The 121,896-nt window shown below is 43.7% G+C and overlaps 1 protein-coding gene across 1 annotated transcript; it reads right to left on the bottom strand.

Moving 5' to 3' along the window:
- Positions 1-260: 260 nt before the first annotated feature.
- On the bottom strand, positions 261-84,132 carry tmc1 (transmembrane channel-like 1). Its single transcript, XM_067982198.1, has 19 exons — positions 84,079-84,132; positions 83,951-84,027; positions 72,292-72,435; positions 69,127-69,217; positions 65,886-65,967; positions 54,234-54,340; positions 47,275-47,373; positions 46,944-47,086; positions 40,799-40,943; positions 36,909-37,103; positions 33,990-34,169; positions 33,734-33,889; positions 26,808-26,936; positions 26,592-26,659; positions 19,987-20,226; positions 19,349-19,474; positions 16,747-16,825; positions 12,990-13,077; positions 261-651 (listed from the first exon to the last, which is right to left on the bottom strand). The coding sequence occupies exons 1-19, from the start codon at positions 84,115-84,117 to the stop codon at positions 395-397; spliced, it is 2,445 nt and encodes an 814-aa protein (XP_067838299.1). The 5' UTR covers positions 84,118-84,132; the 3' UTR covers positions 261-394.
- Between the last annotated feature and the right edge of the window lie 37,764 nt (positions 84,133-121,896).

The raw sequence follows: 121,896 nt of genomic DNA, 5'->3' as shown, positions 1-121,896 counted from the left end.
TTATCAGTGCAGAAGTTTTTGTGTGTTTGGATGTTGTAGCATTTCCATAGCTATAGAATAATAATTGTTTTTTTTCTGCAAGTTTAGTATTCTTAATACAGGCAGGAAAGGGTCAAACAAATTGGAAAAATATTGGTTTCTTTCAAATTCAAACCTTAGATATAATTAGCAAAGCCACCAAAAAGTACAACAGACAACATACTTTCTAAATTAGGTCCATTTTATTTTAGCAGTGTGTTGATGCATGACATTTATGACATTGTACTATTGCTTTGTCTTTGAATAATGTCTTCTGTTCACAAAAAAAATCACTAAAAGTAGTAGTACATTTTGAAATTAATTTTATGTTAGGTTTAAAGTACAGTAAGCTTATATTTTAGTCACTCTGTCCACATTATCTATAAGCAGCACCACCTCTGGGCATCCTTGGGTGAGCTCCATGATACTGCTGTGGTCCAGGATAACGAGGTTGACCTGGCAATTGGCCAGGACCTCTTGGCCCTGGTGGTCGTGTCACAGCTACCCGTGGTGGAGCAGCAAGCCTCATTCCTCTTCCACTGGGTGGATAGGCACCATGAGCTGAAGGTTGGTTAGAAGAATTAACTCCATTCTGTTTCTTATTCGCATCACCTCCTGTTGTTCTTTTATTGTCTGTATGAAAAATAGGAAGACAGATTTCATGTTTACATTAAAAAATCATTTTTAAAAGCTTTTCTTTGCCTCATGCCTGGAAAGAACTTGTCATTAAGCTAAAACTATAATGATTGATTGTGAACACACCCTATCTTAAGCCAAATTATATGACAGGCCTGTTTGTATCTACAGAAACACACTGTAAATGCAAATGTAAATACAAACATATTCAGATGCAGAGATCCAAGGGGTAATTTTTTGCAGAGCAGATCACCTGCCCATTGTAGAACCCGCCCAATTTTTATCCCATTGAAATCATGCAATCAAAATTGCACATGTTTTACGAGTGGGTGATCTGCTGTCAGATTACCGCCCAGGCATTGAAGGTGGAAATTACCCCTACAAACTCCCACAGGGACTTTCCTACCACTTGTAGGGAAATGACAACTGGCTGGCCTTGCACTCGAAAAAACACATATCTAATCATACTCAGTGCAGAATCAATGGGGGTGATTTTAGGAGGCAAATGCGGGTGCTTTGGGGGCGGGGGCATTCTGAAAATTGCGCAAATCCCGTTCGGATTCGAAAGCTGGCTCCAACCCACCGGCTTCCGAGTTTCCCAGGGACCCACCTGTGTGTGCGTGGGTGTCCCGAAACCGGAAGTCCCGCCGGCAATTAAAGCCGGCGGGATGACAGTTAAAGAGCCAAATGTACCTCATTGAGGTACTTAAGGCACTTACCTGTGACAGAGGAAATGATTAGAAAGATTTTTAACTTAGCTGGGTGGCTTGCCCACCGCTTCTGATTCACGCCTGAAGGGCTGCATCAGGGAGAAAGAAACTAAATAAATTAAATAAAAAAACATGCAATGAAGTGAAAACACTAAATGCACCTACCTTTGAAACCTTCTCCGATGTCCGATGTCTCCCGCTCCGATGTCCCCCTCTTCACCCTCCCGATGTCCCCCCGATCTCCCCCCGATCTCATCCTCCCAATCTTCCCCAGACCTCACCCTCCCGATCTTCCTTCGATCTCACCCTCCAGATCTTCCCCTTCCCCCCCCGATCTTCCCCTCTCCTCCCTCCCGTCTTTCAGTCCAGTGCCGCATGACGTCTGGCTCTCTCTCTTTCCTGCAACCCCCCACCCCTCACGTTGCAGCTCCTGACAGCCGCTGACAGGGCGCGAAACCAGGAGAGGACATTAACCACTATCAATCAACATGCGATCGCGTCGGAAACGGTAAGTTTGGTTCATGCGGATTTGCCACGCGCCCAATCACTCCCCGCTGCCAACCCACCTCCCCGCTAATATCGGGGTGAATAAGTCAGACTACCCAGGTCAATACTGAAGGGTTTCCCCATTGTTCTTGAACAATTCAAATTTCAGGATGATTGTTTGTAGGTTTCAGATTAGATGTGAAAGTTGCATGATGACAACTTGTGGCTTTCTGATAAGACACTCAGGGTAGATTTTCCAGTTCTACTTTTGGGTTGCAGGACCAGTGCGTTGCAAGCTTTGCGCTGATCCAAAATATGAACAGCTGACTCTGCAGAATCTTCTAGGGGCGGCTCTTATTAGAGTTGCAGAGTGAGCCGAGGTTGTGCCTCCTGACTGGAGCTTGCCAAAGACTATCTGGCGCAGCTGCAAATCTTTAAGCGTTGCAGCTGGGATTTAAAGAGATACCGGCAGCATCATGTGGTATCAAACATTTTGGCAGTTTTTCCAAAGACTTTTCAGTAAAAAAAAGTGTCTAGCAAAATCCAGTGACTGGCAAAAGAAATTTGGAGTTAGGAAATAGAGTCTATGGGTAGTTGATGGAGCAGTGCAGCAACTGCAAACCCTGTTTCGTGGATGATGAAGTGGGGGAGCTGTTACATTAGCTGGATACAGGAAGAGTTGCCTCGTTTGATACTATAGGGAATCCTTTCCAGAGGACAGCAGTGCAGCATGCCTGGGGTACGGTAGCATAGTGGTTATGTTACTGGACTAGTAATCCAGAGGCCTGGACTAATAATCTGGAGTCATAAATTCAAATCCCGCCACGGCAACTGGGGAATTTAAATTCAATTAATTAAATAAAATCTGGACTTAAAATACTGGTATTAATAATGGTGGCCATGAAACTATCGGATTGTTGAAAAAACCCATCTGGTTCACTAATGCCCTTTAGGGAAGGAAACCTGCCGTCCTTACCCAGTCTGGCCTATATGTGACCCACAGCAATGTGGTTGCTTCTTAATTGCCCTCTGAAATGGCCTAGCAAGCCACTCAGTTGTAAAATCTCGCTTAAAAAAAGTCACAACAAGAATAAAACCAGACGGACCACCCGGCACCGGACACAACAAAGGCAAACCAAGCCCAGTTGACCCTGTCAAAGTCCTCATCATTAACATCTGGGGACTTGTGCCAAAATTGAGAGAGCTGTCCCACAAACTAGTCAAGCAACAGCCTGACATAGCCATACTCACAGAATCATAGCTTTCAGCCAACGTCCCAGACTCTTCCATCACCATCCCTGGGTATGTCCTGTCCCACCGGCAGGACAGACCGACCAGAGGTCGTGGTACAGTGATATACAGTCAGGAGGGAGTGGCCCTGGGAGTCCTCAACATTGACTCTGGACCCTGTGAAATTTCATGGCATCAGGTCAAACATGGGCAAGGAAACCTCCTGCTGATTACCACCTACCGCCCTCCCTCAGCTGATGAATCAGTCCTCCTCCATGTTGAGCACCACGTGATTGGAAGCACTGAGGGTAGCAAGGGCACAGGATGTACTCTGGGTGGGGGACTTCAATGTCCATCACCAAGAGTGGCTCGGCAGCACCACTACTGGACGAGTCCTGAAGGACATTGTTGCCAGACTGGGCCTGCGGCAGGTGGTGAGCGAATCAACACAAGGGAAAAACTTACTTGACCTGATCCTCACCAATCTACCTTTCGCAAATGCATCTGTCCATGACAGTATAGGTATTGGCACAGTCCTTGTGGAGACGAAGTCCCGTCTTCGCACTGAGGATACCATCCAACGTGTTGTGTGGCACTTACACCATGCTAAATGGGATAGATTCAAAACTGGGCATCAGCAGCAGCAGAATTGTATTCCAGCACAATCTGTAACCTAATGGTCCGGCATATTCCTCACTTTACCATTACCAACAAGCCAGGGGATCAACCCTGATTCAATGAGGAGTGCAGAAGAGCATGCCAGGAGCAGTAGCAGGTGTACTGAAAAATGAGGTGCCAACCTGGTGAAGCTACAACTCAGGACTACATGCATGCTAAACAGCGGAAGCAACATGCTATAGACAAAGCTAAGCGATTCCACAACCAACGGATCATATCAAAGCTCTGCAATCCTGCCACATCCGGTCGTGAATGGTGGTGGACAATTAAACAACTAACGGGAGGAGGCTCTGTAAACATCCCCATCCTCAATGATGGCGGAGTCCAGCACGTGAGTGCAAAAGGCAAGGCTGTAGCGTTTGCAGCCAGAAGTGCCGAGTGGATGATCCACCTCGGCCTCCTCCCGATATCCCCACCATCACAGAAGCCAGTCTTCAGCCAATTCGATTCACTGCACGTGATATCAAGAAACGGCTGAGTGCACTGGATACAGCAGTCTACGGGCCCCGACAACATCCCGGCTGTAGTGCTGAAGACTTGTGCTCCAGAACTAGCTGCGCCTCTAGCCAAACTGTTCCAGTACAGCTACAACACTGGCATCTACCCAACAATGTGGAAAATTGCCCAGGTATGTCCTGTCCACAAAAAGCAGGACAAATCCAATCCGGCCAATTACCGCCCCAAGGCAGCATTTGAACGAGTGTGGCACCGAGGAGCCCTAGTAAAATTGAAGTCAATGGGAATAAGGGGGAAAACTCTCCAGTGGCCGGAGTCATACCTAGCACAAAGGAAGATGGTAGTGGTTGTTGGAGGCCAATCATCTCAGCCCCAGGACATTGCTGCAGGAGTTCCTCAGGGCAGTGTCCGAGGCCCAACCATCTTCAGCTGCTTCATCAATGACCTTCCCTCCATCATAAGTTCAGAAATGGGGATGTTCGCTGATGATTGCACAGTGTTCAGTTCCATTCGCAACCCCTCAAATAATGAAGCAGTCCGAGCCCGCATGCAGCAAGACCTGAACAACATCCAGGCTTGGGCTCATAAGTGGCAAGGAACATTCGCGGCAGACAAGTGTCAGGCAATGACCATCTCCAACAAGAGAGAGTCTAACCACCTCCCCTTGACATTCAACGGCATCACCATCGCCGAATCCCCCACCATCAACATCCTGGGGGTCACCATTGACCAGAAACTTAACTGGACCAGCCATATAAATACTGTGGCTACAAGAGCAGGTCAGAGGCTGGGTATTCTGCGGCGAGTGACTCACCTCCTGACTCCCCAAAGCCTTTCCACCATCTACAAGGCACAAGTCAGGAGTGTGATGGAATGCTCTCCACTTGCCTGGATGAGTGCAGCTCCAACAACACTCAAGAAGCGCGACACCATCCAGGACAACGCGGCCCGCTTGATTGGCACCCCATCCACCACCCTAAACCTTCACGCCCTTCACCACCGGCGCACCGTGGCTGCAGTGTGTACCATCCACAGGATGCACTGCAGCAACTCGCCAAGGCTTCTTCGACAGCACCTCCCAAACCCGCAAAATCTACTATCTAGAAGGACAAGGGCAGCAGGCACATGGGAACAACACCACCTGCATGTTCCCCTCAAAGTCACACACCATCCCGACTTGAAAATATATCGCTGTTCCTTCATCGTCGCTGGGTCAAAATCCTGGAACTCCCTTCCTAACAACACTGTGGGAGAACCTTCACCACACAGACTGCAACGGTTCAAGAAGGCGGCTCACAACTACCTTCTCAAGGGCAATTAGGGATGGGCAATAAATGCCGGCCTCGCCAGCGACGCCCACATCCCATGAACAAATAAAAAAAAACATTGCATACAGTAACTGCAGGGCCTCGGAAAGATGCAGAAGATGGTAGACCTTAGGAAAGCTCCCAAGATACAGCTACACAATAATATCACATGCCAGTTAGATAGTCCAGCTATGCATGTTGTCTGTCAACTTGGTATGTATTTACTGCTGGCCTACATCAAGCCTGCAAAACTTTATAGCCTATTCATTGCTTACTATGCATGCTGGTACTCTAGCAGCGCATCATGCTACAAATCACAACTGAAACCAATGGCACACTAACATATCACAAGGGCTTCACACTGCAAATTATTATGACATAACCTAGCTGCATTATGCATAGTTAGCTACTAACACACAAAAGGTGCTGTAGGTTTGGCACAAGTGTTAGTGCTCCTTTAACTCACAACTCAAGACTACTTTTGTATTTGTACAGCAAGATGAAACCTAATACAAGGGAACTGAATGAGCAACAAGAAATTACAAGCCCTTGACTGCCTTCGTGGACATCCTTGTCCAAATAAAAACATCAAGAGAGCAAAGAAAAATGATACTGCAGGCCACCTTATAGCTCAATGACTAGTACCATCCTGTCCTTTTTATGTCTGGTCTCCCTTCTTACTCATTCACACACAACACACACACAACCACATAAGTATCACACGTAGTATCTTGAAATGCAAGTGTTGTCTGAGGTTATGCATCTGAGCTGGAATTCTAATATTTGTTCCTCTTCTGTCATTATAGCTGGCATGAGCAGTTTGCCAGCAACATAGAACAAGACCATACCTCACAGTACCTTACATCTCTCTCACCAACAGTGGGAAGCTACAGCACACCTAGACACCTCCTGGAGTATGTAGATAGTGTGCTTGAGGAGTTAGTGCAACGTGCACCATGGCACATTAGTGACGTGGAGCAAGTGGTGGTGCTAAGGGAAGAACAGAAGCCTGCTAGCTAGATTACCACATGGTTACCATCAATGGGAAATGCAGCAGCATGGTGGCATTGAGCAGCTGTACCATAATCCTGTTGCTATGGAGTGGGAAACGAAATGAAAATGCTGGCCATACTGAGCATTGCTTCAGTCACCTGTTTGATATATATAGGGTAGATTTTCAACTCGACACCCGAGTGTATTACTGGCGTTGCGGACTGGTCACCCTTTATAGAAGCTATGTTAGCTTGCAAGGAAGCAGATACTCACGATTGTGTTGGGCTTGAGTACCATTACCTGTGTCATCTCTTTGATGTAGATTGGGAGAGATGTCCTTGCAGCATATGGCACGGTTCTTCAATTTACTGTGTGCTGATGTGGGGCCTTTACTACGAATACTACTACAACAACAACTTGCACTTATATAGAGGCTTTAACATAATAAAACCTCCCAAGGTGATTCACAAGACTGTTATCAAACAAAATTTGACACCAAGACACATAAGGAGATATTTGGTCAAAGAGATAGGTTTAAAGGAGTATTTTAAAGGAGGAGAGAGAGGTAGAGATGTGGAGAGGTTTAGAGAGGGAATTCCAGAGCTTAGGGCCAATGCAGCTGAAGGCACAACTGCCAATGGTGGAGCAATTAAAAATCGGGGATGCGCAAGAGGCAGGAATTGGAGGAACGCAGAAATCTTGGAGGGTTATAGGGCTGGAGGAGGTTACAGAGATAGGGAGGGGCGAGGCAATGGAGGGATTTGAAAACAAGGATGAGAATTTTAAAATCGAGGTGGTCCCGGACCGGGGGCCAATGTAGGTCAGCAAGCAGAGGGTGATGAGTGAACAGGACTTGGTGCAAGTTAGGATACAGGCAGCAGAATTTTGGAGGAGCTCAAGTTTATGCAGGGTGGAAGATGGGAGGCCGGCCAGGAGAGCATTGGAATAGTCTAGTGTCGAGGTAACAAAGGCATGGATGCAGCAGCAGCAGATGAGCTGAGTCAGGGGCAGAGACAGGCAATGTTATGGAAGTGGAAGTAGGTGGTCTTAGTGATGGAGTGGATATGTGTTCGGAAGCTCATCTCAGAGTCAAATAGGACGCCAAGGTTACGAACGGTCTGGTTCAGCCTCAGACAGTGGCCAGGGGGAGGGATGGAGTCAGTGGCTAGGGAACGGAGTTAGTGGCAGGGACCAAAGACAATGGCTTCGGTCTTCCCAGTATTTAGTTGGAGGAAATTTTTGCTCATCCAGTACTGGATGTTGGACAAGCAACATGAGAAATGAGAGACAGTAGAGGGGTCGAGGGAGCTGGTGGTGAGGTAGAACTGGGTGTTGTCAGCGTGCAGGTGGAACCTGACATCATGTTTTTGGATGATGTCGCCAAAGAGCAGCATGTAGATGAGAAATAGGAAGGGGCTAAGGATAGATTCTTGGGGGACTCCAGAGGTAACGGTGTAGGAGCAGGAAGCAGGTGATTCTCTGGCTATGACTGAATAGATAAGAATGGACCCAGGCAAGCACAGCTCCACCCAGCTGGACAATGGAGGAGAGGCTTTGGAAGAGGATGGTGCGGTCAACCATGTTAAAGGCTGCAGACAGGTCGAGAGGGATGAGGAAGGTAGTTTACCATGGTCACAGTCACATAGGATGTCATTCGTGACTATTATTGGCTAGTATACGTGGTTCTTGCCAGATAGGTGTGTCAGGGCTTACAGTTTTAGTTGATGGCATAATGGTGAGTGCAGGCACTCTAGCTGTGGTGCCTGGTGATCTCTAGGCATGGTTTTTCATTTTGTACCATTCAGATATGAAATACTGTGTTTGGGGTGCTTTTAAACCAACACCATGATTAATTTTAACTGGCCAACTGGCATAGGCTGTAGTTAGATGCCTTATAGTTACCTGAACTGCAGTAAAAGTTTGTATTCTAAGTGCCCCTTTTCATTCTTGCTTTTATGCCCTTACCAGCAACTTTTTTTTATTCGTTCATGGGATGTGGGCGTCGCTGGCGAGGCTGGCATTTATTGCCCATCCCTAATTGCCCTTGAGAAGGTGGTGGTGAGCCGCCTTCTTGAACCACTGCAGTCTGTGTGGTGAAGGTTCTCCCACAGTGCTGTTAAGAAGGGAGTTCCAGGATTTTGACCCAGCGACAATGAAGGAACGGCGATATACTTCCAAGTCGGGATGGTGTGTGACTTTGAGGGGAACGTGCAGGTGGTGTTGCTCCCATGTGCTGCTCTTGTCCTTCTAGATGGTAGAGGTTGCGGGTTTGGGAGGTGCTGTCGAAGAAGCCTTGGCGAGTTGCTGCAGTGCATCCTGTGGATGGTACACACTGCAGCCACAGTGCGCCGGTGGTGAAGGGAGTGAATGTTTAGGGTGGTGGATGGAGTGCCAATCAAGTGGGCTGCTTTGTCCTGGATGGTATCGTGCTTCTTGATTGTTGTTGGAGCTGCATTCATCCAGGCAAGTGGAGAGTATTCCATCACACTCCTGACTTGTGCCTTGTGGATGGTGGAAAGGCTTTGGGGAGTCAGGAGGTGAGTCACTCGCCGCAGAATACCCAGCCTCTGACCTGCTCTTGTAGCCACAGTATTTATATGGCTGGTCCAGTTAAGTTTCTGGTCAATGGTGACCCCCAGGATGTTGATGGTGAGGGATTTGGCGATGGTAATGCTGTTGAATGTCAAGGGGAGATGGTTAGACTTTCTCTTGTTGGAGATGGTCATTGCCTGGCACTTGTCTGGTGCGAATGTTACTTGCCACTTATCAGCCCAAGCCTGGATGTTGTCCAGGTCTTGCTGCATGCAGGCTCGGACTGCTTCATTATCTGAGGGGTTGCAAATGGAACATCCCCATTTCTGACCTTATGATGGAGGGAAGGTCATTGATGAAGCAGCTGAAGATGGTTGGGCCTAGGACACTGCCCTGAGGAACTCCTGCAGCAATGTCCTGAGGCTGAGTTGATTGGCCTCCAACAACCACTACCATCTTCCTTTGTGCTAGGTATGACTCCAGCCACTGGAGAGTTTTCCCCCTGATTCCCATTGGCTTCAATTTTACTAGGGCTCCTTGGTGCCACACTCGGTCAAATGCTGCCTCGATGTCCAGGGCAGTCACTCTCACCTCACCTCTGAAATTCAGCTCTTTTGTCCACGTTTGGACCAAGGCTGTAATGAGGTCTGGCGCCGAGTGGTCCTGGCGGAACCCAAACTGAGCATCGGTGAGCAGGTTATTGGTGAGTAAGTGCTGCTTGATAGCACTGCCGACGACACCTTCCATCACTTTGCTGATGATTGAGAGTAGACTGATGGGGCGGTAATTGAATAAGAATAAGACAGCTCTTCTGTTCTGTTGAATTCTTGTAAATGTTCCAATTACTGTCATTTTGCAGACAATATTTGACTATTTTGTTTTGTAACTAAACATTCCCTACACGTTATGATGCTTAGCATCATTTAGTCAAAATCGAGCACTTAGGTCTAGATATTGCATCGTTCCGTAATTTGGCCGCAATCTGGATGCATCGGCCACTGCACACATGTAAATAGCCCAGCGGCAACACCACAGAAAATTAGTTCACCGGTCTCATTTGTATATTACCGGCGAGCCACGGGCACCAGTTGCGGCCCCAGGGACAGTTCATCAGTCGTTATGGGGGAGGGTTAGCGAGACTCCGGATCCTCTTGGCTCCACATTCAGGTAAACATAACATTTTGAGCTTACATTTTAGTGGCAGCCTCCAACGGTCCCTTTAGGGACCATTGGTTTAGCTGCTGTACACCCGAGAAAACTGACCACAGCATACATGGCGCATGCAGCGCAGTCGTGACCCAATTTAGCAAAGGCGATAGGCCCCTGATTTGTATAGGAAATGGGCCTAACTCCTGTTTCAGGCGGACAAGCTGGATGACTACAGAGCGCCCTATTCAATATGGCATGCGGACACTTCAGTGCCTGTTTCACGCCTGAAAAACGGGTGCTGAGCAATTAAATTTCTAGGCCCTTATCTTATAAATAACTGAAGCCATAATGGAAGAAAACATATACTTTAATTTTATAATTTTTCAGCTGGGCTGAGCTTCACATGCACTTGGAAAGTTTTTGACAGTCACATCTGAGTCCTTTTGTAAGATTGTGAAGGGGCTTGATCGGGTGGATGCTGTGAGGATGTTCCCAAGGATGGGTGAAACTAGAACTAGGGGGCATAATCTTAGAATAAGGGGCTGCTCTTTCAAAACTGAGTTGAGGGGAAACTTTTTCACTCAGAGAGTGGTAGGTCTGTGGAATTTGCTGCCCCAGGAAGCTGTGGAAGCTACATCATTGAATAAATTTAAAACAGAAATAGACAGTTTCCTAGAAGTAAAGGGAATTAAGGGTTACGGGAAGCGGGCAGGAAATTGGACATGAATTTAGATTTGAGGTTAGGATCAGATCAGCCATGATCTTATTAAATGGCGGAGCAGGCTCGAAGGGACGATTGGCCTACTCCTGCTCCTATTTCTTATGTTCTTATGTTCTTTTTATCTGTTTCTCTTTTTGCTTTCTGACCACTAGATATAGCATTTTAAGACCAGACAGGAAATGAAATGACTGGAACAAATTCAACTTTTCTATGTGGTTCACAGGTCAAAGGTATTTTTTTAGGAAGGTTTAATGTTAGGAATGTTGGGCTCCCATGAAGGCAGCCTTTGTAGGTTCTCTTTCTATGTTGTTAGGTAAAAGCTATAGTGGACTGATGAGGTTCTACAGTCCATATTCCCCAGCAATACTTTTATATAATTATGTTTCAGTGATTCTCAATTTTGTTTTAATATTGAGTGCTCAAAAATTTCAGGTCCAATGTGAACCAAAGCTTTAAGGGAACATCTTGCAATTAGTGATCATAATATGACTGAATTTGATATTAGGTTTGAGCAGGAGAAGCAAGAGTCACAACTAAGCCTTTAAATTTAAGTAAGGCAAACTTCAAAGGGATGAGAAGTAAATTGACCACAGTAAACTGTGCTGAACTGTTAATCGATAAACCTACGGACAAACAGTATTCAAAGAAGTATATTAAGATAATTAGCAAAAGAATCAGAGGGGAGGTGAGGAGATTTTTTTACATAGCGAGTTGTTAGGATCTGGAATTCACTGCCTGAAAGGGTGGTAAAATCAGATTCAATAGTAACATTCAAAAGGGAATTGGATATATATCTGAAAAGGAAAAACTTGCAGGGCTATTGGATAAGAGCAAGGGAGTGGGACTGATTGGATTGTTCTTTCAAAGGGCGGGCATAGGCATGATGGGCCAAATGGCCTCCTTCTGTGCTGTAAGTTGATAGGGCCTATTATTGGGCGTAGGTAGTGTGATCCGCTATTAACCCTGGCCCCTGCGCAGGGAGGACAAGAACTTCGTCCGGCCTCAGTACTCACTGTCAACCTGTGTTGAAATCCAGGCCTTGCATGTTGATTCAATGCAATTCACACTTTCCACCAGCAGGGGGAGCCCTAATCTCTTAAAGGGAGGATGCCTCTTCAAATCTCTTAAAGGTAGCCAGTACCTGTTATTTGCTAAAAAAAACAACAGTCTGCTGTCTGCACAAAGTCTGAACGGAGATCAGACATTGCACATGTAAAACATAGATGCAGGTCCCATCACTATGTTTACACACTGATGAGTTATGTTAAAACATTGAATAAAGGTTGCGAACTACTAAATCCTACATCCTGCAATCTGCATACCAGACCTCACCAATCTGCCGATCTGAGTTGGTACCAGGCCTGCGAGAGTGCGTGTGCCAAGGTTCACTAATGATGCAAGAGGTGGACAGAAGGAGGGGCAGCCTATATCCACCAGAGGGGGTGGGCAGCGATGGGGAGGAGGAGGCCCTCGAGACATATAGCCAAAAGGCAGTGGGAGGCAGCGGGGGACAAAGTCAATGCCAGGCGCACAGCACCACGAACACGGATGCAGTGCAGGAAGAAGTTCAATGCTTTGACATGAGTGGTCAAGGTGAGTGAGGTCAACTGTCAAGTGGCATCTCCTACCAACTGCACCACTAGCCGCATCCACTGCTCCACTCACTACACCCCCATCACCCACATACCAACTCACAGTACTCAATTCTTCCAATCAGCTACTTCGTGTGTTGAGCTGAGTGTTAAGTGCCAAAATGGTGTCTATCACTTTTAATCAGCGATGCACACTGATTAAATCCATTTTCTCCTTACTTTACATGCTTCCGGCGTTCGCTAGAAACATGCATGTGCAGCCAAGTCACCATCTTGGATGTTCAAGAGGCCGCGTAGCGCAGAAACAACGGGTGCTACACAGCCCAATTAATGCCCTACGATCCTATGATTCACAGGGCCAAAAATCTACTTTTTTAATGTACATAACTGAGGGAGCAAAGTATATGTCTGTGAAAAACCATCAGACTAGAGAACAATGTTTGGCATCCTTTTATTGCTTACCAGGATTCATTTTCCATACCTTTCTGCATGGAACTTTGTAGTTCTTCCATCTGCTCTGCTGCAACTGCGGCATTCTTTTTGTTTCTCTTTTTATTTTCGTCGCTTTGCTATCAATAATTCCAACAAAATAAATTAGTTCTCGCTGTGGTTAAATAAATGTAGTATGTAATAAAGAGGGAGTATATTATTTTAAGTTCACATAGATGTCATGTTTGAGGATATTTTGACCATTTTTCCACAGAAAGGAGTTGGGAATGGGTTATGTTTAACTGTTACGTTTTAAAATTAAGAGTTTGTACAGATTCAAAATCCTTCTTACAACTGCTGAAACCAAGAAGGAATTGATGTTTTAGTGAGCCAACTATCCTTACTGTTTTCCACAACAACAAGGAGCAATAAGTAACTTGTTGTCCTGCTTCAGACTTCCAATTGCCATCCATTTGAGACATTATTCTTGGGGTAACAGATTATATTCTGCTAAGAATATATTCTGGAGAATGAAGTAGCCAGTTTGGTTGACAGGACTACTGCCGAATCCCAGAATGAGGAAGAGGTCAGAGGGGGAAGACCACCCACTTCCTGGAGACACAGGGAAATAATACATAGAAATACATAGACGTTACATGGAAACAGGCCATTTCGCCGATATCAATGTTTACCCTCCACAATAGCAAATAGTTCTAGTCACATTTATCTGCTCTATTCCCATATTCCTTTATCCATTTATCCAGCCACTAACCCTGGAAGTGAATGCCACAGCCTCACAACTCTATGTGTAAAGAAGTTTCTCTTCCTCTCTTACATTTAATCTTGTATCTATGGCACCTTGTTCTTGACCCCTCAACTACTGAAAACTACCTGCTTCTATCTGCCCTGTCCCATCCTTTCATAATTTTAAACACTTGTATTATATCATATATATCATTATATCCTGTAATCTGAGTTGTAATGAAAAAGTCCCAATTTTTCAACTCTTAGTATTTTTTATTTCCTCATACCAGGCAGCATCCTCGTCAATCTACATTGTACCGTCTCTAAAGCCTCTATATCCTTCCTATTGTGTGGCATCCAACCTGTGCACAATACTCTATTTGGGGTCTTATTAAGGTTTTATACAGGCTCATCATTACATCTTGGCTTTTATATTCTATACCGCACGATAAAACCTAGAATTCGCTTACAATTTTTTTGGCCTTATCAACTTGAGGTGCTGCCTCTAAATCCCTCTGCACTTCCACAGCATTGAGTGCACTTCCATTCGGGGTATAATGACTGCTGTTGTTTTTTTTAACCAAAAAGGTATCACCACACACTTACTGACACTGAATTCCATCTGCCACTTCAGCCCGATAATGCCAACAAAAGAGGCCTGGTCCAATTTGAGGGCTGGGACTCACTAACATAGGGCGTGTGGGTTGTGGGTTGAAAACAAGTGCTCCACGGCAGCCCGCCGGCTCTGGGCTGCCACAATATCGGACGGCCCAGCCGGTCTACGGGCTCAGAAATAGGTAGAACAGGGAGGTCTGTTCTCGGGGCTGGAGGGGGGGGGGTGGTGGTGGGAGAACCCAGTTTACTCTTGTGGAACTCGAAGGAGTGCTCCTGCTCCTCCTGGCCCCCTCAAAAATAAGTAAGTATTTACCTTTGGCCTCCTCTTCATTTGAACTGCCAATGAAATCTGAGCGGATTGTCCTGAAATGACATCCGAGTCCTATTGACATCATGTGACCCAACTTAAATACATAAATCAGCTGTGTGCTTGCTTCAGGTGGCTGCCTGGACCGCCTATTCCAAGGACTCCGGCAAAATAGCGACGGCCACAACAACAGCACGAATGGGGGTGGTACGTTCTTCCCCGTTATTTTCAGGTCACTACTACCTGGTTTCCACCGGGTGGGAGGGTTCAAAATCTATTCTATAGAGTGAACAAAAGTAGCCCCAGAACTGAATCTGTGGGACAACACTATCCACTTCCAACCGCTCTGAAAAACCGCCAAAAACTTCTACTCTCTGTTTTTTCCCTTCTAACCAATTTTTATTCCACTAATTTCAGATCCCTTAATCTTTTCTAATAATCTCCTGTGTGATACAAAGGACAAAGGAATAAATGTAAAGTCAGTCAGTCCAATTGGGTCTGGAATGGAGCCCAGCCTATGAGGGAAAATTCATTCATTTAAGCTTAGGACTGGTCAGAACAAGAAGGCTGACCAGAAAAAGTTAAATTTTCCCACTAACACAGTGTGTGTGGTGCAGTTTATTGTTTTTTTCTTATTAATCACGAGGAAGGGTTTGAAGTTAAGTGAAGTAAGTGAGCTTTGATTATAACCTTCACAGTGTAGGTTCACTTGCTCTCTGTAAAATAAAGCAGCTTAAAGATTCTTATCAGGTCTCACTAAAGTGTTTTCAGTCCACCCACTGAAAGACTGGAGAAGTGCATGTTGGGGCATGCATGAAGGACACAATATCCAGTTCAATTCACAAGGGGGTTCCATCGTTATGCCCCCTGGGTTATGGTATCATATGATTTGATATGGATGGTACAGGCACACTCCTGAATACAAGACACAAGCCCCGCTGAATCTGAGAAAATATTTTAGGTAGACCCAAAATTTTTAATAAGGGGAAATCCTAACAATTGTTAGTGTTTCTACATTTTCATTAATATCTTTCAAAATCAGCGATTAGAGGCAGATTGGGAATAAACATTTTGGGTTGAATTCCCATTAACATGATTGTTACATATTAGGACTTTTTTAACCTTCTTACTCTAGATTATTTCACTTTGGTGTCTTAGTTCACTCTCAGGAATGAGCCCCAATTTACCATAACTTCGAGCATGTATCCTAGCCTTCAGATCTTAGTAAGCTCAGTAATGTGCCTTGGATCCTGAATAGCAGGTCCTGTCTGCTAATTATTTTTAAGTTACCGCAATTTAGCTTATGCTTCCATAGGATCTCTCCAGTCTTTGAAAGCGGTAGAGCATCACAATCAGACCTCACTTTAAGTTTAAAATATTAAGAGTTTTTTTAATGAACAGTAAACAAGCAATATATATAACATTGTAGAATACAATTATAGATTGATAGGAAAAAGTCTATTATCTAAATCCTAAAGTCCTACTTTCTGAATCGGGGAACCAGGAACTCCAGGCATAGCGAGATCCCACCCTGGCTCTGCTCCCCAGACATCATTGGCCTTGTAAAGGGAAGACAGGGGTTTCATGCCATTACAAGGCCAACCGGGAACTCCTGAAATCATCAGAGACCCAGCATAACCAGATCCCTTTCTTTTTCCAGTGGGTTCCGTTGGACTCTTACCAAATTTAGAACAGGACACTACAGAATCCGAAAGAAATTCAGGGCCTAACACTCCTGGCTCAGCTCACTCTACTCTGTCACAATAATCTATTTCAGAAAAGTACCTCCTACTGCTAGCTTGGCTGGCTCTTAGCCTTGTCCTTGAGGTGAAAGTACACTGTGCTAACCCACTGCACTATCCAATTTCTATTCGCATTGCCTTGACTTAACTAAATAAATAAGCTAGAGGCAGAAGATTCTTGTTACAGATAGAAATGTCACATTGCATCCAATAATGTCATTGGAGTGGAACCTTATAAAAGACTTATCATTCTATATCTGCCTAACCATTCTGACAATAAATTATAGTGAAAATGGACAACTGGAATATACTGATAAATGTATACTTATATCTTTTTATAACATTTAACATGTTTATTCTTCTATAAAATATACTATTCCTTTGTTAAGGTGAATACCTACATTTTGTAATTTCTTCTTTAATTCCAAGTTTGCAGCCTTATATGATTCAGAGGTTGTCTGAAGATAATAGATAGCCAAACTGCAAAAAAACAAAATTTACATCATGGTTGATTTCTTTAATCCAACAGTAAGAGTTTGCATTTCAAAAGATTATCAGATAGATTGCACAAATGCATGGTCCCATCAATGAGCTGTACATGCCAGGAGTGTATATCAAAAATTCAATCATAGAGGTCAAAATGCCCCATGGGATTTTATCATTCATTAAAATTAACACTGGAACAGCAAATTTATAGGGGGTGAAATTGGGCCGTTTAGGACCCGTTTTTTAGGTGCTGCGTGGCCAACTAAGCCTTGAAAATGGTGTCCAAGATACGTGCGCACACTTCCGATGGGAAGTGCACAGGACACCATCTTGCTAAAGGGGTTTGCGTGCGCACACCTAATGACCACCATGTAGAGTAGGGAGGTTATGACACGGATCAATGTGCAACATTGATTTAAAGGGACCGCTGCTATTTTGGAACTCTACCCTTCATCCAATGCACTGGGTTAACCTCACACAGCTGAACATGACTTAAAGGGCATGAAGGACCCCCCACCAGCGGTATTTAAAGTGATCATGCAGGAGTTACAGGTTAGTTGCTGGGTTATTTCTTCTGGCAGCTGGTGCATTTGTATGTGTTTTTGGAGGTTTCTTATACTTGGCTAATGTTTCAATATTCTATAGGGAGTGGGCTGGCTGGCTGACAGACAACAGCAAAGGCACTGGTGGAGTGGCAGAGGTGGGAGCAGGAATGCTGTCATCCTGAGACAAGACAGAAGGTTTGTGTTCCATGGAGCCGCTGCCACTTGTTGCCTCCTGTTATGTGTCACCTTCTCCTGTAAGAAAAAGAGAAGTGTGTCAGTGAGTGTCCTGCAAGATGATTGGGTGATGTGGCTATAATGGTTGAATAGCTGTCAGTGTGTGTGACCTGTGAGTTGTGGGTGTGAGGCTTGCAACGGTGCTAAGTGTGTCAGGGTGAGATAATTGTAAACAATTTTACAACACCAAGTTATAGTCCAACAAATTTATTTTAAATTCCACAAGCTTTCGGAGGCTTCCTCCTTCCTCAGGTGAACGGTGTGGAATCTACCCACAATTTTCCACACCGTTCACCTGAGGAAGGAGGAAGCCTCCGAAAGCTTGTGGAATTTAAAATAAATTTGTTGGACTATAACTTGGTGTTGTAAAATTGTTTACAATTGTCAACCCCAGTCCATCACCGGCATCTCCACATCAGGGTGAGATAAAGCATATGATTTAAATGGTTGAGTACTGACTGAAAGAGATTGTTGGTAGGTGGATGATGAGGGAGTAGTAAATTGAGCAGTGGACGAGGCTAGTGGTGCAGTTGGTACGATATGCCATTGGAAGCTTGAACTCACTCACCTTGACAACTCATTTTAAATAACTGAACTTCTTCCTACACTGCATCCATGTTCATGGACCTATACTCCTGGCTACTTCCTCCCACTGTCTCTTCAGCATATGTTTGGAGGGCCTCCTGTCTCCCTGCGGATAAATGATGCCCCTCCTTCTCTCCACCTCTTACCAGGGCCTTCAGTGCATCGTTAGAGAAACTTGGCGCATGCTCTCTTCCAGGCACAGCCATTCTTCAAAATATCACAACACAGATTCAGTTTTGAAATGAATCCCACCACTTCTTACAGCCTCAATGCACCTCCCCTTTAAGAGGTACAGGCTGCATTTAAGAAGCGCAAGCCACTCATGATATCAGGGCCCACTGCTGATGCGTGCAGCCAATCAACAGCGCAGGTAGCGCTGGCTGCACGCAGCAATCATTTAAAACAGCAGGCAGCACAAATGTAACGTTTTCAGGGATTATCCAATTTAACCCCCATAAAATCTACCCATACGTTTTTCATGATCATGTCATAACACTATTTTGGTGATCTGATTCAAAGCCAATGACATTGCAGGGCTTTTTTAAGAACAATTATCCCCAAGTGTATATGTATGGAATTAAATGAGATGGAAATATCTATGATTCTCTTCTTATGGCATTTTTTAATCTTCATTCTTTCTGCTAATTTTCACCCCTGCTCCTCTGTTGAAGACCTGCTGGGCTATGGTTGCTCATTGCCCTCTGATATCTTGTCCAAGTCAGCACATTATCTATGAGCCTTAGCAAAGTTAGCAGGTTGTTCAATCACAGTGAGACTAATAATATCCTCTCTCCAAAAAGCAGGGATTTTAGGATAGTGATCAGGGACATTTTCATTCCCTTACCCAAGGACATTGAGGTCAAATTTAGCTTCCCTACTGCCCTGTACTTGAGATCACCTAACTCACCACAAAGAAGGGCTCAAACCTGGGGCCTTCCTGGTGTGTATGGCTGCCTTAACAGTGGGGCTATTGGAAGGACCCTCTTTTAAGGGGATTTATTAAAACATACTTTAGAAAATTATAAATTCAAAGTTTCAGAAATATTTTGAAATAGTTGTAGATAACACAAGATATGCATATCCAAGTAGGAAGAGGTCCCAATTCTTTAAAAACACGAAAACAGAAATTAAAAGTTTAAACAGAAATACTTACACCATAAGTAAAATGAAAGACAGAATCAAACCAGGATTGGTTGCAGCGCTGAAAACTTTCCCAAACCAAGCTGGAAAGTCATTGTCCAGAGTTTCTTGAATAACATCAAACATTCTATATTTCCCACTGTAAAATAGAAATTAATAACATTTCGTAATAACATTTGATTTAGATTTACCATGACGCTTGCTGCTATCTTCAAATTAAAAGTTGAAGACATTAAAAGTTCCCCATATGGCTCATTTAGTAAAGACTGTCGCCTTGAATTTCCAAGGAGTTCTCCTGATCCCCTGCCATAACTCGGCAGAACCGCTGGAGAAATGGTGTATAAAAGGCAGTTTCTAACCACTTACACAGTTTCTCTGGAGGTTCTGCCGATCTCCCACCAGAAAACCCCTGCAGAAATTCTCATCTAGTATGTAACTTAACCCTGTAAACCAAAAGGTCCCAGCTTTTATTCCAGTCTATTCTGAGTTAGCCAATCTCAGTCAGGACTTCAGAACTCAAGGAATAGGGACTGCAAAATTTCCAGGGTCGTTCTCCTGTTTGCTATCCTGCTGGAAAATGCATGTGTGTGGACGTCAAATAAGAACATGATCAGGTAAATTGTTGGTCAATTTCAAAGCAATGATATTCACCTAAATGGGCCACAATCAAAGGACGGTGGTATTGAGACAATGGTGTAAACTGCAGGCAGTGTTGACAGGAACAAGATGATCAGCAACATGGCCATGTAGAAGTTATTGGATCTTGAAGCCTTGAACACACGCTCATGTGGAACATTGGTGCACATGACTGCCCAGCACTGCAGATACATGGAGGCCAGGAGACGTAAAACATTTATAGCTGGAAGGCATGGAGCATAAAAGGCACCCATCCTAAGGAAAAAGTATAGAAATTATTGCTTTCTGTCCCTGTATTAGAGATAGAAGAAAATTTACAAGTTATGTTTCTACAATTATAAATTAAACCCAACAAATAAATTGCTATTGCTCAAGTAATATTACATTAATGCTGTTGGAGATGAATTTATCAGAGCAAATCAAGGTGAAAATTTAAATAAAGTAGTATTTCAAATAGAAATTGTTGCAGTAATAAAATGCATCAGAACAAAACTTTTTAAAAGAACGAATCTGCTCTTTTTGATTTGTTTTAAAGTATTTTTTTGTTTTCATGAGATGACTATAAGATATATTTTCTTATTTCCCTGTCAGTACTGGTGGGAAACCTCCTGATTTCAGTATTTTCCCTCTAGTCCTACTATTTAAATTAAAAATTAAAGATTGATATGTTCATTGAGTATATGTTACACATTGCAGTGGCAATGGATGACCGCAACTGCCAGTAAGCGATGGCTGACCAGTTATTTAAGCAGTAAATATATCCCAATTGAATTATTAACACAGGGAAATGCAGCTGAAAACAACATTAGGAGGGAATTTCCTCTCGGATCCTTCCAATCGGCTGCTGTAGCATCGGTGGAAGATCGGCGGAAACCCCGGATAGATGTGTAAACTCAACAGTGGTAATAACTCAATTACTTTAGCTGTGTTCATTGTAAAAGGCAACAATGGAGTGGGAAAAACTCTACCTGTACTGGAAAACTTTAATAGTGTCACTGATTGCAGACATTTGTTGAGCCCCAGTGCTAGCTCATTACCATCAGTGATGGAGAGAAGGGAAAACTGGAAACCTTGTAGTTATATTACCTCTAGATGAAATATCACCTCTCTTGACTACAAGTAGAGAAAATGTAGTCTATCTTTGGTAAGCAGGAATAGCAATAGTTTGTTATAACAAGTTATCAATTTATTGACCACTCTATCAGACAGAACAGTTGTATAATTGTTTATTAGGACTGTGCAAACATTTGGTTAAATCTCAGCAAACCTAGTTCTACCTGAAGAATATAAGTATTGATATCTTCTACAATTTAATGACAGTGCTAAAATTTACTCAGTACTAGTTTAAGTTTCTTTCCAGTTTTCCACATTATCATTTAGTAAATGAATAAGATAAGCTTCCTTTGTTGCTTGCTTCATCACATGCACCAAGTTTGGAAAATTAAATCAGGGAAAGAAATTATCATCCGAGAAAATTTGGGGGATTAGATCAGGGTAAGTAGGCTATCATCCAAACGCTGCACTCGGTGAGCGGCGGTGAGCGGCGGGAGAGAGCGAGACCAGAGCTTACTCTGAGAGCGAGACTCTGAGACCAGCGGCAGAGTTCGAGGTGACGTCACCAGTCAGAAAGTGACGCGGCACAGGGGAGGCAGCTGATTGGTGAGTAGGTTCAGGTGAGTATTTCTACCGTTTTACTGTAAGTAAAGTAATAAGAAAGGGAAGGTCTGCAGGTTTTATAGCAGGTAGTGTTTTTTTTTAGTGAACCTAGGTCCCTAGTATAGTTAACATTTTCTAATTTCAACGTAATTTAAAAGGGGTAACTAATCTAAGGCAAGTCATGGCAGCAGACCTCGCACCCATGATATGCCCCTCCTGCAAGATGTGGAAAGTCATGGACACTACCAGTGTCCCTGCCGACCATGTGTGCAGGAAGTGTGTCCACCTGCAGCTACTGACCGATTGTATCTCGGAGCTGGAGCTGCGGGTGGATTCACTGTGGAGCATCCGCGATGCAGAGAAACTCGTGGATAGCACGTTTAGCGAGTTGGTCACACCGCAGGTAAAGGGTATACAGGCAGGAAGTGAATGGGTGACCACCAGGAAGAGTAAGAGGTGCAGGCAGGTAGTGCAGGGGTCCCCTGTGGCCATCCCCCTCTCAAACAGATATGCCACTTTGGATGCTGTTGGGGGGAATGACTTATCAGGGGAAGGCAGCAGCAGCTAACTTCCTGGCACCACGGGTGGCTCTGCTGCACAGGCTGGGAGAAAAAGAGTGGAAGAGCTATAGTGATAGGGGACTCAATTGTAAGGGGAATAGACAGGCGTTTCTGCGGCCGCAACCGAGACTCCAGGATGGTGTGTTGCCTCCCTGGTGCAAGGATCAAGGACGTCTCGGAGCGGGTACAGAACATTTTGGAGGGGGAGGGCGAACAGCCAGCTGTCGTGGTGCACATAGGCACCAACGATATAGGTAAAAAAGGGGATGAGGTCCTAAAAGCAGAATATAGGGAGTTTGGAGGTAAATTAAAAAATAGGACCTCAAAGGTAGTAATCTCAGGATTGCTGCCAGTGCCACGTGCTAGTCAGAGTAGAAATAGGAGGATATTTCAAATGAATACGTGGCTAGAGGAATGGTGCAAGGGGGAGGGATTCAAATTCCTGGGACACTGGAAACGGTTCTGGGGGAGGTGGGACCAGTACAAACCAGACGGTCTGCACCTGGGCAGGGCCGGGACCGCTGTCCTAGGAGGAGTGTTTGCTAGTGCTGTTGGGGAGGGTTTAAACTAAAGTGGCAGGGTGTTGGGAACCTGAGCAGGGAGACAGAGGAAAGCGTAACAGGAAGGGACAGAAGGTATGGAGTAATAGGTAAAGTGTTAAAAAAGGAAAAAGCAGGAACTAAGCGTCACAAAACAGATTTGAAAGTTCTTTATCTGAATGCACGTAGCATTCGTAACAAAATGGACGAGTTAACTGCACAAATAACTACGTATGGGTATGATCTTGTGGCCATTACAGAAACATGGTTGCAGGGTGACAACGACTGGGAATTAAATATGCCAGAGTATTTAACAATCAGGAAGGACAGGCAGGAAGGAAGGGGAGGTGGGGTGGCTATGTTAATAAAGGAAGGAATCACTGTAATACAGATAAATGATATTGGGACAAAGCATCAAGATAATGAAACAGTTTGGGTAGAGATAAGGAATAATAAGGGGAAAAAAACACTAGTGGGCGTAGTATATAGGCCTCCTAATAGTTGCAACTCTGCTGGAAGAAGTATTAATCAGGAAATAAGGGAACAGCCATAATTATGGGGGATTTTAACTATCATATTAACTGGACAAATCAAATTGGGCAGAGCAGCCTTGAGGAAGAGTTCATTGAGTGCATCAGGGATGGATTTCTTGAGCAGTATGTAACTGATCCTACAAGGGGGCAGGCAACCCTGGACCTGGTCCTGTGTAATGAGTCAGGATTAATTAATAATGTCCTAGTTAAGGATCCCCTTGGAACGAGCGACCACAACATGGTTGAATTCCATATCCAATTAGAGGGTGAGAAGGTTGATTCTCAAACAAGCGTACTGAGCTTGAATAAAGGAGACTATGATGGTATGAGAGCGGAATTGATTAAAGTGGACTGGGAAAATAGATTAAAGGGTAAGACGGTACATGAGCAGTGGTGCTCATTTAGGGAGTTATTTTACAACTTTCAAAATAAATATATTCCACTGAGGAAAAAAGGGTGTAAAAGAAATGACAGCCATCCGTGGCTAAGTAAAGAAATTAAGGATAGTATCCGACTAAAAACAAGGACATATAAGGTAGCCAAACTTAGTGGGAGGATAGAAGATTGGGAAGTCTTCAAAAGACAGCAAAAAGTAACTAAAGGATTGATTAAGAAAGGGAAGTTAGATTATGAAAAGAAATTAGCAAAAAATATAAAAACAGATAGCAAGAGTTTCTATAGTTATATAAAAAGATAAAGGGTGGCGAAGGCAAACATAGGTCCCTTAGAGGATGAGACCGGGAAATTAATGGTGGGAAACATGGAGATGGCAAAAATGCTGAACAAATATTTTGTTTCAGTCTTTACGATAGAGGACACTAAGAATATCCCAACACTGGACAAACAGGGGGCTCTACGGGGGGAGGAGCTAAATACGATTAAAATCACTCAGGAGATGGTACTCAGTAAAATAATGGCACTCAAAGCGGATAAATGCCCTGGACCTGATGGCTTACATCCTAGGGTCTTGAGGGAAGTGGCAGTAGGGATTGTGGATGCTTTGGTGATAGTTTTCCAAAATTCCCTGGACTCAGGAGTGGTCCCGGCAGATTGGAAAACTACTAATGTAACATCGTTATTTAAAAAGGCTGGAAATTATAGGCCAGTTAGCTTAACATCTGTGGTGGGTAAAATTTTGGAGTCTATTATTAAGGAGACAGTAACGGAACATTTAGATAAGCATAATTTAATAGGACAAAGTCAGCATGGCTTTATGAAGGGGAAGTCATGTCTGACAAATTTGCTTGAGTTCTTTGAGGATATAACGTACAGAGTGGATAAAGGGGAACCAGTGGACGTAGTGTATTTAGACTTCCAGAAGGCATTCGACAAGGTGCCACATAAAAGATTATTACTTAAGATAAAAAATCATGGGATTGGGGGTAATATTCTGGCATGGGTGGAGGATTGGTTATCGAACAGGAGGCAGAGAGTTGGGATAAATGGTTCATTCTCGGACTGGCAACCAGTAAACAGTGGTGTTCCACAGGGATCGGTGCTGGGTCCCCAACTCTTTACAATCTATATTAATGATTTGGAGGAGGGGACCGAGTGCAACATATCAAAATTTGCAGATGATACAAAGATGGGAGGGAAAGTAGGGAGTGAGGAGGACATAAAAAACCTGCAAGGGGATATAGACAGGCTGGGTGAGTGGGCGGAGATTTGGCAGATGCAATATAATATTGGAAAATGTGAGGTTATGCACTTTGGCAGGAAAAATCAGAGAGCAAGTTATTTTCTTAATGGCGAGAAACTGGAAAGTACTGCAGTACAAAGGGATCTGGGGGTCCTATTGCAAGAAAATCAAAAAGTTGGTATGCAGGTGCAGCAGGTGATCAAGAAAGCCAACGGAATGTTGGCTTTTATTGCTAGGGGGATAGAATATAAAAACAGGGAGATATTGCTGCAGTTATATAAGGTATTGGTGAGACCGCACCTGGAATACTGCATAAAGTTTTGGTGTCCACACTTAAGAAAAGACATACTTGCTCTCGAGGCAGTACAAAGAAGGTTCACTCGGTTAATCCCGGGGATGAGGGGGTGGACATATGAGGAGAGGTTGAGTAGATTGGGACTCTACTCATTGGAGTTCAGAAGAATGAGAGGCGATCTTATTGAAACATATAAGATTGTGAAGGGGCTTGATCGGGTGGATGCAGTAAGGATGTTCCCAAAGATGGGTGAAACTAGAACTAGGGGGCATAATCTTAGAATAAGGGGCTGCTCTTTCAAAACTGAGATGAGGAGAAACTTCTTCACTCAGAGGGTGGTAGGTCTGTGGAATTTGCTGCCCCAGGAAGCTGTGGAAGCTACATCACTAGATAAATTTAAAACAGAAATAGACAGTTTTCTAGAAGTAAAGGGAATTGGGGGTTATGGGGAGCGGGCAGGAAATTGGACATGAAGCTGAGTTCGGATCGGTCAATGCCCTGTGGGTGGCGGAGAGGGCCCAGGGGCTGAGTGGCCGGGTCCAGGTCCTACTTCGTGTGTTCTTTAGTTTTGTGGTTGGGATCAGATCAGCCATGATCTTATTGAATGGCGGAGCAGGCTCGAGGGGCCGATTGGCCTACTCCTGCTCCTATTTCTTATGTTCTTATGTTCTTATCTATTGTTCATAATATAACAACTTTTCCAAAATGTTGGCATATGTTTGATGATGTCAACATCACTCCACAGAAGTTCTCTTCCTGACAATCATGGAAAGGTATTGACAGTATCTGTAGAGATATCCACAGTCCAGATCATTCTACCATCTCATCCTCCTACCCCCCAACGAAAGGAGACAGCAAATGGTAATTTAAAGAGTTAAGACAAGAAAACTGTACAGAGAATAATGGAGGACTAGGGGATAATTATCAATTGTCAGAAAATCATTTTCAGCTGGCACCTGAATTTCCAATATGTGTCCCCGACTGATGAGGCTCCCTGCTGGCAACTCAAAGTCTGAAAGTTACCCCTTAGATCCCCAAATGAGTCTGCCAGCAGCACAGGATCATCTGCAAAATGGAGCATCACAGTTGGTTCAGAAATGCCCAGAACAGATACTTTGAAACCATTCCTTATGATGTTATCCAACACATCAATGATGAAGATATCGAATAGGAGGAGTAACAGATGATTACCTTTCTGCATTCCTCTTTTAAGAGAGATTAATCCAGTGAATCCCCCATCTCTCTTCATATATAAATCTTGGAGCTGGAGTACACAGGAATTGATCATGGACTCCCATGACTTTCAGCTTCCTCAGAAGGACCGTGTGAGGCACAAGGTCGAAAGCCTTATGAATATCTCTGAAAGCAATGTGAGTGTTACCTTTATGCTCCACCCACCATATCATGCCTTGATTGAAGATCAGACCCAGAACGTTCCCACTGATATCAAATTCTCCATAGGAGGGCTAGACAAAAATAATAGCTTTTGTTCAATGATTTATCCCAAGCAATTATTACAATTGACTGTTGCTCGTATTATGTTGATATTCTAGTAATGATATGTATGTGTGTATATATATGTATATATAGAAAATATAATTAGTCAGTACTTACAAACCCATACTCCAGGTCCCAGCACCAGCAGTAGTTAACAAATCTGACAAATACAGCACGGAAAAAATCTCCAATCAATATAGTTATGACTGTCGTCAAGGTATCTGAAACGGTGAGCCGTACAAACTCCTGTGAGAAAGTAGAAATGCACTTTAATACATTTACATTTCTCAGATTCCAATAAAACCCTCAGCCAATTATCATAGTTACTTACTTCATAAATTCAGACATGTCTTTCCCTGAATAAGATCAGACAGAGCTGATATTTTAAGTAAAACGAAAATTAACAATATATATTTGCAGCAATTGTCATTTCTTTTTGAAGACAGTACTTAAAACAGGAATTACAGCATTACCCTTTGAGTCTTTAATGTCCTCAGGATCTTATGAAATTAATGGACCTTTTCTATGGAATAATATTTATTAAAAAACTTTTTTTTGGAAATTTCTGATGGTGACTAGTATAAAGCCGATTCGGAGAAACATTTGGAACCATGGAATTACTTGTAGAATCATAGAACGGTTACAGCACGGAAGGAGACCATTGGGCCCATTGAGTCTACACCGGATCTATGCAAGAGCAATCCAGCTAGTCCCACTCGCCCGGCTTATCGCCAAAGCCCTGCAAATTGTTTTCCTTTCAAGTTCCCTTTTGAAGGCCATGATTAAATCTGCCTCCACCACCCCTTCTGGCAGAGCAAACCAGATCCTAACCACTCACAGTGTAAAAAGGTTTCTCGTCGTGTCACCTTTGGTTCTTTTGCCAATCACCTTAAATCTATGCCCTCTGGTTCTTGACCCTTCTGCCAGTGGGAACAGTTATTCTCTATCTACTCTGTCTAGATCCTTCATGATTTTGAATATCTCTATCAAATCTCCTCGCAACCGTCTCTGTTCCAAGGAGAAGAACCCCAGCTTCTCCAGTCTATCCACGTAACTAAAGTCCCTCATCCCTGGAATCACTCCAGTGAATCTCTTCTGCACCTTCTCTAAGGCCTTCACATCTTTCCTGAAGTGCGGTGCCCAGAACTCCAGTTGTGGCCGAACCAGTGTTTTATGAAGGATCATCATGACTTCCTTATTTTTGTACTCTATGCTTCTATTTCTAAAGCCCAGGATCCCATATGCTTTTTTAACTGCTTTCTCAACCTGCCCTGCCATCTTCAACGATTAATGCATATATACCCCCAGATCTCTCTGTTACTGTACCCCTTTTAGAGTTGTGCCCTTTAGTTTATTTTGCCTCTCCTCGTTCTTCCTACCGAAATGTATCACTTCACATTTTTCTGCTTTAAATTTCATCTGCCATGTCTCCGCCCAGGCCACCAGCCTGTCTATAGCCTCTTGAAGTCTATCATTATCCTCCTCACTGATTACCATCCTTCCAAGTTTTGTGTCATCTGCAAATTTTGAAATTGTGCCCTATACACCCAAGTCCAAGTCATTAATATATATCAAGAAAAGCAGTTCTTTCTCCCTCCAGTCCAAAAAACAACCGTTTACTACTACCCACTGTTTCCTGTCACTTTGCCAATTCTGTATCCATGTTGCTACTGCTCCCTTTATTCCATGGGCCGCAATCTTGATGACAAGCCTACCATGCAGCACTTTATCAAACGCCTTTTGAAAGTCCATATACATTACATCAACTGCATTGCCCTCATCTACCCTATCTGTTACCTCATCAAAAAACTCTATCAGGTTAGTTAAACACAATTTGCCTTTAACAAATCCATGCTGGCTTTCCCTAATCAAGCCACACTCGTCCAAGTGACTGTTAATTCTATCCCGGATTATCGTTTCTAGAAGTTTCCCCACCACTGAGGTTAAACTGATTGGCCTTTAGTTGCTAGGTTTATCCTTATACCCTTTTTTGAGAAAGGGTGTAACATTTGCAATTCTCCAGACCTCTGGCACCACCCCTGTATCTAAGGATGATTGAAAGATTGTACTTCTAGTATTCTTCACAAAATGTTCATGCTTGCTAAAAATATTTCTTTATGATCTATGAGTAGAAGATAAAAATAATCTGACTCATTCAAAAATTGTTTTTCATAATGTCATCAATTTCAAAGATATTCCAATTTTTTCAGCAGAAGTTAATTTTTATATTCATATAACTAACCTTTGCACTTCACTTTTGGGTTCCTGTTAGTCACAGATAGGTGCTAACCAGACATTAGTGGCATAGAACTGATTTTAGTTTCATTCATAGCAGATAGCAAGTTAGCACAGATAAACTTTCATAGCTCCTACCTAAAGGTAAGGTTTAATTATTCTGTAAGAAATGTCCCACATACATTGTTCCAAATCCTTTCTAAATAACTTGCTGAAACAAATCACACCTTTTAAGCAGGCGCCGGATTTTCCGGATGCATGGGGTAGGCGGGTGCAGAACCCATGTAAATGAGGCATTCTTCTGCTGCCCAGTAAACTCAAGCTAAAGCACACTGGCAGATGTGATCCCAGTGTAGCAGCTGGGATCGCGGCCCGTGGATTTTCGGGACAAATCGTGTTATTGTAAAATATATACATTTTTGAATACTCTATTTTGTATAAACACTTATTTTTAACATTAGAAATTTCACTTACTGAAAAAAATGGTGGATGGAAAAAATTTAGAAAGCATATGTGAGAAGCCAATAGCCAGAGTGTGCAATCACAGCATAAGAACATAAGGAAAGGAGCAGGAGTAGGCCATACAGCCCCTCAAGCCTGCTCCACCATTCAATAAGATCATGGCTGATCTTTGGCCACAACTCCACTTTCCTGCCCGATCCCCATATCCCTTGATTCCCTTAGTGTCCAAAAATCTATCGATCTCAGTCTTGAATATACTCAACGGCTGAGCATCCACAGCCCTCTGGGATAGAGAATTCCAAAGGTTCACAACCCTCTGAGTGAAGAAATTTTTCCTCATCTTGGTCCTAAATGGCCGACCATTAATCTTGAGACTATGATGCCTAGTTCTAGACTCTTCAGGCAGCGGAAACAGCCTTTCAGCATCTACCCTGTCAAGCCCTCTAAGAATTTTATATGTTTCAATGAGATCTTAGAATCATAGAATGGTTACAGCACAGAAGGAGGCCATTCAGCCCATCAAGCCTGTGCCATCACTTTGCAAGAGCAATCCAATTCGTCCCATTCCCTGCTCTTTTCCTGTAGCCCTGCAAATTTTTTCTCTTCAAATATTTATCCAATTCCTGTCTGAAAGCCACGGTTAAATCTGCTTCCACCACCCTTTCAGGCAATGCATTCCAGATCATAACTACTCGCTGCTTAAAAATGTTTTTCCTCATTTCGCCTTTGGTTCTTTTGCCAGACACCTTAAATCTGTGTCCTTTGGTTCTCGACCCTTCTGCCAATGGGAACAGTTTCTCTTTATTTACTTTATCTAAAACCTTCATGATTTTAAACACGTCTATCAAATCTCCTCTTAAACTTCTCTGGTTTAAGGAGAACAACCCCAGCTTCTCAAGTCTATCCACGTAACTGACGTCCCTCATCCCTGGAACAATTCTAGTAAATCTTTTCTGCGCCCTCTCTAAGGCCTTCTCATCTTTCCTGAAGTGCGATGCCCAGAACTGGACACAATACTCCAGTTGTGGCCGAACCAGTGTTTTATAAAGGTTCAAAATAACTTCCTTGCTTTTGTACTCTGCCTCTATTTATAAATCCCAGGGTCCCGTATGCTTTTTTAACTGCTTTCTCAACCTGTCCTGCCACCTTCAAAGATTTGTGCACATATACTCCCAGGTCTCTCTGTTCCTTTAGAATTGTACCATTTAGTTTATATTGCCTCTTCTCATTGTTCCTGCCAACATGTGTCACTTCGCACTTCTCTGTGTTAAATTTCATCTGCCATGTGTCCACCCATTCCACCAGCCTGTCTATGTCCCGTTGAAGTGTATTACTATCCTCCTCACTGTTTACTACCCTTCCAAGTTTTGTGTCATCTGCACATTTTGAAATTGTACCCTATACACCCAAGTCCAAGTCATTAATATATATCAAAAAAAGCAGTGGTCCTAGTACCGACCACTGGGGAACACCACTGTATACCTTCCTCCAGATCGAAAAACAACTGCTCACCACTACTCTCTGTTTCCTTAGCCAATTTCGTATCCATGCTGCCACTGCCCCTTTTGTTCCATGGGTTTCAACTTTGCTTACAAGCCTATTATGTGACACTTTATCAAACGCCTTTTGAAAGTACTTATATACACAACATCAGTCGCATTGCCTTCATCAACCCTCTCTGATACCTCATTAAAAAACTCAATCAAATTATTTAAACACAATTTGCTTTCCAAGCTAGCTTTCCTTTATTAATCCACACTTGTCCAAGTGACTATTAATTTTATCCCAAATTATCATTTCTAATAGCTCCCCCACCGAGGTTAAACTGACTGGCCTATATTTACCAGGTTTATCCTTATACCCTTTTTTGAACAAGGGTGTAACATTTGCAATTCTCCAGTCTTCTGGCACCACCCCCATCTCATCTCTCATTCTTCTAAACTCCAGAGAATATAGGCTCATTTTATTCCATCTCTCCTCATAGGACAACCCTCTCATCCCATGAACCAATCTAGTGAACCTTCATTGCACCTCCTCTAAGGCAAGTATATCCTTCCTTAGGTAAGGAGACCAAAACTGTACACAATACTCCAGGTGTGGTCTCACCAGAGCCCTATATAATTGCAGAAGGTACGAGCCCATGGAATCCAGGGTGCCTTGGCACTTTGGATACAAAACTGGCTTAGTGGCAGAAGGCAGAGGGTGATGGTCGAAGGTTGTTTTTGTGACTGGAAGCCTGTGGCCAGTGGGGTACCACAGGGATCGGTGCTGGGTCCCTTGCTGTTTGTGGTCTACATTAATGACTTGGATATGAATGTAAAAGGTATGATCAGTAAGTTCGCTGATGATACAAAAATTGGTAGGGTGGTAAATAGCGAGGAGGATAGCCTCAGTCTGCAGGACGATATAGATGGGTTGGTCAGATGGGCGGAACAGTGGCAAATGGAATTTAACCCGGAAAAGTGCGAGGTGATGCACTTTGGAGGGACTAACAAGGCAAGGGAATACACAATGAATGGGAGGACCCTAGGCAAGACAGAGGGTCAGAGGGATCTTGGTGTGCAAGATCACAGATCCCTGAAGGCGGCGGAACAGGTAGATAAGGTGGTAAAGAAGGCATATGGGATACTTGCCTTTATTAGCCGAGGCATAGAATATAAGGGCAAGGAGGTTATGATGGAGCTGTATAAAACACTGGTTAGGCCACAGCTGGAGTACTGTGTGCAGTTCTGGTCGCCACACTACAGGAAGGATGTGATCGCTTTGGAGAGGGTGCAGAGGAGATTCACCAGGATGTTACCAGGGCTGGAGCGCTTCAGCTATGAAGAGAGACTGGGAAGATTGGGTTTGTTTTCCTTGGAGCAGAGGAGGCTGAGGGGGGACATGATTGAGGTGTACAAAATTATGAGGGGCACAGATAGGATGGATACTAAGGAGCTTTTTCCCTTCGTTGAGGGTTCTATAACAAGGGGACATAGATTCAAGGTAAAAGGCGGGAGGTTTAGAGGGGATTTGAGAAAGAACTTTTTCACCCAGAGGGTGGTTGGAGTCTGGAACTCACTGCCTGAAAGGGTTGTGGAGGCAGGAACCCTCACAACATTCAAGAAGCATTTGGATGAGCACTTGAAATGCCATAGCATACAAGGCTACGGACCAAATGCTGGAATATGGGATTAGAGTAGACAGGGCTTGATGGCTGGCGCGGACACGATGGGCCGAAGGGCCTCTATCCGTGCTGTATAACTCTATGACTCTATGACTCTCTATGACTCTATGACCTCATTACCCTTATACTTCAAGCCTCTTGCAATAAAGACTAACATACCATTTGCCTTCCTAGTTGCTTGCTCTACCTGAATGTTAACTTTCTGTGATTCATGTACAAGGACACCCAAATCCCTGTGAATACCAACCTTTCTTAGTCTCTCACCTTTTAAAAAATATTCTGCTTTTCTATTCTTCCTACCAAAGTGGATAATTTCATATTTCCCCACATTATACTCCATCTGCCTCCTTCTCACCCATTCACTTATCCTGTCCACATGCTCTCACTATAAAATGGCAGCTATCATGTAGCACATAGATAACATTGTAAATCTTGATTATAGTGCCACCTGCAGCAGTAATAGGGACTGCAAGTACTCACAATGAGCTTTCAATGAAATGCATGCTCCACCTATCGAATTTAATATATATTAGACTGATAGTTATGCATGGGGGATGCCAACTGTTCATTTAGTAATGTCATCTAAGAACCTTGTAATCACTCCCAGGTATCTACACTTTTGTACAGCTAATAGGAGCTACTGTGCTTTGTAGAAGGCTCTCTGAGGTATAGTAAAACTGCAAAGCGTTGGTTGAGTAGTACTAATGACAAGATGGAGCAGAGAGATTATCCATGCTACCTCCTACTGGAATTATAAGCTTTATCTGACTGTTGTAAATAGTCATAATTTAAGTGTGAATAAAATATAAATAGATGAACGTTTGCTCTTGATTAACCCTCAAAAGAAAGACACTGAAGGGTGTGGAGAGAACATAAAGATGTGGGGTTCAAGTATATAATTTCCTGAAACTCCACAAGCAGAAATATAAAATCATCAAAAAAAAGGCCAATAACATTTGGGGTTTTATAAATAGAGGCAGCAAATACAACAGTAAAGTAATGATACATTTATACAAGGCCTTGGGTAGGCCATACTTAAAAGTTAGGGTTGTTGCAACATGGAATGCTTTGCTACAGGAAGTGACTTAGTGCTGGAGATCTTGGGAATTTAGGTTCAAATTACGAGGCTTTGGTGTTGCACTGATTAGTGTAATTAATAATGTTTTTTAACAATAGATACCTGCCCCACCATGGTCTCCCAGCAAGGTCCTCTGGGTACAATTGCAGGATCTACTTCTATTGGAGGATGTGCAGTTGAGTTCTCCAACCAGGTTCCATTATAAAGGGTCTTCTCCCAGATGGTAATATTGTACCTAATAATCTTTTCCTCTTCAAGCTAAAATCAAAGAAGCAATACAAAGAGATATAGACTTCTTTTGCCTAAAATGTTATTTTGTATGTGAAGACATAATGAATAATTATTGCACCGTTCTTGCCTTGAGATTAATTTCATCCAATAAAGCGATAATAAATGTGTAGAGGTTACCAAGAAACAAAGCAAAAATGCGGCCCAGTTGCCATTGGAGTGCAATGCGTGGGTGATAGTTCTCTAAAGGACTGATGATGTCAAACAACATTGGACAGAACATACCCAGCAGCGACATGACCATATTTACCTAATAAAAATCACATAAGATTAACATGATTATTAATAACATCACACAAAGTTTAATCAAATGAATACTGTAGAGAAGCAGCAGTGTGACATTTCAATCTCTTTAAAGGAAAACATAAGAGGCCACAAATATCAAGATGCTCAAAATAGATCTCATTCAATTAGATCTTTTTAAGTTCAACTAAATTTAATGAGGCACTGTCTCCAGGAACAAGTGTTTGTCAATCATTTTATCATCTGAAAACTTAGATTAATGTGCAAAGAAATCATAAATACATTATTTTTAATGCATTTATGAAGTCACTACAAAATAGCGACCAGAGTGATTCTTCCCCCAGAGTAGTAGAGTGTGAAAATCCCCAAAAAGCCTGCAGACCTTCCATTAAAAATAAAGACGTTAGGCGGCAGATTTTTCTGTTAGCCACAATGTCAGAGTAACTTCGATGGGCTGGCCATCTGCCCACCACATGCCTGCACCACTGACCCTGGTCGATTTCCTGCAGCCCAAGGTCGTTATAATAATTTTGGCAGGCTCCTGTGCTGTTCCTGCTGCTGCAGGGTTGGGGAGAGGGAATTGGCTGTGATGTAGCAAGGCTGGAGGACCTGGCAGAAGGGCCAAATGCTTGAAATGGGGAATAACCTATTTTCAAATCTCCCGCCTTGCCTAGTGCCATTGATTGTACTCAGCAAGTTCGCCCTTCTAAAATGTAAATTCCCCTATGTCCCCATAGCAACCCTAGATTGGAGGAAAGCATTTCATTATTCGCACACAGTGTTGCTATGGCATAAATGATAGGATATGTCATACAATGTATTTCCCATCATTTGAATCTCATTTTAATACTCTCACTCATATTTGGACAGATATATTGTACCCCTTCCGTTAGTTCCGCTGGGAAATCCTAGAAGTGGTGTCATGTAGTGGAGAGCAATGGAACGCCGCCTTGCCTGACTTTTCTTTTCCACCTACCCCAGATCAGCCCAATGGCAGAGGAAAATATTTCCTAACAACAATAAATGACATGCTTAAAATGCAGGAGTGGACTATTGATGGATTCCTTGAAGCCATGTCTACATCAAAAAGGCCAAGTTAAATCTGAAAGGAACATCTGCTTACAATGGGAGCTATTTTGATTTTGGGTGAAAACTCTCCTGGTTTTCATTTCCATTGAAGGCCCAGGTGCCCAGAGAATTTCCATCCCGTCCACCCCACTTATTACTGCTTCCCAGGGCCATCACAAGGAAGGTGACGGTCGGCCCCAAGAAGCAGCAGTAATGGCCCTGAGGTTCCCTCATGGAGGACCTTGAAGCTGCCTTCTCTCCCCTTGGTCTGGCCCTCAATATGTATCTTGGCTTAGACCTTCAGTGTTTCAGCTGATCTGATCTTCAGGGTGCTTCTGCCCCTTTAAGGTCTGTCACCGGCTCTTCTGATGTTGCTGCAGCATCCCCACTGCAGCACTGTTAATATTTCCCTCTTCACACTGGTGGGCTCCCTTCTGGCGGAGTAGGGGAGAGGAGAACGAGCAACAGGCATCCTGGGAAGCCAGGCTCATAAGACAACATGGCAGGAGATCACCTTTTACAGATACCCAGCAACCAGGGTGTATTTCCCCAAAATAGTATTCCTTCATATATCCATGCAATTATGTGTCAGGAGGTCTCTACATTCTAAGGGATGTGTGCAGAAGATCTTGGAGCGGTCACTTGCTCCAGGATTCTCTGCATTGTAGAGAAGTTCTCTCTGAAAGTACCACAAATGATGTATTGGACCCCACCACCATCCATGTCATCGAAGGGTTTTTGCAAAGTATTATGATTCAGATGCTCTGCATCCATTTGTCTTTTCATGGCCATTAGCCTTTTTGATTACTTTTTGGCCTATGCACTAGCTTTTAGTGATTTGTGTACAGGGACAACTAAATCCCTTTGCTCCTTCACAGTTCCTGCTCTCTCACCATTAAGAAACTATTCCAATTTGTCTTGCTCGGATCCAAAGTGGATGATCTCACAATTCTCCACATTGAACTTCATCTGCCATGGTTTTGCCCACTCACTTAGTCTGTCTATATCCCTTTCTATCTTCCTGCTCCCATTTAAACAATTTACTGTGCCTCCTAACTTAGTGTCATCTGCAAACTTGGATATACAACTCTCTATTCCTTCATCCAAGTGCTTAATATTCATGGTGAAAGGCTAAAGTCCCAGTACAGATCCCTGTGGAACAGCATTTGTCACATTCCATCAATCAGAAAACTTTTATCCCTACTCTCTGTCTCCTACCTCCCAATAAATTACCAACCCACGTCACAAGGTTACCACCAATTCCATGCACTTTCAGTTTTGGTAATAATCTCTTTATCAAGTATTTTAGAAAATTTGTTAACAAATGTAAATATTTGACCTTGTCACTTATATAAGGAGAAAAATCCTCTGATTTTGTCTTATGTAATTTATTAAAATAAATATTCATCATATGTTTGTTTAGTTATTTATTTATAAATTCAAGCAGGTGACAGATGTCCTGGAAACAAAAAAATGGGAGTCATGCATCTAAATTTGAATTGGGCAAAATCTAGGTTATTGCAAATCAAATGGTTCAATTTAGTTCAGAGCTCATGAGTGACAAATTGTCCCACTTAAAATAATTAAGATGCATGTTTCAAACTACAGTTAGATTTATGTAACTGATTCAATATGCCAATCTGTTCCCACAGTTGTGAAAATTACTCTGTGCACTAACTTCATTTCTTTCCCACCATCCATAGTCATCCAGTCCTTCCTGTGCAAACTTCTGAGACCTTCTGACGACAAAGAAAATCAGGTAACCACTTCCAGCCAAAGTGAGGAGCACCAAGAAGTTGGCAAGAACCCGTAAGAATCTGGTTAAATGGATATTTCCTTCTTTCCGATTCTCTTGTTCTTCAAGAATGGATTCCTGTGTTCAAATTAATTTTTTTTAAAGTCATATGTGAATGTCTAATAAAATACCCGTCCACAGGACAAACAATTTATGGCATGCAAATCTTGGTTACTTTAGCTATGTATTTAGGCTCAGTGATCCAGCAGAGTGACACAGAATGTCAATATACTAGGCATTCTTCCATAGTTGTGTAAAAGATCTGTACCTTATCAATAAATAACTCAAAATGTGGATGCAGCCTGGTATCCTGCATGGGCCAAGCATCACTTACAGTACAATAAATTACTTTGTGCCAGTTAGGTCTACTGATCATCTGGTGGGATTTCTCCTATTTCTGATCTTCATGCTGCCCCTCAGCGACATGATCCGAAAACACGACGTCAGGTTCCACATGTACGCTGATGACACCCAGCTCTACCTCACCACCATCTTGTCGACACCTCCATTGCCTCTGATTTGTCAAGCTGCTTGTCCGACATCCAGTGCTGGATGAGCAAAAATTTCCTCCAACTAAATATTAGGAAGATCGAAGCAATTGCCTTTAGTCCCCACCACAAACTCCATTCTCTGGCCACCGACTCCATCCCTCTCCCTGGCCACTGTCTGAGGCAGTAGTAGACTGTTCGCAACCTTGGTGTCCCTGAGATGAGCTTCAGACCCCACATCCACTCCATCACCAAGACCACCTACTTCCACCTCTAATATCGCCCACCTCCACCCCACCTCAGCTCATCTGCTGCTGAAACCCTCATCCATGCCTTTGTTACCTCTAGACTCGACTATTCCAATGCTGTCCTGGCCAGCCTCCCACCTTGCAACCTCTGTAAACTTGAGTTCATCCAAAACTCTGCTGTCCATATCCTAACTCCCATTTACCCCTGAACCCTGTGCTCACTGACCTACATCGGCTCCCTTGGTCCGGCAACACCTCGATTTTAAAATTCTCATCCTTGTTTTCAAATCCATCCATTGCCTCGCCCCTCCCTATCTGCAAACTCCTCCAGCCCTACAACTGTCTGAGATCTCTACACTCCTCCAATTCTGGCCTCCTGTGCATTTCCGATTATAATTGCTCCACCATTGGTGGTCGTGCCTTCAGTTGCCTCGGCCCTAAACTCTGGAATTCCCTCCCTAAACCTCTCCACCTCTCTACCTCTCTCTCCTCCATTAAGATGCTCCTTAAAACCTACCTCTTTGTCCAAGCTTTGACCTGTCCTAATATCTCCTTATGTGGCTCGGTGTCAAATTTTGTTTGATAACACTCCTGTGAAGCACCTTGGGACGTTTTACCACATTAAAGGTGCCATATAAATGCAAGTTGTTGTTATTGCATTTTGTATTAGTAATAATAATGCATAAAACACACACGAGAAAGCTTATGAAAAAGGGAATGAATAAATGAATCATCAAATAAAGGTTGCTCTTGTTAGTTAAACTTAAACCAATATCTGTACTTAATGCTGTTAGCAATGTGTGTTAGATACTGATCTTAAACACAAATGTGGAAAATATGATGGCATTGAAAAAGGTGCAAAAGATGTTGTATATTTAGTCATACATGAATTAAAATTTGATAATTTTGTTGTGGATAATAACATAAAAATTGTTAGTCATTTGCTCAAGCTACATCCGTGGGATCCTAATATGAAAATACAATTAGAAATACTTATGGTCACTAGGTAGAGAGTGATAAGTGGAACAGGCTAGGAACAGAAGACAGGATCTGTCCTAGGTTTCTTTTTGTCCATTATTAATAAATGATATGGAAGAGGGCACTTTTAGAAATATCGGGGGAGAAATCGGTCATCATTGCGCCCATTTTTGGATGGAAATTGGGGGCAAAAATGACCAATTTTTTTGGGCTTTGCCCTGTGCCCCAAGGATGCCATAGAAATATCCAATGCCATATTGGCCTTGGATAATTTTCAGGCATCCAAGATGGCTACTTAAAACAGTATTAGTTCCTTTGCATATGCTAATTATGCCTGTTTCAGAACCCCTCAGGGAAATTGGGCTGCCTTAAATGAAGCAGGTTGCTCTACTCAAGTTTACTGGACGGCCACCAAAAAGTTAAGTTCGATTTTTTTTAAACCTCGTGAAGCCAGGAGGAGCAGGAGTGCTCCTCCCAGTTCCACAGCACTCCTAACGGCCTCTGAGGGCTGTGATCGGCAGATACCAACAGCTCACCAAACTTATTGAAATGAGGCCAAGGCCCAATTTTGGGCCAGTCTCAGGCCTTCCGGCTCTGGCGCGCACTGCAAGTGGGCCCAGACAAATATCTACCCCATAAAGTTTTGTAAGATTGATAACATTCAAAGCGATCTGAATGAATTGCATCCAGGCTACGGAATATCAGATAGCTTTTAATGTAAATAAGTTTACACTAACACAAATTACAACAGGAAGCATGAAAACAGCACAGTGAATGAAAGAAAGAAAGAAAGGCTTGCATTTTTGTCGCGCCTTTCACAACCTCAGGATGTCCTTAAGCGCTTTACAGCCAATTAAATACTTTTGCATTGTAGTCACTGTTAAAATGCAGGAAACGCGGCAGCCAATTTGCACACAGCAAGCTCCCACAAACAGTAATGTGATAAATGACCAGATAATCTGTTTTTAAGTGATGTTGGTTGAGGGATAAATATTGGCCAGGACACTGGAAAGAATTCCCCTGCTCTTCTTCGAAATAGTGCCATGGGATCTTTTACATCCACCTGAGAAGGCAGATGGGGTCTCAGTTTAACGAATCATCCGAAAGACGGCAACTCCAACTTGTAGCACTCCCTCAGTACTGCACTCCCTCAGAATGGGTGTTGATTATCAAAAGAGGAAGAAGAAAAGGACACAGGTGTGATCGGTAAGAATTTTCTGAAAGTATTAAATCAACCCAAGACCTGTCATCAAATTATTAATTAATAAAAAGGATGCATGGTAAGGAGTTTTGATTATGTTAATTTTAACCCCATATAACTTGTTGTGAAGGCCACATTTAGAATATTATATGTAATATGTATGCAGCAAAGGGACACTGATGCATTGAACATAATTCAGAGAAGAATGACAAGGATAATTGTATGATTTAGAACTCTTAAGTTGTCAAGTTGTTAAGTTGTGCAGAACTGAGCTTGCTGTGACTGGAAGAAAGCAAGGTGAAAGGGGACATTATATAGTCTTTAAAATGAGGAGAGGTTTGGAGAATATAGATGCTTCTGGGATTATAAATGATTCATTAGTAGGATGTGACCGGTTAGAGTTGAATAATGTGGCTTTTAGGTAACATTAATATATTGGAGTTTTGTTCATTTATCTTCAATGATGGGAAGTAATTTCACAGAGCTGCAGAGCCTTTTTGGAGATTTTACCTGCGGACAGTTACCTTCTTCAGGCGACTGAGTAGGATGGGTAGAGTGTATGACAGGGCAAACTATATGATCTGTGAAGGTCATGGACTTGGTACTCGAAATAACCTTTTCTTCTTTCATACTTATGTTGTTATGTTAACCAGCTCCGTATACTATTAACATGATATACAGATAAATTAAATAATTTGCACAAACTATGGACATGCTTTAATACTTACTGTATGGACCATTACTAAAATCTATTCACTAAAGAGAATAATTTGAAACCTGAAGTAATATGCTAAGTATTAATATTCACCTATGGATTTTTATAAACCTATAAATGACAACTGCAAAGTAATACAGTACCTTAAAGCTGGTCGTGATGGAAGCAAATTTATTGTCTGCTGTTTCTGCATTGCCAATCAAGTAGTCCCAGCTTGTAAACATCTTCCAACTAAAGTTAAAACTTGTGTCGTCTCCACCGCCCTCCTCATTCGCATTGCTTGCCATTCTGAGGAGTACATGAAAGTGTTATAGCTTTATCTTCTTGTTGTATTTAGGCTAATTTATTATCATGCTCAAAGAAACAGGAAGTATGCCACTAAGTGATGTAACACTGTCAATCTAGCAACTGCCAGCTGCTAGGTATTCAGGGGCACTTTAGATACTACAGGATGAAAGCAAGTAGACCACCCTGCCTCTTAAATTTAGTTCATTTAATTTGTGATGTGCCAATACAGAGGGAGAATAGACAAACACACAGAACTAATGAACCCTCCTGGGGGTATGCATGCAGTGACTTATAAAATGCCAAATATTCCACAGAAGAATGGAATATACATGGCATCCATCCACAACATAGTGGCCTAGAAATTCAGCTGCGCAGCACACATTTTTCAGGCACTAACATGGCTACTAAGCCCCCAATATGGCAGGCAGGAAGCGTGTGCACATTTCCGACCAGAAGTGCGCGCCATCATTTTGAGAACGGATGTTGCGTTGGGAGGAGAAGCACAACCGGGCAACATTTAAAGGCAAGAATAATTTATTCAAATTAGGGTCTTGTGCTTCTTGCAGGACCCGTTCTCGATTTTAGAATGTCTCAGTGTTTCACTCGCCACGTGCTGAACTCGCACAGCATAACGTGGTGCTAGCCTGCAGGAAGGCCCCCGACCAGCGCTATTTGAAGGGATTGTGCAGTACTTACAGGTTAGTTGCTGCTTTATAATTTCAGGCTGCTGCTTGACTTCTTGGCATTTTTTTGGTGTTTTATCTCTCTAGAAACTTCACTATGTCTACACAGAGAAAGATTTTGCTGGTCTTGCACTGTTATAGTAATTTGCCTCAGAAATAGTTTGGCTGCAGTCATGGGTGGCCTCATAGGGTTGCCTTCGAGGCTGGAGGATAAGGGGCAGCAGCAAGGAAGACGCCACAGAGCAGGAGCAGCTGCCACAAGAGGAAGGAGGAGGCACTGCGCAGGAGGCATATCCACAGCGCATATTCAGGGAGCACTTCTCCTACATTAGTTTTACTCAGGAACAATGTATGAGGCACCGTCCCTTCACCAAGGAGGCTATTACTGAGCTATGTCACCTGCTGCAGCCACAACTCGAGCCTCAGACCAGGACATGGACAGCACTGCCTGTGACTGTCAAGATCACCTTGGCTCTAAACTTTTATGCCACGGAGCCTGTCAGGCTACAACAGATGATATCAGCAACATCTCACAGTTCACAGTACACCAATGTATCAGGAAGGTCACCGTAGCTCTCTACACCACGAGGAACACCTACCTCACCTTCCCCGTGGACAGAGCAAAGCAAAATGAGAGAGCACCATGTTTTGCATGGCAGGCATGGCAGGCTTCCCCAAGGTGCAGGATGCCATTGACTGCACACACATTGTGTACTCCCTATCACCAGCCTGGCATCTTTTTCAGCCCGTGGCAGTCCTCTGTGCCAACCAGGCCACCAAGTTATAGGCTGGCTATTGGGCAACAAGGGCAATCTCCTCCAGACATGGCTTGTGACTCCTGTCAGGAACCCACGCACAGCTGCAGAGCACGCCTACAACGAGAGCCATGCTGCCACAAGGAACATTACTGAACAAATAATTGGCATGCTCAAGCAACACTTCCACTGCCTAGACCATTCCAGAGGATCTTTGCAGTACACCCCTGCTTGTTTTTAACTGCCCACCCGCTGGTTTCCGCCATACCGATAGGGTTAAAATCAACCCCCCCCCCCATCCCAATTCTCCCACCAAGCTACAGAAAATGGATTTAACAGCATAAATGCTGGGAGCCATCTCACAGTCACTAAGCTGTCAAGAAACGCAAGCAGTTAAGAGATGGAAAATTCTGAGTTTAAACCCTTAGAGCGTGGAATAACTTATCCTTGGGCAGTTGGAGCCCATGATGAAGAAAGCATCATTCCTATAATTGTCATCAGCACTCAAAAATATTCAAAAAAGGAAACATAAGTAATTAGGGGGAAAAAGCAAAAGGATGTTAAAGCTGGCAATTCTTCATAATTACATTTTAAAGTGGCACTAGGGGTGGGACTTATGTTTCAATGGAAAAAATATACCATTGTGTTATTTAAAAGGGTAATATTTATTTTATGATTTTCCCCATATCCTCAGTTACATAATATTTACAGCATAGAAACAGGCCATTCAGCCCAACAGATCTATGCCGCTGTTTATGCTCCACCCAAGCCTCCTCCCACCTTACTTCCTCTAACCCTATCAACATATCTTTCTAATCCTTTCTCCTTCATGTACTTACGTAACTGCACCTTAAATACATCTACGCTATTCATCTCAACTACTCCATGCGGTAGCAAGTTCCACATTCTAACCACTCTCTTGAGCAAAGAAGTTTCTCCTGAATTCCTTACTGGATTTATTAATGACTATGTTATATTTATGGCCCCTCATTTTGGACTGACCCACAAGTGGAACTATCTTCTCTACATCTACTCTATAACTTTAAAGACCTCTATCAGGTCACCTCTCAGCCTTCTCTTTTCTAGAGAAAAGAGCCCAGCCTGTTCTGTCTTTCTAGAGTTAGGTCTCCACATGCTGTTCATCCAAAATCAAGAAGGCAGTTCCCAGGCCTACAGAAATGCTGCTCTGAAGCTGCCCAGCAACAGATGCAGGAGGGTGGCTTGTGTTGAAATTCCCTCCAATTTTCCCTTCCCTGCGAGAAATGCCTTTCCCTTCTTCTTCGTAGTGACATAGATGAGGTTAACAACTCTGAGGTATGAACCCGTCTCAGTAATGCATTGGTGTTGCATGTACTGCACCATCTCCTCAACCTTTCACAAATTTGGCGTTGAAGCACCACCTTGTATCACCCTTGAGTCAAGGGACAAAGTTTTGAGTCCAGGTTGAACAACAGCAAGCTCCCCTCCCTGTCTTAGATGCAGAGATGCAGGAGAGGGCCGACAAGGGGAGAAAGCTAACTGGTCACAATTTTTAAAAAATACATACGTACTTATTTTCAAAAAAATGTAAAATTGTTTTTTGTCATTTTAATAGGGAGAAAAGCATTATGGTCAACTCAACTAAATTGTCAGCTAATGGTCCCTGAACATCAAAGCTTCCAGGATATATTTAAATGCCAGCCTATGAGTCCTTGTTCCCACTGAAACCATTAAAATAAATGGAATAAATGGTGCTCCTGATATTTCTCTCCGTGGTGCTTGCGGATCATTCGGTTCTGAGCTGCTAAGAGAAGAAAAAGGGGTGGAGACCTGCTACATTGGGTCTCTGCCTCTTTTACATTGCCCCGGGATTTCAAGAGTTTTTTCAAAGAAGAGGACCTAGCCCTTCACATACAACATGCGCAGGACAAGGGCAGCCCAGAAAATGAGGCAGTAGGGGGTTTATCTCATCCTCCCGTCTCACTTTCCTCCATCTTTGCTGGGAGGATGCTAGGGTGTTTGAAGAAGCTGTCATCAGCCTTGTAATTGAGCCCCCTTAGATTGCGAGGTCTGAGGGGCCCAGGCAACAAGGCAGGGGATACTTGAGGAGGTAAGTCCTACCTTTTTTTGCAACCATTTCATTAATCTTTGGCACTGGAGGTCTTCTGGCCACTCTTTTCCAACAACAGCCAAGTTGCTCCAAGGCCAGCAGCCAGTCCCAAACTATAGGCCTCTCAGATCTGCAGCTGTATCTGTGTTACAAGCACAAGGCGCTGCCAGGGGATGAACCTTCACCAACAGATGCGGCCAGGCCATGATAATGATCCAGCCCAGCAAATTCAGTTATTCTGAGGCCTGGACAGAGACATTGCACTTTGGGCAGACTGCACCTGTCCAGTACATGGGCAAAGGGGAGAAGGATGATAAGGGTGAATATCTCAGCAGTGTTACTGCATTGATTTGTATAGATTATTTCAATTAAGAGAAAGCACTTCCTAACTCTGACGAGATATTTAGCAAAATAAGACATGAGAAAAAAGTGGTATAATTTAGCAAGAAGTGCTGACACACCAGTTTTCCTTGTTTACTCTGAGAATTCCTAAACTTCCAAAAATCTGTTAAAAAACTTGAATAAAAAGTAAGAAAAAAGCTGCAGTTTACTTGTTCAGGTCATCGCTAAAGGAACTTATACAGCTGCAGTTAAGGTAAAAACTGATTAGACCTGCCTATCTTTACTGAATTTAATGACCCAGAATAGAGCCCCACAGAATGCCACTTGTCACTGCCACCACCCCCCCAATGCACCTACACAACCCAGCTATTTCCATTTATCATCACTTTTTGCTTTCTATAGCCAAATGAGTTTTCAAGCCACTTAACCAAATTACCATTTAATCCATGAGCATTAATCTTTAAAGAACATAAGGAAGCATAACATTAGAAAAGATGATCATGCAAAACTCCAAAATATTTAACCAGCTGCTGAACTCCACTATTCAACCCTGCTGCAAAAGTTTCACTAACCCGTTTGGCCAGATTGAATATACAGATCATTAATTGTGGCACTGAATATTACCAAAACACAGTATTAGATTCAAGCCACGTTAGTTATTCTTAAATGCATTAACATTAATTTTCAATGAGAAAAAGTGTAAAAAAACAAGTAAAATCAGGAATGATTTGTTGATTGGAATTTTACAGTGCTCATTATGATTTACACAGTTATGACAATGAACTGGTATCACTGGACTGGGTTTGAAGAAAATCACTCCCAGATGGTGTTGACCTACATTTAAGTTTGCAGTGTTTATTTTCTTTGGACTTTCAGCACTATCTCATAGTCACACGGTGTTTTCTGGATGAACACAGTGCAATATATACAGTTTAAGAAAGGTCTTCACAGATTTATTTTTAAATATATAAATGTATGTATTTCTTTTCTTTTTATGTACTCAGTGAAATGAAAAACAAAAGTGAAATTCAAAGCATTATACTGTGACAGCCAGAATTAAGCGGCAAGAATGTTCCAGTGGATATGATAGTTATGTTCCAGTTATGATATGCACGCATCAGTACTGTAATCAGGACTCATTGTTAGAAATGTGTGTTTTCTATGCATTAGTGAGCTAGATGCTCTCACCAGTGCAGCTCCATAGTGATCTATTGTTATATATTTGTATTTTTCCAGCTAATTAAAACAATAATGAGAAGAAGCGGGTACCAGAGATTTAGTGGAACACAGTAGCTGCAATATATGAAATTGGTATTAATGTGGAAGTGACAGGTTGAAAAATGCTGCTGTCAGGTTATACTAAAGTGCTGCTGAATCAGTGCCAATGTGAGGCCAACCCCAGAGGGGGCTCATTTAGAGCATGTAAAGTGACCAATTTGGCACCTGTGATTTGATTGGATTATAAAATTGCACATTGGATTGTGGCTGAGTAGTGAGTCAATCTGATCTCTTTGTGTCATCATAACCCAGACAAGAATTGCTGGTAATGGGGTTAGCTCTATTACAGCTACTGATTTTCTCAATATAATTGTCCTAGTTCTCAGAAAATGATAGGCATGATGGAACCAGCTGCAGCTTCAATTGTCAGCTTGGTTTGACCTGATCTGACCTCAGTCCATCAATCCCAAACTAGAACCATTATCATCACAGTTGGAATTGATAGTAGAAAAATAAAGCTCAATTCATTTTTTTGTCAGTTTGGTGTTTTCATTTTTTTAATCCAATATAGAACATAGAATTCTACTGCTTTTCATGAAATCTTGTTGCATCCAACTGGACAGGCTTGGGTTTATTTGAGATTTTGGTCCAATCCTGCACACATCACTAATATTTAGATGCTACAGTGCTCACTCCTAATATACAGATATTATTACACTTACCCCAATATACAGATGATACCATGTTCACTAGTAATGTCAACTGAGTTCATCAATAAAATCTTACATAGTGTCTATGGTTTATTAAGATATCATCTTGAACCAATTACATAATTGTGCATATATAAGATAAACAATAAAATTATTACAAAAAAACATGAGGACAGAAATCTAATCAGGAAGATGGAACTTACGTTCTAATCACCACCATGAAGCTGTATGCTATTGTACCAACTCCCACCAGGAAGTAGCCCAAGGGTAGCCTGAACTTCAGCCATCCAATTGACCGCTGGTGATTATAGTAACCATAAAAAAGAACAGAATATTGCGCATAGCCCTGGTAAAATTATAAAGATTTTTTTTAAGAGTTATTCACAAAAACTATGTCAGCAAATTAGGTACTCTAAAGTCTACATTTACCTTACTATAAACTAGGTTTTAAAAAAAATAATGATCTTGTATTCCGGCATAAATAGTTACACACGTCTTCCCCGTGGCAATTGTTCTAACAAGAATTAAACTTACCCCAAAGTCCCACAATGTGGCAAAATTCATGGCTGAGTCTTGCTCACTCTTTGGGACAGTTTTTCTAGGCATGCTACCATACGGCTTTCCCATCAGAGCCTAAAGTCAAAATATGAAAATACTGAAACTATTCCTTAGAAAGCGAAAAATGTCAATTGCATATAAACATTCAGAAATATTTTTCCATTGACAACAATTGATAATTGACAGTATTATAGAATCATAGAAGTTTACAACATGGAAACAGGCCCTTCGACCCAACATGTCCATGTCGCCCAGTTTATACCACTAAGCTAGTCCCAATTGCCTGCACTTGGCCCATATCCCTCTATACCCATCTTACCCATGTAACTGTCCAAATGCTTTTTAAAAGACAAAATTGTACCCGCCTCTACTACTGCCTCTGGCAGCTCGTTCCAGACACTCACCACCCTTTGAGTGAAAAAATTGCCCCTCTGGACCCTTTTGTATCTCTCCCCTCTCACCTTAAATCTATGCCCCCTCGTTATAGACTCCCCTACCTTTGGGAAAAGATTTTGACTATCTACCTTATCTATGCCCCTCATTATTTTATAGACTTCTATAAGATCCCCCCGAAACCTCCTACTCTCCAGGGAAAAAAGTCTCAGCCTATCCAACCTCTCCCTATAAGTCAAACCATCAAGTCCCGGTAGCATCCTAGTAAATCTTTTCTGCACTCTTTCTAGTTTAATAATATCCTTTCTATAATAGGGTGACCAGAACTGTGTACAGTTCTGGTCACCCTGTATTATGGGAATGTCTGTCTTTAAAAAAAAAATCAAAATTTCTTTGGTAAACAACAATGCCAAATCAAGACAGTAAACAACACAGATGAAGTTAATGATCCCAAAGGGCTATAGGCTTGAGGTATTCTAAGTTCTAACCAAAGGTATTAAGGGATATGAGGCATTCTGGACGCCATTTTAGGTCGTTAGAAAGCTTCATAGCGCCTACAAAATGGCCCAATTTATAGCTCATTGCCTTAACCTCGCATAGTTGAACATGACTTAAAGGGTATGAAAGGCCTCCCACCAGCGCTATTTAAAGAGAACACGCAGGAGTTACAGGTTAGTTGCTGGATTATTTCTTCTGGCTGCTGGTGCATTTGTACGTTTTTTTGGATAAAGTTTCAACACTCTACAGGGAGTGGGCTGGCTTGCTGACAGGTACCACAAGGGCACTGGCGGAGTGGCGGTGGTGGGAGCAGGAATGCTGTCATCCTGAGAGAGGACAGCAGGTTCGTGTTCCATGGAGCCACTGACACTTGCTTCCTCTTGTTATGCACCACCTACTCCTGTAAGAAAGAGGGAAGTGTGTCAGTGAATGTCCTGCAAGATGTTTGGGTGATGTGGCTGTAATGATTGAATAGCTACCAGTGTGTATGAACTGTGAGTTGTGGGTGTGAGGCTTGCAACAGAGAGGGTGAGATAATGCATATGATTTAAACAGTTGAGTACTGACTGAAAGAGATTGTTGGTAGGTGGGTGATGTGGGGGTAGTGAATTGAGCAGTGGTGCAGTTGGTACGATATGCCACTTGAAGCTTGAACTCACTCACCTTGACAACTCATTTTAAATCATTGAACATCATCCTGCACTGCAGTCATGTTCTTGGAGCTATACTCCTGGCAATTACCTCCTCCCCTACTTCCTCCCACTGATCCTTGAGCATATGTCTGAAGGGCCTCCTGCCCCCCTTGTGGATACAGGATGCCCTTCTTCTCTCCACCTCTTGCACCAGGGCCTCCAGTGCATCATCAGAGTACCTTGGTGCACGCACTCTCCCAGGCACAGCCATTCTTCAAAGAATAACAGCACAGATTCAGTTTTGAAACGACTCCCATCACTTCTTGCAGCCACAATGCACCTCCCCTTTAAGAAGTGCAATATTGAGCCCCCTGCTGATGCGTGCACCCAATCAACAACGGAGGTAGCGCTGGCTGCACGCATCAATAATTTAAAACAGCAGGCGGCATGAATGTAACGTGCTGCCTGCATCGCAACAACTGGCCACGGGTTAGTCACGCACTGCACTTCAAGGGGGGTCCAGAGAAGGATATATAGCCTCCAATAGAGGAAATCCCCAATATCACATGAGTACATAAAAAAGCATCAGATAGCAATACTCTAAGTTCCTTTGCATATAAAAGCAGCATAAGGCAAATACATAAGCCCTTATTTTAATTTGGGTGGAGAGGCGAGCAACTGGCTCGCCCCCACTCACTGATGTGAGGCCCAAGCTATTTTAACCTCAGGTCCTCATTAACACAGTCCAGGCCCAACTCTCACCCGAACCCAGCAACAAAGACATGAGGCCGCCAGGCGGGAACAGGGCAAGCACAGTAGGATGCTGCCACCAAGAACCCATGGGAATAGTCCCTAGCAGTCAGTTAAGTGGATCGAAGGGGCTCCTGACAAGATTTTCTTTGGTAACGGCATGGTGCCATTCGTTCATTATCGCTGGGTCATTTTCCTGGAATTCCCTTCCTAACACCATTGTGGGAGCGCCACCACCACAAGGTCTGCAGCAGTTCACAAAGAAGACTACCACAATCTTTTCAAGATAACTAGGGATGGGCAATAAATGTGGCCTTGCCAGCATCGCCCTTACTCTGAGAACAAACAAAAAAAAACTTTGACTCCACACAGGATTGTATTCCAAAAGGCAGAGGTAAAAAACAGGGCAGAGAATCATTACACAAGATTCCCATCCATTTTCACGGCCATTGTATTTCCTGGCATCACCAAGAACAGGTGGGTTGGAGGCAGGTGGGGAGTGAAAATCATTGATTTTTGGAGCATGAGCGCAACCCGACTCAAATGTGCCCACTCCGGGTTTAACCGAGGTGCGTTTGGATGCTTGCAAGTAACCTACTCGCTGTAGTCGGGACCTTAGTTAGTTCAGGTGGGCAGGTAGTTACAGCATCAATTAACGGTCTTTTTAAATTGAATTTTACTGATCGTTAAATTCAAGGCCTTCAGCACGGGCTTCCTGGGGCTCATGAATCTCACCAGTGAAAAGGAGGCGAGAAGAACCGGATCATGAGGCAACTGCCTTTATTGCATTGTTTGAGGACCACAGGTGCAGGACTGTTTCCTGCAGGCCCAAGAAGCTTACCTGCCGCGATTGGACCCCAGAGATCGGCCGAACCCCACTCCCGATGTCCGCGATCCCCCCGCGATAGCTGACACCCCACCCCAATGTCAGAGACGCCCCCCCCATGTCCAAGACGCACCCCCCATGTCCGAGACACCCCCCCCATGTCCGAGACCCCACGATGACCGAGACCACACGATGACTGAGATCCCCCCGCGATGGCCGAGACCCCACCCCAATGTCCAAGACCCCACCCCAATGTCCGAGACCCCCCTCCAATGTCTGGGACCCCCCCCGGATGTCCGAGACCACCCCTCAATGCCCAAGAACCCCCAATGTCCGAGACCACCCACCTGATGTCCGAGACCACCCCCCGATGTTCGAGGCCCCCCCCCCCGATGTCCGAGACCCCCTCCCCGATGTCCAAGAACCCCTCCCCGATGTCCGAGACGGCCCCCCAATGCCCGAGACCACCCACAATGCCCGTGACCAACCCCAATGCCCGAGACCCACCCTAATGGCAGAGTTCTCACCTCCAACGTTGGCTGAATGCTCACCTCCCCCGATGGATTCTGATCTCTCCCCAGCTGCTTTCCCACTTGACACTCAGCCAGCCTGTTAAACTGGCTGTCTGCTGGGCCCAAAACCCGGAAGTAAAATTTTTATCCTTCATTTGAGTTGTGATCGCAGATTCCAACCCGCCAACTTCACTTCCAGATTTCGCGTCCGATAAACTTCCCTCCCCCCACCCCCTACTCTCTTCCTGGCTCCAAGTCAAAATCCAGGCCCAGGAGTATCCGCCCAAATATGGGCAGGTGCATTTAAATAAGACATTAATGGCCATGCAATATCATATATCAAGAGTGCCAACATTACTGTCTCAGTAATACTGGACATAACTTGTTCCACTGGTATCCAGAGTTTATAGGCAATAGGAAACGTAGAACAAAGTTTAAATGGCCACTGTGGGCACTCTAACGGAGTGAGGAATGATTGCTCTGTGGAAATTCATTGAATTTTCCTTCAACAGTGAAGGAAAGAATATGGTCACCATTGGGGATACTGCCTGGCTCTCTAAGACAGTTATCCTGCAACAACAACTACTTCCCAGCCCCACGTCCAGTGGTGAGCTTCCAATCACATGATGGAAATACTGCTGGGATCCTACCCAAAATATTGGGCCAGAATTTGCTGTGAAAATAACAATGAGGCTAATGGCGCTCGCCGTTATTTATGCACAATTTCAGGCGCGGGGCAGATGCACGGTTAAACACAGATATCCAAAAGTTACTGTCCAAGTTGCGCCGTTCTGCCATTAGCTCCGCGAAAACGGTGTCTCGCTGTCTGCCTCACCATTGAAATGCATTGTATTCATAGAATCATAGAAAGGTTCCAGCATGGAAGGAGGCCATTTGGCCCATCGAGTCCATGCTGGCTCTATGCAAGAGCAATCCAACTAGTCCCACTCCCCTGCCCTATCCCCATAGCCCTGCAAGTTTTTTCCTTTCAAGTACTTATCCAGTTTCCTTTTGAAGGCCACGATTGAATCTGCCTCCACCACCCCTCCGGCAGTGCAGTCCAAATCCTAACCACTCGCTGCGTCAAAAAATTTTCCTCATGTCACTTTTGTTTCTTTTGCCAATCATCTTAAATCTATGCCCTCTGGTTATTGACCTTTCCGCCAATGGGAACAGTTTCTCTCTATCTACTCTGTCTAGACCCTTCATGATTTTAAATGCCTCTATCAAATCTCCTTGCAACCATCTCTGTTCCAAGGAGAACAACCCCAGCTTCTCCAATCTATCCACGTAACTAAAGTCCCTCATCCCTGGAATCATTCGAGTAAATCTTTTCTGAACCCTCTCTAAGGCCCAAAGTGCGGTGCCCAGAACTGGACATAATATTCCAATCGTGGTCGAACCAACGTTTTATAAAGGTTCATCATAACTCCCTTGCTTTTGTACTCTATACCTCTATTTATAAAGCTTTTAACCGCTTTCTCAACCTGCCCTGCCACTTTCAACGATTTGTGCACATATACCCCCAGATATCTCTGTTCCTGTAACGCTTTTAGAGTCGTGCCCTTTAGTTTATATTGTCTCTCCTCGTTCTTCCTACTGTATCCAGGGTGGTGGAGGCAGATTCAAACGTTGCTTTCAAAAGGGAACTGGATAAGTAATGTATCACTTTGCATTTTTCTGCGTTAAATTTCATCTGCCATGTGTCTGCCCATGCCACCAGCCTGTCTATATCCTCTTGAAGTCTATCACTATCCTCACTGTTCACTACACTTCCAAGTTTTGCATGAAATTGTTGTATTTGAGTGGTAGGTACGAACTAAACTCGCCACCAAGAGTTAAGTCAAGTCATTTCAGTCTAAGTACCCTTTTAACAACGTGATAAGTGTTAATTACTGCCAGTCAAGCTCTCTGTCACTGAAAATTAACTATTACAAGCATGGAGTCTCATTCGTTCACTTATTAATTGTTGTTGGAGATTTTAAAAATGTAAAATGTAAAATTTTTTAACTTTTTTGTTACTTTTCCTTTCTGTCTCATTTTTTGTTCTCTTAATCCAATCTTTCTTTCCCTCTCTTTATTTCTCTTCCTGTACCTGATTTGACATTGAATTCACACACTCTAATTTACACTTTTTTCTCAGTCCTTGCGCTGTTTATTTCTCAATCCTTCAATCTGATTGGTTAAGGAGATACACAGTTATTTTCCCTGTTCACTCAGGTCCCAGATGCCCTGTTTCCCTCGCTGCGACATCATCAGCTCACACTTTCAGTAACTACGGGTGGAACATTTCATTTTCTGGTCCCAGTGCTGAAGTGACGGGAACAGAATGCAGCAATCTTTGTAATCGCCAAAAATGCACAAGGCTGACCCTGCCAGATCTTTCAAGATCATCCTTTCATTTTGTATTCAAGGTGAGCTGGGAGTCCACCAAAAGGGGAAAGTCAGATGATTCAGTGCGTCATCAGTCCTAAACATCCATGCACCACAATTAAAGGGGTGTGGCTACTTAATGCTACTTGGCTGCATGTGATTTTCCTGAAGGCAGTGAAGGGTTTTATGTTTTCTTCAGCTTTTCTAAAGGCTGTATGGATAAAAATAAGTAGCTGACTTAAAAACAATGGATGAGAAAATGAATATGGAAACAGGAAACCAAATCCATAGGCATATCTTGGAATGATGATGTACCTGAACCACCATTTGATGGTTTGCAAAGTGACGGCACTGCTACATGAGATGAGGTGGAGATGCCGGTGATGGACTGGGGTTGACAATTGTAAACAATTTTACAACACCAAGTTATAGTCCAGCAATTTTATTTTAAATTCACAAGCTTTCGGAGGCTTCCTCCTTCGTTCACCTGACGAAGGAGGAAGCCTCCGAAAGCTTGTGAATTTAAAATAAAATTGCTGGACTATAACTTGGTGTTGTAAAATTGTTTACACATGAGATGAGCACAAGGAAGGTTGCCCTGTTTGGCTCTCCCAGGGCACAGTTGAAGAGTTGAAGACTTAAAAAATGGCCAGCTGAGGGAGCCTGGAATTTCCCTATACTTGCTGGCAGCCTAAGAACTAAACAAGAATTCTAAACAAGTTTCTATAACCAATTCTCACTTTTAGTATTAACAACAAAAACATTATATTGGTTAAGAGCATCTCTGGTAATAAAAAAGCAACTCATGCTGCTTTGATCAAATATCTAGGTCACAAAAACTGTTTATTATCTCATGAAAACCCATGAATTGTATCTAAAGAAACTCAGTAAAGTTTTAATTGAAAACATTTTAAATGAAAAAATAACCAAATGTGTTTTTTTTAAGTTTACCTCAGGGACCATGACCAAACCAAAGGTTAATCCAAACAGAACCATATTGATCCCATACATCCATCTCAAAAATATGAAATACGAAGCAACTGAAGAACCAAAGTGACCTGGTAAAGGAAAAAAAAACATTGTTACTGTAAGCTATGAAGAGTCATAGAGTCATAGAGTTAGAGTCATAGAGTTATACAGCACGGATAGAGGCCCTTCGGCCCATCGTGTCCGCGCCGGCCATCAAGCCCTGTCTACTCTAATCCCATATTCCAGCATTTGGTCCGTAGCCTTGTTAACTATTCCAGAATACGAGTTAGAGAAAATATGGAAATGACAAAAACATCTAGTTTGATAGCATCACAGTACCACAGCAATTGGAGAGGAAGGGAAACATAGGTTTGATGCCCATTCTTTGCTGATCCCAGCAGTGTTGTTGTGGGGAGGCATTGAGCAGAAGGCACATTCATGTCCATGATGAAGAAAAACGTCAAAGGAAGAATCCACCCTCAGCTGCTGCTACCTCCTAACAAACTGTTTCAGAGCAGCATGGCTGAAGCATGAGTCTCCACCCTGATCTTTTTCTCCCCCCCTTCCCCATCCACCACCAGGAGACACCGCAGCCTCTTCTCAATATGTCCCCTGATCTGGTACTAAAGAGAACAGCATTTATCCATCCCCACTCTGTGACGCTGAGTGCTCACATGCCAATGGTCAGGATCACCCTGGACTGTTCTTAACCCTGCCAGGCCTATAATCTTTGGATCACATATAATGATGGACAAGTCAGTGAGCCGATCACATCTGCTCAGATACAGTGCACTGCTAGCAAAAACCAGATCAGGGCATAGGAGAGTGAGAACAAGCATTTGAAGTTCCCTTGATGCAATCACATTATGAGCAAATACCCTGCCGCATCGCTCCTCCTAGGGTTAGGGACATAAGGATGCGATCCGAAGGCATACTGAACCTGTCCAGGGGTGGAGTAGAGCATTTGGTATTTTATCTTTTTTCCTGTCCATTGGGTTGCATGCAATGGTGCACAGAGGTATAGGGGTTGATTTTAACTCCCAATGAGTTTCAGGTGGGACGAATTCAAAATGCATTCACTGGCCCAGATTTCAGGCCCAGGATATTTTAATTCCTGGGCCTCATCTGTATATCGTTGGTCAGCTGCCTGTCTGAAACAGGAGGAAAGCAGCAGCTGGCTGGTGGGTGGGAGCGGAGGTTCGAGCAGCCGGAGGCCGCCGGCTCCTCCTGGCCTCAGAAAGGAAAGATTTCAGCTTACCTTGGGCGGGGGGGTGCCTCTTCATCCTCCCGATAGCTGCTGACCTACATCAATCTGGTGGAAAAGTTGTGGTGGCTTCTTCGCTCAGGCGCAAGTTAAAATCCAACTGGTTAGCATAAATTTGAGGTTCACGCCTGTTTCCGGCAGGTATTTTTTTTTTTTTTTTTTATTCGTTCACGGGATGTGGGCGTCGCTGGCAAGGCCGGCATTTATTGCCCACCCCTAATTGCCCTCGAGAAGGTGGTGGTGAGCCGCCTTCTTGAACCGCTGCAGTCCGTGTGGTGACGGTTCTCCCACAATGCTGTTAGGAAGGGAGTTCCAGGATTTTGACCCAACGACAATGAAGGAACGGCGATATATTTCCAAGTCGGGATGGTATGTGACTTGGAGGGGAACTCAGCCACCGAACTGCAGTTTAGCTGTTAAAATGGTGGCCAGCAGCACTCCAGCTGGAATAGGGTGGTGAGGCTTAATGTTCCATTTTAAAGGCACCCTGTCCCATTCCCGCCAAGCGGGTTGGGTTAAAACTCCCCCCATAGCTATAATTTCAATTGAAGATTTGCAGCACATTTTGCTGTCATATATGAAGGGCTGTTTGGGCCTCAATGGTGCTTGGATCCTAAATCAGAACACCAAGCTCCAAAGACAAAAGCTTGGTGTTCTGATTTAGCCTGGTCAGCCTGACACTTCAATGGAGTACAGAGGGAATGCTACATTGTTGGAGGTGCCTTCTTTTAGATGAGATTCAAGTAGATCCAATGCACTATTTGAAGAAGAGTAGGTAGTTCTAGTGTCCTGGCCAGCATTCCTTCCTTAACCAACATAACCAAAAACAGATTAACCTGTTTTTCATTCATTCATTTGCAGTTTGTGATATCTTGTGCAAAAATTAGCTGCTGCATCTGTGTACATAACTGTAACTACACTTCAAAAGTGATTCATTAGCTGTAAAGTGCTTTGGGACATCGTGAGGATGTGAAAAGCATGATATATGTATATATATGTGCAAGTTCTTTCTTTACCAACTTATGTTTATACTGTTGAGAGTTTTATTTTTTCTTGTAGCTTGTGGGTCAATCTAAAACAATCATGAAAAAAGAAAATAAAAAATACTACCTTACTTTTAATTAAATGCTTTTAGAACTTTAAAAATGTGCACATTTTAATTGGCAGACAATTTGATCTGTGACATTGCTCATGGACAGAAGTAACAAAATGGTATCTGTCATTCTGTAGCTATCCCACCACTTGCATCTCCTTTCTAATTCTCTCTGTCTCCCTCTTTATTTGGTTCATAGTTCTGTTGTCTTCTGTATCGCTCTGTTTGACTCCAACTCCTTTTCTCTATTTTTATGTCTCACTCTTCCTGCAAAAAAATGGGAAGACATTCCTACTTAAGTGAATCTACCTGATCTTGCAGTGATCAGTTCAAAGTTGCTCATGCGTTGGCTGTGGGCATTGCAACGATGGTTTTTTCCAGCAAATATCCACAAATGTTACTTTACCTCATCTCATTCTTGGATATTTTCTCCACCAGTCACACTGCGGTATTCGCTTTAATTGAGTCATTGGGGGAAACTTATATTTCTCTCTCTCGTTTTTGCTTTTCTTTGGGAACAACATGTTCTTCGGGCATATGTTAAAAGGTCCATGTTCGCTAATGTTACTGAGTGAGACAGACTGTCTAAATTATCACCCTCTCCTCTGTACGTCCACACCTCTCAGAGGTACTGCCCACTCTCAACAGATTGTACTTTCTATTTGCCATTTTATATCAAAATATTTGCTTTAAATGACCACAACCACTAATCACAACCTCTCTCTTCATTAAACAACTTCTTAGCTTATTACTGTATCCAGGATACAACATATCTGATGGAGGGTGGGGGTGGCAGGGGCCAGGGAGAAGATCAGTGGGAGGGCTGAGGAAGCAAACGGAGGGCTGAGAAGAAGATCAGAGGGGTTGCTGAGGAAGTGATCGGGGGCTGAGAAGAAGATTGAGGCGATGCTGAGGAAGGAACGGGGGCTGAAAAGAAGATCGGGGGGTTTGCTGAGGAAGCGATCGGGGGCTGAGAAGCAAATCTGGGAGCTGAGAAAGAGATCGGGGGGCTGAGAAGCAGATCGGAGATCGCTGGAGGTTGGGTTCAAAGTCGGAGATAGGTGGGGTGGGGGGCATCATCAGGGTGGGGGGGGGGGGCGGGTGTCGGCTGAACACAGGGTCCTGTTGGCCAGGTGAGCTTGTTGGGCCTGGATGAAGCACACCTGCTCCTCCAGGCCCACAAGTGATGCAATAAAGGCACTCACCTCATGGATCCGGCCCTTCCTGCCTGCTTTCACCTGACGTCAATCGGAAGTGATGGGAAACCTGAACAGGTAAGGTTAAATTTTTTTTATTATTCCAATACACAAAATATTAAGTACTTCAAGTATTTCAGTGAGGTACATAGCCCTTTTAAGTAGCCGGCTTTAAGTGGAGGCGGGACTTCCTGGTGTCGGCTCTCCACACGCAGACAAACCTGCCTGGGTTAAACCCAGAATCAGGCCTGTTGGAGTCGGGATGCGGTCCCACTCTGAAAATGGAGTATTTTTACTCCCCACTTGCCCCCAACGCCCACCCCCCCCACCCCCCCACCCTGACCTTGGTGGTTAAAATTTACCCCCAGGTCTCTGAAGTACACTGAAGAAGCATCTAGACAAGTAACATGAAATATATATAACAATAAAAAGGTTGAATTACTTGAAGTTCATGACTCCCAAACCCTTCCCTATATCCATGTCAGATCTTCTCCCCAGCCTATGATCCCTTCCTCCCTCCGATCCCCAGCTGTGACCTGCTGCAGTAGGCCTTCCTGCCTGACAGCCAACCAGCCTGTCAATCAGGGTGGCTGCCAGGTGCGAAACCCAGAAAGGCAATTGATGGGCCTCATTAAGGTCGCGATCTGCCCACTCACATCCCACTGGTAAATTCTGATAAGGTGCCCGATGTGAAGGGGCACTGTCTTTAATGGAAAGCATTTGGCAGAACCGTTTTTGTTCACCAAACTGCAACACGATGAAGCAGTTTTTCAAAATGTATCATTGCAACCTGAAAATATTAGTACATTCCTTCCACACAATGTTACAATAACAGAAATGCTAGTCGGTTGTTGCAGATATTCTATCTTTACATGTCACAGACTTTGTATCGGTTTCTTTTTCACTTTAGTTGAAGTTAGTACTTAATATTGAAAGCACTGCACCAGAGTTTGCTCTGCTGTTCAGTTATTTTTATTGTTCTTTCCCAATTTCCATTTTTTTTAAATCAAAGATAATCCACTACCTTACATAATGGTTCTTTATTTCTAAGTCTATTAAAATTACTGCTAATATTTGCTGCCTTTTTAGAAAATTGCACTTGCATTTTGCCTTCAGAAAAGAGTGAGGGAAATTAACAATAATGTGCAAAATTCACTATAATCATTTCAAAGTAAAGCCGGTCTACACAAGCAGGAAACAGGGTTTACTGTCATCTCTGCATGCAGGAAATGCTCCACAGTACAGTTCTTTGGTGTGTGGGTGGGGGGGGAGGGGGGGGCTTCTTTTTGTAACCAAACTGCTGAGAAAATGATTGGAGTTCTGAGTAAAAGTGAAAAGATTACTGAGGCTGCTGAGTCCAGTTGAGTTCTGGATTACACCTGCTTCCAACTTGATTTGTTCACAATGATGTTAACATACAAAAGAGGACAGGAAAAGACTAATTAGTCCGTCAAGCCTGTCCCATCGCAACATGGTTCATCCCACATACACCATCCACCCATTGCCACCTCCTCCGCACTTTTCCCCCTTCTCCCCCAACCCCGCCATGCAATTTCCTGGGAAAGGAAGCAATACAGAGACAAAACCTTGGTCCAATTTACAAAAAATATTCCATGAAATTCTTCTCAACCTCTGAAGGTGATTAAGCTCTAAGAGACGGTAATGACTGATATCGCTAAGTTACCTTCTATAACTTGAGGGCCTAGAAATTTCATTTGTGCCAGCTTGCCATCATGAACTCGGCACAAAGAACGATCCCTGCACCAGAATGGATGGGCCCGAGGTCCAATATTGGGTGGGTCGATTGGGCGACTAGATGGGGGGGATGGGTCCAACAACACCCAAATTGCTTTTGCAACAGATTCATAGCTTTGATCATTAGTTTCAGTGTTTTGTGAACTACAACTTCCAGGTCCTTCTCCTGCTTAGCAGCCATGAATATGCAACCTTGGATGGTAAATACATGCCTAGAATTATCCAAGTCAAAATGCATCATGCTGCATTTGTCTACATTACATGGAATTATATGGAAATTACAACTCAGAAACAGGCCATTCGCCCAATGAGTCTCTACTGGTGTTTATCCTCCACACGAGCAGTCATAATCCCATAGAACCATAGAACCATAGAAAAGATACAGCACAGAAGGGGGCCATTCGGCCCATTGTGTCCATGCCAGCTCAAAGAACAACCAGATGCCCATTCTAATCCCACCTTCCAGCACCTGGTCCATAGTCCTGCAGCTCACACTATGCACATGCATCCCATATGCATGTTCCCATATCCCTTTACACACTTTCCTTTAATCACCTATCTAACTTATTCTTAAATGTTGACATGTTCTCTGCTTCAATCACAAACTCTGGTTTTGCATTTCATAGCCTCACAACCCTGTGTAAAATATTTCTCCTGCTCTCTGTCCTAAATTTCTTACATTTAATCTTATATCTATATTTTCTTATTTTAGACCCCTCATCCACTCGAAACAGTCTGTTTCTGTCTATCATGTCCCATCCCTTCATAATTTTAAACAACTCTATCAAATCTCCTCTGCTCTAATGAAAACAGCACCAATTTTTCAAGTCTTTCTGCGTCTTTGTATTTCTTCGTAGCAAGCAACATCCTAGCGAATCTGTGCTATTGCCACTTTATTGCATACCATCCAGCCTTCTCCCATTCAAACTATAATTCTTGCATATTCTGGCACATGGCTGGGGAATAAACTAGAGATTTCTGCTCTTCCTGGTCCTAAACCCTTTTCCTAATCTCCTTTTTCAAGACTTCAGGCCTTTCTTTTCCTAGATTGTTGGCTCCCATGTGGACTATAATGACTGGCTGCTCTCTCTCCCCTTCCCTAATCTTTTCCAATCTTTGCAAAATGTCCCACATTCCAGCACCTGGGAGACAACAAAGCATCCAGGAATCTCAATCTGGACTGCTAAAAGTTGGTATCCACCCCCTAACTGAATTGCTAATCTCTCACCCTCCCCCGATGAGCCATCTCATGTTTTTAGTGCCATTGCATCCATTTGATCATTTGACAGTCCTGCTAGTCCTCATTCTCTTCACAGGAAGCCAATTCTTCAAATTTGTCAGAGAGGATAATTGGCTTTGGGCATTCCTGCTCCAGCCTGTCTCTCCTCACTTTCCCTCTCCTTCACCATTCCCTCCTCTACCACTGCCAGCTTCTTATCTCTCAGCAGGTGACTAGCCTCCAAAATTCTTGCTCCAAAACCTCTCTCAATCCTTAATGTGTCATATTGTCTCCAATTCCACCTCTAGTTCTGAGATCTTGGGCTCAAGTAATTTCATTAGGAGACATTTCCTGCTGATGTGTTTGTCCGAGTTAACATCTGCTCCTTGAAACTCCCACATTCTTCAGCAACTGAACATTACTGTCCTTCTTGTGCTGCCATTCTTACTATAGTATTAGTTAGGTTATAGTAAAGTTTTAATAAGTTTTAAGTTTACATTCTTTATCCACTTATAATTTCAACTAAATTATTCTGCTCCTCTCTGCTCCAAATTCCCAATCTAGCCAAATTTCTGCACTATTCTCACTCTGTTCCCACCTCAATCCATTATCAGCTCATTCCATGGTGTGCTCTCCACCTGAGTTCAAAGCCATCTGCCCACATAGGCTCAGTCCCCCAATGCATCTAGATCCACCTGCAGACTACTTATTTCATCCAGGATCCTAACTCCCAAACATATCTTCATACCTTTAACAAACTTGTGGACTGTTGCCCTGGTATCTTCATCCAGATCATTAATAAAGGTGGTGAAGACCTAACACAGATCCCTACGAGACTGCAGTAGTGACTGGTCCCTGCTAATAATTGCTCTCTGTCCATGTGAATACAACCAATTCATTATCCAACCTAAGATTTGCTAATCCCACAAGATGCATCCTTACTTAGTAGTCTTTAGTGCAGCACTTTATAAAAGGCTTGTTGAAAATTAAGGTAAATGCAGCCATTTGAAGAGGAAATCAGGTGATGAGTTATTGTAAGTCCTTCCTCTGAGCCTTGGTGATAACTATTAGTGGCACCAGGGAAACAGAGGTAATTGTAAAGCTGGTTATTTTTATCTTTACCACCAGTGGAAAATCATGTTACCTCTGGCAGCAATATCGTTCCCAATCATTGTCATAGCAATATCATATTCTTCTGACCTTAAAACTGCAATATCATAGGATCTGCACCTTATTAAAAGAAAATAAAGTACAGATTTTGACTTAATTCAATGGGAGGTTAAAGAATGTTAATGGATTCTGTATATATTTCTTGAAGTGTTTATTTTATAGAATGGATGTTTCTGAAACTATATGATAGAAAAAGTGGATATCCCAAGAGCTGAAAATGACACTCAAACAAAATAAAAAGGAAGTGAATGATGTCTGTCAGCACAAGCTAATGTGATAAGAATATAAGAAAACATGGAACAAGGAAAAGCCTTTCAGCTCATCAATTCCATTCCTTCAACAGACCATGTACAAGTTACCCTGTCATAGACTCTAAGCTGAAAGGAAACTTCTGCAAAATGTTCCTGTGACTTTCCAAAGGTAATCAAAGCAAAACTCAAGAACGTCTATCCATTCCAACATCTCCACTGTCCAACCCTGGCCAGTGGCTATCCACTGATAATATTTCCTTCATCCAGGAGAACAGAAGCCATCATGTTCCAGGGAATATTTAATGTACAGTCTAAAAAATATATTTTAAAATATCCCCACAAACCAATCAATTTAGGGCCAACAAATGATGCAATTGTGGAGTTAAATTCAACTTTTGTATCTATTTAAAAAGGAAGTATAAGGGATAATTTTGCCATGCTCCACTCCCAACATGGAGATTTGCTAGGTGACAGCATGGATCACAGAACTGGCCCTGTAATGTTACAGTCCTATATCTGACCTGAGCTCTGGTCCAGCAAGGCTCCATGCATGCTGGGAGCTTTGCCTTGCAAAATCCCCCTACATTGCACTGAATTGTCACAGAATGTTATAAAAAGAGATATCTGTACAAAGACTGGGAGCAGGCTTCATCATGAATCCACTGTTTCTATTCATGATAACTGGAAAGTGGAATTTTATGATGTCACAACAGAGGGACCTCTACAAAGCATCAGCTCCCAGCCTGCCTCTAACTTGCAATTTTAAAGCATAAACTGTGGTAAAATGAGACAACTGAGAGACACCAGTAATTGTACAGGGGTCACTCTTCGTAACCAACTAATTATGTACTTTTATATTATGGTAACAATTACATGAGCCAGATTGAAAAACTGAATCACTTCTGTTCCTGTTTTTCTTTTTTTAGTTGCTGTTGGGATGTTGCTGTAGTGGGAAATTCTGTTAGCTTCTTGTTGAATATAAAAGAGAGGAAGACCTGCATTTATATAGCATCATTACAGCCCAAAGCACGTCACAGGATATCCCAATGCACTTCACAATCAATTACATTTTGAAGTTTAGAAACTATTTTGTTGGCAAATGCAACAGCCAATTTGCACAGAGTAAAGTGCCACAAACAATAATGAGATGAATGACCAGTTAATCTATTTTTGTGGTGTTGGTTGAGGGATGTATGTTGGTTAGAACAATAGGAAAACTCTCTGCTCTTCTTTGAAAAAGTGCTATAGGATCTTTTACATCCACCTGAACAGGCAGTAAGGGCTTCAATGTCTCATCCAAAAGACAGTGCCTCTGATGATGTAGCACTCCCTCAGTACTGCACTGAACTGTCAGCCTAGATTATGTCCTAGAGTGGGACTTGAACCCACAACCTTCTAACTCTGAGTCAAGGTGACACATAATACAATGGTATTGAAAGGAAACATATATTTATTTTAATATTTTAATACCCTCAATGTCAGTGATACGAAATGATGCATTTTCCCTTTGTTTCCATCCAGTACCAGCATCAAACACTCCCAGATTAGTTATTGTAGGATTAAATGTTATGTAACCCTTCTTTTCTGCCCAACAACATGCCCTAATCCAACCATGAAAGTGCATCCCCAACTGCATTGCTATGATATTCCCATTTTCCACAACACTTATCCTTGTGACTTTGTGAGCGAAGCTGCCAATTAGCAAAAATTTGCTGTTTAGCTGAACCTACTAGGAATGAGAACCCAATATTATTTCATGGGCTCTTATGCCCTGCCAGAGAGAGGAACTTTCATCCCACCAGTCTGGGATAGATTCAATCTTAAAGTCCCAGGGGTGAAAGGATAAGGTGCTAACCCCCAGTTACTGGACTAGTAATCCAGAGGCCTGGACTAATAATCCAAAGAATGCAAGTTCAAAACCCACTCAGTTGTTTCAAACTGCTACAAAGAGTTCAGGGCAATTAAGGATGGGTAATAAATGCTGAACTTGTCAGTGACGCCCATATCCCGAGAATGATTTTTTTAAAAACTGCAATGTAAAAATGAAATGACAACATACCTATTTCAAAAGGAAGAAAAATTAAAGGAAAAAAATTAAGAGTTTGGGGGGGTGAAATTGGGCCGTGTAGCACCCGTTTTGTAGGCGCTAGGTAGACACCTAAACTCCGAAAATGGCGCCGAGATGTGCACGCACACTTCCGACGTGAAGTGCGCAGGACGCCATCTTGGTAAAGGGGTGTGTGCACGCGGACCTAATGACTGCCAGCAGCATGTAGAGTAAGGAGATTATGACCCGAATCAGTGTGCAATGCTGATTTAAAGGGACCGCTGCTATTTTGGAACTCCACGCTCCATCCAACACACTGTCTTAACCTCGCACAGTTGAACAGGACTTAAACGGCATGAAGGACCCCCCCCCTAGCGGTATTTAAAGGGAGCATGCAGGAGTTACAGGCTCGTTGCTGGATTATTTTTTCTGGCTGCTGGTGCATTTGTACATGTTTTCTGAGGTTTCATCTACTTGGATCAAATTTCAATACTCTACAGGGAGTGGGCTGGCTGGCATACAGGCAACAGCAATGGCACTGCTGGAGAAGCAGGGGTGGGAGCAGGAATGCTGTCAGCAGGAATGAGAGAGGACAGCAGGTTCATGTTCCATGGAGCCACTGCCACTTGCTGCCTCCAGTTATGCACCACCTTCTCCTGCAAGAAAGAGGGAAGTGTGTCAGTGAGTGTCCTGCAAGATGTTTGGGTGTTGTGGCTGTCATGGTTGAATAGCTGCCGGTGTGTGTGACCTGTGAGTTGTGGGTGTGAGCCTTGCAACAGTGGTAATGTGTGAGGGTGAGATGAAGCATCTGATTTGAAGAGTTGAATACTGATTGAAATAGTTTGTTGGTAGGTGAGTGATGAGGGTGTAGTGCGTGGAGCATTGAATGATGCTAGTGGTGCAGTTGGTAGGATATGCTACTTGAAAGAGGAACTCACTCACCTTGATCACTGGTGTCAAATCATTGAACTTCTCTCTGCACTGCATCCACATTCTTGGCGCTATGCTCCTGTCATTGACCTTGTCCACTACCTCCTCCCACTGCCTCTTGAGCATATGTCTGGAGGGCCTCCTGCCCCCCAGTGGATAAACTATGCCCCACCTTCTGTCCACCTCCTCCACCAAGGCCTCCAGTGCATCATTTGAGAACCTTGGTGCATGGTCTCTCGCAGGCCCAGCCATTCTTCACAATATTCCAGCACAAATTCACTTCCCATTGGATGTCCATCACTTCCTGCAGTCACAGCGCACCTCCCCTTTGAGAGTTGCAGGCTGCCTTTAAGTAGAGCTAGCCACTCCCAATATCGGGACCCCCTGCTGGTGCATGCAACCAATCAACAGCGCAGGTAGCGCTGGCTGCACACAGCAATCATTGAAATCATCAGGCAGGATGAACGTTACATGCTGCCTGCATCGCAACAATCGGGCGAGGGTGAATCACGCACCGCGATCCAACCCCTCTTTTTTGGGGGTTATCCAATATGATCCCCAGTGAATCTAAATTTTTGCTAAAAAAAATGAATATAAAAATATTTAGCAATCTTACAAATACCAGTTGTTATGACAGACTATCTTCATTCTCTGACATCTAAGCAGTGCATTTTGTAAGAGACTTTACAATACTGTATGTTCCACCTACTTTCAATCTCTTTTATTTTCATTTCCCATGGAATACAAGCAGTTCTGAAGTTCTCAAAGTCACGCTGAAATTTCATCCATTTCTGAAAGTACAAATGCAAGATATGTAGCCATTTTCTCATCACTGGCAGTTTCTTTCTTTTTAAAAAATACTCCTCTTTTAATCATCTATTCAACATACTATTCGCTGAGCTAGACAGCAGACTGTTTCCAGTGCCATTCTTGAATTAGCTGTTAGCAAGTGAAAGAGTTAACTCTTCCTGGCCACTGTCTGAGGCTGAACCAGACCATTCACAACCTCGCCATCCTATTTGACCCTGAGCTGAGCTTCCGACCACATATCCTCTCCATTACCAAGACTGCCTACTTCTACCTCCGTAACATTGCCCGTCTCCGCCCCTGCCTCAGCTCATCTGCTGCTGAAACCCTCATCCATGCCTCTGTTACCGTGACGCTTGATTATTCCAATGCTCTCCTGACCATCCTCCCACCTTGCACCCTCTGTAAACTTGAGCTTATCCAAAACTTTGCTGCCCGTATCCTAACTTGCACCAAATCCCGTTCATCCATCACCCCTGTGCTCGCTGACCTACATTGAGTCTGGGTCCAGCAAGGCCTTGATTTTAAAATTCTCATCCTTATTTTCAATCCCTCCATGGCCCCCTCCCTACGTCTCTAACCTCCTCCAGCCCTACAACTATCTGAGATCTCTGCGCTCCTCCAATTCTGGCCTCTTGCGCTTCCCCTATTTTAATTGCTCCACCATTGGCAGCCGTGCCTTCGGCTGCCTAGGCCCAAAGCTCTGGAATTCTCGCCCTAAACCTCTCCGTCTCTCTACCTCCCTCTCCTCCTTTAAGATGCTCCTTAAAAGCTACGTCTTTGACCAAGCTTTTGGTCACCTGTTCTGATACCTCCTTATGTGGCTTGGTGTCAAATTTTGTTTGATAATGCTCCTGTGAAGTGCCTTGGGACGTTTTATTATTTTAAAGGCACTATATAAATGCAAGTTGTTGTTGTTGTTTTGAGTTCCCCCTCCTCCCTCTGAAAATAGCACCGAACCTTGGCTTGGTGCTTCCCCAGCAGTTCAGTTGATCTCAGGAATGTATTGCATTGGGAATAATAGAGATTAATTTACCTACCACTGATAGAAATGAACATTCAGGTAAATTCTGACTTTGGATTCAGGCTCAAGCTTTAAACTTAAGTTTCTGAATTTTCTATTTTAATTCTTGTCATCAGATCGAAACAACCCTTCCTTACCAACCAGCGTCTCGAATACACATCCTGAAGGTAAGTCCAAAAGGTAAAGTAGAACAGTAATAATTCACTTCACAATCATAATCCTATAAAAGCTCCACTCAGGCCTAACCTGTACATTGGAACAGGAGTAGATCAATTGGTCCCTCGAGTCTGTTCCGCAATTCTATTAGATCATGGCTGATCTGCACCTCAACTGCATTTATCTGCTTTTGCTCCTGATCCCTGGATACCTTTAACTACTAACAATCTATAGATAATCATGGATGAATCTGTAACAGTTTTGTAGAAAATTCCCACTAAGCTGGGACTGTTCACTTATTAACCTAACTACAAAGTGCTCAATACCAGGTTGTGAACAACAGTGGTGACAAATGCAGGCACTGCATACTGAGGCACCTGCATGGGACCCTGATGGAAACATCCTAATTGCCAGATGTTAGCATCAGATGCATCATATGTTATTTCTAATGGGAACTGGCCTTTGAGCTCTGTGGATTACTGTATCATAGAGACATTGGGCTCAATTTTGAAATGGTGGTGGATTACCAGCGGAGGGGTGAAAATGTGCGTGGCAAACTCGAATTTAAAAAAAACTTACTTTTTCTTACACGATCGCAATGTAATTGATGGTGATTAAAGTTGTTTCCAGGTTTCACGGCCGGCAGCCAGCCTGATTGACAGGCTGGCTGCCGATAGGAGCTGCGACACCGGCGGGGGGAGGGGGGGTGGAGAAAGAGAGAAAAAGAGATGTCATCCGGCACTGGAACAGAGAGTGGAGGACGCTGAAGATCGGGGGGGATGAGGGGGAGATCAGGGGAGGAGAGTGGAAGATCGGGGAAGAGACATCTGGGGGGGAGAAGGACATCAGAGCAGGAGACATTGGGGGCTGAGCGGGACATCAGAGAGGGGACATCGGACATCAGAGCAGGGTGGAAAGATAGATTTGTTTTGTTTTTTAACTTTGTGCAATTGTTTTTTATTTAATTTACTTCATTTATTTTTGCCTGATCTAGCCCTGGTTTGACCAGGTGTGAATTGGAACCCGTGGGAAAGCCGCCCAGGTAAGTTTAAAATTGTTTTAACTATCTACAATCAGAAATAAAGTACCTTAAGTACCTCAATGAGGTACATTTGGTTCTTTAACTATCATCCCGCTGGCTTTAATTGCCGGCGGGACTTCCGGATTTGTGAAGCGTACACGCACACAGGTGTGTTTGTGGCAACCCCGGAAGTCAGCGGGTTGGAGCCGACTTCCTCACCCGCTCAGGATTTTCGCCATTTATGCAGCCCCCCTACCCCCAACACACCCACAATTTGATTTTAAAATTGAGCCCATTCTCTATTGTGGTTTGGTTGTGTGGGCATTACTGATAAAGTGAAGTTACTAAGAAGCATTTTCTTCTCAAGCCAACATACATGATGTCCCAAACCTGTGACCTCCACCACCTAGAAGGACAAGGGCAGCAGGTGCATGGGAACAAGTTCCCCTTCAAATTACACACCATCCTGACTTGGACATATATCATTATCGTCACTGGGTCAAAATCCTGGAACTTCCTACCTAACTGCATCATGGATGTGTCTTAACCACATGGACTGCAGCGGTTCAAGAAGTAGGCTCACCACTACCTTCCCAAGGGCAACTAGGGATAGTAATAACTGCTGGCCTTGCCAGGGACACCCACATCCCAAGAATGAATTTTTTAAAGAATGTTTGTCTAAGGGGGGTGGTGGGGGTTGGGGGGGGGGGCATCAGTGCATCTTGGAGCCCGATGGAGCATGCACAAGCTCAAAGATATGTCAGAAGCATGCTGCATAGATCCATTAGGACAAAAAAACTCAACTAACATCAAACCAACAAAGATACAGTGTCCTTATGCAAAAATCTTACAAGAAAGCTTCCCATAAAAACTAAGAGCAAGACAAGAGGTTAATTAATCAAAAGGCATAAATGTAACCCTCTGCAGAGTTAGGTCACTTACTTTGGTCATCATTACTTTATATGCATAAAACTTTTTTCCTTTTCCTTTCCCAAGTGCGCCTTCAAATTTCTCCACAAATTCCTGTGTTTCTCTGAAAATTGGGCAGAAATAACTAGATGAACCACATGATAGATGTAGTAACTACTTGCATCAGAACCAAGAAGAAAATTTAGAGTCTGAGTCCAGTTTTGCTTTATTTCAACAAGATGGTCAGTGATTAGTAACATATCACTGTCAAAGATTATTTTATTCATCAGGCCACCAAATTATAGTCTCATATGCTGCCTGTAAGATGGCATGAGGCTAAACATGGGCGCATCCTATCTGCTCAGCCCATCCATATTGGAAATCGTAGCCGTTGCAAGTTAATGAGGAGAAGCAATATAAACTAAAGGACACAATTCTAAAAGCGGTACAGGAACAGAGAGATCTGGGGATATATGTGCACAAATCATTGAAGGTGGTAGGGTAGGTTGAGAAAGCAGTTAAAAAAGCATACGGGATCCTGGACTTTATAATTACAGGCATAGAGTACAAAAGTAAGGAAGTCATGATGAACCTATATAAAACGCTGGTTCGGCCACAACTGGAGTATTGTGTCCAGTTCTGGGCACCGCACTTTAGGAAAGATGTGAAGCCCTTAAGAGAGGGTGCAGAAGAGATTTACTAGAATAATGGAGAAGCTGGGGTTGTTCTCCTTGGAACAGAGAAGGTGAGAGGGGATTTGATAGAGATATTCAAAATCATGAAGGGACTAGACAGAGTAGATAGGGAGAAGCTTTTCCCATTGGCAGGAGGGTCAAGAACCAAAGGACATAGATTTAAAGTGACTGGCAAAAGAACCAAAGGTGATATGAGGAAAAAGTTTTCTACACAGCGAGTGGTTAGGATCTGGAATGCACAGACCGAGGGGGTGGTGGAGGCAGATTCAATCATGGCTTTCAAAAGGGAACTGGATAAGTACTTGAAAAGAAAAAATTTGCAGGGCTACAGGGATAGGGCAGGGGAATGGGACTAGCTGGATTGCTCTTACATAGAGCCGGCAAGGACTTGATGGGCTGAATGGCCTCCTTCCGTGCTGTAACCTTTCTATGATTCTATGATTCTAATGGCAATGCAACTTCGCTAGTAAGTAAATAAAATAAGACAAAATATAAATTTGTGATAGCAAATCTCTCAGCACTACTCACAATGTCTGGGAGCCTAGGATCCCAATGGGAGCCTGTTCTGCATAAATAAGCAGCCTCAATCCAGGAAAATGGGTCCGGGTCATGGTGATGTCAGGACAGTGGGCAGAAGTCCTACCCTACCACGAATGCCACAAAGGGGAGAATTCAGCTCTGAATGTTGGCAGGCTATTTAATTATGGAGCGTATCACTGCCAAGCCCAATCCTGTACTCACATGCAAACTTTTCAGCTTAGTGCTACACATGGTAGTGCATTTAGCCACCTTGACATATTTTTAACATAAACAGATTAATCGTGGCAAAGTATAACTCTTTGATTTTGATTAATGTTACAATCATAATTAATAAAAGTTCAAGTCAGTTCTAACAAAGTGTGATGTCCACATTATAATTCAGATTGGCTTAGTTGATATGTGCAATTCCCAGTGTGGCACAGAGGCATTTGGACCAGGAAGATCCTTGGTTTGATCCTGCATTGTGCTGAATTTAGAAAATGAAAAATCAGCCAGGATTTGCACAACTGATTTCTATTTAGTGAGCTCTGATAGAAAATTTACATTGGATTGGGATGGAATCAGGCTCAACTATGATGCTCCCCACAGTCAATAGCTTGCAGTAGTCACCGCCTAGGCTCGCACGTGAAGAATGAGTACATGGTGCTCAGTTGATGTACTCAACCATGAGCCAGCAGCTTCTGGAGAGAAGTGGAGAAAAGAAGCAGACTGCAGAAATCAAAAGTATTGACTTTCAAAAGTGACTGAGTTAATTTTAAAGCCTGATTCTTAAAAGAACCATGCTATTTTCAGCTCCTACGTTTACTTGAACAATCAATTGTTGGACTCAGCACACATAATACAACAACCAGTCAGACACTCCACCCAACTCATTGAATGCAGCCAGAATATAATCCCCTCAGCAATATATTGTAATGTTATACTCAATTATTAAACCACCTCGTGGTGAGTTTAACAGTAAAAGTTTTTGCTTAATTCCTTATGCACACATTGTGCAGTAATGATGAAAGTTAGTTTTAGTTTTAAAAATTTTGATCAAATCACTACTGGAGGCTTCTGTAGCCCACTTGTTTAAAATTATTCTTACCTGATACATTGCGGCTTTGCTTGTCTATGGAACCTCGAAACTAATAAATCTAAGTGAATTGCCCCATTGAAACTTTTGATTCCATTTAAAGTATTTTCCAGTTCAGCAATTTAACTACATTTTTTTAACAATGAACTACCATATAAAGCTAACATTCAATTACAGCTGAAACAATGGGGTCGATTTTAACCCATACCCACCCAGCACAAACTGGACAGGTTTGCAGTTAATAATGAGCAAGTTATTTACCCACTCAGATCTCGACCGTTTCTGACCATTTGCGATGTTAATCTGCAGGGCTTTGCAAGCAGTTGAGAGGGCGGGACCCTCATAAATTTATGCAACTCAGGGTCTCATTACATCAATAGGGCCCCGATGCAATTTTAACCAGGGCCTGAGCGGGGAAGCAGCTGCAGCTTTCCCACTAGGCAGAAGCGGGTCTGCAGCTGGTCTGAAGATAGAAGAGAACCTTCTGGTAAGTTGCAGCCTCCCCTGCCCCGGACTCCACCACCCTTTTATCTCCCATGAGACCCTCTTAAAACCCCCTCCCTGCTACTTACCTGGAAGCTGGCGGGTGGCCATGGCCTGCCCGATCTTCGCCTGCCAGAAGATCGCTCTACACTCTCTTCCTACCCGGGTGGAAAGTGGACCAGCGGCATTTAAACGAGGCCTGGGATTTAAAATACCCTGGGCCTTAAACTTAGTACAGTGAGTGTATTTTGCTTTCTCCCACCCCTTGCCTGCCCGAAACCCGCTCTGTGTTAAAATCAATCCCAATGTTTTTACAAAGTTTGTTTTTTGTTTTAAAAAGGTTTTTTGTTCACCATTTTAAAAGTCACCATAAACTGTTACAACTTATAAAACAGATGCACCTACTTCAGTAATTGTAATTTCTGTTTCATGGGAGAAGGTTTGTTTCGTAAAGTTGCAATTAGTTTCTTCTTCTCTTCCACTTCATCCTTCAGCTTGGCCATATCTTCTTCTGTAATGACTTCTTCTTCTTCCGATTCTTCTCCAGAGCTGGAAACCAAAAGAAAAATATTTATCAACATACTGTACCTTGCTGTTCTGAAGGCAACTATCTCCAAAGTTGTGAGAGTTGTTATTGTTTTATTACTTTTTTAAATTAATAAATTGTGAAAGGCAATGACCCATAATGTGAGACAGCAGCAATGTTGAAAAGACTAAGAAAGAAGACAAGGGGAACCAGAAAGTAATGGTTAAATGATGCCAAGCTTAGGAAAGATCTAATGATCATACAGCAGGACTAGTACTCAACTATTCAGAAAAATATTCTTATTTAACTCGAATTAGTCTCTAACTAATCTCTCTTGCCGTCACAACCTTAATCATCCCTTTTTATCTTGCTAACACTACTTCGGATGGTACTCAGTGAACTTTCCTCTTTTGTTCTTTCAAGCTGCAAATACCCCATTTTACCATTCTTCTTCCTCACTGTATCCTCGCTAAGTTGAAATTAAGACTCATTACACCATCTCATGCTCTAACTCATTCTGGCTTCCTTACATCCTCAGTCTTCCTTTCTTCCTACAATTTACCAGCTTTTAAAGCCTAAGCTTGGCATCATTTAACCATTACTTTCTGGTTCCCCTTGTCTTCTTTCTTAGTCTTTTCAACATTGCTGCTGTCTCACATTATGGGTCATTGCCTTTCACAATTTATTAATTTAAAAAAGTAATAAAACAATAACAACTCTCACAACTCCAAAAATGTTGAATTCCTACAATTTTAGATAATATAATTTATATCACTTGAGAATTTAGACCACCTATCATAAAGGGGATCCTAAATGACTAAGAACAGTATTATATCTCCTGATAAATATTTGGTTCCAGCTCTAGAAACATTAAAGTTCAATAACTCATTGATATTAAAAAGATGTTATTACAGTCTTGGTCCTGAGAAAAGGCAACTTACATCCTTATTGCAGCTGAACAATGAAAATTCAGGCTTTAGAGCAAGTGAAATTACAACATGGAAACAGGTCATTCTGCCCAACCAGCCCGTGTTGGTATTTATCCTCCATTAGGGCAGTAGTCCTAACCCCATGTGCCTGCCCTGTTCCCATATCACTTTATCCCCCTTTCCTTCAACCACCTATCTAAATGACAATAGTACTGTGATGTGTGTGAGTTAAATAATGGAAAGAGTGGTAAAACCAGAAATTTTGTGGAAGCAGAGAGTCGTAAGGTATCTACTAATCATACTTAATGTATTGGTGAGTTTTTTTCTTTTCTTTTCAGCAATGGACTCTAGATTCTTATTTATTCCTCTATGTGTCTATTGTTTGAGTAGGGGTTCTAAAATAGCAAAATATAGGAACATAGGAACAGGAGTAGGCCATTCAGCCCCTCAAGCCCGTTCCACCATTCAATGAGATCATGGCTGACCTGTATCCTAACTCCATCCAGCCGCCTTGGCTCCATATCCCTTAATACCCTTGGCTAGCAAAAATCTATCAATCTCAGATTTAAAAAGATTTAAAATTATTAATTGAGCTAACATCTACTGCATTTTGTGGGAGAGAGTTCCACATTTCTATCACTCTTTGCATGAAGAAGTGTTTCCTAACTTCTCTCCTGAATGGTCTGGCTCTGATTTTAACGTTATGTCCCCTTGTCCTAGACTCCCCCACCAGCAGAAAAAGTTTCTCTCCATCTACCCTATCAATTCCTTTCAAAATCCTAAAAGCTTCAAGCAAATCATCTCTTAACCTTCTAAATTCCAGGGAATACAAGCCTAGTTTATGTAATCTCTCCTCATAATCTACCCCTTGGAGCCGTGGTAACATCCTGGTGAATCTGCGCTGCACTCCTTCCAAGGCCAATATATCCTTTCTAAGGCGTGGTGCCCAAAACTGTATGCAGTACACCAGATGTGGTCTAGCTTTGCATAACTGTAGCAAAATTTCTTCCCCTTTATATTCTAGCCCCTAGTTATAAAGGCTAACTTTCCATTAGCCTTTTTGATTATATTTTGCACCTGACAACTATATGTTAATGATCTGTGTACGTGAACCCCTAAATCTCTTTGGACCTCCACTGTTTCTAGCTTTTCACCATCTAAAAAGTACTCAGATTGGTCCTTTTTTGGTCCAAAATAGATGAAGACTGTGATTGTCCCCTCAAGTGGTGTTTCACATTTTCCTTTGTGCATTATTTTGTATCTCTGCTTCAGCACAAAAAAGCTATTTTCCCTGCTGGTACCACAGCAATAAAGAATGTATTATGTTCTGAGCATCTAAATCAGTGTGGGCCCTTTGTTTGCCACAACTTGCACTTTTGAATGAACGCAGTTTGAATATAAAAGGTACGTTTTTTTTAAATGACAGAAGAAACTGCTGAGTGTATTGTCTGAATTATTGTATTACCACAAAGGATATCCAAAGATTGTGATTTAAAACTGATATTTGAAAAAAGTTAGAAACTTCTGTGCAAAAATGCATATTAGATTTATCAAAATAAGAAAGAGAGGAAAACAGATTTAGATTGATACTCAAAGTACTGGTCTGCGTTAATGGTGAATAAGATTAATTTCTTAGGATCAATGCTGAAGGAAAGGATGGAAATTACTAGCATCATCCTTACAATCCCCATCCTGTACCCCAGTCCAGCATCGAAGCCAGAAAGCTAACCAAGGTAGAGGGTCTGGGGAAATTTGTGTCTTTGTTGCATTGGAAAATTGGGTTCCAACAATTATATCTTGACAATATTCTCTCATAAAATTCAATGTATGATAGACTGAGTGGTGCAGTTGGTTTGAACTCTTCCTTATCACCTCTAGAAGCCCAGTTTGAATATAATCCAGACTGTGGGGTGAAAATCTTCTTTTTGTGCCAACTGTAAAGATTCTTAACAAAATATATTTAGATGCAGACTTGGAAAGGTAAAAGATTGGAAATTTAATCTGTGACTAATAAGAAACTGCATGGATTGGAAGGTGGGGGGGGGCTACAGATCTAATAGGTTCAAGATAAAATTTAATGCACAGTGAAACTAAACTAATAGGGATTCAACTGCATCCTCTCGACTTCCCTTCCCTAAACTAGTCCTGTCATGGATTGGATGCACACTGAGCTCTAAATAATCTGATGATGGATTACAAAATGGCTCTTGTCGTGCCCCCAATGGTTTTACGAAGAGAGTATCCATCAAATCTTTAATACTAGATATGTGTCCTAATTCCTGTCAGGGAATGGAAGGATAGCCTCTCTTATTAGCAAATTGAACACAGAGTGAAGACCAGAATACTTGGGTTTGAATGCATCACTATACCACCACATACTCAGATGTTAGACATTCACAAGGAACATATAAGGTTGGCAACGATAACAGACAACATTTAAGGTGTTTGTATGACATTCCTCCACTATTTTAACAGTTTAAAATAAATGAGTTAATGCCTGTGATAAAATAAAGGAGCAAGAAAGAACTTACATTTATCTAAGCATTTTATCACATCCTCAGGACATCATACTATGCTGCATAGCCGATGAATTACTTTTGAGGTTTAGTCACTGTTGTTTTTAGGCAAACCTGACAGTCAACTTGTGCACCTCAAGATCCCACAAATGAGATGAATGACCATTTAATTTGCTTTTTATTAAATGGTGTTAGTTGAGAGAGGAATGTTGGCCAGAAGACCAAGAGAACTCCCTGCTGCTCTTTGGATAGTGTCATGGGATCTTTTACATACACCTGACCAGGCAGTTGGAGCCTCAGTATAATATTTCATCTGAAAAACCTTACCTCTTACAATATAGCTCTGTACGGCACTGAAGTGTCAGCCTAGATTACATGCTTAGGTCCTGGAGTAGGGTTTGAATGCACACAAGCATGAATCAGAAGCTGGAGTGCTACCAATAAGCCAAGTTGACACTTAAGGGGCAATTTTCTGATTTTGCACTCCCAATGCATGATTTTCTGACCATTACTTAAGACATTTGGAAAATTATGCATAGCAGCGCTTGAATTTCCGTGTGCTATTGGTGCATAAGGCTTCCCGCGAGAAATGAGAAGTTAGGAAATGACCCCTTTAATGTCATGTAAATGCATTAAACTTTCATTTGCTATTATTGCCATCAATAATTTCTAACCTATCATTAAACCATCTTTAAAAAGGTGGTGGGTAATGACCAAATCACTGTGAGCACCAGAGCGAGGAATTTCTAACCCGCAATCACTACCGGCAGTGGAATTTGGGTGGGTGGGAACCAGTACATTGTTTGACAAGTGCTTCTGCCTGCTTCCAATCCTCAAAAACATGCCCTGAACATATTTCTGTCCAAGCTATATGTCAATGTAATTCATTAATTATGTATCATGGATAAAAATGATAGCCTTTGACAGGTCTGTTGATATTTTGGATCTGGGTGAAAGTTCCACCCAGTGGTACTTCATCTCATGAAAAGCAACAGTAAAAGGCAAGTGGCTTAAAGTCCCAATTTAAAGGGACAGAAGCAACCAAGTTTTGATTCAAATTTTTTAATATATTTTCAATTTAATTTATTTTAATCATCAAACATAGTATTTTAATGTATTATACTGAATTGTAAAGGCAATTTAAAGAACATTTATTTATTATTTGTAGTTGTACAGGGAATGGAAAGTGCACGAATTCATTACTGTTTGTACAGTTAATGTTTCATGTATTTTCCTTTGTTTTCCAGGTTAGACCATGGTCAGAATGTTTATGTAATGACAAAAACAGCAGAATCATTGGGATGGATTTTACTGTAAAAATAACGGTGAGGCTAACAGCGATCAACTTTATTTCTGTGCAAATTGGACAGTAACTTCCAGCGAGAGCACATGCGCAGTTAAATGCGGAAATCTGGAAGTTGCTGTACCAGATGCGATCCTCTTCCGTAATCCCTCTGACTCCCAACATTTATTAGCCTCTTACCTTATCAAAAATATTCTGCTTTTCTATTCTTCCTACCAAAGTGGATAATTTCATATTTCCCCACATTATACTCCATCTGCCACCTTCTTGCCCACTCACTTAATCTGTCTATATCCCTTTGCAATCTCTTTGCATCCTCCTCACAGCTTACTTTCTCATCTAGTTTTGTATCATCAGCAAACTTGGATAAATTACACTCGGTCCCCTCACCTAAGTCATTGATATAGATTGTAAACAGCTGAAGCCCAAGCACTAATCAGAATATAAGAACATAAGAAATAGGAGCAGGAGTAGGCCAATCGGCCCCTCGAGCCTGCTCCGCCATTCAATAAGATCATGGTTGATCTGATCCTAACCTCAAATCTAAAGAACACAAGAAGTAGGACCTGGACCCGGCCACTCAGCCCCTGGGCCCGCTCCGCCACCCACAGGGCCTTGACCGATCCGAACTCAGCTTCATGTCCAATTTCCTGCCCGCTCCCCGTAACCCCTAATTCCCTTTACTTCTAGGAAGCTGTCTATTTCTGTTTTAAATTTATTCAATGATGTAGCTTCCACAGCTTCATGGGGCAGCAAATTCCACAGACCTACTACCCTCTGAGTGAAGAAGTTTCTCCTCATCTCAGTTTTGAAAGAGCAGCCCCTTATTCTAAGATTATGCCCCCTAGTTCTAGTTTCACCCATCCTTGGGAACATCCTTACCGCATCCACCCAATCAAGCCCCTTCACAATCTTATATGTTTCAATAAGATCGCCTCTCATTCTTCTGAACGCCAATGAGTAGAGTCCCAATCTACTCAACCTCTCCTCATATGTCCACCCCCTCATCCCCGGGATTAGCCAAGTGAACCTTCTTTGTACTGCCTCGAGAGCAAGTATGTCTTTTCTTAAGTATGGACACCAAAACTGTATGCAGTATTCCAGGTGCGGTCTCACCAATACCTTATATAACTGCAGCAATACCTCCCTGTTTTTATATTCTATCCCCCTAGCAATAAAAGCCAACATTCCGTTGGTCTTCTTGATCACCTGCTGCACCTGCATACTAACTTTTTGATTTTCTTGCACTAGGACCCCCAGATCCCTTTGTACTGCAGTACTTTCCAGTTTCTCGCCATTAAGATAATAACTTGCTCTCTGATTTTTCCTGCCAAAGTGCATAACCTCACATTTTCCAATATTGTATTTGCATCTGCCAAATCTCCGCCCACTCACCCAGCCTGTCCACCCTTGTAGGTTTTTTATGTCCTCCTCACTCTCTACTTTCCCTCCCATCTTTGTATCATCTGCAAACTTTGATATGTTACACTCGGTCCCCTCCTCCAAATCGCTAATATAGATTGTAAAGAGTTGGGGACCCAGCACCGACCCCTGCGGAACACCACTGGTTACTGGTTGCCAGTCCGAGAATGAACCATTTATCCCAACTCTCTGCTTCCTGTTAGATAACCAATCCTCCACCCATGCCAGAATATTACCCCCAATCCAGTGATTTTTTATCTTGAACAATAATCTTTTATGTGGCACCTTGTTGAATGCCTTCTGGAAGTCTAAATACACTACGTCCAATGGTTCCCCTATCCACCCTGTACCCCACTAGTTACAACCCGCCAAACTGAAAATGACCCATTTATTCCTGCTGACTGTCAGCCTCCTGTCGCCATCTGTCATACTTAGAGCTGGGGTCACTGAACTCCACACTCCAGCCAACGCCCTGTCTTAACCTCGCACAGCCGAACACGACGTTAAACAAAATGAAGGACCCCCACCAACACTATTTAAAGTGATCATGAAGTACTTGCAGATTAATTGCTGGATTATTTCTTCTGGCTGCTGGTGTAATTGTACATGTTTTTGGAAGTTTCCTGTACTTGGATAAAGTTTCAATATTCTACAGAGAGTGGCCTGGCTGGTCTTGCAGTACTGTTAGTGGCATTTACAATATAGGGCTGAAAAAAGTTGCTTCCAGACATGGGTGGCCTGGCATTGAATATGACTCTGGGAATTGAATATGACTCTGGGAATTGAATATGACTCTGGGAATTGAATATGACTCGGAGAATGAAGAGAGGCCTCGCAGAGCAGGACAAGCTGTTAGAAGAGGGAGGAGGAGGAGGAGCAGGACACACAGCAAGAGGCCATATCTGCAGAGGTCTTTCCTCAACTTCAGTGTCGACCAGTGCATCAGACATCAACGGTTCACTAAAGAGGTCGTGACTGAAATTTGTCAACTGTTGCAGCCACAACTGCAGCCTCAAAGCAGGGCAAGGACAGCATTGCCTGTGGCTGCCAAGGTTACCATAACTCTTAATGTTTATGCCTCTGGCTCCTTTCAGGCTGCTGCTGGAGATATAAGGACATTTCATAGTTTGCAGTGCACTGCAGTTTAAGAGAGGTCACTGAGGCGCTCTACGCAATGAGAAGCAGATTCATCTCATTCTCTTTTGCCAGAAACAAGCAGGAGGAGCGAGCACGAGGGTTCGCTCGCATTGCAGGCTTCCCCATGGTGCAGGGTGCCATTGACTGCGCACATATTACCATGCATGCTCATCTGAACTTGGCTATATTCATGAATAGAAAGGGATTCCACTCCCTCAATGTGCAGCTGGTGTGCGAGCACACACAGTGCATCATGCAGGTCAATGCCCGCTATCCTGGCAGCAGTCATGATTCCTTCATCCTGCAGCAATCCTGTGTCCCAACTGTATTTCAACCAGCACAGCAAGTTAAAGGCTGGCTAATGGGCAATAAGGGTTATCCCCTCATGACATGGGTCATGGCACCAGTCAGGACATGTGCACAGCAAGCCTACAATGAGAGCCATGCTGCCACAAGGAGCATCATCGAGCACACCACAAGCATCCTCAAACAACGCTTCCACTGCGTAGACTGCTCTGCAGGAGCCCTGCAGTACTCAGCTGAATGAGTATCAAGATTTGTCGTTGTATGCTGCATGCCACACAACCTCGCCATTATGAGGGAAACAGCCCTTGCCACCACCTAGCAGTGAGAACCTGAGCAAGAGGAAGAGGAAGAGGAGGAGGAGGAGGAGGAGGAAGAAGTGGAGGAGGAAGTGAAGGAGCAGGAAGTGCAACAAGTAGTGGTGGAAGAGGAAGGGAGGCTACAACGTAGATAGGCCCTTTCTGCCAGGGCTCTGCGTAATCAGATTATTAATGAACGATATCTATAACCTCAATGACACCTCCCCATTCACCAACAGCCCCACACTCATTACATTTCCTCTCCCACATGACCATCAAATCGTCCTTTTTATGATTACACATTGGTTCCTCCCTCAGCTCATCGCAGAAATGAAAACCAATACTAAATGCAAATTCAAATGCATAATTATAAATTAACATAGAAAATTATCCAAAAAAATGAGACTATTCACCCTTGTGCATTCCCTTAGTGCCTGTCGTTCGTGTGCCTTTACCTTTTTTAGTGCTCCTACGAGGTGCATCCTCAGTGGCTGGAGCATGGGTGGTGGAAGGCTACTGACCCTCAGTTGAGGAGTCTGCAGGTGACCTTGGAGGATGACCTCGAGCAGTTCTGTGCAGGGAGGGCCTGGCTTCAGACTGCACCATCTTGGCCTGGGCTGCAGCAGTCTGGCCTGGCTGGCTGATAGAAAACAGCAGGGTCACTGGTGGAGTTGCAGGGGTGGGAGCAGGAATGCTGTCATCCTGAGAGAGGACAGCAGGATCATCTTCCATGGCGCCACTGCCACTCTCCCGGGGTAACACCTCAGATATCCTAGTGATCCGTTAGAGAACAGATTGCTGGACTGCTGTGATGCCCTGGAAGCCATTTTCAACAGTTGTACCAAGAACCACGATAGCAGCAGTCTGAGCTCCCAATGCAGCAGTCTGACCTTTGATGAAAGATGTTTGTGCTGCAATGAAAGCTATGACATTGGTATCAGACGTCGCATCATGGTGGGTTCCACAGGTGTGCTGATGGAGGTGACCACCCGTTCCATGTTGGAAAGGATGGGCTCCAAGCTCTGCGCAAAGCCCTGTGCCAAGTTGGAGCTGGACTCCTCCATGCTCCTAGACATTGTGCGTATGCTTTCTTGCAGGCTTTCCAGTGCACTAATATTTGGTTGTCGCCACCTGTCAGCCTTCTTCTGTAGCCTGGCCCATGAAAGTCATCATCAGAATTCTCTGCAGTAGAATTGGTGTGCGACCTCGTCCACCAGCGAGCTAGCACCTGCGGTATCCTTTCCCCCCGCCCTGGCTCCTGCACGTTTCTGCCCGGTGTCTCACTACATGCAGATCCCTCCTCTATCTTAGCCTATAAACTACACGCAGTGTCAGTCTCTGAGCTGGTGGCTGTGAGTGTAACATCGAGTGATGGTGTGTCTTCATCATCACTATCTTCCTCCTCTGACTCCTCTGACTGGGAAGGTTCCAGTTTTTGAGTATCTGAAATGATAGAGACACAAGTTGAGTTGTGGTGAGAGGAGAGGAGAAAGTAAGAAGTGCGTGCTCACACTATCTGCAGCATGTGAGTCAGAAAAGATTGTGAGATGAGGGAGAAGTGGGAAGAGAGAAGGAGGATTAGGTTTGCAGAGACCCTCATCATTGATCCCTCCAGCACCGCCAGTGGCCACGGCTTCAGTGATTGCCCTTCCCATGATGGCCAGCACTGTCTCCTCCATTGGGGTTAAGACGTGTAGGCGCACTTGTCCTCCTCCATTTCTTTCTTGCTGCCTCCTGTTATGCGCCACCTTTTCCTGCAAGAAAGAGGGAAGTGTGTCAGTGAGTATCCTGCAAGATGTTTGGGTGATGTGGCTAGCATGGTTAAATAGCTGCCAGTGTGCATGACCTGTGAGCTCTGGATGTGCGGCTTGCAAGAGTTGTAATGTATGAGGATGAGATGAAGCATCTGATTTGAACAGTTGAGTACTGATTGAAAGAGATTGTTGGTGGGTGGGTGGGGGGGTGGTGTAGTGCATGGAGCAGTGGATGAGGCTGGTGGTGCAGTTGGTAGGATATGCCAATTGAAACTTGAACTCACTCACCTTGACAACTCATGTTAAATCATTGAACTTCTTCCTGCCCTGCATCGATGTTCTTGGCACTATGCTCCTGGCATTGACCTCGTCCATTACCTCCTCCCACTGCCTCTTGAGTATATGTTCGGAGGGCCTCCTGCCCCTCTGTAGATACAGGATGCCCCTCTTCCTCTCCATCTCTTGTACTAAAGGCCTCTAGTGCAGCATCAGAGAGTCTTGGTGCAAGGTTGGTGCTCTCTCGCAAGCACAACCATTCTTCTATATATTATGCAGCACAGATTCACTTCACAATTGACTTCCACCACTGCTTGCAGTCACAGTGCACCTCCCCTTTAAGAGGTGCAGGCTGCCTTTAACAAGCATGAGCCACTCGCGATATCGGGGCCCCCTGCTGATGCATGCAGCTAATCAACATCGAAGGTAGTGCTAACTGCACGCAGCAATCATTTAAAACAGCAGGCAACACGAATGTTACGTGCAGCCTGCATCGCAATGGACAGGCACAGGTTAATTACGTACCATGATCCCAGCACCAGTTTTCGGGGGTTATCCAATTTCACCCCCTTAATTTTTAAATTCTATAAATGGACATTGAGGTGAGGCCATCTTGTGATACTAATTTGAAATCCCATAACCAATAGAAAGCTGAGATTGTTTCCAGTTCAGGGATGAAAGATTAGATTGTCTTTTTCCAGCAGCAACTGGATCACACCTTGAAATGAGACATTACATACATTTGGTTTGTTCTCTAATGGACTTTTATTTACAACACAGTTCTGACGGTAATATCTAATTTGTTGATGCAAAGTACTGAAATATCTCTTGAAGCAATGGTCTTCATCCATCTGCTTCTGGGATTTAGGCTACATTATTAGTTTATTTGCTGGAGGCATTAAAACTAGCAGCGGCCACGAACACCACCATAACTATTCCATAATACTCGCAAATACAAAAAATAAGTAACTAAGAGTACAAAATGTTCAATTATATAACACCTGCATCACTGTTCAATTATATAACACCTGCAAAGTCTACTTGTCAGGATTAGGAGTGTATGTTACTTAAAATTGTACAATGATAGATTTTTTGTAAAAATAATAGTTTCATTTGTTTTTCGTCTCCCCTCATACTCCCAATGTTGTTTCTATTTTCACTTTTTTTTAGTTTCTACAACTTATGAGAAGTGACAAACTGCCAAGTGACCCATTCTCAGATCTTTGCCAACTCCAGTCTGCAACTAGAAGTTAGGTCATAGAGGAAATTCTGCAAAACTGCCAAATTGAGCTGTAAGTTCTAAATCTGGAGTGGTTAAATGAAAAGAATATTCTCTGCACAATCTGGATTTCAAACACCTATAAAACAGCAAAATGTCAGTTTTCTGGTAACATTACAAATCAGGATGCAAACATGAATACTTCATGATGTGGAGATGCCGGTGATGGACTGGGGTGGACAAATGTAAGGAGTCGCTCAACACCTGGTTAACCTGGTGTTGTGCGACTCCTTGCATGAATACTTCAGATCTCCACCCATTGAGTTATTCTCCATTTTGCATCCATTCAGTTCCAACTTTTGCAAAAATGAGAGACCTACCTTGAACTACCTTTCTTTTTATCTTTCTTTTTTTTGTTTCTGTCTTTTTTGCCATCTTTTGTTTTGCCATTCTTATCCTTTTTCTTGCCCCTTTTCTTGTTATCCTCCTCTTCGCTGTCACTGTCCACTTGTTTTTTACCCCTTTTTCCTTTCTTTTTCTTGTCCATTTCCTCATCATTATCGTCATCATCAGAATCTTTCTTTTTAGATTTTGCATTTCTCCTGTTCTTCCTACTTTTAGTTGGTTCTTCCTCTGATTCATCTGAATTGTATTTTTTGGCTGCTTTGCTCCTATTTTTCACATTTTTCTTTCTACTTTTCTCTTCTTTCTCATCTTCCGATGCATCAGATCTCTCCTCTGATTCTTGTTCAATCTTTTTCTTTCCATTTCCCTTTCTTGTGCTTTGTACTGTTTTCTTGGTGTTTTGTGGTTCCACATCTGAGTCGTCATTATCTTAAGTAAGAATGGGCAAAGTTGTATATTACATTTGCACTGAATCAGCAGGTCTAATCCCAAACATACAACTAAATAATAACCAATGGGGAACAGTGAGATATAAAAAATAATTCCCTGTGACATCAGTAGGACACATAATGCAGAAGCCAAAGGATGAGGGGTTGGAAATATTACTGACACAAGTTGAACTATTTTCCAATATCTCACTATTCCCAATATGGTTAATCTATTTACAAGTTTGTCTGATACAATAATAAAACAAATTCATAATCGTATTTTTAAAAATGCAGACAATAGTCATTATCCCTAGTTCTCCAATGATATTTGGCATAGACAGTTAATTTAAAGGTTACAAAATAAACAACATAAAAGATAAATCATAGCTTCTCATACAGCTGACATTTCATTCAAGTACTAAGGAAGTGCTGCATTGTTAGAAATACCGTCCTTCAAATCTAATGTTAAACCGAGACATCGCCTGCCTGTTCCAGTAGTTCAGGTTGTATTAAACATCCCATAACTATTTGAAGAACAAGGAGCCACCCAGTATCTGTTGCTCCTCCACTTCTTCCAAGAAGCAGAGATAGAGAGGAATTCCCAATGGGAAAGCCATTGTGCTGCATCTGAAATTGGGGAAGGAAGAACTGGCAGCCCTTCATCAAATGGCACAAAGGCAGATGGCAACAGCAAAAAAAAGACTAAGAAAATCCTTTTAAGTGCATCTGATGGAAAATGAAGCATATGATATCACCACTTCATTACTACCTCACTTGCAATGTACCCTCCCAAAAAGGGCCAAACATTTCTGCCGGCTGACAGCGGAAAGTGCAGCGGGCTCTACAGTGGACAGAATCCAGCAGTATATGTCTCCATCCCATTTCTTACTGTTGTCTCTCTGATTAGCACCACAAAATCAGGTGTTGGCCAGCATAAAATCTAGGAAATTATGTCCTCCACTGTGGAAACATGGTAAAATACCTTGCAAGACACTTTACCATGGTGACATTTCCTATGAAGTCTACATGTGTAGTGTGTCTGCACATATATGTATGGCATGATGGAGATAATGCATATGCATAGATGTGCATGTGATAACATCTCACCTGTTTCTTCATCCTGTTCCTCATCATCTCTTTCATCATTATCCACCTCAATGCTCACTGTTGGAAAATAAATAACAAGACTATGGCACCATTCTGCAATTGTAATTCTGAAACTATCAGCTTTATGCTATATGTAAGCCTGTGACTCATTTTGATTTAGCCTCAAGTTCTCAACCCAACAAAATGAGAACAGGAATCATAGAATCATAGAAAGTTACGGTACAGAAGGAGGCCATTCGGCCCATCATGTCCATGCTGGTTGAAAAAGAGCTATCCAGCTTAATCCCACTTATCCCACTTTCCAGCAATTGGTCCATAGCCCTGTAGGTTACGGCAATTCAAGTGCATATCCGAGTACCTTTTAAATAAGTTGAGGGTTTCTGCCTCTACCACCCTTTCAGGCAGTGAGTTCTAGTGTTTCAATGGAGAAGACCATCTGGTCCACCAAGCCCACCCCATACAATCATGATACCCTAAGCATCATGATTTACAATACTCCCACCCACCACCAGCCATGTGATCACCTGGGGGAAGCAAAAAGGGATAGAAAAAACCTAAGGCCAATTTAGGAAGAGAAAAAAAATCTGGAAAATTCCTCTCCAGCACCCCCCCCCCCACCTTGAGGTGATCAAAACTAGTCCAGGTGACCACATTGACCATATATAATATTACTTTTTATTCCACCTATCTTTTGTACACCTTGATCTCTGTCCAAGCCAGGAATTGGTCCAGCTCTCTTTTGAAGGTATGAAGCAAATCAACACTCACCGCACAAGCCGGCTGTTTGTTCCATAGGTCTACCATCCTCTGGGAAAAAAGGAATCTCCTGATATCTAACCTAATTCTACCCTTACGCAACATAAACACATGAGCCCTGGTCCTTCCTAACCTAGCTAATTGAAATAATCTATCTATATAAACACTGTCTAGTCCCTTCATTATTTTTAACACCAAATCAGATCCCTCCAGCTTCTCTTAAGTAAATAGACCCAGCTTTTTAAGCCTAATTGTTTTAAGCTGGGTATCATTCTTATGGCCCTCCTCAGAACCTTTTCCAAAGCCTCTATAACACCCACCATGTGAGGGGACTAAAACTGGACACAGTATTCTAAGTGAGACCTAAGGACACAAGGACAAAATGATGTGCTTTGTTTTATATTGAACTGTCATGGCAATGCAACCTAATATTCCATTTGCTTTGGCAATTCTGATTTCTTACTCAACAATAGCTTGATGTACAGTGTCACTGTCTTAACATGATATTTGTGAGCTAGCCAAACACATGATATAATAAAGGGGAGTTAATAGCTGAGAATCATTTTTAATTCCCTGCCTATCTTGTGTTATTGCACATCATCCAAATCTAACTATCCCATCTCCTATCTCTCCTGTTCAAACTTTTGTCTGTAGTCCTTCCACTCCTAATAAAATGCAACATAATAAATGCACTGGAAAATTTTGTCAAGAAGGCTCCTGGTCCATTTTGCTATACAGCTCATCATCTCCAAAGAATACCTAGGCCACTACAATTAATAGGCGTACTTTTGTACCTTTGGCTTTGAGAGTGCTCAGATTTTGTTTGGATTATGTTAGCATATAAACAGCAAATATTGGAGGGAATTCTGTGAGACACAGGTCAATTAATATCTATAATGCAATCACTATACTCCATTGTCAGAAACCTCAGAAAGAGAGATCCACTCTTCAGTGGAGGGCAGCCCCATCAGCAAAAGACAATGGCCAGGGAAAGTGCAGAAATCATCCCTTTTACATTAGTCTGGATTGTACACACGGTGCCAAGATGTACTATACTGCATTAGCCTTGAGGACCACATCATCCTACAATGTGTGCTCCTGTTACAGGCTGACAGTGCTCTTTAGTCCATTTCAAGTCCCGTGCTTAAGACGAAACAGGAAAGTGGAATATCTCAGTGTGCTGGTTGGTGTAGTGTCTATCCTATAATTATATTGAATATTATTATTAGGACCGACACTGACTGGAGAGGAGGGACCCATTAATTCACATCCTTTGTCCCAGTAAAACTGAGATGGAAATTCTGAGTGATGTGGATGTAAACTGATTAGTTTGTGTTTTGATTATTTGAAATATATAGGAATAAATTCTACAATTTAATGCTTTTCGTGCAAAGCTTTGTGCAACAGAAACACATATCAGGAATCGAACCATAGAGGTCAGCTCCTCTGATTTGCAGCCCATGGAGATTAGCACACTGTGAGCTAGAAATTGGGCCATCTAGCGCCCGTTGTTTCGGAACTACACGGCCTCTCGAAGTGCCAAGATGATGTCTCGGCTGTGCACACACGTTTCTAACGTGACGCGTGCCAGACGCCATCTTGGTATAGGTATTAGCACATGCGCAGAGAGCGAATGCCAGCAGCATGTAAAGTAAGGATAAAATGGATACAATCAGTGTGCAATGCTGATTTAAAGTGATAGTCACCATTTTGGCACTTAACGCTCCACTCAACGCACAGCCTTAACCGCGACCATCTGGACATGTCTTAGAGTGCCTGCAGGACCCCCCCACCAGTGCTATTTAAAGGGACCATGCAGGATTTACAGGATAATTGCTGAATTATTGCTTCTGGCTGCTGATGCATTTGCAACTGATTTTGGAGGTCTCCTAGACTTGAATACTAGGACTAGGGGACATAGCCTAAAATTTAGAGCCAGGACATGCAGAAGTGAAGTTAGGAAATGCTTCTACATGCAAAGGGTGGTAGAAGTTTGGAACGCTCTTCCACAAACGGTAGGGTGAAGCTAGCTCAATTGTGAATTTTAAATCTGAGATTGATAGATTTCTGTGAATCAAGGGTATTAAGGATATGGAGCTAAGGCGGGTATATGGAGTTAGGTCACATGATCTCATTGAATGGCGAAACAGGCTCGAGGGGCTAAATGCCACTGCCACTTGCTGCCTCCTGTTATGCACTACCTTCTGCAAGAAAGCGGGAAGTGTGTCTGGGTGATGTGCCTGTCGTGGTTGAATAGCTGCCAGTGTGTGTGGCCTGTGAGTTGTGGATGGGCAGGTTGCAACAGTAGCAATGTGTAAGGGTGAGAGGAAGCATCTGATTGGCAGAGTTGAGTACTGATGGAAAGAGTTTGTTGGTATGTGGGTGATGGGGGGGTGTAGTGCGTGGAACAGTGGATGCGGCTAGTGGTGCAGTTGGTAGGAGATGCCACTTGACAGTTGACCTCACTCACCTTGACCACTCAAAGCATTGAGCTTCTTCCTGCACTGCATCCATGTTCGTGGTGCTATGCACCTGGCATTGACTTCATCCCCCACTGCCTTTTGAGCATTTGTCTGGAGGGCCGCTTGTCCCTCTCGGATATAGGATGTCCCTCCTTCTGTCCACCTCTTGCATCAAGGCCTCTAGTGCATCAGCAGAGAACCTTGGGGCACGTACTCTCGCAGGCCTGGTACAAACTCAGATCGGCAAATTGGTGAGGTTTGGCATGCAGATTGGAGGATGTGGGATTTAGTAGTGCGCAACCTTTATTCAATATTTTAACATAATTCATCAGTTTGTAAACATAGGGTCAGGACCTGCATCTGTGTTTTAAGTGTGCGATGTCTGATCTCCGTTCAGACTCCATGCAGACAGCAGACTGTTATTTTCAGCAAATAACAGTTACCGGCTACCTTTAAGACGTTTTAAGAGACACCCTCCCTTTAAGAGATTTGGGCTACCCCTGCTGGTGGAAAGTGTGCATTTCCCTGAATCCTCATGTCAGGCCTGGTTTTTAACACTGCTGTCAGGTAAGTACTTAGGCCAGACGAATGTCTCGTCCTGCCTGTGCAGGAAGCATCGGGCGCGGGTTAGTCGCGGATCGCGCTTCCCATGCCCAATTATTGGCCTTGTCCAATTTAACCCCCATGTTCGCTAACTTCCATGCCTGAATTCCCAATACATGCTCACACTGCATGATGCTCTGCACCAGAAGTGCTAAATCAGATAATTTACTCCCAAATTTAAAATCCGTTGATGAGCACAGGTAGATTATTGAACGCAGAAAGCTGCATTCAAAGGGGACCACAGGTTGAAAAATTGCCACTATTGTATCTTAGCCCAATCTCAAACTCAGTACAAGCCTGGCTCCCTGCTGGGAGCACAGGATCAGTGAATTTACACCAATAGTACTGTGGAGTATAGAACATACTTCAATGTTTCAAACTAAAAGGAAATATATGTGCAAGTTTAATTTAGCAGCACTGTTAATAACGGCTAAAATGTTGCTACATTCAGATTGCTGTGTAAACTTTACCTGTTCATTGACATTGCAAAGAAAATAAATGTTCATTATTTGATAAACATACTTAAGCCCAGGATCAGTATATTTATATTTAAAATATTATGTTTACAGATTGAACATATTGATAAATGTTTCTTTATTACTTTTCATAATCCATGTGACTACTTAATACAGAGAAATGGAAGGTGAGAGCTAAATGGTATCTCAAAATACTTCTGTCACTGATGTTAAGCAAACCATAATCCAGGGAAACTTTATATAAGTTACAGTGATAGGTTTCCAAGTCCAATTGATATGTCATTATACAGAATATGAAAACAAAGAATGCATTTTTCATGTGTATCCTGTGTTTTTGTGAACTAAAAGATGGATACAATTACTGAACCCTGGAGGCCATCATTGAGAATGAGAATGATTGACGTACAGCTGCACCTTTGTGAGGTACTGGAAAATGTGCCACGCACACTCTCCACATTAGCAGAGGGGATGCCGGAGTCCAACTCCATCGCTAATGGATTAGTGGCACAGGTAAGTGTGGGAATATTTGTGATGGAGAAAGTGGTAGCCTCCATTGAGCTTCAAGCACGTCTCTCAAATGAGACCAGGCAGGCCATGACAATAGCCGTGCGGACTCTGGATGCCAACATATCTACCGCCTTAAACAGGCAGACAGATACTTTAGCCGTGTCCTTACAACACAGCACATCTGCCCACCAGCCTGTTGGCCAGCAGAGTGGTGGGACTAATGTTGCACCGGCCCGGGAGAGGAATGATGGCGAAAAGGGACATGGAAGTGAGGACTCCACTCAAAACGCTCCCACGCCTCATTGGTTGCCCCCTTCTCAACCAGTACCTGCAATGTTGCCTCCTCTCGCAATGGCCGAGTCTGCCCCTGCACAGGTCTTTGGCAGGGCCCTCACGGGCTCCAAAACCCGGAGGTCATCGGTCGAGAGCATCTCAGCAGTCAGAGAAACCTGCCAATACCTCTGCTGAAGCCACAGGGGATGCACCACGTAGAAGCAGCAGAAAGAGAAAGGCTAAGCAATTGTAATTCACCAAGGGTATACACAAGGGTGTTTGATGAGCTGTCATGTTATTAATTTATTTTTTTTTGTCATGTGACATTAAATTTAATCATTATCACCACCACTGCCATGTCTTGACCATTGTTGAGTCCATTTTGTGAATTCGCCCTTTCATGTGCTTCATTATGAATGCCAAGACACGATGCCACCCATTGAGTGCGTGTGCAATGGGCGTATGCATGGTTGAAGGGCTGTTTAGTGCAAAGTAGGAGGGTGGTTGGTTGGTAGTGGTTGTTCCAGGAAGCCTGAGTATTTCAAAGTCTTCAACTTGCACATCTCATTATGAGAACCTGTTAGAGTTGAGGGAATCCCTGGTATCACAGGAACCAATGTACGTGGCTGCTTTGGCGATAGGTTCCCCATCTTCATTTTCCTCCTCCTCATTCTCCTCCTCCTCCTCCTCCTCCTCCTCATCCTCTTCCCCTTCTTCAATGTTGCCGTCAGATGAGAATGCTTCATGAGCGCATTCGACCTCCTCCATCTGTAACTCTCGCTGCTGAGCGATGTTGCGCAGGACCCAGCACACCCTCGCTGGCGAATACTGAAGGGCTCCCCCAGATCTATCCAGGCATCTGAAGCACATCTTTGGTGTGGTTTCTCACAGGTGTCATAAGCCACGTCTGCAGGAGGTGTCCCTTGTCTCCAAGGAGCCAGCCCTTAAGTATGTCTCCTGTGTGGAAGAGGTCAAGGATGTTGGACTCGCAAAAATGAATGAATCATGACAGCTGCCAGGGAATCTGGCACACACCTCCAGAAATCTCTTCCGGTGGTCACACACCAGCTGCACATTGATGGAGTGATATCCCTCTCAATTGATGAACAGTCCAGGCTCATGTGCAGGTCCTTGGATTGCTCCGGACGTGCAATCACTTGTGTCCTGCGCCCGTGGGAAGCCAACTAGAGAGTTGAAATCCACTGCCCTCTCAGTCTGGCTGATGTCGTCGCAGGGGATGTTCACGTAGTCAGATGCCCTGGCAAACAAGCCAACCATCACCTGTCGTATACACTTATGCGCAGATGACTGAGAGACCCTGGAGATGTCACTGGTGGTGCCCTGGAAGGACTTGAAGGTGAAGAAATTGAGGGCAGTGGTGACTTTAACTGCAATGGGCAATGCGTGGCCACCAGGTCCAGCTGGGAGCAGCTCTTCCTGAAGAAGGCTGCAGATGTCTGCGACCACCTGCTGATTCAATCTCAGCCTGCATTGGCGCTGCTCCTCGTGGAGGTCCAGGAAGCTTAGCCTCTGCCTGTAGATCCTCTCACGAGGGTAGTGCTTCCAGCGATCTCAGCCCCTCCGTTGGTCCCCTCTCTGCTCTTCTCCAGATCCTTGTTGCTGTCTTGTGTACTTGCAGATCCCAGAACTGCACGACGTGCCTGCCACGGATGGTGATGTGCCTCCTCCTCAGATGTACTGTGGAATTGATCCATTGCGTCCCCCATTCTGATCATGTCAGTTTAACAAAATGTAGGTAAATTTGTACGAACACAAGAATTCTCAGTGCCAACAAAGAAATCTCAGTTTAAATACGCAGAACTCCAGCCAAAAGTTTGTCTGAGAGAACTGAGTGCCCACCTGCAATACCTCACCTTTTATTAAGATGTGTCAATCATTGGTTTAAAGGGCCAAATGAGCTTCTGCTGCAACTCGCCTCCATTTCAATGGCATGTTTCAGAAGCCATGGGAGACATGTTCAAGAGTTGTTAACTCTGTTTCTGTTGCAGCATCCACAAAAAGTTAAGTACCTAAACTGTTTCAACTACCTGAATTGGCCCTTTAAATATCAGTCCATCAGCTTTAAGTGGGGACGGGATTTCCAGATTTCTGTTGTGCGCATCCGTACGCAGGTTTTTGGAAATCAAAACTGTTGCCAGTTTAGGACATTCATTCAAACTACCCAAGTGCCTTGCCCACCACCACCAGTTTGTATTATTCACTTCCGTCACGGCTGTGGTGATACTTTGAAATTTTTCCATTCTTTAAGCTCTTTAATAACAGGTCTGATTCATTTTTTGATTTGACTCTGCAGCTGGGGAAAGCTGTATAAATCCATCACCGATGAGGTTAAAAAAGCCTTGAACAAAATTGCCTTTTTCTCAATCGCGAATTAAACCATTTTTGAGCTGAGAAATCCTTATGAGCAGCATGGATGAATAATCTGTTAGCATTGACATTACAGCTATTTTCACTCATGTCTACTTTTTTGCTAAAATTAACTGAGACTGGAATGTCAGCCCCAGGATGTTCAAAGTGCACTTGGCTATTTTGGATTTAGTTCTACCCTTTATTTTTTGCCTTTTTAATATCCTCACAAAATTACACTATCTCGCCCTAGTATCAAGGGGACAAGATGATCTGAGCTATGGACTTTTGACGGCTGTGCTTAATATGAGGCCTAATGTCTGTGACTGTAACAATGCAGCATATGGTTGCAGCTCTTGAAATCCCTTCTCTGATTTGATTAGCAATTCTGCCTCGTATGCCCCATATCATTGAAAAAAGTAGAGCAGTTAATGGATATGGGTTAGCAGCCTTTCACAATTGTGTTGACTGATTTGAAGTAGATGATGCAGAACAAATGGCATATCAGAAACTGAAATGGAAAAATTGCAATGCAGTGTGGCATTTCTGTGGAGCAAATTACTGTACTACAGCAGTTATTTTGAGCCTTAAGTTTAAAGAGAAACTGTAGATGTGAGTTAAAGTGTCATCTTAATGGTAATGCAAGTACCCAGAATAAAAAGGACTACTGAGTTGATATACTCTAATGCTTTTTCTAATGTTCACGATGGAAATGTCAGTGAAAGATCAAAACAGTATTAAATGTTAAACTGTGCAGAAACCAAATGCAATGGTTTATCCTGATTATAAACCTAAAGCAGAATGGTAAAAGTAATTTGTGCAAAAGACAAGGCTGAAGCGTTTGCAACCATCTTCAGCCAGAAGTGCCAAGTGGAAGATCCATCTTGGCCACTTCCCGATATTCCCACCATCACAGAAGCCAGTCTTTAGCCAATTCGATTCACTCCACGTGATATCAAGAAACGGCTGAGTGCACTGGATACAGCAAAGGCTATGGGCCCCAACAACATCCCGACTGTAGTGCTGAAGACTTGTGCTCCAGAACTAGCTGCGCCTCTAGCCAAGCTGTTCCAGTACAGCTACAACACTGGCATCTACCCAACAATGTGGAAAATTGCCCAGGTATGTCCTGGCCACAAAAAGCAGGACAAATCCAATCCGGCCAATTACCGCCCCATCAGTCTAATCTCAATCATCAGCAAAGTGATGGAAGGTGTCGTTGACAGTGCTATCAAGCGGCACTTACTCACCAATAACCTGCTCACCGATACTCAGTTTGGGTTCGGCCAGGACAACTCGGCTCCAGACCTCATTACAGCCTTGGTCCAAACATAGACAAAAGAGCTGAATTCCAGAGGTGAGGTGAGAGTGACTGCCCTTGACATCAAGGCAGCATTTGGCCGAGTGTGGCACCAAGGAACCCTAGTAAAATTTAAGTCAATGGGAATCAGGGGGAAAACTCTCCAGTGGCTGGAGTCATACCTAGCACAAAGGAAGATGGTAGTGGTTGTTGGAGGCCAATCATCTCAGCCCTAGGGCATTGCTGCAGGAGTTCCTCAAGGCAGTGTCCTTGGCCCAACCATCTTCAGCTGCTTCATCAATGACCTTCCCTCCATCATAAGGTCAGAAATGGGGATGTTTGCTGATGATTGCACAGTGTTCAGTTCCATTCGCAACCCCTCAAATAATGAAGCAGTCCGAGCCCGCATGCAGCAAGACCTGGACAACATCCAAGCTTGGGCTCATAAGTGGCAAGTAACATTCGCGCCAGATAAGTGCCAGGCAATGACCATCTCCAACAAGAGAGAGTCTAACCACCTCCCCTTGACATTCAACGGCATTACCATCGCCGAATCCCCCACCATCAACACCCTGGGGGTCACCATTGACCAGAAACTTAACTGGACCAGCCATATAAATACTGTGGCTACAAGAGCAGGTCAGAGGCTGGGTATTCTGCGGCGAGTGACTCACCTCCTGACTCCCCAAAGCCTTTCCACCATCTACAAGGCACAAGTCAGGAGTGTGATGGAATACTTTCCACTTGCCTGGATGAGTGCAGCTCCAACAACACTCAAGAATCTCGACACCATCCAGGACAAAGCAGCTCGCTTGATTGGCACCCTATCCACCACCCTAAACATTCACTCCCTTCACCACCGCCGCACAGTGGCTGCAGTGTGTACCATCCACAGGATGCACTGCAGCAACTCGCGAAGGCTTCTTCGACAGCACCTCCCAAACCCGCGACCTCGACCACCTAGAAGGACAAGAGCAGCAGGTACATGGGAACAACACCACCTGCATGTTCCCCTCCAAGTCACACACCATCCCGACTTGGAAATATATCGCCGTTCCTTCATCGTCGCTGGGTCAAAATCCTGGAACTCCCTTCCTAACAGCACTTTGGGAGAACCTTCACCACACAGACTGCAGCGGTTCAAGAAGGCGGCTAACCACCACCTTCTCAAGGGCAATTAGGGATAGGCAATAAATGCCGGCCTCGCCAGCAAAGTCCACATCCCACGAACGAATAAAAAAAAACTAACATCGTTACACGAGTAATGGTGATGAACTACAAGCACACCAGACTGCAATTAAATCAGCCTTTGCATCGCCAATGCAAATGCTATCGGAATAATTATCTTCCTTAACCTCATGAATCTTTTTATAGTCTTCTGCTGATTTTTGAAATTTGTTTAAGTTTAATGACAGAAGAATGAAATTCATATCCTTTACCCAATTATTATTATTTAATGAGGCAGACAATACTGTATTTGAAAATTCGACAAATCTTCTGATTGCAAGCCAAAGTTTGTTTTGAAATATTTCAATATTTCCAGGTGATTTGTAAATCCCTCACCAATAGGTATTTACACTGGGGATGCTGACCATTATTAGAATTATTCATTACACTCGGCTGACTATGAAATCTGCTAATGGAAGTCAATTTGTGTTTTCTCCTGATTGAAAGGGTTTTTTTGTGAATATTTATGTTCCTCAAGGCAAGAGTCATTCATGAGGAATGGAACACTTTTTGCACCTTGCTCAAACACTCCAATGTTAGGTTAGCACTAGTTAGATGTAAGGTAAAACTCCGTCTACACTGCTCCAATATTGCAACACAATTCCAACCACAGAAGAATGTGTTATCTGGCTTATCCTCCCATAATTCTAGATACAAGGGCTACTTTTATGAAATCACACCCCCAGTGGGGAGCCTCACCCACTGGGAGTGTATTTGAGGAATTTGACACATCCTCCCCACAATTTTCCATCTGTTAATTTTAATGGTCAGAAAATCATGGACAGCGCACGCCAAATTCCTGAAATGTCCTCCCAGGTTTGGTTCTGTATTAAATTACATACACATTATATACATAAAATCCCTTTACAGTCCATGTAGAAAAGGAAAGTACATTAGGTTAGTTGACATGGTTTTTCATACACTGAATATAGGCAGTTAGGGGTCCCTGCCTACATTGACAGGTAGTCATGCTGGGTTGGATTGCTAAAGTTGCATTAATAAAATATAATATATTATTTGTCTAAATGAATCACTGAGGTACAACTTACATACTTCTTTTCCCATCTATTATTTTTCTAATTCTTTCTGTTACTTTAGTGTGTGTGGTAGTTAAAAGTCCTGTTGAATGATTCCATTTCCAACCAAAGGCTGAGAGAGTAAATTCATTGCATGGTGTGGTACTTAATTATATAGAGCAGAAAGATAAAACCATAAAGGCTGGAAATACACAGTAGGTCCACAAACATCTGAAAAAATGAACAATATATTTGTGGTTCCAAGAACTCCAGGGAACCTTGGATGTCAGGGGATATACGAGAATGGATTAGGAAAAAAAGGAGGGCTTTTGGCAGATACAAAAGGCTAAAGACGGAGGAAGCCCTAGAGGAGTACAAAAAGTGCAGGGGGATACTTAAAAAAGAAATTAGGAGATCAAGGAGGGGCCATGAAATAACACTGGCGAGCAAAATAAAGGAAAATCCTAAGATGTTTTATAAGTATATTAAGGGTAAGAGGATAACTAGGGAAAAAATAGGGCCCATTAGGGACAAAAATGGCAATCTGTGTGTGGAGCCGGCAGATGTAGGAGGGGTTCTAAATGAATTTTTTGCATCTGTTTTCACTATGGAGAAGGACGATGCAGACATAGAAATACGGCAGGGGGACTGTGATATACTCGAACATATTAACATCGAGCGGGAGGAGGTATTGGCGGTTTTAGCAGGCCTAAAAATGGATAAGTCCCCAGGCCCGGACGAAATGTATCCCAGGCTACTGTGTGAGGCAAAGGAGGAGATTGCGGGGGCTCTAACACATATATTCAGAACCTCTCTGGCCACAGGGGATGTGATGTGGAGATGCCGGTGATGGACTGGGGTTGACAATTGTAAACAATTTTACAACACCAAGTTATAGTCCAGCAATTTTATTTTAAATTCACAAGCTTTCGGAGAAAATCTCCGAAAGCTTGTGAATTTAAAATAAAAACACAGGGGATGTGCCAGAGGACTGGAGAACCGCTAATGTAGTACCATTATTCAAGAAGGGGAGTAGGGAAAAACCGGGGAACTACAGGCCAGTGAGCCTAACATCAGTGGTAGGAAAATTATTGGAAAAAATTCTGAAGGACAAAATTAGTCTCCACTTGGAGAAGCAAGGATTAATCAGGGATAGTCAACATGGCTTTGTCAAGGGAAGATCATGTCTGACTAATTTGATTGAATTTTTTGAGGGGGTGACTAGGCGTGTGGATGAGGGTAACGCAGTGGATGTGGTATACATGGATTTCAGTAAGGCCTTCGATAAAGTCCCGCACAGGAGACTGGTCAAGAAGGTACGAGCCCATGGAATCCAGGGTGCCTTGGCACTTTGGATACAAAACTGGCTTAGTGGCAGAAGGCAGAGGGTGATGGTCGAAGGTTGTTTTTGTGACTGGAAGCCTGTGGCCAGTGGAGTACCACAGGGATCTGTGCTGGGTCCCTTGCTGTTTGTGGTCTACATTAACGACTTGGATATGAATGTAAAAGGTATGATCAATGTACAAAAATTGGTAGTTTCATAGTTTCATAGTATGATACAGCACAGAAGGAGGCCATTCGGCCCATCATGCCTGTGCCTGCACTTTGACAGAGCTATCCTTTTAGTCCCACTCCCCTACCCCATAGCCCTGTGATTTATTTTCCCTTCAAGCACTTATCCAATTCCCTTTTGATAGTTATTATTAAATTTGCTTCCATCACCATTTTGAGCAGTACATTCCAGATCATAACAACATGCTGTGTAAAAAGATGTTTCCTTATGTCGCCTCTGGTTCTTTTGCCAATCACCTAAAATCTGTATCCTCTGGTTATTGACCCTTCTGCCATAGGAAACAGTTTCTCCTTATTTACTCAATCAAAACCATTCATGATTATGAACGTCTCTATCAAATCTATTAACTTTCTCTGCTCTAAGGAGAACAACCCAGCTTCTCCAATCTCTCCACATAACCAAAGTCCCTCATTCCTCGTACCATTCTATTAAATCTCTTTTGCACCCACTCTAAGGCATTGACCTCCTTCCTAAAATGTGGTGCCCAGAATTGAACACAATACTCCAGCTGAGGCCTAACCAGTGTTTTATAAAGATTTAGCATAACTTCCTTGCTTTTGTACTCTATGCCTCTATTAATAAAGCCCAGGATCCCGTATGCTTTTTTAACAGCCTTCTCAACTTGTCCTGGCACCTTCAAAGATTTGTGTACATACACCCCCAGGTCTCTCTATTCCAACACACCCTTTAAGATTGTACCATTTAGTTTATACTGCCTCTCCTCATTTTTCCTACCAAAATGTATCACTTCACACTTCTTTGCGTTAAATTTCATCTGCCACGTATCTGCACATTTCACCAGTCTGTCTATGTCCTCCTGAAGACTGTTACTATCCTCCACATTGTTTACTACGTTTCCAAGTTTTGTGTCATCTGCAAAGTTTGAAATTATACCCTGTATGCCCAAGTCCGGGTCATTAATATATATCAAAAAGAGCAGTGGTCCTAATACTGACCCCTGGGGAACACCACTGTAAACTTCCCTCCAGTCTGAAAAACAACCATTCACCACTACCCTATGCTTTCTGTCCCTTAGCCAATTTTGTATCCACTTTGCCACTGTCCCTTTAATCCCATGGGCATTAATTTTGCTAACAAGTCTATTATGTGGTACTTTATCAAATGCCTTTTGAAAGTCCATAAACACAACATCAACCGCATTACCCTCATCAACCCTCTCCGTTACTTCATCAAAGAACTCAATCAAGTTAGTCACAACCTCTATGCTGTCTTTCATTTACCAGTCCGTACTTTTCCAAGTGCCAATTAATTTTGTCCCGGCAGTGTGTCTCCAGCATTTTCTGTTTTTATTTTAGACTAGAGGGTTTTAGATTTAATCCTGTCTGTGATGAGCTAGCAAATAGCAGATTACAGACAAGAGTCAGCACCTTCAGGAAAGAGTGGGCTAGACGTTGGGCCGTGTAGCGCTTGTTTTTAAGACGCCACGCAGCCTCCTCGGGTCCCAAAATGGCGTACGGAATGCGTGAGATGTGTGCCAGACTCCATTTTGGTAAAGGCGTTTGCGCAGATGACGAACGTCGGCATCATGTAAAGTGGAGAGAATATGCGTTAGATCAGTGCGCAATGCTGATTTAAAGGGACAGACAACATCTTGGCACTCAATGCTCCAGCCAATGAAGTTTCTTAACCACAAACAGCTGAACGTGTCTTAGACAGCCTGGAGGACCTCCCACCAGCTATATTTAAAGGGATCATACAGGTGTTGCAGGTTAGTGGCTGGATTACAGCTTCTGGCTGCTGGTATAATTGTACATGTTTGTTGAAGCTTTCTACGCTTGAAAAGAGTGGTTAGGCAGGTCCTGCATTACTGTTGGTGTCATTTATAACAGTGTGCTGAACAAGATTCCTGGCAGCCATGGGTGGCCTGCTAAGGCTCCTGCTGGGCTTAGAACATGACTGCGAGCATGCAGAGACGCCACGCAGAGCAAGTCAAGCTGGGAGGATGAGGAAGCGAAGGGCACTGAGCAGGAGGCCATATTCCATGAGAGCCTTCAGGGAACAATACTGTTGCCTCAACATGAGCGAAGATCAATGCAACTGATGGCTGCGGTTCACCAAAGAGGTGGTGACAGAGATATGTCAACTGCTGCAGCCACAACAGCAGCCTCAGAGCAGGACAGCAACAGCATAGCCTGTGGCTGTCAAGGTAACCGTGGCACTGAACGTTTAGGGCTTTGGATCCTTTCAGGCCTCTGCTGGCGATGTGTGCAACATCTCACAGTTTGCAGAGCACTGCTGCATTTGGGAGATCATGGAGGCACTGTACAAGCTGTGCAACAGATTCATAACATTCCCTCTTGACAGAATGAAGCAGAACCAGCGAGCTTGAGGGTTTGCTCACATTGCTGGCTTCCCCATGTTGCAGTGTGCTATTGACTGAATATATATTACCATGCATGCTCCACATCACAACTCTGTCATCTTCATGAACAGAAAGGGGTTCCACACCCTCAATGCGCCGCTGGTATGTGACCACATGCACCGCATCATGCAGGTCAATGCCCGCTACCCTGGCAGCAGTCATGACTCCTTCATTCTGCGCCGTCCAATGTGCCACCTATATTTCAACCAGCAGGGCAAGTCAAAGGCTGGCTACTGGGCAACAAGGTAATCCCCTCATGAAATGGCTCATGACTCCGGTCCAGACCGCACGCACACATGCACTGCAGGCCTGCAGTGAGAGCTATGCTGCCACACGGAACATCAGAGATCACACCATAGGTGTCCTCAAGCATCGCTTCCAGTGCCTGGACCATTCTGGAGGAACCCTACAGTACTCAGCTGAGCAGGTATCAAGATTTGTCATTGTACGGTGCATGCTGCACAACCTCGCCATTATGAGAGAATAGCCCTTTCCACCGCCGATCCAGCGAGAACCTGAGCCAGAGGAAGAGGCAGAGGGAGAGGAGGAAGAGATGGAGGTGGAAGTGGAAGAGGAGGCAGGGAGGCAACAATGTAGACAGGCCCTGTCTGCCAGGGCTCTGCGTGATCAGATGATTAATGAGCGATACCAGTAACCTCAACAATACCTCCCCACTCACCAACAGTCCCACACTCCTTACCTTTCCTCTCCCACATGACCATCAAATCGTCCTCCTTATTGCTCCCTCCCTCAGCTCACCGCATTTATGAAAACCAACACCAAATGCAAATTCAAATCCAAATTTATAAATCAACACATGTAATAATTCAAACAAACTGATACTATTAACCCTTGTGCATTCCCTCAGTGCCTGTCGTTTGTGTGACTTTACTTTACCTAGTGCTCCTATGAGGTGCATCACCAGTGGCTGGAGCATGGGTGGTGGAAGGCTGCTGACCTTCAATTGAGGAGAGTGCAGATGGCCTTGGAGGACAAACTCGAGCAGCTCTGGACTGGAAGGGTCCATCTTCAGACTGCACTTTCTCGGCCTGGGCTGCAGCAGTCTGGGCTGGCTGACTGACAGGCAACAGCAAGGACAGTGGCGGAGTGGCAGGGGTGGGAGCAGGAATCCTGTCATCCTGAGAGAGGACAGCAGGTTCATCTTCTATGGCGCCACTGCCACTCTCCCGGAGAGGTGCCTCGGCAATCCTAGTGATCTGCTGGAGAACAGATTGGTAGAGTTCTGTGACTGGAAGCCCTGGAAGCCCCGTTCCACAGTGGTACCCAGAACCACAAGCAGCAGTCTGAGCTTCCAAGGCAGCAGTCAGACCTTGGATGGCTGACGTTTGTGCTGCAATGGAAGCTGTGACATCGGTCATCAGACGCTGTATCATGGTGGGTTCCACAGGTGTGCTGATGGAGGTCCCCACCTGTTCCATGGGCTCCAAGCTCTGCGCAAAGCCCTGTGCCAAGTTGGAGCTGGACTCCTCCATGCCTCTTAACATTGTGTGCAGGCTTTCTGGCAGGCTTCCAGTGCACCTAGCATTTGGTTGTGTACGCCCATCAGCCTTCTTCTGTAGCCTGGCCCATCGAAGTCATCATCTGCCTCCTCTGCAGCGGAACTAGTAAGTGACCTCGCCCTCCGATGGTATCCATTCCCCCTGCCCCGGCTCCTGTGTTCTTGTGCCCGGTGTCTCATCACGAGCCGATCCCTCCTCTATCCTAGCCTCTAAAGTTTGCGCAGTGTCAGTATCTGAGCTGGTGGCTGCAAGTGTAAGATCGAGTGATGGTGTGTCTGCATCATCACTGTCATCTTCCTCTGCATCCTCTGACGGTGCCAGTACCATTTCTTGGGTATCTGCAATAACAAAGGGAAACGGGTTAAGTTATGGTGAAGGGAGAGGAGAAAGTAAGATGTGCGTGCTCACACCATCTGCAGCACGGGAGTCAGAAAAGATTGTGGAATGAGGGAGAATTGGGGAGCAAGAAGGAGGATTAGGTATGCAGAAGCCCTCATCAGTGATACCTCCAGCACCGCCAGTGACCACGGCCGCAGCGATGGCCCGTCCAATGATGGACAGCACTGTCTCCTCCATGGGGGTGCGGACGTGTAGGTGCACCTGTCCTCCTCCAGGTCTTTCCTGCTGCCTGTTGTTATGTGCCACCTTCTCCTGCAAGAACGAGGGAAGTGTGTCAGTGAGTGTCCTGTAAGACGTTTGAGTGATGTGGCTGTCGTGGTTGAATAGCTGTCAGCGTGTGTGAGACCTGTGAGTTGTGGATATGTGGTTTGCAAGAGTGACACTGTGTGATGGTGAGATGTAGCATCTGATTTGAAGAGTTGCGTACTGATGGAAAGAGTTTGTTAGTAGGTGGGTGGCAGAGGGTGTAGTGTGTGGAGCAGTGGATGCGGCTAGTGGTGCAGTTGGTACGAGATGCCACTCGACAGTTGAACTCACTCACCTTGACCGCTCGTGTCAATCATTGAACTTCTTTCTGCACTGCATCCATGTGCCTGGTGCGATGCTCCTGGCATTTACCTTGTGCGCCACTTCCTCCCATTGCCTCCTCAGCTCATGTCTGGAGGGCCTCCTGCCCCCCTGCGACTAAAGGATGCCCCTCCGTGCGTCCATCTCTTGCACCAAGGCCTCTCGTGCATCGTCCGAGAACATTGGTGCACGCTATCTCGCAGGCCCAGCCTTCAGCATACTCCAAAACAGAGCTAGTTGCCACACCAATTCCAGGTCTCCCTGCAGCCACAGTGCACCTTTCCTTTAAGTAGCGCTAGCCATGAATGTTACGTGTTTCCTGAATCGCAACCAACGGGCGCGGGTTAATCGCTCACTGCGATCCCAGCGCCCGTTTTCGGGGGTTAACCAATTTAACCCCCTAGGTGTTTAAAATGTGGCTGGTCTTTTAGAAACTGGGAGGCCACGTGAGCTCATAAGGGGTGAGATGGTCAGTTATGTAGTGATCACTGATGTAGATAGATTGACTCCTTACCTTCACCTGGTGAATGGGATGCAGATACGAGGGTTGTGAGACACTATTCTTTCGTGATAGCATATCGTGGCCTAGTGAAAGAGTACCATCATGTAAAGGTCTAAGTTGCTCGCATTTGAGGACTATGGATGACCATGGCCAGCGTTTTACTGGAATACTTTGATTATGTAGGGATCATAGAAATGGGAATTTATTTGTCCATGCTCTTTGATGTTTTAATAGGGAATGACATGGATATTGTGGGGATTATACACAAGCAGTTTAGGGATAAGGAGATCAGAGCAACGCAGTGGAGGAGAGGCTTTATTGATCCAGTGCAGAAGTTGTTGACTGAGTTAGGCAAGGTCTAGGGCTCCACATACTTGAAGAAACTCAAGTGGGTAAGGAGATTTCAGGGGGAGGGCTTGCCGGGTGGGCATTATGCAAATTAGACATGAAATTTGAGTGCTATTAACACTTGGGATTCTGGCAGGTCCTAAAGCAGTACAAACTCAAATAGAACTATTTTACACCTCAAGACAAAAAGATGCTCCTCTGTCTTTCTTCATGGTAATTGTAATTCATTTTTCAAAAAACATCAGTCGAATTTTAAAGCCAACAGGAGTCTCCATTTATATCTAATTGCTAACAATTATGAGACTGAGGGCTCTGTTTTAACTTTCGGGTGGGAATGCGACAAAGTGAGCGTCCGGACCGTTCAGGAGTGGTAGCAGGGAGGCTTAGCCGATTTTAACATCCAGGCCTTATTAGCATGCTGCTTGTCAACTTCCTGACCAAAATGGCCAGGAAGTCAGCGGGAAGCAAGAGGCTGCTGCCGGGGACCCAGGGTATATTCCACGGTACCAGGTAGATGCTGCCTGAGGGGAATCCCGGTCAGGGGAGGGTGGAAGACGAGGGCAGGGGAGCCCCAAGGTTTCCTTCTGCGACCCAGAAGAGTACTGCTTCCCTGTCCCACAAGGAAACCTGTAAATAACTCAAAAAACTTACCTTGCTCGGCCTCTTCTGGCCCTGACTGCTGTCCCCAGCAGGTTTTGCTTGGCAGGGAAGCCACCACTGCTCCCCCGCTCAGGCAGCAGAATATTGGTCACCCTGAATCCACACGGTCATTGTCAGGGCCTGAATGGACTCATTTGTGAGCCATGCTTGAAGCTCAGTGGAGGCTGCCATTCTCTTCATTGCAGACATTCCTGCACTTTCATGCGCCACTAAACCTGTAAGTCACATTAAGGGCCTTCAATCGAGTCACGATCGCTCGAGAAAACGCACAAAACTTTTTCCCAGTTTCCCACCCACGTATTAGCCCCCCCATTGAGATCCCACCGCTGTGTTAAAATTTACCCCCTAAAGTCTGTCACATGTGTCAAAAATTATATATATCCTTTTGAGACATGTGAAATGTAATTTGGGGTTTATATGAGGCTGGAATCAATTGCTGCTCAGTTTGAATGCAGAATGTAATTTTAATTTCTGTCTGTTTTTTTATAAAAAAGGATATCTTTGAAATAAGAAAACTGTATCAGTGTTAGAGAAAACCATTTTCTTTTCATTTTTCAAAAAAAATTCCCTTTTTTTGCCAGCAATTTTATTTTTTCTTGCTTTTATAGCTCCAAAATTATGGGGGCTAAATTCGATAAGTTCCAATAGCGGACGATATTCATGCTGCATCTTTATTACTACGATTCCCATCTGCAGCCAGTGCTATCTGCGCCGTTGAGTGGCTGTCAATGGAAGCAGTGCAGGATGGCAGGCAGAATGGCTGGACCTGCAAGAGAGCATGCCCCGAGGTTCTCCGACAGCACACTGAAGGCCTTAGTGGAGGGAGTGCAGGAACGGAGAGCCATCCTGTACCCGCAGGATACCAGCTGCCAAGGCAGTGGGAGGAAGTGGCCGTGAAGGTGAATGGCAGGAGTATAGCACCACGCACGTGGATACAGTTTTGGAAAAAGTTCAATAATTTGACAAGAGTGGTCAAGGTGAGTGAATGCAAGTGTCAAATGACACATTCTACCAATCACAGCACTGCCCCACGCACGACAACCCCCCCTCACCCACTCACCAACAAACCCTGCTCATCCGTACGCAACACTGCACTTCGGATGCTGCATGTCATGCTCACATAGTAGCACCCTTGCAATCCACACACCCACCGCTCACAGGTCACACACATTGGCAGCTATTCAACCATGACAGGCACATCACCCAAACACATTGCAGGACACTCACTGACACAGTTTCCTCCGTCTTGCAGGAGAAGGTGGCGCATAACAGCCGGCAGACTGAAAGACCCGAGGGAGGACGCCTTTACCTCCTCACCTCCCTGGAACAGACCGTGCTGCGCATCATTGGGTGGGCCGTCGCTGTGGCTGTAGCCAGTGGTGGTGCTGGAGGCCCCGATGAAGGGGGTCTCTGCATACCTAATCCTCCTTCTCATTTCCCACAGTTCTCTCATCCCACAATCTTTTCTGATATATAAAATCAAGTTATGTTAATTTTTTTAGATTTAGAAAGAGTCCGCTGTACCTTTAATTATATTGTTGCTTAAATGCATGTCTCTACTGAAGTGAAGACTTTCAAATGGTATTGTCCCTTATATCAATGTGCCTATTTAAAATTAATGAGATGCTGAGTAACAGGTTTCAGATAACTAGAAAATGAAAGCTTTTGAATTAATTATTTTAAATGCATTCTGTGTGCCTTAATTTGGTCAGACAGTACATGAGCAGGACACAACACAGAGCAAATTAGGAGGATATAGACTTATATGGAAAGCTTAACCAATACACTATAAAAACACTGTAAATAATTTATAGGCCAGTTATACTATACACTTTACGTCAGTGTGAAGTGGTTTTGGTTTCACATCAATGCAAAATGTACTTTCATTTGGGTGCAAGGTCACCCGAAGTGTACACCCACAACCAAGTGCAAAGTGAAGTTTAAACAGTTCCCAAGTAATCCAATGGCCTCCCAGGGATCTATTTAAACTTATTTTTTTAACATTTGTAAGCCTTAGAGTTAAGCTCATTTAAAAAAAAACATAATTAAATGATTAGGTCACCCTGGAATTACAGCTATAATAAAATTCCTAAAGTTAAATTGGTGACATTCTATACTCTAATCTCTTCATTTTATTTGACATGATAATTGTACTTATACTCTCTAAAAATAATGTTGTTATGTAGCAACAGTTGCAGGGGAAAAAATTCTGTTCAGGTGTGAGTTGACAACTGAATGGATAAGGATCAGAATGGCTCTCTATTTATATAAAAGCCCCAGTTTTGACCTCCCTGTAATTCTGTGCTGGGAATGGTTGGCTGCCATTGCACAGTTAGATCACAATCTGGCAGCTTCAGAAGTGGATTTTGGAATACACACTGGCCACTAACATCATGGCCACAATTTTAAAAGGGCGGTGGGATGGCAGCGGGGTGGGGGGGGGGTGGTGAATGGGCACACGATAACCTGAATAATAAAAATTTAGCGTTCTCCACGCAATCACAACTTAATTGGTGGACAATAACCTCAAATCTGGGTTTGCTGTCAGAAAGCTGCACAGTGGGCTGACTACGCACTCGCATGACCTGCTGTCAGCTGAAGCGTCTGGATTTAAAGGGCCATTGCTCCAATGGCTTTTGCTGAAGCAAGGAACAAGGAGACACAAGGCCGCTCCAAGATTCAGTGACACCTCACTTGAGGTGCTGCTGGCCAGGGTGAGGAGGAGGAGGGAACTATTTTACCCCACTGACAGAAGGAAGCACCCTGCCTCTGCCACCAAGAAGGCCTGGCTCGAGGTAGCAGAGGCAGCAGCAACACATCCCGCACTTGGGTCCAGTGCAGTAAGTGGTTCAATGACCTAACTAGGTCAGCAAAAGTGAGTACACTTACAGATTCTCCTGCATTCCGTGTCGCACATCACCCCCTCCCCACCCCGCCTCCAACTCATTCTGCACTGCCAAGACACTCCATCACATCACTCCTCACACCCACTTAAGGCTCATCCTCAACTTACCTTCACTTCCTGAGCATTTCCTCACCGCCCCATTTGTGACCCCACCACTACCACTCATCCCAATCCTCATCCAATGTGATGTGTCGGTCTGATATTCACCTTCTGATGCATCTCTTTCATGGTCAGCCTCACCCAAAGCAATGCATTCATTGGCTGACCACTTCACTCTCACTCACTCACACGTCTCTACTTTCTCCTCTTGTAGGAGAAGAGAGCGCAAAATGCACACAAGAGGGCGAGGACTGGAGCGGGGCCACAACAAATAGTGGCCCTCACAGAGGCTGAGGAGATGTGCGTGCTCACACCATCTGCAGCACGGGAGTCAGAAAAGATTGTGGAATGAGGGAGAATTGGGGAGCAAGAAGGAGGATTAGGTATGCAGAAGCCCTCATCAGTGATACCTCCAGCACCGCCAGTGACCACGGCCGCAGCGATGGCCCGTCCAATGATGGACAGCACTGTCTCCTCCATGGGGGTGCGGACGTGTAGGTGCACCTGTCCTCCTCCAGGTCTTTCCTGCTGCCTGTTGTTATGTGCCACCTTCTCCTGCAAGAACGAGGGAAGTGTGTCAGTGAGTGTCCTGTAAGACGTTTGAGTGATGTGGCTGTCGTGGTTGAATAGCTGTCAGCGTGTGTGAGACCTGTGAGTTGTGGATATGTGGTTTGCAAGAGTGACACTGTGTGATGGTGAGATGTAGCATCTGATTTGAAGAGTTGCGTACTGATGGAAAGAGTTTGTTAGTAGGTGGGTGGCAGAGGGTGTAGTGTGTGGAGCAGTGGATGCGGCTAGTGGTGCAGTTGGTACGAGATGCCACTCGACAGTTGAACTCACTCACCTTGACCGCTCGTGTCAATCATTGAACTTCTTTCTGCACTGCATCCATGTGCCTGGTGCGATGCTCCTGGCATTTACCTTGTGCCATTTGTGACCCCACCACTACCACTCATCCCAATCCTCATCCAATGTGATGTGTCGGTCTGATATTCACCTTCTGATGCATCTCTTTCATGGTCAGCCTCACCCAAAGCAATGCATTCATTGGCTGACCACTTCACTCTCACTCACTCACACGTCTCTACTTTCTCCTCTTGTAGGAGAAGAGAGCGCAAAATGCACACAAGAGGGCGAGGACTGGAGCGGGGCCACAACAAATAGTGGCCCTCACAGAGGCTGAGGAGGAGGCCCTGGAGATCAGCTGCACCCTCGAGTGCCTGTCCATCGGGGATGCTGAGACTGACACCCCACAAACGTATGGTGACACAACTTTAACATTCATCATACATGAATTGATGTTAACAATGATTGGCATGTTGAACACCTCAGTATGCTCATCGCAACATGACATCTGTGATGATGGTTTTATTGCCTTCTGTTCTCTTACAGGCTTCTCTGTTCAATGACCGCAGTGACAGAAGAAGCTGATTCCTCAGAGGAGCTCCCAGCCTCTGAGGGTGAACCGTCACATCTTAGTGAGCCATCCACCAGCGCAGATACTCACACCTCAGTGGGTCCTAGTAGCCAGTTAGTTGGGTTGCCACTTGGTGAGTCACCACACACAAGTGAGCATGAACAGACACTGGTGGCAGGGGCAGCTGTGGAGAGTCCATGTCGGTGGGCGCACTCCTCTCCAGATTCTGCTCAGCTGGATGCAAATGCTGAACCCTGGAGGCCATCCATTAAAAGGAGAATGATCGAGGGACAACAGTACATTTGCGAGGTACTGGAACAGGTGCCACGCACACTCTCCACAATGGCGCAGAGGATGGAGGTGTCCAACTCCTGCATTAGTGGAATGGTGGCACAGTTAATTGCGGGAATGTCTGAGATAGTGGACAAATGAGTACATTCAGGCCCAGACAACAGCTATTCAGACTCAAGGTGAACAATATTCTGCCCTTAAACAGGCAGACAGAAACTTTACAACTGGGCTTCCAAGGCATCATATGTGTCCTCCAAACTGTTCTCCAGCATGGTGGTAGGAGTGAGGTGGGCCTGGCCCAGGAGACGGATGATAGCAAAAGAGCACATGGAAGCAGGGACGCCACTTAAAGCGCCCCCCATGTCTCACCCGTTGCCCCCCTCTCAACCAGTACCTGCAATGCTGCCTCCTCTCCAGGTGGCTGAGTCTGCCCCTGCATAGGTGCCAGTGGGGAAGTCTTTGGCGGGGCCCTCACGGGCTCCAAAACACAGAGGGCGTAGGCTGAAAGCATCCAAGCAGTCAGGGTATGAAGATGAGCAGCCTGCCACTGGTCTGCTGCAGCCACAGGGGATGCACCACGTAGAAGTAGCAGGAAGAGAAAGGCTATGGTTTTGTGACCATGAAGGGTATGCACAAGGTGTTGACAGATTGTCATGTTTTTCATTTATATTTGGTTTTTGCTAAAGTCACATTAAATGTTATCATTCTCACCACTACTGCCGCGTCTTGCCCATTCTTGACTGCCTTTTGTGATAACGCCCTTTCATGTGCTTCATCACGAATGGTGAGACTTGATGCCACCCAGTGGGTGACTTTACAGTGGGTGTATGTGTAATTGCAGTACTGTTTTGTGCGGGTGTGTGGGTGGGGGGCGCAGATGGTGTTGCCACTGCTCTTTCCAGGTGGTCTGAGGACTGGACTATTCTCACTTTCTATATGTCCTTATGAGAAGCGTGCAAATATTAGTGACTCCCTGGCCTTTCGAGCAGCCAGGTGAGTCACTGCTCTGCCGATGACTTCCTCCTCCTCCTCCTCCTCCTGCTCCTCTTCAATGGTCATGGCAGATGTGGATGCTAGATGAGGGCATGGGGCCTCATCAAACGGTAACCCTCTCTGTTCCGCCATGTTATGCAGGACACAACACACTACTGTAATGCGACCCACTGTCTCTGGTGCGTATTGAAGCGCTCCCCCAGAATGATCCAGGCACCGAAATCACATCTTCAGTAGTCCTATCGAATATTCAACTACAGACCTGATGGCGATGTGGCTGCCGTTATATCAATGCTGTTCCTCGCTGTTGGGGTTCCTCAGAGGTGTCATGAGTCACGTGACCAGGGAGTATCCCTTGTCCCTGAGGAGCCAGCCCTTAAAACTGCTTGGTGAGGGGATTCCCTCAGAATGAATAATCATGGCAGCTGCCAAGGAATCTCGCACACACGTGAAGAAATCTTTTGTGGTGGTCACAAACGAGCTGAACGTTGATGGAGTGATATTCCTTTCTATTGATGAACAGCCCTGGCTCATGTGGAGGTGCCCGGGTTGTTATATGCGTGCAATCATTTGCACCCTGTACCCATGAGAAGCCAGCCTCTGCCCTCTCCGTCTGGCTGAGGTTGTCCATAGGGAAGTTAACGTATTGCAACGCCCTACGAAACAAGCTGTCGGTGACCTGCCTTATGCATTGGTGGGCAGACAACTGAGGGACCCCGGCAATGTCACTGGTGGCATCCTGGAATGATCCGGAGGTGAAGAAGTTGAGGGCAGTGGTCACTTTAACAGCGACGGGTAATGAGATGCCGCCAGGCCCAACCGGGAGCAGCTCGACATGAAGGAGACTGCAGATGTCTGCGACCACCTGGCAACTCACTCTCAGCCTCCATAGGCACTGCTCCTCATAAAGGTCCAGAAAGCTCAGCCTCGGTCTGTAGACCCTCTGACGATGGTAGTGCCTCCTGCGACATCGATCTCTCTGTTGTTCCCCTCTCAGCTCTTGTGCAGGTGCCTCTGGTGCAGCACTGTGTTGTGGAGCTGCAAGTGGTGGAAGTATACGCAGTACCTGGCGAGGATGGTGATGTTCCTTCTCCTTGAATGTACTCATGAATGCAGCCACTGCGCCTCCCATCCTGATGGTGTCAGTTTGAGGGGGTCCGAAAAGTTGGTAAATATGTGCAAATAGAACAATTCTGAGTGTGAACCAAGAATTTTCAGTCTAAACACCAAGATCTTCCAGCCAAAAGTTTGTCAGAGAGAATTGAGTGCCCTGCTGTAATAACTCACCTTTTATCCCCATCTATCAAACAGGGATTTAAATGTCCAAATGGCTGCCGGCTGAAACCCAACTACTTTCCCATGGTGTGTTTCACACAGCACGGGAAACATATTGAGGCAGCGTTGAAATCGCTTGCCATCATTCTTAATTGCATTTATGCACATTTGAAATACTTTAAGTACTTGAATTGCTGCTTTAAATATCATCCCGCCGGCTTTAATTGCCGACGGGACTTTCGGCTACAGGAACAGTGCACGCACCCAGATGATACTGGGTCATGCACATTTTTCAGTGGGTTGGAGCCAGGATTCCTTCCCGCTCCAGAAAATCTCAATTTTCTTTGCCCCCAACGCACTCGCACTTTCATTTTAAAATCATGCCCCATAGTTCCACCATACACACATCGTTCAGTCCATTCTTGGTTATGGAACCTGCACCCAAATCAGCTCACAATTGTACTGCAGCAACATGTTTGCAGGAGCTTGCTGGTTTTGGTTGTTCCCATATTGACCAGTCCACAAGATTATACTATATGTTGATGACCTGATTTTAGCTAAATTTGGAGCCATTCTGCTTTACAATAGAAATGGAATATAAATGAGTGCAGTAATCGGGAATCATAATGTTAACCTGACTTACCTTACGGGAAGCCCACAAGATCGGCTGGAATGGCAGTTTTACTCCCTGCCCAATATTAATCTCCAAAATCGGGTGAGGTGTAAAATCAGAGTGCACCCGATCTTGTCAGTTTCCCGATGGGCGGATTAGGTTAAAATTGCTCCCATCATGTGTTTCACTTCAAGTAATGGCACTTCTCTTTGTTACAAGTGATGTTCTTTAAAGTTATTAACACCTGTGAAGAACAGTCCTTAAGAAATCACCCTGTTTTTCATGCATGTAACAAAATTCCATCAAGAATAAAGCCCTTTGAAAGAGATCTATACAAGATTAGGCATCCACTGAATCATCTGGCAGTGTTATTTGTGATCTATCATATGAATGTTATAATTTGTCACTGGGTTTGTGGCTCAATTAGACACGGTACAAGTGTGTTTGTTGACTATCTGTAGCAACATTGTATGCTGTTTGTATTAATAGCAAATTTAAAAATGTTACTTTAGAATTTTTATGATTTTGCTCCCAATACAAAGAAGAGGACATTTTCACAAATGCATTTACAATGTTACTACGCAGAGCAACCAGAGCAATTCTCACCACAGTATTTCAAAATTCAGTGTAAAACAAATTAAACAAGTTAGACAACAAACACAACAAATTAGATAACAGTTCATTTGAATGAACATCATTACTATATCACCTCCCACTATACATGGGAATTCCAACAGTTAACAAGGATATTGGGTCCTGAAATGATATGGGTATGAAAACTACAAAACCTGCAATTCTATGTGGTTTTGTTTTCCCATTTATTACAATGTTCTATGACTATTAGAATTGCTAAAATGGCTTCTGCTGAAAACAAAAATTGCAAAATGGCTCCAAGAGCTAGGTCTTCTGTTAATAGCTGTGCAGTTTTAGACTGAAGTCTTAGTGGAGTTCTGTACAGCCTGTGATATTCTCCTGCTTAGCCCTATCATTATGCTGCCTGAATTACTTTTTACAAGAGTAAGGATCTTTATCCAGTCAAAATACTCTTGAACGTAATCTGCCATAGCACGTAGAACATGCTGGGTGCCACTGTTTGCTCTTGGCAGAGTTATTTTTGCAACTATTGCAATGTTGTAACATGGCTGAGGTTTGCAGGCTTGGTTGCAAATTATTTATAACTTATATATTTTGGCTGCTGAGTCTTTTCAAGCTGAAATTAAGGTAAAGTTATAGAGGATACTTGGCAAGGAGGAGACATGAATGTGTTTATCACACAAGTAAGTACTTTAAGCCCATATTATGAGCTTTTTAAAATAATGGCGGTTTAAAAAGGATTCTCTTTTGTGTATATTTTTGTTGGGATTATTTTGTGCAGAAACCCAGAGCCGTAAGATTTCAAGTAATCTGCGTAGTACATAGTGGGAGTAATTTTCCAATTTTGCACTGCCGGTTGGGAGCCTCAACCACACATACTAAAATTAAAGGATAGAAAATTGTCGCCCAGGCATCTTCAATTTCCTGATACATGCTGCCATTAGACAAAGCTACCCATCACCCATGTGAACTTGGAAAGTCAGCCCGATTGAAAGTTATTTGCATTGACAAGAGTTGGGTTGGGTATGTGAGAATGGAGAACACAGTATCCAGGGAAGAAATGGTCCTTTAAATTTTCATCACCATGCTAGGCATTCAGTTTTATTTCTGATAACATTCAGCCACAGTGTCAGTGGGACATTACAATTGGCCCAATGTCTTGGTTATAGAAGATAAATATCAGCCACAGTTCCTGATCCTGATTGCTATCTGATGAGTTGTTGGAAAGTATGTATCTATATATGTTAGATGAGGAAGGATAACACTCAATTTAGTGACCCAATGATCGATTATCCTGCCAACACCTACGGTCTAGACTCACACTTCCAAAATGACTACTTGGGTAAAGTACAAGACAGCTTTTGGTGCTAGCAATACAATGCTCCTCCATAAGTCACCACTTCGAAAGAGGAAGTCGGAAAATTAAATTTTTGACAAACCTGCTAATGTAACATGTACTCATTCTTAGCATTGCCAATGCTTGCAATTCAGTCATAAAACCTGTTACTTGCAGAAGCTATTTTTAATGCTACAGTTAACACAGGAAACATAAATGAAGCTTTCTGTAACGGGGAGTATCTGTATCCAAACCCTGCTAATGTATACCTGAATATAAATTCATTTTTCCTGGCAGTTATTGCCAAGGGCTCTGCATACACTGTCTACCAAGATCAGGATCGAATCTTCAGGTTCAGGTTTTGCAAACTAAATCATTCAAAAACAAAATCAAAGCCAAATTTTGAAACACAAATCTTGGCCTAGAAATTAAAGGCGGGAGGGGATGGGGGAAGGAGGCCAGGTGCACCAGCTTCACCCTCTGCTGCTCACTGTGCCAAAGTTTGTGAGGTCAGTAGGAGGAGCCACAAGTAATGGACCTTCAACAATTTGTGCCTTCTTCTGCTCCCCATTCCCCACCAAACAGTCCGAAACATTGACCGAAACTTGCCAGGCCCAAAAGGGGGTGCCGCCCGCCCCTGCCCCACCCTCTAGAATGGGGGAAAAGGCTGCACACAGTGGCCCACATTTCAGGGGGTTGCCTGTAATATTATTTTTTTAAATGTTACCCCTCATCTAGGGAGCCCGGGTCCATTCCCGGCCTGTACCCCAAGTTGGTACACAAATCCAATCCTGCTGGTGAACCTGCACTGACCCAACCCCAGATCCTGGCAAGTGTAAAAAAAATTCATACTGGGGCATTTGTAAAAATTCATACTGGGGCTCTGTAAACATCCCCATCCTCAATGATGGCAGAGTCCAGCACATGAGTGCAGAAGACAAGGCTGAAGCGTTTGCAACCATCTTCAGCCTGAAGTGCCGAGTGGAAAATCCATCTCGGCCTCCTCCCGATATTCCCACCATCACATAAGGCAGTCTTCAGCCAAGTCGATTCACTCCACGTGATATCAAGAAACGGCTGAGTGCACTCGATACAGCAAAGGCTATGGGCCCTGACAACATCCCGGCTGTAGTGCTGAAGACTTGTACTCCAGAACTAGCTGCACCTCTAGCCAAGCTGTTCCAGTATAACTACAACACTGGCATCTACCCGACAATGTGGAAAATTGCTCAGGTATGTCCTGTCCACAAAAATCAGGACAAATCCAATCCAGCCAATTACCGCCCCATCAGTCTACTCTCAATCATCAACAAAGTGATGGAAGGTGTCAGCGATAGTGTTATCAAGCAGCACTTACTCACCAATAACCTGCTCACCGATACTCAGTTTGGGTTCCGCCAGGACCACTAGGCTCCAGACCTCATTACAGCCTTGGTCCAAACATGGACAAAAGAGCTGAATTCCAGAGGTGAGGTGAGAGTGACTGCCCTTGACATCAAGGCAGCATTTGACCGAATGTGGCACCAAGGAGCCCTAGTAAAATTTAAGTCAATGGGAATCAGGGGGGCAACTCTCCAGTGGCTCAAGTCATACCTAGCACAAAGGAAGATGGTAGTGGTTGTTGGAAGCCAGTCATCTCAGCCCCAGGACATTGCTGCAGGAGTTCCTCAGGGCAGTGTCCTTGGCCCAACCATCTTCAGCTGCTTCATCAATGACCTTCCCTCCACCATAAGGTCAGAAATGGGGATGTTTGCTGATGATTACACAGTGTTCAGTTCCATTCGCAACCCCTCAAATAATGAAGCAGTCCGAGCCCGCATGCAGCAAGACCTGGACAACATCCAGGCTTGGGCTGATAAGTGGCAAATAACATTCACGCCAGACAAGTGCCAGGCAATGACCATCTTCAACAATAGAGAGTCTAACCACCTCCCCTTCACATTCAACAGCATTACCATCGCCAAATCCCCCACCAGCAACATCCTGGGGGTCACCATTGACCAGTAACTTAACTGGACCAGCCATATAAATACTGTGGCTACAAGAGCAGGTCAGAGGCTGGGTATTCTGCGGTGAGTGACTCACCTCGTGACTACCCAAAGCCTTTCCACCATCTACAAGGCACAAATCGGGAGTGTGATGGACTACTCTCCACTTGCCTGGATGAGTGCAGCTCCAACAACACTCAAGAAGCTCGACAACATCCAGGATAAAGCAGCCCGCTTGATTGGCACCCCATCCACCACCCTAAACATTCACTCACTTCACTGGCTCACTGTGGCTGTAGTGTGTACCATCCACAGGATGCATTGCAGCAACTCGCCAAGGCTTCTTCGACAGCACCTCCCAAACCCGCGACCTCTACCACTTAGAAGGACAAGAGCAGCAGGCACATGGGAACAACACCACCTGCACGTTCCCCTCCAAGTCACACACCATCCCAACTTGGAAATATATTGCTCATCAATCCTTCGTCGTCGCTGGGTCAAAATCCTGGAACTCCCTTCCTAACAGCACTGTGGGAGAACCTTCACCACACGGACTGCAGCGGTTCAAGAAGGCGGCTCACCACCACCTTCTCAAGGGCAATTAGGGATGGGCAATAAATGCCGGCCTTGCCAGCGACGCCCACATCCCATGAACGAATAAAAACAATTGTTACACCCCAAACTGTAAGTGACAAAGACTTGCCTGAAGGTGCAGCTCATGCACTGAGTTGTGCAATCACTTTAAATTAATTTGAATGCTTTCAATAATAGATTGAAAAATCTATTCCCAGTTGTTTCATCTCATGATATATTTAAAACTGTCAATAACTGAATCCCTCTGAAGTGTTTGTTTTAATTTAATTTTTACATTTTTGTTACAGTTTGGCTTTGATCTCGAATTCGACAGTTAATCATGTTGTGAACTCTTCAGACAGTATCGTGTAATTTCTAAAACCTATGCACCTGATTGCACAGCCTAATCAAAAATCATTTCTGCACAAAATTATTCCAAAAAAAATCAAATCTTCAAAGTAATGAGTCCAGTTCTTAAGTGGGTCCTCCAGACCCTTCCCACCCCCCAACTATACCTGTCACATAAAATATGAAGATCTTAATAGTTCAATAATAACTGTATAATCGTTATAAATGTAAGTATGCTGTTCTCAACATTGTCAAAGGTGTATAACCATAGTTTAAATGGTTAGGCAGCTGAAGACTTCATATTTTATGTCACAATAACCTGGGCCAGTGGAAGGTGGATGGAGCTAGAAAACTTGTGCACATCTGCTACAAATCATTTTTATGACATCTTTTTAACTGAGGCTTATTTTTAGTGTTGAGAATTTGAATGTTTGGGGAAGAGGTAGATGAATTTACTCCCTTTCCACCCATTCCCTATAGACAATTCCTCATGAGGACTTTCTGATGGTCCAGCTAAGTGTTAAGTTGTTTTCCAAAAGAACTCCTTGGTGATCCAATTGTTAACAAAGCTTTTAGCTGTTCTGAAAGGCTTCTCTCGTGGTCCAATTGGAGAAAGCAAATATAACTGCTCTCCACAAGGACCATCTAGTGGTCAAGTGAGTCTATAGTTGTTCTGCAGAACAGTGTGGTCTAATGGCTCAGGGAAGGGAAGGAACAATGTAATTCTTCTGCAGGAAAAACTGTTGGCGGGCCAATGGGATAGGGGTTTATATGTTTTTCAAGAGCACTGCATGTGATTGAGAGGTTGGACGAAGTTTGTTTAGCTGTTCTTTCAAGTGATCTTTTCATGGTCAATATCAAATCTGTAATTCAAGATGTTTTCAAATATCTTGTATGGTTTGATGGTGTTTCAAATGTAGTGTGCCAAAAAGCTAGGGGAATAGAGGAAGAAATTTCTATTTTTGTGTGAAAACTTGAGCCCAAATCTTCATGACTGCCCATCTGCACATGTCGGTTCAGTAGATGACCAAAAATCAAATATATATATATAAAATTAAAATATTTTGATGCTCATTTTACTCATTTGCTAGTTTACACAAGAAGAAAGGTTTTGTAGCCAGAAAGTGAGCACAGATGTAAGAATTTTAATATTGTATCATATATATGTAGCCATCTTACACAGTAAAGCAACTGAGATCAGAAATTCACCATATGAGGTACTGTTCTGACCTATAAATCCATGGTGCATAGATATTTACTCAAAAATTTAATGCAGAAAAAAAGTCATTGCCTCACTTAAGATGGTTATTGGCACTACATGTCTCATCTAAATGTACAATCATGCATAGACAAAATTCAGATGCATTTTGCAAAAATGGCTGGCCATTTGTAATGTGTGTTTATAAATGAGGAGAACTATGAAATTATATACATGCAAGACAAGAGTAATCACATTCCCAACAATTTGCATTCATATAATACGTTTAATGTAGAAAAAACATCTCAAATCCCCCGAACAGAAGCATAATCAAAAATTAAATAGCACCTCATTTATTAAGAGCTTTTAATATTTTTAAATCCATCATCAGAAAAAAATTATATATTATTTTTTGATATTGTGTAGGGTTCTAGCAACTTGGGTATTTAACACAGGTTATAACCAATTACACTTAGAGATATTACGAACCATCAAAGAAGTAAAGAAAATTAGTTTGCAAACAAATTAAACATAACAATGCATTGTATCATCTTAAAAAGCACAAATTACAGGAGCATTTACTTCCATAATTATACACAAACATCAATGAATTGATTCACTTTATTTTAAAAAATCTTATTTATCATAAATACATTTTAAAGGAGATCTATTACCATCACTTGCTTTGGCGATCAGTTTTTCATGTCGTGGCATCTCACAATTCCAAAATGTCCACTTAGGAGCTTTTAAACAATGAATTGGTATCAATAAAGTGAAAGAGGTTGCTGCATTTGGGATAAGTGTATGAGAGTCAACTTATTTGAATTTGTACAAACACTTTCCCCTGCTGTTGACTGATTGTTGAGCTGCTTTCACTGAGTGAAACATGATAATAGGCTATTAATCCTCCGGCTAAAAGATTCATGAAGTTTCAGGTTACTGTTATGTGCAACATTATAAGAGGTCACAAAGTAGTCATTGAACACCCTTTTTAGTAAACAATTTTTGGCATGATAACAATTTACAAATTAGAAATGGTGGGTTTGTTTTGTGTTCCAGATTTATTTTAAATATTAAGCATGTATTTTTAATTAGTTGTGTTTTTGTCCCTTGGTGATTAGTGTTTTGCTTCATGTGCTCAAGTGTTCAAAGAATAGAACTGAAAATTGTCACTATTTTTACATTTTGTATTTTAATTGAAGATTCTTATTCTAGTTCTACTGTTGGTTTCAGATTTCAGGTCAGGTAGGTGTCACACTTTACAATTACAAAATCGATAGACTAGAGGTGGAGCAAATATATATCACAACCTTATGGAAATTTTCACAGTTGATGTTACACCTGCTTCCTTCTGAATACTGAACCTCAGTTACAGCTCCTCTAATGGCTTGGCGGCTAAATACGTTGTCCAGAATATCTCTAAGTCAAACAGACCAGGAAGGTCTTGGGGTCAATCCTCTTCTATGCTGAAATGGCAGTTGAGCATTCAGAGCCTTCTAGGAAATAATCAGACAAGGTTCCCACTTCTGATTGCTACCCAGTAATGTCGAATGCGAAGGTCATGTGTATACATGTTGGGTGATTACAGGATGGGCTCAGCTCTGAAGTCCCCCGCATTCAATTAGTCTTCAATGTCTCGGCACACACTTAAAGATTTGTCCCTTGGGTATGGTACTGCAAGGTGATTGGTGCCATGGAGACCAACATGCGTCAGTGCCTACAGGAGAGGAGAAAGCTGAAAAAAAACCTTAAGTACTTTTGGTGAGAACTTCTTGTAACTATGTTAGTTGGATTGGCACCTGGTGAGTCACCACACACAAGTGAGCTCAAGCAGACACTGGTGGCAGGGGCAGCTGTGGAGAGTCCATGTCGGTGGGTGCACTCCTCTCTAGGCTCTGCTCAGCTGGACGCAGATGCAGAACCCCGGGGGCCATCCTTTAAAAGGAGAATGATCGAGGGACAGCAGCACATTTGTGAGGCACTGGAACAGGTGCCACGCACACTCTCCACAATAGCACAGAGGATGGAGGAGTTCAACTCCTGCATTAGTTGAATGTTTGCACAGGTACATGAGGGAATCTCTGAGATAGTGTCACAGCGACGTGAGGAACTGTCTGAGATAGTGTCATAGGTAACTGCTGAAACGTCAGAGATAATGTCGCAAGACATTCAACGGCATTACCATCGCCGAATCCCCCACCATCAACATCTTGCAGGTCACCATTGACCAGAAACTTAACTGGACCAGCCACATAAATACTGTGGCTACGAGAGCAGGTCAGAGGCTAGGTATTCTGCGGCGAGTGACTCACCTCCTGACTCCCCAAAGCCTTTCCACCATCCAGAAGGCACAAGTCAGGAGTGTGATGGAATATTCTCCACTTGCCTGGATGAGTGCAGCTCCAACAACACTCAAGAAGCTCAACACCATCCAGGGCAAAGCAGCCCACTTGATTGGCACCCCATCCACCACCCTAAACATTCACTCCCTTCACCACCGGCGCACTGTGGCTGCAGTGTGTACCATCTACAGGATGCACTGCAAAAACTCGCCAAGGCTTCTTCGACAGCACCTCCCAAACCCACGACCTCTACCACCTAGAAGGACAAGGGCATCAGGCACATGGGAACAACATCAGCTGCACTTTCCCCTCCAAGTCACACTCCATCCCGACTAGGAAATATAGCGCCGTTCTTTTATTGTCGCTGGGTCAAAATCCTGGAACTTCCTACCTAACAGCACTGTGGGAGAACCGTCACCACACAGACTGCAGCGGTTCAAGAAGGCAGCTCACCTCCACCTTCTCAAGGGCAATTAGGGATGGGCAATAAAGGCTGGCCTTGCCAGTGACGCCCACATTCCATGAACGAATAAAATAAATAGTTCAGGAACATCTGCGATGGAGAGAAGGCTAGCCTCCATTGAGCTTCAAGCAAGGCTCACAGATGAGTCCATGCTGCTCTGACAACGGCCGTTCGGACTCAGGGTGAACAACATTCTGCCACCTTAAACAGTCAGACAGAAACTTTACAACTGAGCTTACAAGGCATCACACATGTCCTCCAAACTGTTCTCCAGCAGGGTGGTAGGAGTGATGTGGGCCTGGTCCAGGAGAGGGATGATGGCGAAAGGGGACATGGAAATGCGTCAACACTCAAAGCGCACCCACATCTCACCCGTTGCCCCCTTCTCAACCAGTACCTGCATTGCTGCCTCCTCTCCAGGTGGCCGAGTCTTCCCCTGCACAGCTGCGGGTGGAACAGTCTTTGGCGGGGCCCTCACAGGCTCCAAAACCGAGAGGGTATAGGCAGAAAGCATCTAAGCAGTCTGGGCATGAACATGAGCAACCTGCCACTACCTCTGCTGCAGCCAGAGGGGATACACCACATAGAAGTAGTAGGAAGAGAAAGGCTAAGGTTTTGTGATCATGAAAGTTATGCAACACCAAGTTATAGTCCAGCAATTTTATTTTAAATTCACAAGCTTTCGAAAGCTTGTGAATTTAAAATAAAATTGCTGGACTATAACTTGGTGTTGTAAAATTGTTTACAATTGTCAACCCCAGTCCATCACCGGCATCTCCACATCATGAAAGTTATGCACAAGGGCATCTGACAGATTGTCATATTTTGCATTTATATTTGGTTTTTGATAAAGCCACATTAAATGTTATCATTGTCACCACTACTGCCACGTCTTGCCCATTCTTGACTGCCTTTTGTGATAACGCCCTTTCATGTGCTTCATCACGAATGACGAGACTTGATGCCACCCAGTGGGTGACTTTACAGTGGATGTATGTGTAATTGCAGGACT

The sequence above is a fragment of the Heptranchias perlo genome, chromosome 4 (genome assembly GCF_035084215.1).
Source record: "Heptranchias perlo isolate sHepPer1 chromosome 4, sHepPer1.hap1, whole genome shotgun sequence".
Classification (NCBI taxonomy): domain Eukaryota; kingdom Metazoa; phylum Chordata; class Chondrichthyes; order Hexanchiformes; family Hexanchidae; genus Heptranchias; species Heptranchias perlo.
Note: the sequence above shows the minus strand (reverse complement) of the source record. Positions and strands in the feature narration are given on the sequence as shown.

Excerpts from the sequence above, each read along its gene's own strand:
- tmc1 (XM_067982198.1), bottom strand. The coding sequence starts at position 84,117 with ATGGACAAGAAAAAGAAAGGAAAAAGGGGTAAAAAACAA. Across the intron at positions 65,968-69,126 it reads ATAAAGTAATGATGACCAAA|AAATGGATGAAATTTCAGCG; the intron begins GTAAGTGACCTA and ends TTGTACTTTCAG. Across the intron at positions 13,078-16,746 it reads TAAAGAAGAAATTACAAAAT|CAAAGCGACGAAAATAAAAA; the intron begins GTAGGTATTCAC and ends AATTATTGATAG.